The sequence below is a fragment of the Phragmites australis genome, chromosome 7, assembly GCF_958298935.1.
Source record: "Phragmites australis chromosome 7, lpPhrAust1.1, whole genome shotgun sequence".
Taxonomy (NCBI): domain Eukaryota; kingdom Viridiplantae; phylum Streptophyta; class Magnoliopsida; order Poales; family Poaceae; genus Phragmites; species Phragmites australis.
Genome location: NC_084927.1, coordinates 25,551,205 through 25,693,641, shown reverse-complemented (window position 1 = coordinate 25,693,641; position 142,437 = coordinate 25,551,205). Strand labels below are relative to the sequence as shown.

The 142,437-nt window shown below is 42.7% G+C and overlaps 12 protein-coding genes and 1 pseudogene across 21 annotated transcripts in view; 7 read left to right on the top strand and 6 right to left on the bottom strand.

The window, feature by feature from the left end:
- The window catches only part of LOC133924381 (uncharacterized), a 12,887-nt gene extending 5,587 nt beyond the window's left edge, over positions 1 to 7,300 (top strand). The window contains exons 10-21 of one of the 6 annotated variants that reach the window (XR_009910801.1): positions 4 to 117; positions 198 to 284; positions 810 to 932; positions 1,065 to 1,158; positions 1,240 to 1,374; positions 1,498 to 1,632; positions 1,836 to 1,966; positions 2,044 to 2,175; positions 2,422 to 2,745; positions 3,089 to 3,229; positions 3,298 to 3,460; positions 7,164 to 7,300. Coding sequence is in view for 1 of the 6 variants with exons in the window: in XM_062369880.1 (XP_062225864.1) it covers positions 4 to 117; positions 198 to 284; positions 810 to 932; positions 1,065 to 1,158; positions 1,240 to 1,374; positions 1,498 to 1,632; positions 1,836 to 1,966; positions 2,044 to 2,175; positions 2,422 to 2,745; positions 3,089 to 3,223 (1,410 nt within the window). In the remaining 5 variants the exon portion in view is untranslated. Of the gene's footprint in view, positions 1 to 3; positions 118 to 197; positions 285 to 809; positions 933 to 1,064; positions 1,159 to 1,239; positions 1,375 to 1,497; positions 1,633 to 1,835; positions 1,967 to 2,043; positions 2,176 to 2,421; positions 2,746 to 3,088; positions 3,230 to 3,297; positions 3,461 to 4,423; positions 4,685 to 7,163 lie in introns of those variants that run through there. The other 5 variants (XR_009910802.1, XR_009910800.1, XR_009910799.1 and 2 more) reach the window with 5 other exon arrangements.
- A 19,041-nt stretch (positions 7,301 to 26,341) lies between these two features.
- On the top strand, positions 26,342 to 34,145 carry LOC133925514 (probable receptor-like protein kinase At2g47060; annotated as a pseudogene).
- Positions 34,146 to 34,717: 572 nt separating this feature from the next.
- On the bottom strand, positions 34,718 to 37,765 carry LOC133923535 (uncharacterized). The gene is made up of 4 exons (XM_062368818.1): positions 37,454 to 37,765; positions 37,123 to 37,203; positions 36,698 to 36,837; positions 34,718 to 35,176 (listed from the first exon to the last, which is right to left on the bottom strand). The coding sequence occupies exons 1-4, from the start codon at positions 37,748 to 37,750 to the stop codon at positions 34,918 to 34,920; spliced, it is 777 nt and encodes a 258-aa protein (XP_062224802.1). The 5' UTR covers positions 37,751 to 37,765; the 3' UTR covers positions 34,718 to 34,917.
- Positions 37,766 to 40,310: 2,545 nt separating this feature from the next.
- Positions 40,311 to 46,693, bottom strand: LOC133924380 (probable RNA-dependent RNA polymerase 2). The gene is made up of 4 exons (XM_062369878.1): positions 46,055 to 46,693; positions 43,072 to 44,969; positions 42,689 to 42,839; positions 40,311 to 41,233 (listed from the first exon to the last, which is right to left on the bottom strand). Exons 1-4 carry the CDS (start codon positions 46,613 to 46,615, stop codon positions 40,424 to 40,426), a joined length of 3,420 nt encoding a protein of 1,139 aa, XP_062225862.1. The 5' UTR covers positions 46,616 to 46,693; the 3' UTR covers positions 40,311 to 40,423.
- A 22,466-nt stretch (positions 46,694 to 69,159) lies between these two features.
- On the bottom strand, positions 69,160 to 70,002 carry LOC133924379 (MLP-like protein 423). The gene is made up of 2 exons (XM_062369877.1): positions 69,750 to 70,002; positions 69,160 to 69,675 (listed from the first exon to the last, which is right to left on the bottom strand). Exons 1-2 carry the CDS (start codon positions 69,928 to 69,930, stop codon positions 69,395 to 69,397), a joined length of 462 nt encoding a protein of 153 aa, XP_062225861.1. The 5' UTR covers positions 69,931 to 70,002; the 3' UTR covers positions 69,160 to 69,394.
- Positions 70,003 to 73,957: 3,955 nt separating this feature from the next.
- LOC133924378 (GCN5-related N-acetyltransferase 5, chloroplastic-like) lies at positions 73,958 to 76,418 on the top strand. 5 transcript variants are annotated; one of them, XR_009910798.1, is made up of 3 exons: positions 73,958 to 74,661; positions 75,000 to 75,324; positions 76,115 to 76,418. XR_009910798.1 is itself a non-coding variant. In XM_062369873.1 (3 exons), the coding sequence occupies exons 1-2, from the start codon at positions 74,021 to 74,023 to the stop codon at positions 75,271 to 75,273; spliced, it is 915 nt and encodes a 304-aa protein (XP_062225857.1). In that variant the 5' UTR covers positions 73,958 to 74,020; the 3' UTR covers positions 75,274 to 75,293; positions 76,115 to 76,418. The 5 variants fall into 5 exon arrangements, 4 of the variants coding, with proteins under 4 accessions (XP_062225857.1, XP_062225856.1, XP_062225860.1 ...); XM_062369873.1 differs by having other exon boundaries at positions 75,000 to 75,293; XM_062369872.1 differs by having other exon boundaries at positions 75,000 to 75,293; positions 76,104 to 76,418.
- LOC133925513 (xyloglucan O-acetyltransferase 3-like) lies at positions 75,793 to 78,372 on the bottom strand. Its single transcript, XM_062371417.1, has 3 exons — positions 78,141 to 78,372; positions 77,212 to 77,498; positions 75,793 to 76,575 (listed from the first exon to the last, which is right to left on the bottom strand). The coding sequence occupies exons 1-3, from the start codon at positions 78,370 to 78,372 to the stop codon at positions 75,793 to 75,795; spliced, it is 1,302 nt and encodes a 433-aa protein (XP_062227401.1).
- A 12,547-nt stretch (positions 78,373 to 90,919) lies between these two features.
- On the top strand, positions 90,920 to 91,986 carry LOC133924377 (snakin-2-like). Its single transcript, XM_062369871.1, has 3 exons — positions 90,920 to 91,089; positions 91,219 to 91,291; positions 91,402 to 91,986. The coding sequence occupies exons 1-3, from the start codon at positions 91,015 to 91,017 to the stop codon at positions 91,584 to 91,586; spliced, it is 333 nt and encodes a 110-aa protein (XP_062225855.1). The 5' UTR covers positions 90,920 to 91,014; the 3' UTR covers positions 91,587 to 91,986.
- Positions 91,987 to 93,258: 1,272 nt separating this feature from the next.
- Positions 93,259 to 93,691, top strand: LOC133925512 (uncharacterized). The gene is made up of 2 exons (XM_062371416.1): positions 93,259 to 93,606; positions 93,659 to 93,691. Exons 1-2 carry the CDS (start codon positions 93,259 to 93,261, stop codon positions 93,689 to 93,691), a joined length of 381 nt encoding a protein of 126 aa, XP_062227400.1.
- A 1,356-nt stretch (positions 93,692 to 95,047) lies between these two features.
- LOC133925511 (uncharacterized) lies at positions 95,048 to 96,449 on the bottom strand. Its single transcript, XM_062371415.1, has 3 exons — positions 96,112 to 96,449; positions 95,324 to 95,759; positions 95,048 to 95,167 (listed from the first exon to the last, which is right to left on the bottom strand). Exons 1-3 carry the CDS (start codon positions 96,447 to 96,449, stop codon positions 95,048 to 95,050), a joined length of 894 nt encoding a protein of 297 aa, XP_062227399.1.
- A 16,486-nt stretch (positions 96,450 to 112,935) lies between these two features.
- Positions 112,936 to 114,313, top strand: LOC133924374 (peroxidase 31-like). Its single transcript, XM_062369869.1, has one exon. The coding sequence runs from the start codon at positions 113,158 to 113,160 to the stop codon at positions 114,163 to 114,165; it is 1,008 nt and encodes a 335-aa protein (XP_062225853.1). The 5' UTR covers positions 112,936 to 113,157; the 3' UTR covers positions 114,166 to 114,313.
- A 30-nt stretch (positions 114,314 to 114,343) lies between these two features.
- On the top strand, positions 114,344 to 115,415 carry LOC133924375 (uncharacterized). Its single transcript, XM_062369870.1, has 2 exons — positions 114,344 to 114,830; positions 114,916 to 115,415. The coding sequence occupies exons 1-2, from the start codon at positions 114,675 to 114,677 to the stop codon at positions 115,273 to 115,275; spliced, it is 516 nt and encodes a 171-aa protein (XP_062225854.1). The 5' UTR covers positions 114,344 to 114,674; the 3' UTR covers positions 115,276 to 115,415.
- Positions 115,416 to 120,276: 4,861 nt separating this feature from the next.
- LOC133924373 (uncharacterized) lies at positions 120,277 to 125,870 on the bottom strand. The gene is made up of 7 exons (XM_062369868.1): positions 125,597 to 125,870; positions 124,305 to 124,444; positions 123,557 to 123,600; positions 122,842 to 123,458; positions 122,174 to 122,254; positions 121,577 to 121,639; positions 120,277 to 120,602 (listed from the first exon to the last, which is right to left on the bottom strand). Exons 1-7 carry the CDS (start codon positions 125,657 to 125,659, stop codon positions 120,543 to 120,545), a joined length of 1,068 nt encoding a protein of 355 aa, XP_062225852.1. The 5' UTR covers positions 125,660 to 125,870; the 3' UTR covers positions 120,277 to 120,542.
- Positions 125,871 to 142,437: the final 16,567 nt, after the last annotated feature.

Sequence of the window (142,437 nt, the reverse complement as noted above, 5' to 3'; positions counted from 1 at the left end):
CAGGCAAAAACAATTCGCAATAAGGATCTCATGGAAATGTATTTGAGCCCACTTATAACTTGCATACCAGGTCTTATATCCAATGCCCCAGATGACTCAAAAGGATATTTGTTGGAGGTATGGTTGATTTGCTTTTCTAGTCTGTAAAATATTTTATGTTATTACATTGCCGAGATGAAAACTATGTTCAACTGCAGGCATTTACAGATGCATTTAGAGATTGCAAGGTGGATTGGAAACTAATCTTGCCATATTTGGATGCAGTGGGAGAAATGCTGCTTCCTGTACGTGCCTTTATTGGACAATGCTAAACTTGAACTGAATTTTTAAGATTACTTCCTCTCTATGTAAATGTATGGTGTTTTAGACAGGATTCAGTCAAGCTTTAAAATTTGACCATGAGAAAATATATCTGGATTATAGATTGACTCATTGACTGACTGAAAGCAGTATAAATATGTCAATTATACTATATTTTCATAGATTTTGCCAACACGTTGCGATGGGGTCAAAGTTGCCTCTTGGAAGCTGTGCCATGTCCAAAATACTACACATTTAATACAAACAAGAGTAAGAGGTAGATCTTGATGGAGGGCATGCCTAGTGAAAACCGACATGACGACATGCAAGTAACTCTAATCTAGGTTATCAAACAAACATATAGATTTGCAAAAGTGATTCTCTGAAATTTAGCTCAATAAATAATAAGTATCACCCTAGAACTTCTCGGTTACACAAAAGAAAGAAAAAGATATGTTTGTGGATCCTGACATATGATGTATTAATATCTTTTTATTGTCTGTGGGTAGGAGAAAACAGGCATATGGTTTTCTGAAAATGATTCAGCCATGTTGGGCTATCGTAGCGCTTGGATACATGAGCTACCTGGAATTTTACTACAAGCAATTGATAAAGCCCCCTCGGTTACAAAGGTTTGCTGTGGGTTTTGTTATCCATTAAGAGCTGTTATGCTTGTTATTCGGTATAGAGTTGGTATACTCTGGTTGAGCATGTTAAATCTTGTCACTGACTTGTGTACTTTATAATCATATGGATTATTTTAGGTTGTTTTGGAGCTTCTTCTAAGAATTGGACAGTACTTCCCCACAATGGACTGTGGAAACCTGCGCTCCTTCATAAAGTTATTTGGTGCCAAATGTAAGTACTACTCAAGGATCAGTTCATCCTCTGTTTTCAATAGACATTCTTTTATTTGAACTGATGTCTTTTTGCTGACAGCATCATCTGGAACGATGGAGCTTGGTCCTTTTGTTAACCTTCCTCGCGATTGCCAAGAACTTGCCATTTCATGCCTTTATTACTTCCCCAGTCTGCTCCCTGACATAATCGGGCCACTGGCCTCATGTTGCTTAAGTAAGCTTTTTTGCTTATATAGTCGCTGCTTAACTGTATAGCAGTATCGCTGCTTAACTGTATAGCAGTATAGTTATTTTCCTCGTTAATAATTCTGGGTAGTTTATAACATATGAAATTCAGGTGATGTGCTGGAACCCTTCATATTGTTCAGGGTTGTTGAGGTCCTACAGTCAATATACAAGGCTGGGAATTTACAGATAACAGAGCAACTTAGTTTCTTGTTGCTGCTAATGGCAAGATTCGAAGTTCATCCTGGTGATTACTTGAACGTCTTTTTCCGTTTGCTGTTGGTTGCTGGTGGAGTGCAAACTTTGCTCTTGATTGATCGATTACTTTAACTGAACCTTTTATATTGTACTTTCCTTCAATAATTTGTATTTTCTACTGGTTACTTGAGCTAAGCCTTCGCAAACAGCTGTATTTTACTTTGTTAAACTAAGGGATTTTTTTTACTCCAGAGGATTCCAGTAAGGTCTCAAATTGGGATACTTTCAAGTCGCTGAATCACCTACTTTTAAATTCCCTGTCTGAAATGGGTGATGGCTCGCTGGTTCTTGAATTGATGTGGAATAATTTATCTAACGCAATTGTGAGTTTTCTAAACAGTGTGTTTCATGTTTTCTCACAACAACCATTTGAAACTCATATTTTTTTGCTTTATTGCAGGCACAAAAACCATCAATGCATAATATAAATGGCTTGTTTAGAATTATTGTCACACTTGATGCAGGAACTACTAAACTCATGAATGAAGATGTTATAAAGCTTATAGCTGGATACTTGGTCGATGCTTCTTTGGTGTGTACTTTTCCAAATTTGAGATCTCTGATACTCATATTTGGGTGATTTGATGCATTTGTACCCTTATTTTGCTCCACCTAATCCTCAGGAGAACAGGGAGGCATAGTATTTTATTATTGTGGTTACCTCAAGCATACACATCTTGATGTTTAGAAGACCAAATTCCTTTTGATTGTTTTGTTACTGTACACGTTTGGTTCTGAATAAGAATTGATTTCACCCCCTATTATATTTTATCTGCAGGATTTGTCTAAAACCATTGAATTTGGTTTTCAACCTGATAAGACAAGATTATTTCAGTACTTTATCAAGCCTTGCATCATCATGTTTGACAAGAATGACAAGGTTCTTTGCAGCACATTGGATATGCTTAAGTCTTTTGTAACAGGAGATTATAATCTGTTTTCATCTCTCTCCAATTTAAATTACCCAAGGGAGCTCTCATGTCGAGTTGGTGTTGTCACAACCATACTGATCTTCTTATGCAATGACCGGAAACTCCATAGAAATCTTTCTTCTAGCAAATCGGTTATTAAAGGCATCCTGGAATATATAAGGCATCAGTTGGTGAGTTATGGTTAGCGATAACAGAAGCGGTTTTGTTTAATTGTCATATTGATTGATGAATTTTTAATTTCCTCGAGATCAAATCATTTTTCACTTTGGTGTTAATTCAAGGATATCAGAAAAAACTGAACTCTATTTTATCCATTATTTTGCCAGTTGATATGCCAATTTGTTGCTTTGTTCCTAACTTTAAAAGAACTTCTTAACTTATGCTATAACTAGATCACTTGCTTGCTTTTTTTTATCATGCCCAAATGTATTGGGATTTGGGATAGACTGCGGTTCAGAGTTCAGACAAACTGGTTCTTCTAATTGTTTCACTTTGTGTCAATCCCTGCTGCAGGATTCTAGAGTACCCGATGTAACATATCAAGAAAAACAGAAGTTAAAATCTGCTTTTGAGCAACTCAAGACCAAAGCATTGCAGTTGAATTGCTGGACTAGAAGTGAACTGGAGGGGCTTTCAAGCACCACATAATGTCATGTGAGTTACTTATCATAATGATTCTTCTATGTTTCTTGAATGTGATTCACGTTTTCTCCATGACACAGGCAATGACGTATGATTGTTTCTCGCACATAATTGAAGGAGATGGAAAGAGTTCCCTGGGAGAGGGTTGGGGTGGAGGTGTAATGCCATTTTCCAACTTGCGTCACACTTCCAGAGTTCCAGTATATATCTGTGCGGCGTAGCTGTTACCAACAGGTTGCAAAGGTCAGTATTTAGAATTAGAGATAAGATGAGAAGTGTGCTTATAGATGTCGGATAATTCAGTTATGTGCCTACGTAGTTTCCATTGACACTAAAATGGTTGTTGTTTAGGAACTGAGCCTAGCTCGGTTGAGGGTGTGGATGTACGCCTAGGCCACCTAGGTTCGAGTCCTCTTCAACGTGAATTTAGATGCCTGTTTCTTCTTAATAAAAAAAGGCGCCTGGTTCCTCTTAGCTTGGCCTACTTTTTAAAGGAAAATTGCAAAAACCCACAAGCAAGACATGAGGGTTCTCAATTTTTCACCTGTATATCAATTCCTTGTAGTCTAACACCTATAAGTTTTATGCGTTTTCAAATACCCCCTGTGCCCGTTGTGCCTGTTGACCGACCGCCTCTCCAACCTTCGCCAAAGTGCTTGACTTGCCAAGACGAGCTCTCCTATGAGTTTTCTCGGAGTTTGGGACGGCGACCACCGAGATTCACCCCTCTTCCACAAATCCAGCCACCACTGTCGCCATTTATGATTCTTCCACTTGGGTGAGTTTCGGTACATTTTTTTTTGCACCTGGAGCATCTCTAGCATCTCCCTGTGCTATGCTAGACGAGCCGAGCCACGCCTGGAGGCCACATAACAGCCACGTTTGATCGGTCAATGGACACAAGGGGAATTTAAAAACACATAAGGAATTGAGATGTAGGTAGGTATTTGAAAACCACCTGACTTGCAAGTGTGCTTTTGCAATTTTCCTTTTTTTTTAAAATGGTTGTTGTTTATCGAGGTACCCATCTAGAACAGCTTCATTTTCCCATATAGTTCTAACGTCCAACCAGCCTGTTATTACTCATCAGTTCACCAGTAGCTCTGAATTCTGAAGTACAAAGCTTTCAGTAGATTTATAATGATCCTGCCGGTAGTTTAACTTATCTTACATGTTCTTTTAATGATAGTAATCATATTATTGCAGGTGATCAGAAGATGTGTGATACATATTTCCAGTGCTGCGAAAGCCTCTAACCACTGAATTGAGCAATTCACTGTTCATATCGGCAATGCGTTATTAAATAGTTAAATGCAGTTCTGGAAATCATTTGTTTTTGTAAGTGTGCCTGAAATGCGGATCATAGTCCCAAGTTGATGTCGTGAGAGCAGATGTGCTTCACTGAATGGAGGCGAACCCTACTGCCATGTAAATGCAGATATTTTGATACGAAGGTCATTCCGGGCATTTTTGTCTCAGTAATTATCCCAGTAATTTTCTTGTCTTGGTGGAAGTGTCATCTAACAGAATCCTGGACAAGTTGTAAAAAATCTGAAATTTGTGTTATCTAGCCAATTTATGCGAAACAGCTATTATCTGAAAGGGTGGACAGGAAGGGTAGCCAAACAAAACATATCTCGTGATCAAACTTATGGACTCACCACCGGCGTTCGATCTGAAATTGACGGTTGGGATCAGGCTAATCCAAGTGTTGTTAGTTTCCCACTGCTGCCAACAGCACGGCGGACAGGCCCGGGCCGGGAGAGGAGGGCAGTAGGACACGAGCGCACGGCACTGCAGCACAAGGCAGAGGAAGTTTGTAGGTAGCCAATCAACCTGGGAACTGGAGTGCTGCTTTGTAGCTTGTGCCGATGGGGTTCGTCGGGCTGGTGGAGGTGGTTGGGGTGGCAGTCGTGGACTGTAAACGCGAGTCCTGCCCGGCCTACGACAACAGACTTCAGCGCCCTCTTCCCGCACGGCCACACCACCGTTCGCTTCCTTGTCTCAAGAAAAAACGCTGCATAATAGGGAGGAGGGTGCGAACCAGATTGGCCAACTTGATAAGGCCCTCGAGCATGAAGTCGTTCTTGATGTTGAGGCGATGGAATGAGATGTGGCCTATGAGGACGGCGTGGTGCGCTCTCGGCCATGAGCTTCTCGCAAAGGTGGGAGCCTATGAAGCCGTTGGCGCCGATCATGCAGATGGTGAGGGGCACGACGGGGCAACGTCCCGTAGCGCTTGGTGATGATAAGACCGAATGCAACCACTATACTCATCATGGCCTTTAATAAAATTGCCCATCCATCCACCCCAGGACCCAAATTCTTCCTCATGTTTGAGAAGTATGTCACTGTGCAATCATTAAGATCGCCTGAGGATTTATACGCAAACAGGAGCCCGAACAATGGGTAAAACTTTATGATCTCTTCAACTGTAGTAATCTGCAATCATTAAGGGCACATGAGGATTTATACACAAACAGAACATCGATCAACTATCTACCGCCTTGATTGTGGAACAACTATAGTAATTTCTGTGCATACAACCAGCAGTTCCAAAGATTTTGGAAAAGGAATATACAAAGTCCACAACAGAGTAACCATCAATCACCAACATTTGAGAGAATTTTGGAAAGGGCATATCCAGAGTCCACAACAGAGTAACCATCAATCACCAACATTTCATGAGAGAATTTGCAATACCATAATCATTAATTGACTATTACAGAGAGGACATAAGAGAATTGGGTATACCTGATTGGTGAACCCCCAGAGGACGGATATGATGACGCTGCCCCAGAGCTCAGCCATGACGTAGAAGAGGCAGAAGTTCCAAACGCGGAGGATGGTGACGGGTTTGAGGAAGCTGGGCCCGAGGGCGGCAAGGAGGCGGTCGGCGAGCGGGGTGGGGTGGATTGTGTCGCATATGGGGTAGAGCACGTAGGCGAAGGCCCTGAAGAAGGTGATGAAGGGGAAGATGACGACGTAGAAGAGGGCCTCGTTGGAGAGGATGTCGGCGAGCTTGGTGTAGAGGAGCATGAAGCCGATGGCCATGCGGAGGTTGACCCACGTCTTGAGGATGACAGGGTTGAGGATGATGGTGGTGAGCTTGGACACCAGGTGCGCCGCCTTCCCACCCAACCTGGATCGCAGGCATGCGGCGGAGGGAGCGGCGCTGGCACGATACGAACTCACGAGGGAGCGGAGGAGGCTAGGAGAGGTCGATGTGGAGGCGGCAACTCGTGGGGAGATGACGGCGACGGCAATGCGGAGTTGTCGGCGGCACATGGGAGGCAGAGGAGATGGAGGTCGAGGTGGCGCAAGGCGAAGCGAGACGAGAGCAATGTCGGGGGATCGAGAGAGACGGATCGAGGGAATGGGGTAGGGGGATTGGAGCGGGGTGAGAGAAAGTGATTGAGAGGAAGAGTCATAGAACCCTGGAGACCCAGAGAGCAAAGATCGGATGGCTCTCCTTGCTGGCTTGATCCGACGGTCAAATTTATTTTACTGACATGGCTTAACCATGGGACGAGAAATCGACGCGATTTAGAGTATAAAGATTGTTAATGAGGCTACCCTACTAGCTGCACCAAGAGGTAAGTTGATATAATCTTATGTCAGATACAGAAAGGTGCAGCACCCGTTAGTTGTTCCTTATGCTTCAGATATGATGTTAATGCAAGTGAAATTATTCTAAATTCAATGGTGCTTCGAGTTACAAGGTTTAAAACTTAAAAAATTTTGGTCTATGGTAACACCTGCTACTTAGTAATGCTATTTGAAATTTTTAGTAGACTAGTCAGAATTCCACTTGCTTTTTCGTGTTCCACTTTCGGACTTTGAGACGAGGGTTAGTTTCTAGGGGTGCCCGAATCCCAAATTAATGAATATTAAGGCAATTAGAGAAAATATGTTAATATGAACTTCTTGGTGTTGATCTGTCCAGGTGGGAATACTGTGGCTAGGGAAGATATTATGGATGCAATCATGCAATTGAGAGGGAGAAATATGGGGTCAATGGTAGACAAGAAAATGATGATTCTGGAAGGCAAGGCCTCACTAAATTATTTCCATGGCTACCTAAACCTGGAAATAAATTATCAGGCCCTGATGATTTCCGAGGACTGATGGGTTATCATACCTTAAGCTAACTCGAGCCTTTTCAAGGTATTCTTAGATTTGAGCAGAGTCTCATATTCTTTTTTTCTCTTTTTTTTAAAAGAACAAGCTCTAGTATTCTTGTTGTTCATTGAAATGTTTCTTTTTTATACCCATTTAATTGGTTTTGCTTGATCACACACACACACTGGTTGGATGAACTCTGCTCACTCTTTATTAGGACTTGAAAGAGGTCTGTGATGTTCCTAACTTAAGAGTTAGTCCTTAACAAAGACCAGCGTTGGTTTACAAAAATTACATTCGAGGAATAGGTGTAAACTGTACTAATCCTTAACTTGACAAAATGGACACAGAATAGTTGGGACTTCGGAGTTACTTACCTTTCCGGGCAAGACTACACACATTTGCTCAGCTTTTCCTTAATAGATCCTTTCTATGGACTAACTGAAGTTTGTATAGATCGCCCACCCTTCCCCCTCGAGCTTTTTTAGGGTCCTTGGAGAGGTACCTATGTTAGCTAGTGTTAATTTTTGGTATCTCCTCAAAAAGGAGGCACCGATGGTAGAATTAGGAGGTACCTTTAGTAAAAAATTTGGTACATCCAAAGGTTTGTAAAAAAGCCTGTCCCTCTCAGCTTCAGCTTTTAGGTCATCTCATTGCTACATAAAAAATGTCCAACACTATGTTGTATGGAAGCTTAAGCACTGTATGGCTAAGATCTATCATGCGGATTTGAAAGAAAAAATGTAGCAGTCCGAACTCGGAATGTCCGGTAATGGGACCAGGTTGTTTCCAGGTGTAACTAGATCCTGGCCAGTATTGGGTCCACACTGTATATAGGTTTGGAACTACATAGATGAGAGGATATTGAAAGTAGGGGTGGGTGTTCAGGTATACCGAATTTTTGTTAGGTATTTCGGGTATTTTGAATTTTGGTCTTCTGAAACTAGTACCCAAAATATGGTTAAAAAATTCGGTACCGAAAATTCGGGTACCTGAAATTTCGGTTCGGATACCCGAAATATCCAAATTTCTTATATGGTATCCTTTTTGTTATTTTTGGTTTGATATTTTAGATTTATGCACAGTTATTAAGAAAAAGAAAAAAAAAACAAAAGCTTACCACATGCCCTTAGTAAAGTTGCCGCTTACTACTTATCAAATTTGTTTGTCCTAAACTACCCATATTGACCGATGGATAATGAAACTGAGTCTCATAATCTTATATAATGTATCACAATTCACACACTAAATGATGTAACATGCGCTATAGGAACATATATGTATATGTCTCTTCTCGAAACAGTATAACATCAAATAAAAAGAATATTTTTCCTCTCTAGAAACACAAAATAAAAAGAACATGATATTTTCGGTATTTTGGGTACCCGAGGAACATACCCTAAAAAAACAAAAAAAATGGTCATCTGGGACGCATACCCGAAATACTACTCGAAATTTCGGTCTTCGGTAATTCGGGTTCTGTCTCGAGTAGTTCGGGCTCAGTTTTCGGTCTCGGTTATTTTTGCCCACCCCTAATTGAAAGTGTAGTATTTGCTCACCTTTCTTCTACAGCTTGAGAGGAGGGTGTTGATTATTAGAATGAATCGATGGCAAATCATCCACTTGTTCTCCATGTCTTAATTGTACGTATGGTTGCTTAAGATGGACTGTAAAATATGTAAGTCATGTCACTGTTGTTATTTTGTGAGGCGTTGCACTGGTCCCTTCCCTCACCAAGATATTACATCTTAATTCTGTAAGTTTCTGGGCATTGCAACAATTGGAATCAGTTTCATGCCCTTTTGCACATGCTTTCTTTTGCTATCTGCAATTTTGATACACATTAAAGCTAGAAAAAATCATGACCTTTTGTCTGCTGAAGTCTTATTGAATCTGAAAGGTCCTAATTTTGGTCCTTTGCTTCTGTTGTGCAGAACCGAGAAAGAATATAAACTGCAACTAAAATGGTACGGAATCTTTCCAAGTACCTGGAAAACTGTTGTCCATAGTTGTATAGCAGCAAATGCATCTCCACAGTATCTGCGAAGGATGTTGCACTCAGTGACTTTAGGTACTTTCAGAAGAAAGCTGTTACAAATTACAAGAGGAAAGCTTGTGAAATACAGAGTTCCGAGATTATTCCTGCCATAGATCAGTCTTGTGATCCATAATTTTTACAGAAACATCACTCTGGTTTTGTCACATAGTCTGCATTGTTAATAGAATAAGATAGTTTCAAGCTAGTGCCGCTCCTGCTGCTGTACACAAATCAGCCATTCATCGTATTCTTACTAACTAGAAGTCTGGAAGTTCTGCTGGGGTTGGATCTGCAACGATATGCAAGTTCACACAAGTGCACCACTGGAGTTGGATCTGCAACGATTTGCAAGAAATACTCAGCTCAGCATCATATTTCACAGTTCACATTGTGTGACAATTTTTTCATGTTAACTTGAACTACTGGTATTCTGTATATTCACTGAATTACAGTCAAGAACAGATTGTAAAATTGCTCAATTTGTTGAAGTATGTGTATCATGGCAGTAATTTTTGCAGTGCTTATTTCTCTAGCATTTACTTGAGCATTGGCCTTCCAGAATAATATTTTGGCAACAGGGACCCTGGTGCATGACAAAGTGGATTCCTTGACAGTTAGTCGGAAATCGACGCGACCTAATTGACCTAGAAAGCCTTCTGCTGCCAGAGAGACGCATATCCTGTGGCGACGCTGACATGACCTTAATAATTGGAAAGCCATGCGAGGGCTGCAGAATCGGGACATGTACCCTTGACAAAGAGGAAGACTCTCCTGCTCTTCTTCAGCAAGAAAAGGGAGTAAAACGGCAGAGCTTTGGCATGCAGATTCTGACGGCTTATCATGAACAGGAATGAACCGTGTGGTTTGGCTTTTGATGTTCCTTCTTCTGGGCTATATGTACTGCTGCTGAGAGGCCTTTTTATGCGGGATCAAATCGCAGGCTCAAAGGGGGGAAAAAGGAAACTGATTTGTAGCTTTCACTCTTTTGTTCTCAGCTTTGATTTAGAGACTGCAATGCGCCCAGTACATGCATCTATGACTCCAGATGAACCTTATCTTATCCTTCAAGACAGATGTGCTGCATTTTGCATAGAAGATGCAGTAGGCCTGCCAAAGTCATGACTCTTGACCATCAAGACTCTTGAAACAATTGCCCACAGGCATATGCCTACTGATTTCTGATATGATCAGTAAAAGAGTCATAGATCTGGTCGTAATTGTGAATGTTGTCATCGCGATCCCAATACAATGAACAGTGCAATAATTATTGATGTAATAATTGTTTCTCTCGTTTTACATAGAGTGAGTGAGAGTATTTAAGACATATCTTAATCACTCATGTTGTTCTTACATATTTGCTCCTTATCTATAGAAATATTTCTATTGACGATAGGGAATATTCCAGAATATCATCAAGGGTATTACAATCCGTCTACATACATTGCTAACAGAATCTTGACAAGTGTCTTGGGAGTCCCTAACCGTCGCTTGGGTTGCTACACCTTAGCGTTGGGACTGCTTGCGATCTCCCCTTGAGCCACCCATATGTCGCATCTAGACTATTAAGTAAGTGATAAGTGTTTCGATGATTAATAATAATCATATCATTATGACTAACATGTTTGCTTTGAAGGATAAAAAAAATTAGTTCACAATAGTGTTAGACAATCTTGGTCCCTTAATCGATTAAACGAATGATCAAACTTCAATATTAATGACCTTTTAATTTTAAATGCCACAGGAAGATAAAGGACACTTAAAGTAGTATATTCCCTCTTTCTTTGTTCTTTGACTATTGGATGGTCCGACGTTGAGATGTTTATACACGTCAGAGCTTTTATCTCGGTGCTCTTGTACACGCTGGATCATCCGACAGTGTGAAGTTTGCATGCTAAAGTATTTTTTAGAAGATGGACTTCAAGTTTGTACATATCGAATGGTCTAGTGTATATTAGATGCTTCGCTGGAGTAAAGCCCAGAGGTTCTGTTCACTGAAAAATAGACTTATACATACCAGATGGTACGACGTATATATCGGAGGCTTCGCCAAAACATTTAATGAAGTAATGGCTAGTTTTAGGTAGGCGGTTCACACCGAATGGTTCAATGTTTGGAGCCTGTGCACACCGGATCATCTGGCGTTCACAAAAAATATGGGTGGTTAGGCAATGGCTAGTTTTGGATCTCTAGCCTATATATACTCTCTCATTTCGTCTCCCTGAGTGCCTTTGCCATTCAAATGAGCTGAAACACTTAGGTGCTGCTATATATAGGGATAGCACATTAGTATCACCTGTAGACCACAGTTGGCACTGATACTAGGACTATTAGTACTAGATGTGGTCTACAACTGGCATTGAAACACGTACCAGTTCTGATTGTAGACCACAGTCGACACTGATATTGTTTTTCTTTTTTGACAAACTATTTTGTTGTATATGTAGGTCTGTAATGTATTGTATACTAGGGTTTATATTAGATCTATAAGTTGTGTAGTACTTAATCATTATTTTTTGTAGGAACTAATTTATTGTATATTTAGGTTTGTAATTTATCGAATATTAGATCTATAATTTGTGTAGTACTTAAGCATTATTTTTTTTTGCAGAAACTAATTTATTGTATAAGGCAATGTATATTTCTAATAAAAATTAAAGCTTTTTACTTGATATAAATTAAGGCATATTATGAGTAGATATGAATTAGATCTATAAATATTATATAATAGCTTTATTTGTACTAATTAAAGCATTAATGATAGATGTGAACCTTTTACTTAATACAAAATAAAGCATATTCTTACTTAATATATGTCCTTGATACAAATTATAGCGAAGTTTGAATTAATTATTACATCAAAATTGCTTTCATTTAACGATTATAGCTTCGTCATAATCGCAGCGTATGTAGGTAGGTTCCTCAATATTGTCAATAAGAAGCAGGTCGACATTCTCTCCAAAAGAGGCAAGTCGTCGAATTTGTTGTAGTCTTCCTCGTCGATGACATCCTCAACATCGATAATCTTTCTTTTTCCTTCAAGAACCACATGATGATCCTCCTTGTTAGCTGGGTCCGTGTCCTTTACATAGAAAATTTGTGTAACATCTTTGACAACCACGAATGGTTATTCTCTATATCCGACGAGTTTGAAGTTGACGGTACTCATACCATACTTGTCGATATTCACTCCACCTAGAAGTATAATCCATTGATACCGGAATAGGGGGATCTTCAACTGTTCTCTATATTGAAGCTCTCAAATCTCCTCTATGAATTCATAGTAGATCTCCCTGTTGCCATCGCGGTCGTAGGCATCAATATGAACATCACTATTTTGATTAGTGCTTTTATTATCTTGTGCTCTCGTATAAAATGTATAGCCATTAATATCGTATGCTTGTATGTATGAATCATAGTTGACGACCCATTAGCCAACATTTGCAACAATGCATCATATGTATCTTTATCCATCATGTGTCTATGTAACAAACTGCTGAAATTATCTCTGTGCTCTCTTGCGATCTAATTCTCTGACTTCGTTGGATTTGTGGACCATAGTATTTGCATGTGCATATTAACATACGGGCCCACTACAACTGATTGTTGCAGAACTACAAAATATGCTTGGGTGAATGAAATATAATCACTGGTACAGACTGTGTTATGACCTAGCGTCCCTTTCCCCTTTAGCCTTCCATCATTACGAGATACATGCTTACTAATTGCTTTCAGATCCATGTAGTCAACGGTAAACTCAACGACCTCCTCCGTTCCCTAGCCTTAGGCCATGCAACCTTCCTGCCGACCTTGGTTACGAACATATTTCTTCATAACTGATATGAACCTTTTGAAAGGATACATCTGATGCAGAAACAATGGGCCAAGGTACTTTATCTCATGCATGATGTGAACAATGAGATAGGGTATTATATCAAAAAATGATGGAGGAAGAATACTCTCAAGCTGGCATATAGTATGGACCACGTCTTTCTGCAACTTTGTTAGTTTTCTCAGATCAATGACATTATGTGAAATTACGTTGAAAAATGAACACAACTTTATAATTAGGTCTTAGACCTTATCCGATAGAATACCTCTAATTAAAACAGAAAGTAATTGTATCACCATCATGACAATTATGGGACTTTATACCAACTAACTTCAAAGTTTTCATGTTTACTTATCTTTTCATGTTGGAGGAGTAACCGATCAAAAATTTGATTCCATGCAAGCAATTGCACATGCTAATCTTCTCTTCCTTGCTCAGGTTGTAGCAAGATGTGGAAAGTTCGTTTACCCCATTGCCTAGAATTTTAAGATGCAGAATTTTTCTTACCTTCATATCTTTCAGGTCCAAATGTGCATTTAGTGTATCTTTTATTTTGCCATGTATGTCTAGTAAAATACCGATCAAGTTGTCAAACACGTTCTTCTTCACATGCATGACGTCGATTGCGTGTTGGACCATTAAGTGCTTCCAACAAGGTAATTCTAAAAAAATGATTTCTTTTTAAACATAGGAGCGAGCTGTCTTTCCCCTTTCCAAGGACAACTCTAAGATTCTTTACCATATTATATACATGTTCCCCAGTGTAAACCTTCAGAGCTCAATGAGACTCCACTGTCCCATCAAAAGCTCTTTTATTTCTGCGGTATGGGTGATCTAGGCATAGAAACCTACGGTGACCCATGTCGATCATTTTCTTACAATTATTTAGCCACACCCCCTGTTTCATCCAAGCATCATACACATCCATTGTAGCCTTTTAAAGTCTATCCCAATAGGTTAGCAAGAGCTTGCAAATTTTGGATCCTTACGAACAACATTGCACGCAGGGTGAAATGCTCACGTTTGTATTTATCCCACACGTACGTCATCTTTCCATAGTACAAGAAGATCTTCAAGCAATGGTTCAAGATACACGATATCGTTTCAAATGGGAGATTATAGGGAAATACCAAACCATCTTAGCAATGTGTCTTTTATCCTTACTCTTCTACCCTACGTCATTGCTATCGATATCGTCAACATTGCACTTGTACCATGATGCACCGCAAATGCGACACGCTTCCAAGTCTGTATCCCCATTGTGATATAGCATGCAGTCGTTTCAACATGCATGCATTTTCTCTACATCCAACCTTAACGGGAAGACAAACTACTTGGTATGGTACATGCTTTTAGGCAACTTGTTGCCCTCTAGAAGCAAGTCCCTCAAGAATCGTAACAACTCGTTGAATCCCTTATTATACCAACCATTTCTAGACTTCATTTGCAGTAATGTCAGCACAACTTGTAGCTTATTGTGCTCTTTGTTACAGCCTGGGAACACCGGTATTTTATAGTCCTCTATCATGTGCTGGAACTTTTTAAGTTGCCTATCACTGGTGAAGTCTCCCTCTGCATTGCGCAATATTTCGTCTAGGTCATCATCATCGTTGCCGACAAAAGTATCTTTTAATGCCAACATATCGATGTCTTCGTCAGCCATCATATCATTGCCTCCTTCTTCTTCAACTGTGGGCTGCTCTTCATGTACAACCTCCTCATATTCACCATGTTTGGTCCATCGGATATAGCCAAGCTTTAAACCCCTATGAAATAAGTGTGAACGAATCTGCTCTATGCCTAAGAACTGCTTCTCATTCTTGCAATCAACACACAAACATCATATATAGTAATCATCACGCTTGTTTTTTAACTTCCTGTATGTCACGGCAGCCCTAAAAAAGCTTCCACACCATGAAAGAATTTTGGACCGTGACGGTTAACCTTGCACATCCATGTCTGGTCCATCTGCAAATTTATGATTATCATTACATTTTAGCAATCATAAAAAAACCATTAAACTGATAACCATGCAATATTTCAAAAGCACATCTAAGTTATTGAATTACCTCACATCTTGATTTCTCCATGTTAAATGACCCATCACCTTCCAGCACTTGTCCTAGGTCGAAGGACCAATCTTCTAAATACTGTCATACCCGCTTGTGACTAACAGGTGAATGCGCCATCCCTACAGCACAATATTCAGATTCAATATGTTGATTTATTTAGAGGTGATTTAATCTTTTTACCTAATTCACTACTAGAAAATTTGAGCTAGGTTTTAATCTATTTAGATGTGATTTTAACATTCTCTCTCTCTCTCTCTCTCTTAAATCACTCCTAGAAAATTGGAGATTTGGGTCACCATGGCATAATCGCATACATTCAAATCTAGAGCAATCGAATAAATAAATCTAACCATAAATGAAATGTAGATCATCTCAATTGGAGCTCTAGCTCGTCTCAAAATTCATCATCATAGAGCAATCACATACATTCAAACATAGATCAATCTAGCAAATAAATCTAAGTAAAAAAATGAAATGTAGATCATCTTACTAACTTTAGAGCACCTTGGGCATGTAGATGTGAGGAACCGTCCAAATAGTATTCTAATTAATCATTAGGAGGATCATTATTCATAATCACAACCTTAGTGATTAACCAGAATACCATCCCGGTAGTCCCGACACGTGTTTTGTGTTCAAGATCGGAACACATGCCTTTCCAACATGCATACCACAACATAGCTTAAGAAAGAGCGAGTAATAAAAGTTATATTACAAGTTCTTAAGCATGCAACCATTTGCAACAGTTTTCACAAAGAGAAACTATGCAGCGAAAAAAAACCTTAACAACAACAAAAGAAGAGTGGAACCATATGTCCTTAGGCTCCACCCCAAAAGCTACGCCTCACCAGAGTATGATGCACTACTCTTGCCCACCACCTGCATCGGCGGGCATGAAGTAGCCAAACAACGCATCACCCACACCAGTAGAACCTGAAAGCGCAGGTATGAGTACGAAGGTACTCGCAAGACTTAATCTATACAGAACACATATTCTTAGCTCGACTCGAAGTATTATGCATTGAGCTGTTAGCAAGAGTAGGCCACAAGGTTAAGTAAAACATATGCGGTAAGCAACCTAGACATATATGTGTGAGCAGCTATACTTAACTTTAAAAATAACTACCTTTCTACCCTCTAAACCACAACTTGAACATGTATGTATGGTAACCATAGTACCTCATCGACAAACCACCAACCAAACCATCACACTGTAACCTTATCCCACATTCATAAACTCTACGACCGATACAGATGAAACAATAGCATGCTCATGACCGAGAGTGCGGCAATTTGAATTGTTCTTACACCCTGCAGGGGGTACAACTTTACCCACACGACTTGAGAACCATTCGGCTTGTGCTACTCACGAAAGTACACACAAGGGGTACTCGAGTCAACCTTTCTCATACCCGGAACCACCTACTTGTAATGCCCCTATGGCACCGGGGTTGCCGCGAGCGTGTCCCGGACACCTCCGGCTCCCTGCCACCTTGCTTCTCCTTTTCTTTTCCTCTTATGTGTCATAGAGCCGCAAGACAAGTGTCGGCACGACATATGATAGTCGGCTTACCTTACCATTAGATCAACATGTGGTGGGTATGGTAAGTGCTAGAGCCAACTGTACCGACAGACGGTCTTAAACTATGCAAGCAGTCTACGGCATCCGGGCTCCTCTCCTGAACTACCCAGAGGACTCCTCCTGGGCAGAAGATACCCCTAACACCGCCCACATATCGCCTCAATCTCACATCTCAACCTCATCTTTGTATTTGTAAACAACGATTGAGCCCTAAGCTCGCGAACAACGGCAGCACCGTCGCTCAACTTCTACCGAGGACCTAAGCATTGCTAAGCATTTCGAATAAACATTGAAGCTAGACACAACTATATCATCAAGGCTACAAGGATAAGGATTCATCAAGAAGTCAAGGTAGAGATAATGCATCAACATAGGTTCTACCCATATCAGCCAGACACTAGACTCAACACATGCAAATATACATAAAGCATAATTTATCAATTTTAGACTCCATTTAATTTGAACGAAGGGTGCAGTATGTTTAGATGCTTGCCTTGTTGCTCCAAGGTTTGTCTGATACTTCCTGAACAGAACTCGCAGAAGTGGTGTGCCTCGGTGTCACCCTCGATCACACTCGCGTCACGCTTCGATTCTTCGTTCACTACTGAAGAACGCATGCAATGATGAGCACAAATGACATGCAATGATGGATGCTCCACAATGCATGACAAGGTGGAGATGAAATGCATTATGACATGAGTTTTAAAGCCTCAAAATTTTCTTAATTTTGATTAATGTTAAGCATCTACTCATTTTCCTAGATTAATTAAGCTTAACACAAAGCTTAACCCTAAATAGGAATTTAATCATGTCTAACATGAGGGTGATTACTTTTAGTGAGCAGGGAATCAATTAATAAGGTTTACAAAATTGAATTCATCAATTTTGGAGTTACCAATATTTAATTATGGATTAACGAAGCTTAAAACTATTTTATTAACCCATGCAATTTAATTACACATTTCATAGCTCCCAGTATTTTTAACATGTAGATAATGATCATATAAACCTAACAAAATTGGTTTCATGATTTTTGGAGCTATATACAATTTTCTATGCATTTTACAAATTCCAGCCAATTTAATATTGATCAAATATTCTATTTCGCATTTTCTGGAATTTCTCGATTATTAAAATGCCCGCAATACTCTTTGCACTCCCGGCTGGCTAGTCACTGAAACTGACAGCGGTCCGGGTGGGTTACCACGGGTCAAAACCGACTTGGAGCCATGGCACGGCCCAGCACGGCCGGCCGACGGCTCGATCAGCGTTCAATGGCGGTGAGTGGCTGAGCTATCGGGCCGGCCGAGGACTCCAACACGACCAGTGTGTGTCGATGAATTCGGTTGGACAAGGCTCGGCCAGTGGGCTCGTCGGAGCATGGCCGGCGGCAAGAGGCCACGGGTGGCGGCGCTCGGTCGCCGTGGAAACTCGGGCCGGCAACGAGCAAACTCAAAACGACCACATGCAAAAGCAAGGAAACGGTGTGGGGAAGCTCACCACGGGATGGATTTGTGAGGAGGAGCTCGGATGCGGCAGCTCGACGATGGACAGTGGGAGGAAGCCACCGGAGACGAAGAAGATGGTGCTGGTGCACTCGAATCCGGCCGGAAGATCGTCGGGGATCGTGCGGGGACGGTGGGGATGACCTTGGTCGGCTCTACTCCGGGCTCCAAAGGGGCTTGGCTAGATGGGCTCACGCTCGGCGGTGCGTGATTTGGCGCTCTGCGCTGCTGCCTGGTCGGAAGAGAGAGAGAGAGAGAGAGAGCAATGAGAGAGAGAGAGAGAGCAATGAGAGGGAGAGAGGGAGCAGAGGGCAAGGGGCAAAGGATAAGGGCAGCCATGGTGCCGTACTCTGGCTTTCCGGCGACGTGGCTGGCCATGGAAGTAAATAAAATTGGCGCCGCCCATGAGCAATGCTCGGCGAGAGAGAGGAGGTGAGAGGTAGAGAGAGGGATGACAGGTGGGGCTGATGAACAGTGACCGACTAAAGAAAATATCATCTCCACTTCTTCTATTCAAAAGAATATCTTCCGTTGGTTAAAAAATCATGGACCAAATTTTGTATGAAACTACAATTCATGTGAAACTCATTTTAACTAGTTTTACCCATAATTCCTAAGCCAATTTAAAACTAAAATTCTCCAAACATGCAACCTTTTCTAAATTGTGGTAATTTTTATGCCTTCAAAATAATTCCCAAATTTTTTGGAAAAATCATTTATATTCTCCACATGATACGGACTAATTTCTAAAATTATTTTCAACCCTATGTTGTATAGCAATATTTTGAGTTGCTTAACAATGCACCAATTAACATTGATTTTCACAATTTATGTTTAATTGAAAATGCATGTTCATAATTCACCAAAATAAGCAAGCATGATGCAAATGATGTTTATGATGCTTAATGATATGCTTAAGCCATCTGGGCTGTTACAGTAGATTCCTCCAAATTTTGAAGCCTCCAAGCACAAGGTTGGGCACAAATAGCAGGAACCGAGCATAATAGTGTTCCTCTCTGTTCTATTGGAGCTAGGGGAAGAAGAAGGTGCCTTTTATATGATGTACATTTATTAATACCAGCTCATGGTTATCAGTCGACATTGAAGTATCAATGTCAGTTTGTGCCAAGGGACGCCACTGATATTGCGTATCAGTGCCGAAGTATCAATGTCGGTTCAATCTGGCTCAATCATTGATTGAGCACAAGAAGTTACAAACTGGTACTGATATTTCATCGATGCCAGTTCTAGAAGAGTCGACATTGATGACCCGGTGCGGATAACTATTTCTGTTGTAGTGTCAAGTGACTTATGTGATGCTTGAGGCCTAGGTGGAGACTAATATGTGATGAAATGAAAGTCATGAGCACTCGGGACGTTATGTATGTGGGAATCTGGTGAAGAAGGCTTGGTGTTGAGACTCGTTATTGAAAGGACAATGATGCTGCCTAGAGGGGGAGGGGTGAATATGTGTTTTTACAAAAATTCGTCCCCTTTGGCCTAAACTCGCAGTGAAAAATAAACTAACGGATTTTTTATAAGTGAAAATTCTAAATATGTTAGGCTCAACTAGTGCACAATTACACTAAATAATTGTGAAAGTTATAATTCTAGGGTGAAAAAGATTATTCAAAACTAGCAAAAGATATGTAAGAAAACGTTAGTTGAAAATCCTGAAAATACTATTCATCAGATACTCTGGGTTGACCTGGATACTCCAGGTTCAGATTGTACAGAATTTGGAGTTTTCAGGTTGACTCGGATACTTCAGGTTTAGCACAGAAAGAACTTAAAACTGAAATTATAGTGCATCTAATGAGTTCTACATTAAACCAAACGAAGTCGTGCGTTCCAAGTGATGATTTCAAATAGATCCATAATGTACCTACAATCAATTTCACACGAACAAGTAGATCGAGCAATATGCATAAATATTAAGCAAGAACACAAGAATAAGGAAATAAGGGAGGAGGCACAAGATTTATTTCTTGAAGTTCAGACACCTCCTCTAGAGGTTCCTATGTCTCCGTTGAGGGGCTCGATCACACTTAAGCCGGGTTTCTCTCAACCCTTTTCCTCTCCAAGCTCGGTCACACTTGAGCTTGGCTTTCATTCTTGATTTCTTCCCTTCCGGAGGTAAAATCGAAGCCTTCACAAACTTCTAACGGCACACCATAACCTTGAGTTCTCGCCAGCGACGTCTAGCCACCTAGGAGCTTGAAGCTCCAAGAGTAACAAACGTTTTGAAAACTTCTTACCGATGAACTCGAGTGCTCAAGATGGGAGATACACTCACTTGCACTCAAACTTGCAATCTCTCAACTCAACTCACTTTTCCTCTCAAATCACACATTAGATTGGAGTGAGGGAGTTCTTTTGGCTCTAGAAGGTTTTTCTTTTGTGCCCAAGCAGTAACAAACAAGTGTGGGGTGATGTGGGTATTTATACCCTTCCCCTCAAAACTAGCCGTTACATAGCCTTTTGTACTAACTTTGACCAGGAGACTCTAGGTTGGCACTAGAATGCTTACCTGAGAGCCTTGACCGGAGTAAAGTCCGAAGACTCTAGCCATTCGGAGTATCCGGGTCAACCCGGAACATCCGGATAAAACACTTTGGCCCTAACAGACCACCTGGCTCGGAGCTAAACCCAAGACTCTGGCCAACCCGGAGTATTGGGGTTAATCCGGAGAGTCCGAGTTCAGCCCAACTGACCCTTTGAAAACGGCAATAACTTTTGATCATGAAATCTGATTTTGACAATTTTGGATTTTATGGAAAGATTATTCAGAGGGCTACACATCCCAACTGAATTCATGACCTCAAACATATTGGATCAAACTATCAACACTCAAAAATCTAATTCGGACACTTCCACACTTTTCGCACTGGGCTCCTTAAGCTAACTCTCACTTTGTGTTGGTTAGAAAACTCTTAAGCACCAAGACATGACAATTAGCTCTACATTGTATCCCTCTTAATAGTGCGGCACACCTATACTCAAATTCAAATGTAAAATTCGCTTGAACTAATTTGAGCATTTGAATACTTTCAAGTACCACTTCTTTCTTTCAAGCCTTGAGGGTTGCCAACTTCTATATAATTTTCACTTCATCTCTTCTTGATTCTTCATATGATTGATGTGAGTCACCCATAGCTTCCCATGGCCTCACATGGTCAGTTGGTGCAAAGCCTTCACTCGCTCTTCACCATCGTCTTAGTCCTTTGGCTCCAAACCATTTGCTTGTCATTCACCACCGGATGGTTCATCGTAGCTGAGTCTTATTTTCCCTTCACCGTCTTACAATAGAAAACCATTTTGTATTCGACATCTTCAATAAATTCACTTTATCATATATGGAGTCTAATCTTGTTCTTCACTCTTGGCATATATGATTTCAATTCAACTTATGTCTTCTTATGGATCCTAACCTTAACTCACTCTTAAACATAAAACACATGAGTTAGTCCATAAAACTCTATTGACAATAGCATACCTTTAATTACTTGATCTCCACAAGTAATTTAACATTCACGTTTATCGCCAATCTTATATGAGTTTTTCTTTCTTCTTATGAGCTTCTCTTTCTGAGCATCACCTAGAGCTCATTCATCTTAATGCATATCTCTCCTTCATGTATCACCTATGGAACAACCTACTAACAATTCTTAACAATGTTCTTAGTTTATATGTATTATCATTAATTGCCAAAACCACATATAAGTGCTAGATGTACTTTCTGTTATATATGTCTGCTCCACCATTTGTAACGGTTGGGAACTGAGTATATCGGGGGATAAAGTATAAATATATGCAAAGTGTTAATCTATTTGAATAGTCGTATCTGTGGTCATGGACATATGAAGCTTGGCCACACATTGGTTAGACTGGGAGTGTGTGTAATCCTTGATGGGTGAGTGTGTGGGCCACATGCCCATTATTATTTGGTGAATGGCGGTTGTGAGCCATAGTGTAGTTGGTAATGTGTGTTCACCAATGTAAAAGATGGGAACTGCGGAGAATGGAATAGCTTCTCTCATGACCCAAAAACACTTAACTACGACTTAAAATGTTCGGTTGATAGATACATGTTTTAACGAGATATTACACTTAACCAACTACATCAAAACGTGCTTTATGCTCAAAGTTATGTCTTATAGTCTTAATTATTGTTAATCCCATTAAGCATCTATCAACTTATTGAGTAGCATTAGGACATATTGAGTATTTTCCGTACTTACTCTTGCTTGCTGATTAGATAAGAAATTAGAGTACAATTTCATTAAAGATAGAGATGATGAGTAGTAGATTGAGGTTGCAATCGTAACCAAGTTGTCTATTGTATCTAACCGTTATTTTAGTCTCTGTTGCGGTTTATTTGGCCGGTTGGCCATGGATGTAATGAATCCTATGGATTCAATCCTTTGTAATAGTAAACATTTATTCTATAATATTTATTGAAGAATAATTATGATGTTATTATGTTGTAATCTATATATATCAGTTACTGATCAGAGACTGAATCATGAGCATAGAGAAACCGAGATCGGGCCCAACACTATCTGCTTACAGGGTATCCAACAAACTCGGGTTCATATTGAAAAAAAGAAACAGGCCCATTACAGCTCATGGTAGAGCACGTAACTCAAAGCAAGATGGACGGCTTCTACGTCGGCTGAACAAAATTAAAAATTCAGGCACCTAAAATATAGGAAAGTGGAACTATAATTGGTATCTCCCAGAGCGAAGTATAGAAAACAATGCGGCGGCAGAGATGAAATTGACGAGAACAAGGGAATTGAGGAAGAAGACAAGTAAGATGACGAAGAATATTTTAAGAGACAAGAAGAGAAAGCAAGAACAAAGCGGTGCACTGATGAGTGACTTTCAGCTGCAAAAGACCTAGAGCTCTGAGCCGAATAGTTATGCAGTAGGCTTCTTGTTGGGTTGCTTTCCCGACAAAAAGCTCATTCCCCCTCATGTATCCCCAGTAGACGTACGCCATTTTCTCAAATGCTTTCTTGCATCCATCGTCGTCAGATACTGCATGCGACTGCCAGTTAGCAATGCATGTTTACCAACTAGTTGTTTACGCACTAATAATTTACTTGCGTTTAAGCATGCATGCATTTTTCACGCTGTCTGTCCTCGTAATCATCTCAGTATATGATGAAGTGTTGTATATAGCGGTCTATAAATAATTAAGTTCTTGACCAGAAAGTTCTCATGCATGCTCTAAATCATCTACTTACGTAGTACTGTACATTTTTTACTCGTTCAGCGTACATGTGAATTTGCAGTATCTTATGCACGATTTTTTTTTTTGGCAAAGTTACATATTTGTGGACAATGCATGAATTCACAGCCCACGCACTTTTCTGCTCCCCAGAATTTTCCTGTAGTTATCTCCTACATGCTATTGCACTTCTTATACCAAGAACACCAGGAGTATATTAACAGACCGAGAATATTATTTTTGCAGGATAATTGGATACATCCCTATTTTATGAAGAAAAATGATAGGATAAACGAAGACCAAATTAGTACTCTCTTCGGTCATAAATACTTACATTTTGAACAACATAAAATAGTATCCAAAACACATATTTGATCACTATTTTCCATTAAAATATATTTATAAAATCCAGTAAAGAAATCATGTTATGAAAGCATACTTTAAGATAAATCTACACATATATTTATACGTGTTTTTTCATGTTTCTGATCAATATATTTCAAAAGATATCGATAGACAAAGCTACAAAAGCTGGCGGAGGGAGTAGTAACCATCCGGCATTAACTGCAGTAGAATGCATGCGTAAGGGCCTGCTTGTTTCAGCTGGAGATTCTGAAAAGCAGCTTATAGAAGCTGGATTGTGAAAAGCTGAATTGTAAAAAGCTGGATTGTGAAAAGCTTTTAGATTGTAGATTCTAAAAAATTTTGATAGATAATTTAGTAAAATGTACTTTCACAATCTATCAAAAACTGAGAAAAACCAGCTTTTCAGATTCCCACAATACAACCAGCAGATTTTAAAAAGCTATAACCAAAAATTGTCTATTTGTTTCAGCTTCAGATTGTAAAAGCTGAAAGCCACAATCCGAAGCTGAAACAAACAGACCCTAAGTTTTGCAAAAATCTTTGCATGCATATTCTTTACCGCAGTTCTTGGATGATGTATCAGGAGAAAACAGAACACTAAAAGCGTCTCAATAATATAGTTAATCACTAGTTCTAAAATTAATCCATATTATTTCTAGACACTATTACATAAATCCTTATATATACCACTGTATCACTGCCGGTTTATATTAAAGATCGGCACTAAAAGTTCATTCAAAAAGAACCGGTAGTGATAATTAACTATCATTGCCAGTTCGTAATTAGAACTGACAATGATACTATCACTGTTGGTTCTTCTTATGAACCGACAGTGAAACTTGATTATGAACCGAAAGTGATAATGGATGACAACTTGTCTTAAAAAAATCAAAACTTTTTCATACAAAGTCAGATGAGGATAAACTTTATATGAAAATTATAGCTTTCGACGAGAGATCTACTACTTTGTAGTTGAAAACTTTTTAATATAAGGTTATTTAAATGCTCAAATAATCATAACAATGTTTCTTGTGATTCCTTTGTAACTGTTTGCTCCTCATTTCCTTGACTGGATGGCATGCTTTCTTCGTCGGCTCCAGTTGAAGGGTTTTCTCAGCTCCCTTCAATGTCTCTCACAGAAGAAATGTTTCCTTGAAATGCTTCTGTTTGTTGTTGTAGAAATAACATTCCACTCTACTATATAGCATTGCCTTGAGTATATGAAAACAAAAGCAAGTTATCTTTATAGCTTTAAGGCATCACACAAGAATATAATTTCAAATCACTTCATACATGGCATTGTAAAAGTTAAACACAAAAATAATTCTAACTATTTAACATGTTTTACCGTTTGATGATAGTTTTATTTCGTGGTGTTGTGCTGCTTGATATGTTTGAATCACTAATAATTATTATATTGTTTCATAACTTTTTCATATTAAGTTGGATGGGGACAAACTTTTGTGAAAATGATAGTTATCGATGAGATCTACAACTTTGTAGTTGATTTTCTTTTTTTAATTTGAGGTCATTTAAATTCCCAAATAATCATAATAATATTTCAGAAAATAAAGATCAAAAGGAAAGCATATATTTCTGTTATCACTAGTATCTTTGTGGTGGGATGGTAAAGACGGATCACACGAGCTGAGAGGTCCCAGATTCGATTGCCATGAATCGCACGCATACATATTTTACGTGAAAATTGCATAATTATGACTATCACTACCGGTCCATAATATTTTTTTATATTTTTCCCTCAGGTGCAAAAGGATTTTTGATTTTTTTTTTGGGCCCCAAAACATTGAATTTTTGAACTATCAATGTCGGTTCATAACAGATTATCATTATCGATTCTAAACCCGACATTGATAGTCTCCAACTATCACTACATGTTACCCACTGTCGACTGGATAACCGACAATAAAAATAGGTTATTAGTCGGCAGTATAGGCCATTTATCTTGCATGGGTTTTATTACTGAAAACAATCGATATGTGCACTTATATATAAAACACACATCTTTATCATACATTTATTACTTCGAGCAAGATACACCTCAAGCAACATTATACTAGTACCATACATCAATTTATTCACTTATCATCTCATGCATGCATGCGTGCATAGCTAGCCCAGCTCTCTCTTCCATATATGGTTACATAATTCGATCGACCACTGAACGTATATAATTAGGTGCATGATGAAATATATATAACACTAGCTATATATATTGGGAGGCTAGCTAGAGCTGTGTTCGGTCCTTGATCTCAGTGTACGCAAACCTCGACGAGAGGTATATAGCTATAGCGCGAACATGCATGAATGCGCGCGGAGCATCTAGGCGACGAGGCTCCTCTGGTGGAAGGTGGCAATGAATTCGGAGGCCTTCTGGTCGACGTTGCGGTCGCCGACCCACCAGCCGCAATCCTCGTCGCTGGACCGCACCTTGCGCAGCCTCGCCGGCCCCTCCCTGTCGCTCGCCTCGTCGTCGACGTGGTACCGCCTCGACTTCCGTGCGAAGCTGAAGATGCAGAAGAAAGACCTCCCTCCCATATATATACTTCCTGTCCTACCTCTACTAGAAATGTTACACCTTTTAGAAGAGCTAGCTAGAGCTAGTCTGGTTTGGTTTGGAGTTTAGAGAGAGAGAGAGACGGAGATATTACTAGCTTGCTAGTAGTTGGAGAGTTGCTGTCTTGGGCAAGTGAGAAGAGGGCACACCTCAATTTATAGTGGAAGGAGCTAGTTTGTGCATGGAAGGTGGTAGCTGCGAGCTAGTTCAATTAGCTAGGGCTCTTATCTGGTCTAGCTAGTAGATGGATAATCGAAGGTGCCTGATCGAGGAGATCGAACTCGGACGGCCTGGATTGCATGATCCGATAAAGATCGAGATCCAACGGTCGGGATTTCGTGATATGATAAGATGCTAAAGGCTAAAGTGCGGTAGATCAGTGTTCTGTAGCGCACTATATAGTTGATGAAACCATCTTTATAGGGAAAAGCAAGCGCAGTTTCGCTTCCAGGCCTCAGCTTTTGCATTGAGAGCGGATTGTAGTCTGATCTTTCTCATTCGTCTACATCCACCATTACATGATCGAGCATGAGCATCCCATGAAAAGATCTAAAAACATTTAGGGAAACGTTTAGGGATGCATGCACTTCTGTTATATATGCTACTCCGATCCATCGATTTTTTTCTTTTTATAGGATGTATTAGGATTTTAAAAAAGTTTTTAAAAATACACATTGACCATTAAATTCTCTTACAATATATTATTAATTGCTATAAAATTATTATCGTATTAAAATATATGTAAATACAAATCTAATAATATAACTTTTGTACACTAAATATACCTATAACTTGACTAATTGTTAGTTAAAACTTACACAGTTTGATCTTTTTAAATTCTAATACGCGCTATAAGAGGGGTACTAAAAAAACCTACGGCATATCAAATTCAATCCTATTTGCGAGATTAAAAAAACACAATTTCAGTGCAATATCACTCCAATTTGTTACGCGGTGCTATTGCACCTTAAATTTGTCTTTTAATATCTCACAATTAAAACCAATTTTAAATTGAAATTTTACGTGGAATAGAACATAACTAACTCAAGAATTTTTTAAAACTTCCAAGTAGGCTTTAATTTATAAGGAATTTGCATCATTTCCAAACAGTAGCTCATTTTCATCTGCTCCCAAAATGCTTCCTTCGCCTGTAGTTTATTTTTAAGGTATTAGGGTTGTGTTTTGAATTTGGAGCACTTGATTTCTTATAAGATATACTGGAAGCTGTGACCCTCTGGTTTGGCTGTCTCAAAGCAATCATATGACATCCAAATATCCAATACTATGTTTGCTACGCAATTCACTATTACATTCTGGGCCGCCGTGCATGCATGCATGGCTAATTGGCATGCCACTATAAAGCAGAGTGATCAAGATGTGGGATACCTTCCATTAGCATCTCTCCCGTTGTTTACCCAATATTATACATTTTATGGCTGTCATCACATTAGTCTGAAAAGCAGCGGAAAGGATAATGAGATGGCTGTCTCCCATTCTATGTTTCATACCTTTTCATTTGAAAGGCACCACACGTTATTGGAAGATTCGTACGTTCAATTCAACGTACGTACGTACGTATACATGCATGCCTTGAGAGCAATATATATATGAAGAAAATAGATTTAATAAGACGAAATTGATACTATCTACAGTCACATAATTAAGAGTAAACGTTATTTTGGGCATCGACATGGTAATGATATAGAAAAATTGTAATAATTTAAATTTTTTGTAAGACAAATCTAGATATACCATTTTTTGAAAGTTCATTTGAAATATTCGAAAACATAAAACACGTTGACTGCATGCAAACAAAAACAACATTTTTTTTGTGATCGGAGAGAATATAAACTAGATTGCTCTTTGAACTTGCGATAATTGATCTAAGTACCTAGCTGAAGTAACGAAATCTTTTTTTAGAAAGACCTGGAGCGTGTCCAGCTTATGTATAAATAAGGAGATAAGCAGTTAGTTGCGCTAGAGGCACAAGAAGAGCCAATCAGAAGGAGATCTGAACCTGGCTGGAGTAGCGAAAAACTGAGAAATAAAAACAAAAAGAGGCATAAGACGGCAAAGCTATTACACACTAAAAGTTGGAACAACTAAAGATTGTAGATCCTTTGGCTTTGCCGCGCTTCAAGCACGCAGTTTATCTTGTATCTCAGAAATGAGCTGAAACGTCGTTTTCTCATGATAGTTAAACACCCTGTCGTTTCGTTCCCTCCAAATGCTCTAGATAACCGCGATGGCTAAGAGCATGCCTTTAGCTATTGGAGACGCTCCGGAGGTAGCTAGGTTGCACTACCAAACTGCCACATTATCAGAAGCCAACCAAGAGGTCAGTGCGAGATTGCAACAATGGACCCAATTGCTAATTGCAATCTAGATTTAACAGGTCATGAGACAAGTCACAAAAAGGTGATGGGTTGTTTCTAAATTTTTGTGGCATAGAGTGCAGAAATATGTATTCAGCCATTGTCTTAGCAGCAGACGGTTCGCAATTCAAATTCGATTTTGAAGGAGCAGCCAAAGAAAAACTTACATCTTGATAGAGCCCATACGTGACATACCGTCGATGGAAAAGAAGAGAACAAGCCACCTTCAAATTGCATTAGGTATGCTGACTTAGGCCGAACATTCACCTGAAGGAGAGCACGTCTAAAAGATCTCATTTTGATCAGCGCTGGCAGCATCAAAACCAATCTCTTGAACAAGAGATCAGAGTTGTACATAGTTTGAGATAAGTGGAACGGTTAGGTCATGAGAAATGTCTCGAACCCATTGTTCAATTTATTTTGTTGTTCAGGCTTATTTAGCATCGGGCGTGCTTTTTTTTGGAGGGTCCATGCCTCCAAAGTAGCTGGCAAGTCGCGACATGTACGTGCGAGAGTTATAAAAGAAGAAAAAAGGAAATAAAAAGGTAATAGTACTGCAGTTGCTTTTGTTCCCTTGGGCTCACGAACGACGAAGTGGCTAGGATGATGGGCAAACAATACCTATTCAAGCAAGAATCAACTACAATAATGTTCACCAAACAAGCCTTTCTGTAGAGCAAAAGAAAAAGGGAAAAAACGATGTGTTCAACGATGCTTGCTCTCACCTATATTCATAAGAAGGGTACAATCCAATATCGCATGTAGCAGTACGTAATAGTAGTATAGTACATCCTTAAGCTCTAAAGTATGATGCTGGAAATATCTGCTCTTCAAAGTGCTATATATTGTGCGCACACATATTTGGCAGATGTTCCGTTGCATCAGAAAAGCCATAGGCTGTTGTATTGTCTCTGTCGAGCCCTGCACCTTAGACCCTGCGGTGAACATTTGCCGCTCACTTGATCTGTGGCTTGTAACGCAATCTGAATTTGCATCTTTCTAGTTGATCAGGGGTGACTGCTGATTTCTTGTTTCCTGGAGGCTCCAGACTGATCGAGTGGGCGCACTATTTTGCGATCCATCTAAGTTAAAAAGTCTAATGTCAGCATGACATGAGATGTGAAATAGTTTGAGATCTGGACTAAAAAATAGCAGGATCAATTAAAATTTCGTGACCACAAAAAGTGACAGAAGAAAAGTAATTTAGAAAGAGTTGTGCTCAGTAAATTTTCAGCTATTTACTAGTAATTTCACAGAGGACCTGATTCGAGGGTGCTTAATTTCTATGCTAAAAAAAATTGCACACTGGAAAGAAAATTCTTTGCAGTAGCATTTTACTGAAGTACAGTCTTTCATATGGCATTTTGTGAATTCTCATTCTCATATATGGTTAGTGAATGACTGATAAATTACTCCAAGAAGTTGACTATCAACATCTCCAGTAAGCCTAAAAAATTCCAATGCTGCAAGACTGGAGATTTCTCTTGGTTTTCCCTAAAATAGTAACATTAACTTATGACAATTCAATCAACAACCATCTTATTCTTCGGACTGAGCGTAGAGATCACCAGATAAACGACTAAACAGAAAAAACCTTTATGGCTACCATAAGAGATTCTCTATGTTAGATTCTCACCAGAAGCAAAAAAGGACAAGAAAAAGATGGTGCATTCACTTATAGGAAGAGGCATAGCAGCCATTTGTTCTCTGAAAACAATGTGTTCTTTTAAAGATTATAATTGATTGAGCTAGCTAGGTACTAACAAAAATGATTGTAGTATTATTTTGTGGCTCATTAATTAGACCCTTTCTCAAGGCCAACTTCAAGCCGGATTTACTGTAGAGCAAATAGTTTGCCTGAGAATCAGATGCATCCGAAGAGGAATACGCTGGTGAAAGAATCTTTCTTAAGGCGCATTCAAAGGTATAATACTGTTGAAACACCCTGGTACTCCCTCCGTCTAGAAATAGTGATCTTCGAAGTTAAATTTTGATTAAAGTTTTCTTACAAAATGTATCATTTATAGTTACAAAATCTATGTAGTGTGAAATCATTTTGAATTATGAACTTAGTTGTATAATTTTTCTACACTAGATATTTTATAATTTGATTAAATGTTAATTAAAATACATAAAATTTGACTTTAAAAAAAAACACCTACTATTTCTGAATGGAGGGACTATATAAAAGCATAGACATTGTTGAAATCGGAACTTGAAACGATATGGTATCAAAACTAAAGGCATATAAATACAGTTGAAGCAATATGGTATCAAATTCCCCCACCAATAGTGTTTCACTTAGGAGATAGGTTTGATGGCGTGATGCAATTTATTCTTGATTTCTCTTTAAAAGGAAATATGCCAGGAGCTCTCCCTATCAATTTAGCCTTGAGTAAGCGAGTTTACAGGCCTAAATAAGAAATTGAGAATTACTACATCTGGCGAGCTTGAGTTGATTATAACAATAACTTAGCGACTACATATCCAACAAATTAATCGGCTCTGAACAGCAGTAAAAACCAACAAACTATTGACAAAAGACAAAGGTTGCCTGGAAAGAGCAGGGAGGATACACTAGTGTACAAAACACTTCCTAGATGGCTAGATGCTTTGTCCCGGTGGCTATTATTAAAAGAACAAAGCTTTCATTATTTTTATCTCCTCGTTTGGCTCATTTGAAGCTGTCAAAGTAGAGGAGTGTTCTAGTAATCTAGTTTATACTTTAGACTATTCCACTCTGCATAGAGTTGCCACATTTGACATTTATCTACAGCTCCTTCTCTTTACTCCAAATGGACTGACCAATAGAAAGGGTGAAAAACTAATGGGCATCCACTAACCCGACAACCCACTAATCCAAGTAAATGCACTAGCAGACATGGCACTGTTGATGTGGGTTCTAAATTTTTGATCTAGATCCGAATCAAAATGTGGGATCTGATACTTTTGTGTGCTTTGACTTTTTCAATGCCTACGCCTCCGCCGGCAATGGCTAAGTCATCAACTCATTCTGGGTAATAACGGCAGTGCCCGTGATATTAACTTGTTTCGAGTAGAACAATCACAAGGTGTGTTGGATATGTGTCGAATAATTGTACGAAGTTAGTTACGTATAAGGCTTTAAGTTGTATTAACGGCACATGGTAGAATCCTAGTAGGATTCTAGTGGAATCTTTGTATGACTCCTGTATCCAGACCTCTTTATAAATATGAGAGGAGGGCCGCTGTTTGTAATCATGACGGCATAGCAACAGGTTCGCAGGAGGCAACAAGTCTGTGGGAACCCCAGGAAGCTACTGGTGTTGCTAGTTGGGGAGGAGCGCCTGTAGTCACGCTCTGGGGATGTAGGCTTCGGCTGAACCTCGTTAATAAATATCGTGCCTCTGGTGTCGTCTGTGATCGTGTGTATCATCTCAGTAGATCCATCCGTTGCTTTCGCTAATGACTAATTTCCTAACAAGATGAATGAGAAGCAATATCATGTTCATACCACACGTCTCATTAGCTAAATGCAAAGAGGTCTGTATATTTACCTCTGTGTTCCCTTGCCTTTCAACCTGATCCTTGAAATTCCCAGCTCTTGAGATTTATCTGCAGGATGTGGAGGGCTGCTCGGATGCCTTGTTGTGGCGGTGATAGTTGGGGCCGTCGCTGTTTCCTGCCATATCAGGAGAAGAGCACACAAGCTCAAACCATAAAAAAGGGATACTGGTAATTTCACTAATGAATTTGCAGCCAGTATGCACATATTGACTGATGATGATATCTTAACCACTAGTAGCAATATGCAATTGTGCATCGTTACCTTGCAGAGTTCACTGTTGCATCCCTTGAGTATGAGGAGACTATCTGCAAGCAGATGTCAATCAAAGATATATGCACTGCAACTGAAATTTTGAGTCCATCCAAGATCCAACGTCATCGGCCAGGGCATTGCAGGTACATAACTATTGACAATACTAGTCAGTCTAGGATCAGGATCTTTACAACATCAGAAAGATTAAAAAAAAAGTATAGTTGTGACGCACGAAGAAGAAAATTAGATTGTATTGGCCGTACCTTAATATGTTGTTCTTGATCTGAAAGTTGCGTCCAACTTGTTCCTCATGTGGTTTCAGGGAAAGTGTATAAAGGAGTGCTTGCAAATGGCTGGCCTGTTGCGGTGAAGCACATCACTAAGAATAAGCATGCAGAAACCTTCATAAGGAAAGTTACAATCCTATCACATGTCAGGCACCCAAATCTTGTGTCATTAAGAGGTTACTGTGACGGCAAGGATGAGCGCTTTCTTGTGTATGAGCTGTGCGTCAATGGTAATCTGTCGGAATTGCTATTCGGTGAGTACCTTTTTGATGAAACAACAGGCTGGCCTAAATTTGTAATGTGCTGACCAGAAGTCTATACTTTCTTTGCTTAAAAAGAAGTAAACTATTTTATTGCAGGAAAGGAAAAGAACCTCTTGTGGATTCAGAGGCTTCAGATAGCCCTTGGCAGTGACTGCGCCTTTGATTCCTGCACATATATCCTGAAGGCTGCATCGTTCACCGTGACATCAAGATTGGTTGCATGATCTGAAAGACTTTGGTGCATCTACAAATTAAAGTTAACCTTACACTTGCTATGACAGCCAACCAATATACTTCTTGGGGTTGATATGGAACCCAAGCTGTCGGATTTCATGCTGTCGAGGGTCATCGACTTAGGTGTATCGCACGTAAGCTCAGAAGTTAGAGGAACTTTTGGCTATGTCGATCCAGAATACCGTCACAACCACAAGGTGAATGCTGCAGGTATGTGTACAGGTTCGGCATGGTTCTCCTGCAGCTCCTGTGGGGAAAGCGAGCAATCAACATCATGAATACCGCTAAGCCAATGCCACTGGACAAAATGGTAAGATCATAATCGGTTAAAGTAAGATACTCAGTACTAAACTATGGAATGAGTAGGCTGATTAAACTTGATCTGATTTGAGTACCTGTTGTTCCCAGGCTTCTACAGTGATCCAAGAAGGCAGTGTGTTGGAGTTTGCTGATCCTAGGTTGAATGGAGAGTACCCAACGGAGGCATTTGATCTCAGTTTGAAGCTTGCTCTGTCATGCACCAGACACAAGAAGCAGCAGCCATCCATGGAGCATGCTGTGTCAAAGCTGGAGAAGGCTCTAGAGATCTCCTTGAGAGATGATGAGAAGCACAACAGCATTAGCATTGTTGAGTCCCTTGCATAGCTACTCTGTAATCCTTGAAGCTCCTTGATGTTTCCATGACCATGTTTAAACATTTTTGTGCACTAAGGTGAAGAAAATCCAATTCATTGTGAATAATTTACATTGGAAATGTTTTAAGCCAAACTGGTAGCATTAATTCACGCTTATAACAAGAGGTAAGTCGAGACCAAATCTAGACAGTACTGCAATCCAGACTTATAGTATGGGAAAGACTTGGATATTTCAGTGCCTTGTCTGTTACATTATACAAAAAACTGTGACTACTGCAGAGGAAAACCAACAAAAGGAAGCATGATACCTGTTTTAAAAAAATACAATGATAAATGGATAATGACCATGAGCTCAATTCGACACTTAAATTCACAATTGTAGTCCATGTGAATATGCTTTCTTTCAACTTACTACAAAAGGAAACACCGATAAGAACATAAGCCACAATAATTAGCTTTGCAACATATACTCACTAGTACAAAAACGAAAAGAGTTGTCATGTGTGCCTTGAATACCAAACCGTATCATCCATCTCCATGCGACCAATGAATAACATGCAATTATCTTTCAACAGAAATCAATGTCATCCATAATAAAAAATCATTTTAATTCCATCAACAATATATGTTTCCAGCCTAAAGAATTACAGGACTATACATAGGTGCACCAGCACTTATCCAGTTAGTAATGAAATCTAATTACAACATAATGCAGAAACCAGACTGCTACTGAACTGGTCTTCTGCACAGATGGGAAGAAAAATGCACAACAACAACACACATCATCGAAGCGGCAGTTCATTCAGTGCTTCAGTATAATCCTTTTGGTACATCGAAAGGACGCACAAGCCATGCGGGAGAAAATGGTAAATGGCAAGAAAGATTATAACTCCGAGATCAGCTTCTTCACCTATGGCAGGTTGAGGGGGTTGCCGCAGGTATATTTGACCGGCACACCACATACAGTACAGGGTGGCTATCACCAGGCTGAGAAAGAACGATTGGTTTGATTTTTCTGTTGTGGACTTTCCGTGCTTCGCTCTGTCAAAAGAAAGAACAAAATGTTTACAGAACTGCAACAGAGATTTGTAATTGACAGTATTTTTCAGAAAGGAAAAAAGTTTTGTAACAGCAAGAGTCATGGAAACATTCGAAACTCATGTGAGCAAGTATAAGGATTCTGTTTAGTGTACCATCGTGAAATTTTTGTTGGCCGTCAACAAAGACCAGTGTGTATTTCTTTTTCTAGAATACACAGGAGAACTGCATATCTTTGCATAAAAAGGAAGAAAACAGGTTTGATACAACACTAGGCTACTGCCTTGCAGCATGGTAGCAAGAACGTCTAAAACTATTATATAAGACTAATTGAACAGGAAACAACCTAAAACCATTGTTTAAAAAATCGGTGATCGGTAGCTGCTCGGCCGGTCGGGGAGTAGGGATTAATCGGTTAATCGGGGATTAACTGAATTAATCGGTTGGTCAGCAAAGAATATATCTTATTTTTTATGTAATCTAGCAATATAATATATTAGAATAGACATGTATAAGAAAGAAAAATACTAAAATAGATATATCTCTCTGGGTGGGCCTCTTTCTTCTTGGACCGGTAGCCCACCTCTCTCCCTCTCTTATCTCTCTTTGCCTCTCCCTCAGCCCCTTTCTCGATCTCTCTCTCACACACGCACACAAGACGGCAGCAACGGTGATGGATAGGGTCAACGGCACGCAGTGCCCTTCTAGATCCTGCGACTTGAGGAGGGACGGCGGCTTGAAGAGGAGGCAACGAAGCTGAGCAATGCCTGAGCGGCGGGAGCTCGATCTGTGACGACGCAAGGGGCGGGCACCTGAGCTGCGGTGGTACGAGGGGGGGGGGGGCGCCCGAGCGGCCGGCTGCTTGGGCTTGAGGAGGGGCGACTGCCCGAGGGGCGGCGGCGCGAGGGGCTAGCGTGACTACGCGAGATGCTGGCGCTGCTGAGGCTGTGACGCGTTTTTAGGGAAGAGATTAATCGGTGGTCAAGGGGATTAATCGGTGGTCAACCGGATTAATCCGTTTGACAGACCGATTAATCGGCCAACTGATTTTTGAGCTGATTTCACCGTAATTGACTTGTTCCCCTGCCGATCAGCGATTAATCGGCCTAAAATACACAAGTTATACAATATAAGCACACCAAGTCAAGAAACAGAGTTTTCAAAAAACTGATGGTTACAATTTTTCTCTCTTTTGGGACAGAGGATTGCCCATTTCCATTCATTACAAAATGGTGGGGTGGGGTGGGGTGGGGGGGGGGGTCCTACAACCGAACCGACACCCAAACCCAACCAACCAAACAACATCATCAATTTTCATACCAAACATGATAGTGGAAAACACAACCACCAAACAAAAAAAATTCTGGAGTTGATAGCTAAAAAGGTTTTCCTTTTTTATTTCAAGAACTGAGAAAATCATAACTTCTGTATAGCATCAGTGAGAACTTGTTTTGTACACAACAACAGAATCTAGTTCACATGTACAATTTATAAACAGTAATAGTGCACGAACAAAGCAATCACCTGTTGATGTACACAAATCCCCCAATGAGGCAAGTGCAAAGAAGGCCTACAACAAATACTGCATCTGGATTGATGGGAGCACGGCCTTTCCACCAACCAGTGCTCAGTATCCAAGTATACATTGTTGAATGGTCATTCTCCTGCAGCAATATAACATGAATTTAGTCAAAAAGGCATGCAATGCTTCATTATGGGAAATTGTCTATTTATATTCCCAGGAGCAAGGGGGGACATTCGTTGCGATCCTGATAAGTTTAGCTTCTCTTACACATTCTGAAATATGCGCAGTTTGTTCAGGCAGATACTTCTTTAGAAATGAAAACCTTTTCCGCAGCCAGTAATTTCAAGTACAAATCTCGTACACATTCTGAAAGGTGGGACATCAATTGCACGCTAACGGAAGTTTTGAACCACTGCATGCTCACCTCAAGCAAGTGATCCAAGAAGAAGTGGGACAGCGAGCCGGCCGAGATAAGCAAGAAACACTGCCTCTTGTTTAATGCTACCTGCAACAACACCAGCATTAAACAAATCAGACACGGAACACTAGATTGATACAGAGGCTTCTGGACTCTGGAGCTACTAAACCCTTTTCTGCAATAGAGGATTAAGATAATGCGGCATTTGCTAAACTAGACTGACATAGATACCAAGTTGCTACTTGCTAGCTGCAGCCGTACAGAATAACTAAATTAAAAAGGGACAAGAAAATCCAAGGATGGGGAGAAGATTGAGGAAAGGAACGTTCCACCCCACCCCTGAGGGAGCGTCAAGGATGCTGGCGCGGAGCAGCCGCCGGGAGAGCCAGGCGTAGGCCCAGGCGAGCGGGAGGCCGAGGAGGAGCGGGTAGTAGAAGGGTTGGTGCACGGTGGCCATGGCGATGGACCCCGCGGCGGAGGGGAGGAAGGAGCAGAGCCACTCGGCGAAGGCGCCGAGGTCCGGGTCGAGGAAGGCGTTGGCGGGTTGGGGTTTCTGGTTTGGTTTAGGTGGGAGCTTTGCTTGGCTTGATTGCCTTCTCTTCCTGCGCGCGTGTCGCCGCTCGCTGGTTTCCATTCCTTCTTCCTGCCGTTACCGCCAAGGTAACGGTAAATGGTCAGGTAGTTCAGGCACGCGGCCCTGGTCTCTCCCGGTCTACATTCCGGTGCCGAAACGTCCGCTTCTGGTCGGACGCTTCTTCTTATCTCTCTCGTTTTCCCGTCTCTTCTCTCTCCCTCTTCTCCGTTCCCTCCCCCAACAAATATGTATCATATCCCATTGAAACAAAACAGAGCTGCATCGTAGGTGTGGGTGTAGGGCGAAGTCTCCTTCACCGGAGCAAGGACGCCGGCGAGTCTGCCCCTCTCTCTCCTTCTTTTTTGCAGAATTTTTTTAGAGTTTTTGTGAGAAGTTTTTCGTATTTTTTTAATCAAAAGATTTTTCCCAAACTTTTTTGAAAAGTTTTTCCCAATTCTTTTGGTGAAATGTTTTTCGCAATTTTTTCTGTGGAAAGTTTTTAGGTCACTTTTCTTTTTGAAAATTTCCGGTGAATTTAGTTTTCTAAAACCTTTTTGGAGAAAAGTTTCAAAAAATATGGGAAAAAGGTTTTCAAAAAAGTTTTGGCAAAAGCTCTGCAGAATTTTTTTGAGGAAAAGCTCTTAGAATAAGCTTTTTCAGAAAGTTTTAGAACTCCTTTGTTTTCGCATTTTTTTTCTTGGAAAGTTTTTAGGTCACTTTTCTTTTTGAAATGTTCCGGTGAAATTTTTCCCAAAATTTTTCTAAAAACTTTTTGGAGAAAAGTTTCCAAAAAATATGGGAAAAAAGTTTTGGCAAAAGCTTTGCAGAAAAACTTTGGGGAAAAGTTCTTCCGAGAAGTTTTTTATAAAGTTTTGAAATTCCTCTCCTGTTCTGTCAAAGGAAGACGGTGGAGTGGAAAGAAAAATGGCGCGCGAGCTGGCTGCTAGCGCACGGCCCCAACGGTGCCATCATGTTCGCATGCAACTGGCGGTAAAACCAGAACTTGTACGTTCGAGTTTTTTTAGCCTCAGCAATGGGTATAAATGTAATATATGAACATACGCCATACTTTACGTATACGCATCTAGGACACATTCAAAATCTACAACTTACACACACGAAGCTTTTGATTCTATTAACAACAAACATATCACGTTCTCATTGTAGTCCATAGGCACCTGAAACTATTACTCTTCTCCTCCACAGGGACATGCGAGCGGTCCGTTCGGCTCATAACTGGAGCGTTGCTAGTATTGCTTGCTTGTTTTTAGTTTTGGTACACGCTCCCCGGAAGGGGCCAGACCGCCAGGAGCCTGTAAAAAAAAAAAGTGAAACAGCCTTGCCCAACTAACCTCGAATTGGGCCCTTTGGTGTTCCTTACGTACCTGCTTGGCGAGTTTTTTTATTTTTATATTTTTTCGATTAAAAATTTATATAAATAGATTTCTCGTGAATTTTTTTTACAAAATTAGATATCTACCGCCCTTCCGCCCCCTGAGACGGCGGTAAGCAGTCCCACAGACTCTTACCGCCCTTCTCTATTAAAAAATTCTAAAACTTTTTGTACGTGTTACATAATCCATATGTAACCCATTTTAATTGAATTAACCTAAAAATCCTATGCAGAATTTAAACTAAAATTCTTTAAAAAAAGCTACTTTTATAACTTCTAGCAATTGTTAGAGTCTCAAATAAATTTCTAAAAAAACTGTTAAAATTCACTAATATTCTTCTTATGTGATGTGATAATTTCTAAAATTATTTTTAACACTAGATTTATATATGTTTGAATTCAAATTAAGTTAAAAGAAGAATATCACATGAAATTATAAAAATACATATAAATAGTGCATTACAAAGGAATCCACTTTTTTACCATATAATATAGGACTAAAAATAATTTTAAAAATTATCACATCATATAAGAAGAATATTAGTGAATTTCATCATATTTTTAGAAATTTATTTGAGACCCTAATAATTGCTAGAAGTTATAAAAGTAGTCTTTTTGAGAATTTTAGTTTAAATTCTACACTAGATTTTTAGGTGAATTCAATTAAAATAGGTTGCACATGAATTATAAAATAAGTGAAATTGACCTTGGAAGTACTGTTCACCACGGGTTGCTGAGTCTGTGGGCGCGATAAGGGCTATAAAAAAAAAACTCCCTGCTTGGCTAATCGTACCTGCTCTGCCCGGCTGCTCGATCCGCATACTCCATTCAGCAGGTCCCCGCCGCCGAGGACTCATGCAGAGTTCGCCGGACACAAGGACCCAAGTTTTATATTTTTAGCCCATTGGATCCATCCAAAACTTTTAAAAATAAACTAAAATTTTAATATCACCTAATTAAATTAAAAAAACATAAACTAAGTAGTGATTAAAACACTCGTTAAGTATCCAGTTGCATCCTAGCCGGACAGCTAAAAACCTGGAGAATGATAGAGCTCGGCCTACAATTAAGCAATGCAGGCCTCACAAGCTTGCACACCCACACACCGGTAAATCGACGACTAAGGGTGTAAGTTTTGTATTTTCTAAGTTATTGGGTCAAACTTAAAAAATAAACTAAGTACTACGTCAGAACTACTCATTAAGTACCAAAAATTGGAGTGGTGAGCTCAGACAAGTCTGTATTAGACATTTTTACAGCACGCAGCACTGCAGCAGTTATTTTTACATCTTATTATCTTACGGTAACAGTCCAGTTTACCACTCAAATCTCGCACATATTCAGTTATTCGCTTCGCTGGCACAGTGGGCGCCGCAGTCCATCGGCACGGCGCCGTCCACCTGCCGCCTGCACCTCCGCGCCGCCTTGATCGCCAGCAGGCTGTCGCAGACGATCCAGGGGAAGCTCCAGAACCGCTTCCCCTGCCGGCGGTCTGGGTGGTACGTCACGTGGTACCACGCCGACGCCACCCTCGACGCGTCCTCCTCCCTGCATCCCCTGAGCCAACCCCTGACCTCGTCGTGCAGGCTGTCGACGGCGGCCACGATCCGGTCCTTCATCTCGAAGTACCGCTTGTTGTCCCGCTTCAGGTACAGCAGCTTGTTACCGATGTTGCCCGTCAGGATCTCGTCCTCGCGCTCCGCCGAGTAGTAGCTCATCAGGGTGCCCAGCTTCTCGGCATACAGCTCGTAGCACTCCTCCGCGGCGTCCAGGAACTCGTGGAAGCCGGAGATCTCGAGGTCGGGGTCGTACGCGCAGCTGGGTGGGACCGGGGGCAGGAGAGCTTCCGAGTTCTCCGCTTGCTGCAGGGCGGCACGGTAGAGCTTGCCGAGGACGCCGTTGGAGATGTACATTGGCTTCTCCCACCGTTCCATGAAGTCCGGGAACTCCCGGGGTCTCAGCGCTCGGGGCATCTCGGCTGGAGCTCCCGTCTTAGCGAAGTCAACGGCCATGGAGTGCAGAGCAGCGAGCTGGAGGCACTCAGGGCTCCGAGCTTTCAGCAGATCACGGTCTGCGTGGATCAAGTGGGCAGTGGAGATAACACCGAGAGCATCATTTATCATGTAATCGACGAAGTGCTTCTGAATTTCCTGCAGTTATAGATGTTCTTCTTGTAACATTCCACTCAGGTGAGGTGAGCATAACCATGCAAGAGTGGAAAATATGCGTGCATTTGTCAAAGACATAGTTATTATCGCCTAGTCGTTGAGGCGCTCACCGCGGCTCTCGCCTCACCATATTTGAATGTGGCGTCCGCCTTGCCGGATATGGTGTCGATTAGGCGTCACCTTACTGCGATTCAACGCCATATTGAGGGAGGTGGAGGCCGCAAGGCCAAGGTAACACGCGTGGGAAACGGAGTACGCGCGTGCGGGACCAGAGTCCATACATGATTGGAGACTCCCGCCGCCAGCCGCCATCTCATTAGATCTGTCGTGGTGTCATCGTCCGCCTCCCGCCGCCTCTGGTGCTCCATAACTCTAGTCCACCTCCACCGCCATCGCCTCCTATCGTCCGCCGTCTGTCGCCTCCCCTTCCCGTCTGCCGGTCCCCCTACCGTCCGCCGGTCCCCTTTTTCCATGCAACTTTGCAGGCCATAGCGGCGCTAGCTGCCGGTGAAGCTCGTCGATTCCACCACAAGTACATGCTCACGAGGCTATGTATAGTTGTGTAACTTCGCTTGGTCTGGTATTGAGTGTGTAGTTGGCTATGTTTTGGCTAGTTGCTCTGCTTTGTGCTCTGTGTTTGTTGCTCTATGTAGTTGACTTGTACATTCATGTGAAGTGAGTATGGCGTCGCCTCGCCGCACGCCATACTCGCCTAAAAGGTGTGGAGGTGGTCATGCACCTCGCCTCGCCTTACCGCCTTAATAACTATGGTCAAAGATACAACTCTGAGCAGCTAGTAGGTGGTAATAGCTATAAAACCAGCAAGATTTCATATTTACGTTTCATGAAGACCATTCTCAAACAAAACCTATTGTTTTTTGCTGCGGGCCAAAAAAGTCAGTTAATTTCTTCATTTTTTCTCAAAGAAGATTCCGTGTGTAAAGACTAAAGAATATTGTTAAATGTGCATAGTGAGCATATAACTGTTCAAAACATTAAAAGTTTTTCATTATCTGGTGTATTTTCAAGTAGATTGATTACTTTTACATCCTAATGCAGAAGCCATCTTAATCTCGTACCATTCTGGCTGGATCAGAATTTGGATGTTAGTAGCGAGTTCTATATGCTCGTCATTGCCCTATTAGCATCACATGTTCATGGAACTAACACACTTACTACCCTAATGCATTTTCCCAGTTTTTGCAATGCACATTGAGTTAGTGCCCTAAATGCCTACGTAGAAACATGTAAAGATCCTCAGCTCCATCTATATCATTGAAATGCCGCAACTCATAAACAATTAAACCTTGGTGATATTTGCAAGTATAAAAAATCTGACATTAGCCAAAAGAAGCTCCAGCAAATCAACAACAATATCACATAATCTGATAATCAAGAAAAATGAGGGAAGAAAAGAGAATACAGTCAGGAATATACCTCAAGTGTGACAACATGGTCCATTATACGTGGCCTTGTTGCAGTGTAGTCCATAGGTGCATCAATCTTCTCTGGTATCAGTTTGTCATCCCAAGTAATAAAGAAAAGGTCACCATCCAAATCACCCCCCGAGCATTCATTTGGATGCGGCCTAATTAATTGAAGACTTAAAGTAAGGATAGCGCAAGCATTGACAACATTAAGCCAAATTATTATTTGTGATGTTACACAATAGGAAATCAACGTAATATGGATAACAGTGCTAGCCAAGACAAATACAGCGACTCGGTTCAGTTGAGAGACAGGCTCCTTCGCAGCCATGGACAAAGAAAATTAAACTCTACAGTTTCAGAGAGTCATCTTTCAGCTTCAGAATAACGTACCTTTCACCTCTCTGAGGAAAGACAACACAATCAACAAGGCCCCTAGCATCCAATCCAGGGTCATATACAGCTTCAAGTACTCTGATATCGCCAGGATGGAGACATGGGTTTTTTGAGATTGCAACTTTCCCAACAACTACGGCTGTTTTCCCATCATCATTATAAAAGAATGGTTGCTCATTGTCCTTCTGCTCCTTGCGATTCTTTGTGATTCTGATGTAAACTTGACCATAGTCTAACTTGCCAGTTTCATCCAAACAACCAATAAGAACACGGCCTTTCTGCACATGAATCTTACACCTAGTTCTTATGTCAGTCAGCCTATTGGCCTGATGGGCTTTAAGAATCATCAACAGGTAAGGCTCCGAACTTGGTTCATAGCCTTGCAGAAGCATCTTCACTGCCGTCTTGGTTTCAGCACCACCAATTTTCCCCAGGACAGACAAAGCAGCTTCTTTGTTTGTTAGCATGTCATCTGATTCGTGCATATCATCTTTTTGCATTGACACAAATATTTCATCCCTTATCCCCAATGTTGAAAGAAGAGATATAATTTCACGATTCATATAGCAAGGCTGAGACTTACTCCAATTTGTAATGTTCAGCATAGTGCTCTTCGATTCAAACTTCTTCATACTAGGCCGCAGAGAAAGATCAAAAAAGGAAGTAGGGTCAACAGCAATTACTCCTTTATAGCCACCATACCTTATTTGAAAAGCAGAAGGAGGGTTAACAGGGTCTAAGCCAATTATTGTGGCAATTTGTCTGGCAAATCTCAAAGAAACCTTCCCAATGCCATCGGAAAATATGTACTTAGTGCCATCAGTTGTTACTTCGATATCTGGAATTACTTCAACATCATATGATGAGACTTCAAATGTTTGCCTGGAGGAGCTGAACAGCTGGCCCATTCTAGCTGCACACTTGGAGACTGAACGGATATCTTTAAAGTGGCCCATCCACTTTCTTATGCACTCTGCAGTCAAGGAATTATTTGAAGCAAACATCCAAACAGAATTACCACGAAGCTGACTTGCTGAGAAGGCCAAAAATTCGTACTTCTTTGGGCCAATGCAAAATCCTTCTTTTAGAATGGAGAGGATACGATGATACAGGCCAGTTTTCAAAGGTGTAGAAAGGAAACCTTGTTCAATTCTAGCTGACAATGCATTGGGAGAAAGCTTGCTCCAATCTTCATCAACAAAAGTAACTCTAACAAAGTCAGAAGCATACTCAAAATGGTACTTAACCACATAATTTGAAACTTCTTCCTCAGGTCCCAAGCAGTATATTTTTGATGGCGTGATGTGAACTCTGTAACACCTTGTCAATTTTCCTTTCCCTTTACTCTTATTGGACAGCAAAGCATTCTTGCTAATCTTCATGCTATGAGCCTCCTGTCTGATGAATTGCAAAGGTTCATAGCAGGTAGATTTTAATTTGCTCATTTTCTCAAATATCCTCCTCGAAGTATCAACTGAGAGTTCTTCGAGGACTTTAAACAGATCAGCATTAACATGTCTGGCAACTAGCTTCCCCATGTGAACAAGAGAGTTGAGACGAAAAAGAATTTCATAAGGCACTGAAAAGCCACTTGGGCAGTCAACAAGAGGAACCACTTTGGAGGAGGGGCCAAACACATCCATTGAAGAAATGGCCAGTTCCCCTAATTCTCCTGAGAAGGATAAACTTTCGAGAATATCTGACACTGGTGCACCTTCGCCAAGTTTCAAGACAAGAGTGGAACACTTCCCAAAACAGCTATTAGGTGTAAAATCTAGTGCTCTAACCCATGCAAACTTGGCATCTTCCTTGCATGCATGAAAGCGCTCATCTGTAAACCTCGAATTAACTGCAGACCCGGAAATTGCAGTGTGTATTCTTGGTGCATAAATGAGCTGGAATAAGCATAATATTTAATTATCAGACCAGCTTCAGATTCACAGAAAAGAGGCCAAAAGAGTATTGCATCTGAAACAAACTGCTAGTCTAAGAAATATGACAAACATTAAATCTGGATCATTGCAGATAATATGCATTCATCAGGCCAGCTTAATATTCATAGTAAAAGTCGAAATAATGTTTGTTTTGTAAAGTCAACTTAAAAATTTCAAGTGAATAAAGCTGAAACAGTTTTCCCTCTCACCAAAAATAAGTTTAAAAGAGTTGTGGTATAATTTCATCAGCTCTAAGAAATGTTTCAAATTGTTAGCGATATATATTGTGTTATAGTGTATTAGTGTATGTGTAACATCCCCATGTTATAAGGGGTTATTTCCATATTGCTCACTTGTACATGTATATATACTGGCATATGGCCTTCATAGATTACAAGTTGCTATTCCTAACATGCAGCAACTTAACAGGCACAACATGCTCGGCAATGTTTGCATAAATGTGAAGTTAATCAATCGGTTTTGAAGTAAAATAACTTATGTTGCATTGGGATTACTTTTCCTCTGCATATCTCAAGTCATTGGATAATAATTCAAAATGAAAGATGGCTAGAATATTCAATAAATGGGTCATATGAAACCTAGAATTTGTTTGTACTAAAACCCTGCTACACAACATACGCTATAGTGGCCATAGAGGGCTGTAGCAGACCATAGAAGACTGCAAAAGCATCCTTCTGTGCAGCGCTAGAGGATGAAGAGGGCTCCATCTACAGCCCACTGGGGAGGTGAGTCCGTTATGCTCTCATTCTTTTGAGATATTGGTCTAAAACTGAGATCCAATACCTGTAGATTCACTTGCTAACTTGCAACTGTACGCATACTGAGCTAATTCTATCACACCATCACTCGATCGTACCCCTGGCTACTGAGTGAAAATAAGGGTATCTGCACAATGCATGTCAGCAATTACTTCAAAACACATGATCAGATCATACTTCAGTTTCAACAACACAATTGTAACATACGAACGCATCAAAATTTTGGGACTTTGCGCATGGATAGGAACAGCACGGTAAGCAGGTCACCTGCAGCAAGATGGCGCCCGTCCCATCAAGGCTGCACCCAAAGCACTCCCTGATGTCCTCGAAGAGCACCTCAAGCTTGTACCTCCGGGAATCCTGCTCCAGGTAGAGGTCCACGCGCCGCTTCCCCGGGATGACCTCGGCGCGCACGCCGTCCCAGGCGTAGGCCACCTCGAGCTCGCGTTCGGCGACGCAGTTGCCTAGAACAAGGCTCGCGCCGGCGGCGCGGAGGGAGAGGTCGGGCGCGCGGGGCAGGAGGTCGACGTGGGCGGGGGAGACGGAAAGGCGGGAACCGAGGAAAGGGGGCAGCCGGCCGGAGGAGGAGAGGTCGGTGGCGAGGGAGGCAGCGGCAGCGGAGTCGAATTGGACGGATCCATGACCGCGGCTGAGCCAACCGCGGTGGGCCGCGGCAATCTCGCAGGCGAAGGCCGCGCCGGCGGCGGCGACGGCGGTGTCGAAGAAGGCGAGCAGCTCGGCGGCAACCGCCGAGGACGGGATGTTGGATACCCGAACCGTGGCCGTGGCGCCTGTTGCGGGTGCGGGCGCGGGCGCTACCTTCGACATAGCGACCGGAAACTGTGGTGGAAGGCCGGGACTCCGGCGATGTCACGGCCGAGGTTTTTGTGTTACAAGCTGAAAAGGAGAGGGTTTTTCCTCAAAAAAAAAAAGGCTGAAAGAGGGTTTTATGATTTGGGCCAAATTTCGAGGGCTCAAGGTGTCAAAGCACCCATGTTCAGAATTTGTGAGTTTTTTTTGAATTTTTTCAGATCCTGGCTCACTAATTGTAGAGTTTTTTTTTTTTTGCAAAAGGAGGTGGGCTTATATTAAACTTGGATGAGCAGTACAACCCCTTTTACAAATAGGCCCAAACAAAAAGAATAAGAAAAGAAATACATTGAGGCCCCTAGAGTCATCTTCTTCGCGTTTGACGTCATCCGCCATACATCCTGTTGCTGTGCTGACGCAAAGCAACATGAAACGACAAAGGCTCAGAGCACCCCTCCTGGTGATGGGAGCAAAGAAGCCCAAACATTGAGAAGTCGCAACATCCAGAACCATCGAAATGCTTCTATGGCGCATCTTCCGTTGTGAAGAATATTGGCAGCTCCAGCGCCAGCATTAGCAAAGGGAAACCACATCTGGCACCACCATCCCCAACGGCGTTGAAGAAGGAGACCAAAAAAACCAAAACCGCCATCGCTGGATCAAAATCCGACAACCCAACAAGCACAAAAATCTGTCCCCCTCCACATCTCAACCAGCTCACACACACATACCTCTCCAAGAGATCGCCGGAGATGAAATCAACAAGGACGTTATCGCCAGAAACCACCATGAGGAGCAAAACCCGGCATGGTACCTCCATTGCGAAGGCACCACTAGACCCAAACCTAGCAAAACTGCACCCCTAGAAGCTACTAACTATACTATCATGTACCCCAGGCGTCAATCTGCCAGTACCCCTCCCCCACCAGCGCTGGAGAGGTAGCTGGAGGAGAGGGGATTGGCCAGATCAACGCCGGGATTTGAATATCATCTTAAGTTCGCCTCGGACTACTGTAGCCAGAGAAAGGTGTCTCGCGAAGCCTACTCCGTTAATTGTAGAGTTCCTTTAATTTAACCATGATTGCGAAAATATGTTCAGAAATCAGACTTGGTGAGTTTAATTTAACTACAAAATATCTATTATTGGTAGCAATCAAGAACATCTCGACGATGTATATTAGACCCTGTTTGGTAGAGCTCCAACTTTACATCAGATTTTGAGGTTATAGCTTACTATTTTTAGTCTAAAATAAAAAAACAAAATAACTCAACCAAATACCCTCGGTCTATAAGAATGAAAATGAATAGGACGGTCAGGGAAAACCCTCTAACCGTTTTAACCTTCACATTTTCTCAACCGAAAGAAGACAAAAATGGGAAAGATGAAAGCCAAAAATGAACACAAGATTGCCGGTTATATGAAAATAAAAACTAATCCGAACAAAAATATATCGGTACCGGATGAAAACCGATGATTAGAATCGAAAATACCGAACCTCGCCAAGTGTTGTGTGATGTGAGAAGCTAGCTAGGGCACTGCATGCATGCTGTAGCTGAATGGGGATGGGTCAGACACTTGAGAAAGCATAAAAATTGGGTTGTCTAAATGAAAGCATCTAATGACTTAAGAGTGGGTGAATTGGGCTCTAATTAAAGCTGCTTCTACCGAGTACTAGAACAAGTAGTAACTTTATCCTATATAAAATATAATGCAACTACGCTAAAAAGCTAGAGTAAAACAACTAAACAAGCAAGTAAAGATACTAAGCAAATATTATGGAATTTAAAGCTTGCAAAAAGGTAAATACGAAAAAGTAAAGAGATGGACAAGAGGATAACATTTTTTTCGAGGTATCGAGGAGTTGACACTCCCCCTAGTCCTCGTTGGAGTATCTATCAAGGATATCGCTCTCTCTTGAGTCACCAAGACTCAAGGGCTCTCTCATGATTGCCACTTCACCATCTCCGGATTAGCAGGCATCAAACCAAATACATCGCTCTTCTCGGGGCTCCCACAAAAACTACAAGAGCTCACCGAGACACATTCACTCACCAAAGACCGGCTAGCTATTGCCAACCACCAAGAGTACGAGGTAATAACTTCACTTGATCAAGATCAAGCCTAAACTATAGTTAGATGTGCACTTACTACTCTCTAAGCACTAAAGGTTTCCTTAATGTTCCAATTAGGAACTTTGCAAATCACTCAAGTGTTCTCTGCTACTTCTTGATGGCACACACAATGTATAGGCTCTTCTGGGTTGCAAAAGATCAATGTGAGACCGAGTGAGGGGGTATTTATAGGCTAGAAGTCCAAATCTAGCCGTTGCCCAACCATCCATTTTTTTCTGTGAATGTCGGATGGTCATGTGTGCACCGGCTCACACACGTTGGACCATTCGGCGTATACCTTTTTCAAACATTGCCAGTGCCAGCTGTCACTAGCCGTTATTGTTCTAAAATACTCCAGCGAAGCCTTTAAAAAAGTACACCAGACCATCTGGCACGTTGTACTTCATCTTCTTTAGAAAAGTCACATCTTCTAAAAACACTCTGGTGTATTTATCCTTACCGTCGGACTTTCCGACATGTTGACTTGGAATTTCCCTTATGAGTCAAAACACTTAAGCGAGTTCAAACTTCTGAGCGCCGGACCATCCGGTGTATGCAAATTTTTCTGAACTCATCCAATTCAATCATTCTTAGTTCTAACTTCTCGACAACTCATCCATGGACTTCACCAAACTACCTAGTGCTAGAATTTTATAAGTGTGTATCCAACCAAATTTAGACTAACCTAGGTCAAGCTACTACTCTTAGCCTCTCTTTATAGTACGATCAAAAGAATAAGAAAATAGAATATGTACTACTCTAAGTGTCCTTTGTCTCCTTGTGATACTTAGAACTAGAAGATCCTTAATCTTGATGCACATATCCTTTGATTGTCCATAGAATCGCCTTAGGGACAATAATACCCGAACATCATTGTGAACTTAATTTTTGATATCCTTCAAAACACACTTGTTAGTCACAATGATATGGTTGTCATTAATCACTGAAATATCTACCACTTACATAGGGGCCTAGACTACAATCTCTCCTTTTTAGTGATTGATGACAACACATATGAGAAGATAAAGATATGAAATGAAGTACACCACAATTAACAGCACGAATAATTAAACAAGAGAAAGCCTAGCACTAGAACAACCTATAATGCTAGTATAATTAGAATTAAGCACATATAAAATTAAACACAATGTGATGGCAAACGAAACGCATCAATAGAGAGAGCCAAATAGTTTGTCATTACATCAAAATCCAAAAAGATCCAACAAACTGAACCTAACTACCCAAGCTCCCTCTGAAACTAAGAACTCCCCCTAACTATAGCACACACTCTCCCTAAGGCTCCTAAACACAAAACATTATTCTGCATTAGCATCTAAGCACCAAAAAAAGAACAACACATCTGGAGCGGGAGGAGAAGAGGGATCTAACGCTGCAGAAGACAGGCACACCATGAACTGAGATCCCGAGTCAAACTCGAAGCTAGAAGGACTGTGCCCCCTGAGTGGCCATCTGCTAGTCAATTTGAGTCTACACTGTCCGAAGAGTAGAGTCTACCTCATCAAGCGCGGGCTATACAACTGGAGGAGGCTCAACTGATGGCTATTGTGCTAGAATTGTTGGTTGTGGAGAGTCCTCAAAGCTGAGAGGTACAATAGTCAAAGGTTTCATCAAATGAATAAATAATGGCCTCTGAGAAGTCCCGATAGACTAAGAGAAGACTTTGATGGAGAAAAGTGCTGAGAATAAGAAGTTTGACATTGGAGTACCCAAAAGTCCGCTGACACTATGTGGGAGAGGACTCGGGGCTAGAGCAAGTGCTCGAGGTACAGCTAGCAAATGTAGACTTGAAGCCTAAAACAAAGATCCTAAACAACCGGAGATAAATGAGAACATCATGTCATTGTTCTCCCTGTCAGTCTAAAGAGCTATGAACATAGCCTGCTACTATTGCTGGATAGACTACATGAGCACCATATGCTGCTCCTGCTAGCACACAAGATCTTCCTGAAGCTTCGCTTGAGCTTCCTCCTGACGTCTCTATGTCTCAGCCTGAATGGCCAGTGTCTGTGCCTAAACAGCTTGCTGCTGCTGCAACTGCTGAAGAATAGTTGTCAACTCTAAAGGTGGTGCTACATGAGCTACTAGAGGTGTCGTCTCAGGTACTAAAGGTTGTGGAACTGAAGATTGAGGAACTACCTAAGAAGAACCTCCTGTATCGGCGTTGTGATACCTAGCGACTGGCGGGAAATACTCCACATCATTTGAGTCGCTATCACTATCCAAGTCAAAGAACGCCTGAGGTAACTCTGCCTCTGCCTCAACTAGAGTCTGGTCCTCAACTGCAGCTCTCTCTCTCTCTCTCTCTCTCTCTCTCTCTCTCTCTCTCTCTCTACAATTGGGACCTACTCCTAAATGTGAAACATAGCACGCTGATTGTGATGTCTCTCTGAAGGAGCAGTAGGAATATACTCCCTGAAATAATTCTGTGACTGCTCGTAGGTCTGAAGGAACTCCAGGAACCTAATAGAGTGAGCAAGCATATGAGATATTAAGTGGGCATACAGTTGATGTCCAACCATAGTCATCTCGTCTGCTATGACGTCCTCTATCTCACACAGTATCAAATCTATAATGTCAAACTACTGGTGTGTGAGAAAAGATAGGATGAGCCATTGCTGCAAGCTGGTGATCAACTCGACATATCTGATCCATGGCAATAAATTGCACCTCATATCCATATGAATAGCCTTCTCCTCAAGTGTAAACATGTCTGGCAAACAAGGAGAACCTAGGACGAAGGGCTGCCTGAAGAGAGATCTAATCTCGTCGTCTGTAGGGAAGACAACGACGAGGAGGGTTGGTGTTCGGATGAATGGCCTCATGAAGGCATCTAGCACTCACGTGGACCCCCAAAGCCTCGGGAATGTTGCTCCTATACAACCTCATCCACTCTCTCCTAAACATGAACTGAATGAAGTTGCGCTCTGGCTCAATCCACACTATAGCATAGAAAACTCTGACCCACTCCTTAACATACTTGTCCACATCTGTAAGTAGAATTGAGAGTCCTAGGAAAGCGTCAAAGAGAGGTATCAAGTCAACTCTTCCTACAACCAACTACATGTAGTGACAGTTAAGCGTATTATGCTTACTCAAACTGACCTTCCTCCCCAAGTAAGATGAATGAAAAATCTCATGCAGAAGGGTCCAAAACATGGGATTTACCCCCTCATCTCTGTACAGGGTAAACCACTTCTCGATACACACGAACCGCAGCTTCTTGATCCTTGGTGACTTGAAGGACATCAAGTCGCGTAAGCGAATCTCACCCTATATTGGAGGTTGCTGCTCTGGCTGCTACTAGGCCTGCTCCCCCTGAGGCTGCTCCTCCTTCTCTGTCTCTAGCTCCTGACGAAACCTCTTTTGGCTTCCTGGCAGGTCAAAAGGCATCAAACCCGACCCCGCAGCAGAACGATTGTGGTGGACCGACACGGCGGAGAGCAGACGTCTCTAATCTGAAATCCTCGCTGAGTATCAGATGTGTCTGTAGCAGCAATGGCACGATCCCATTCTTTTTGTGCCTTTTACTTCTTTTTCTTCGGTTGCTCAACGGCTTTGCCCTTGTCGTGGTGCTCATGACCCATCTGAGAGATAGAATTGACAACAAAAGATAAGCAAGCGCTTCGTATTTTAAGAAGAATTGAGTGAATTTGACCTGAATTTGAATCCTAAGAAAGAATTTGATGTGGATTTTAATGAACATGTGATGAATTCAAGTTTGCGACATTAGAAATAGATCAATTTACAAATATTTGACTCTAGTTGCAATAAATTGATCAAATTTGGCTTATATTTGGAGCTAATTTGCAAGAAATTGAATATAGGGTTTGAAAATTTTAAGAACCGTCCGAATTGATGCTAACCACGATGAGATTGAAGAGAAATCACAGTTGAGGGAGACGAACACGTCGGCTGGCAATGGCAAGCAGCAAAGCTAGGCACAACGGCAACGACAACAGTGAGCAGAGAGCATGGCGGCGTGGCAGAGATGGATTGGCAAGGGCGGCACGCTGGGCTTAGGGCAGCGGTGACGCACTACACCACGCGGTGATGGCGGATTGGCAAGGGCGGCAGCAACTTGGCAATTTGGCGGGACGAGCTTGGGCGGCGGCACGAATCGAAAAGAGATGAGATGGCTGATCCCGAAATAATATATGACAGGTGGGACCCGCAAAAAATGTGAATGCCGAAAGGTCCGGTGATAAACCATTTGTACACCGGATCAATATTGTCGATGACATGGGAACCAGGGGTCCCCAAGTCCCGAGGCCAGGACAGCAAAATGCCACGTGGCGCCTTCCCTCGGGAACCATCTCCCCGAGAGCCGAGAAGAGCCAGTTCCAAGAGGGGTGCTCGGGGCCATGAACAGTGGTCCCCGAGTACCCAGAGTTCCCCGAGGACCCGAGGACCCGAGAAGAGCCAGTTCCGGGAGGGGTGCTCGGGGCCATAAATAGTAGTCTCCGAGTACCCAGAGTTCCCCGAGGACCCGAGAAGAGACAAATCCGGGAGAGGGCGCCCGGAGCCATGAACAGTTGGTCCCCGAGTACCCAGAGTTCCCCGAGGACCCAAGCAGCCCCTTGCCGGTGGACCCCACAAGGGCTCAACAGTGTGGTGTCAATCAGTGGGAAGCCCGATGCTGCATTTAAGAGTGAGCGTAGCCTTTCACTTCCAACCACTCCCCCCCACGCCTGTTGTACTGAGTACGTCAATCCCTGCCACCGCCTGGCAGGAGGCGTGGGGACATTTAATGCAACGGGTCCCATCGCACGTCACCTTACGGGGCCCATAAAGAAGACGGAAGATATCATCACTGGGCTCGAGGCGTATCACCTGCCACCCTGTCGTGTCAGGTCTGCTCTGACCAGATGGGCATGCGGGGTGTTCGGTGGCTGCCCGGTGGGCCCCCCTGCACCTGCTAAAGTTGGGCGTAATGGGCGACGGGACCGGCCGAAGGGCGTATTTCAACCCCTATAACATCAAACTGTAAACCCATGATGGTTGCTTTCTATTTATGGCGTACGGGAACTTGTACCCCCGATTTGGGCACACTGAGCCTCCCCCGATAGGATAAAAGGGGGGAGCACTTCGAAGGAGGAGAAGCTTTAGAAAGACAAGCTTGAGCAAGCTTTAGAAATTGAGAGGCTGATAGAAGTCAAGCTTGGGACAGGCCGAGTAGAAGCTCAGAGTGACTGGCACTTGAAGATCGAAGCTCAAGACTTAGACAAAAAGCCTTGTAACACAGAGATCCAGAGAAAGGTATTCCAAGAGCATTAATATCACACCAAATACACAGGAGTATGGTATTACGCTCCGTGCGGCCCGAACCTGTCTAAAATCCCTTGAGCATTTACTCTTACTAGCCGACGATCATCCGTCCCGCCTAGATCTCATATATTCGCATTAAATCCACATACGAGGTAGATCCAGAATCAGCCCCTCGGCCGAATCCCAAAGGGGGTCCATCAGGATCCCCGCTTGCTGTGAGGACCTGTCCAAACAGTATTCGAACTAATCATCAGGCGAATCATTAATATAATCACAACCTCGATAATTAATCAAAATACCGCTCCGGCAGTCCCGGCACTTGTTTTTTGCCCAAGGATCGGAACACATGCCTTCCAACATGTACATCACAATATAGCTTAATAAAAAGCGAGTAATAAACATTTATATTACAAGTATTAAGCATGCAATTGATTTCAATAGTTTACAACAAAAGCGAGCTAGGAGGAGACAAAACCCCTCAACTCCTAACCAACAAAAGATCTACGTAGCGAAAGAAAATAAACTATACAACAAAAGGATATGGAGCCACATGCCCTTAAGCTCCATACCAAGAGCACTGAGTTCAGAGTAGAATGTGCTACTCCTGCTTGCCACCCTGATCGGCAGGCACAAAATAGCCAAACAGTGCCTCTTCCTCGCCAACCGGTGAACCTGCAACAACTTAAGGGCAGCACCCTGAGTACGAAGGTACTCACAAGTCTTACACAGTATGGGTATATATATATTCCCGACTCCAAGGATCATGCATTAAGCTGGTAGCAAGAATTAACATGGTTAAGTTTAATTAAGTGGTAAGCAACCTAGACGTAGGTGTGAGCAACTAGCTTAACCAACATATATGAAACAACCCCGCACCACCAACTGAACATATATAAACATAACCAACAAGTGTATCAAAGTATAACTGGTGCCAACTCGATCACCATGCCCAAACCACCACACTGTATCCGAACCACATCCACATACCCGAACCATAACCACACCAAACCATGTCATATCTGAACCAACACCACTATAACTCCAACATAACTCCAACATAACCAATCCACAAACATGTAGCCGAATCATCGCCCACAACCGAGACTCTACGACCAGTGCAGATAAGCGATAGACATGCTCATAACCGAGAGTACGGCAGTTCGAACTGTTTTTACACCCTGCAGGGGATACTCCTGGACCCACATGACACGAGGACCATACGGCTTATGCCACCGGCCAAAGTGCACACAAGGGGGTACTCATGACAACCTTTCCCAACCAGTCCCAACCGTGTGGGGCATGCAACGCTCGGTGCGACGGTACTAGAACTACTCTCTGAGCAAACTAGTACCGCTTACAAGCCCGCCCGCTCACACCGTCGTTGTTCACGCCTACAAAGCCACAGCTACAAAGGTATTCGGCTTGCCTACCATTATATCAGCGTGTGGTGAGTAAGGTAAGTGTTAAAGCCGACTACATCGACGATCGGTGCTTAACCGGTGCAAACGGTCTATGGTGCCCGGTTTTCCTCTACCGTCCTACCGGGGGAACTCCACATCCGGGCAGGCTAAACACCCTCCTAGCACCGCTCACACCTCATCTCATACTCACCACTCACCAACCATACCATCACCAACAACATGTAATTATAAACAGTAATAGATCCTATCCTCGCGAACAACGGAGAACGCCGTCGTTCGACTTCTACCGAAATACCTAAGCACTTCTAAGCATAGCGAAGACCTTTAGACATCGACATCACCTCTAGGCTTCAAGGAACATACATGAACTCGTGACCAAGGTAGAAGAATGCAACGGCATAGGTTCTACCCAAAGGTATCCGACACATGCATACATACATAAGCATAGATAACACTTTAGACTTTCAAGTTAACACGGTGCAATATGATAAATGCTTGCCTTGCTGCCCTGAATCAGAAAGATACGGCGCGGCGGGATCGCCTTCGGCCTCCGGGATCGACGGATCGACGTTCTCTAAAAAGGATTAACGCGTGCAATGCAATGAGTATGAATGAAGTGCAAATATATACCACAATATGCATATAATGGATGAAAACATTTTTCCTAGATAGAACAAGTCATAAGGAAACTAGCAAAATTGGATTAATCAATTTTGGACTTATGATGAATTAACGGTGAATTAATGAAGCTTTAACCTAATTAATTAATCTCAGAAATTTAATTCATTATTTAATAGCTGTGGATATTTTTAATAGGTATAGTAGGATATTATGAAACTAACAAAATTTGTTTCATAATTTTTGGAGCTATAGAGAATTTATTATGAATTTTACAAGTTTCAGCAAGCAGTAACTGTGCTGTCTGGGTATACAGCGGTCAGACCGCAGGTATACTGGAGGTCAGACTGCTAAGAGTCATGGTCAGACCGCTGAAAACATGGTCAAACCACCCCCATGCAGAGGGTTTTGGCCCCTGGCGGTCTGACCGACCTTGGGGTGGCGGTCAGACCGCTGGGAGTCGCCAAGGGCACTTTGGGAGCTCACCGGCGACGATTCCGGCGACATTTGGAGTGGGGACTTGGACCTAGAGTATCACATTAACTTCCTCTACCGTGTAGGACAACATGTATACACCGAAATCGACCAAAACTTGGCTATTGCTTCTAACTCATCAAGAACTCATGAACTTCAAACCCCTAGCTCAAAATTCGAAATCCAACCATTCAAAAGGTGGATTCTCGCCATGGGAGTTGAGGAGTCTCACCCAAAGGCCTTTACCGAGGTTGTGAACTACCAATTGAAGGAGGAAACAGAGGGAAAAGCTCGGGAGGCGAAGAAATCCGGTGTTCTTCACATTTCAACCCTAACACCAAAAGACACCAAATCCAGCTCAAATCCTCCGGGAAAACAAAAATGAATTGGAGGGATGGATAGCTCATAAGCTTGTGATCGCAATGGTACCTCACACTCACTTTGATTCGGCTCCTAGAGCGCGGATTTGAGGGAGAAAGGGAGAGGGGCTTGAGAGAGTGAGAGAGGGAGAGGGCTCCCTGTGCTGCACGGTGAGAGGGAGCACGGGAGGGAGCAGGGAGAGAGAGAGAGAGAGAAGGTGGGGGTGGCTGCCCACTTGAGAGAGGGAGTGGTGAGGTGTGGGGCCACACGTGGGGCCCACATGTTAAGGAAAAAGTCCGCTTTGACTGCGAAATTCATTCTTTTCTCTCCCGAATTTCTTTCTCTCATCCGATTGATTCAAAACGAATTGCTCTAATTTGCCAAAATAATTTACCTCAAAATTAATTATGATGTTAATGATGCATGATTTAACTTAATCACGCGATTATGGAATTTGGGACGTGACACTTGCGGTGTTCATCCACCAACAAATATTTGCAAAAAACTTACAAACTGAGCCAAAACCAACTTTCACACGCCGGAATATCCGCGGATCACAGTACATAACGTGAAATCTTTTCTGAGCGAAAACAGACTTCTGAACGTCAGAAGGTCTGGTGATGATAATTTTGTTCTCGCCAAGCTATTTTTGTCCTTCTAATTTTTTCTGCCACTGACTAAGCGTCGAAAGGTCTAGTGATGTACTTGAGCTGACACCGGACCAAATTCTAGGGAAACTTGCAGCGCTGGAAGAATAGGACGCCGAATGATCTGCTGAGAAGAAAGCAAAGAATGCCAGACCTTCCTGTGAGAAGAAAAAGACTCTGTTGAACTAAAATCTCTTACTGAGTCCAAATTTCAAATGAACACTCAACAAAAACCACATATTTGGAGCAGTTTGAGTGAACATCTTACCCTCTCAAATACATATTTGCAAATATTTGCCCTAAAAGGCTATACCATACATAACTTTCGCAAAAGGAAAAAAGAACCAAAAGGAAAGAAGGGAGAAAACTCCAAGAAAAAGTATGAGTCGTTTTGCCTATGAACTCAAAGATTAAGGCTTTAAATTCACTAGGACATGACTCAATAGGCACGAAGCACAAACATATATTTAATCACACTTATAGAGGTGTATGTTCACATTGAGAGCAAACAACAATCTCAAAGAGTGATATCATCCTTTTTTATCTTTCTACCACCAATGCATATACAATGCAAAACAAGTGCAAGAATTTAAACATAAGTGCAAGCTATATGACATGTGAATGCATATCATTGAATAAATCTATCTTGTCATATTACTTCTCTTCCCAAGCTTCTACATGGTTAACCCAACAACATGTCTTGAGTGAAAGTAGAGGACCACCAACTCAAGCAAAACAAGCAAAACTAATGTTCACTGCTATCTTGAGAAGATTATACGAGCATCTATCATGAATGTATCTATATGACAAGATATCACATAACATTTGAAGCATCTATCATGTTCAACTCATTTCGTAATCTACAAAAAGTGGCTTCAATTAGAGGTTTTGTAAAGATATCTGCCAATTGATCTTCCGACCTTACACCACTAAGAGAAATATCATTTTTAGTCACACGATCTCTAAAAAGTGATGACAGATATCAATACGTTTTGTGCGAGAGTGTTGAACGGGACTGTTTGCAAGTTTTACGGCACTCTTGTTGTCACAAAGGAGTGAAACATTCTCTAGATGAACACCAAAATCTAATAAGTTTTGCTTCATATAAAGGATTTGAACACAACAAGCTCCAACTGTTATATATTCGGCTTTTGCGGTGGACAAGGCCACAAAATTTTGATTTTTAGACGACCAAGAAACTAGGGATCACCCGAGCAAGTGGCACCCACCCAAAGTACTCTTATGATCCACACGACATCCAGTAAAATCCGAATCCGAGTAACCTAAGAGTAAGAAACGAGTTTGGGTTATCACAAGCCTATGCTAGGTATATACTTTAGGTATCTAATGATCCTTTTAACCGTGCTAATATATGACTCCTTAGGGTTAGCCTTAAAATGAGCGTACATGTATACACTAAATATAATATCGAGTCTAGATGCGGTAATATAAAAAAGTGACCCAATATAGAACGATAAAGCTTTTAGTCAACTGGTTTACCCGTTTCATCTATATCGAGATGTCCATTAGTAGGCATTGGAGTCTTGATTGGCTTGCTATCATCCATCTTGAACTTCTTGAGGATGTCCTTCGTGTACTTCTTTTGATGGATAAAAATCCCTTTCCTTCAATTGCTTGATTTGAAATTCAAGTATGTAGTTGAGCTCTAAGGAAGAATTTGCACCCGAACACCTGAAAGTAGGAGATATTGGGTTTCCTCCCAATGAGAAGCTCACATGACGTCATCTTCAATAGTCGGTGGAGATACATTCGATTGGATGCATGATATGCCGTGTTGATTGCTTCCGCCTAAAATTTCTTAAGCATACCATACTCATCCAACATAGCTCTTGCAAGCGTGATCAATGTCTTGTTCTTCCTCTCCACCATGTCAATATGTTGAGGGGTGTAGGTTGATGAGAATTCATGATTGATACCTCTATCATCACAAAAATTTCAACTTGAGTATTTTTAAACTCCGTCCTATTATCACTCTGGATCTTTACAAGTGTGACCTCAAATTCATTTTGAGCCTTCTTTGCGAACTTCTTGAAGATCCCAACGGTTTTGCTCTTATCATCTAAAAAGAAAATCCAAGTGTATCTTGTATAATCATCAATAATGATAAGACAATAGAGGTTATTATCAAGACTTTTGTAGATAGTTGGTCCTAAGAGGTCAGTGTGTAGTAGCTATAAGGGTATTGATGTAGACATCGTAGACTTATATAGATGAGAGCTTGCAACTTACTTTCATTCTTGGCAAGCACTACACAACTTTTGTTTTTCGAATATCATATCCTTCAAACATCACTAAATAAGCATGTGAAGCCTAAGTGACTAGTTATGACTATATCAACATCACTAGATAAGTATGTGAAGCCTAAGTCACATAGTTAAGCTAAGGAAAGCAAATTAAAATAAAAGACTCAACTAAAAGAACATTAAAGATAGAAAGATCATTGGAGATTGCCACCTTACCCAAACCTATCACATTTGTCCTAGAATTATCACCAAAAGTGACCATGTCATGATCATCCACTTCATCTTCTAGTAAGGTGAACATCTTTATATTGTCATTCATATATTCTGTACATCCATTATTAAGCATCCAGTGGTTACCACTGACTTTGTAGTTCACCTACACATAATAGATCAAGCTTGTTGTTAGGTACTAATGTTTGGTACCTATAACATGAGATACAAGAGCTTTGGGCACCCAAAGTTGCATAAAAGCTTGTCCTTAGCTTGAGTTTCAATAAATTTAGCCATAACTTTACCACTCTTAAGCTTATACAACAAGAAATGGTTATCATTGTAAGTGAACTTGTATTTAGAAGGCAATGTCGGGAGACATTTAGTAGGAATTAGACACTCCCTTGTGTAGTGACAAATGACTTTATAATATTGGTAATATGAACCAACTTCCTTGATTAAGCAATTATTGATCTCTGGTGACTTGATGATGTTTTCCTCCATGTTAGTGAAGCATTCAAAACCTCACTTGTTGTAGTACATAGCATTCTTCATGAGGATTTTCTGGTGCTTGTACTCCCCTTAGTCAATCGGACCACACATGAATTGAGACTAGCAATCTCATCTTTTAGCTTTGCTCCCTTGCATGGGTAGTCTTAAAAGATGATATATTATCATATGAAGAGCAGCATGACATATCAAGAAGATCATCACAAGAAGTAGATATATTTGAAAGGACAATGATGTCGATCAGAGGAGGGTGAATAGACGTTTTTACAAAAATTCGCCACCTTTTACTGTTGACCTAAACTTGCAGCGGAAAATAAACTAACAGATTTTTCACAAATGAAAATCCTACATATGCTAGGCTCAACTAGTGCATAATCATCCTAAATAAGTGTAAATATTACAATCCTAGGGTGACAATGATTACTCAAATCTAGTAAAAGATATGCAATAAAACTCAAAAAGAAAATCCTAAAAATACTATTCATCCAGAGTATACGGGTTGAACTAGATACTCCGGGTTCAGTGCTGATTGTATAGAAGCTGGACCTTCCGGGTTCAACCCGGAACCTCCGAGTTCAACAAAGAATGAACTCGAAATTAAAATTAAATAGCATCTAAAGGGTTCTAGATCAAACCAAGTGAAGTCGTGTGTTCTAAGTGATGATTCCAAGTAGATCTATGGAGAAGCTGTAATCAAATACACATGAACAAGTAGATCAGGCAAAATACACAAATATTAAGCAAGAGCACAAGAACATGAAAATAAGAAAGAAGACACGTGATTTGTTTTCCGAAGTTCGGACACCTCCACTAGAGGTTTCTACGTCTCTATTGAGGGGCTCGATCACACTTGAGCTGGATCTCTCTCAACCCTTTTTCTTTTCAAACTCGATTACACTTGAGATTGGGTTTCCACTCTTGATTTCTTCCATCCAGAGATAAAATCGAAGCAAACAAACTTCTCACGGCACACCACAACCTTGGGTGCTCGCCAGCGATGCCTAACCGCCTAGGAGCTCAAAGCTCTAAGAGTAACAAACGCGATGATGAACTTCTTGCTGATGAACTCGAGTGCTTAAGATTTTATTTAACTCACTTGCACTCAATCTTTCAATCTCTCAACACAACTCACTCTTCTTCTCAAATTACACACTAGATTGGAGTGGGGAGGGAGTTCTTTTGTCTTAGAAGGATTTTTTCGTGCCCAAGCAGCAATAAACAAGGGTGGGGTGAGAGAATATTTATACCCTTTTCCTAAAAGCTATCCATTACGCAGCTTTTTATACTGACTCGGAGTCTTCAGGTCAACCCAGAGACTCCAGGTTGGCATTAGAATGCTTAACCAAGAGCCCTGACCAGAGTAAAGTCCATCGGCCACCCGGAGTATTCGGGTCAACCCAGAACATCCAGATAAAATACTATGACCCCAACATACCACCTGGCTCAGAGCTAAGCCCAGAGACTCTGACCAATCCAGAGTATCTAGGTCAACCCGGAGAGTCCAAGTTCAGCACAGCTAACCTTCTGAAAATGACAATAACTTTTGATTCTGAAGTTCGATTTCCACAATTTTGGATTCTATGGAAAAGTTATTCATAGGGCTACACATCCCAACTTAATTCATCGTCTCAAACAAATTGTAAAAAACTAAAAACACTCTGAAACCCAATTCGAACACTTTCGCACTTTCTGCATCGGGCTCCTTAAGCTGACTCTCACTTTGGATTGGTTAGAAAACTCTTGAGCACTGAGACATGATAATTAGCTCTATATTACATCACTCTTAATAGTATGGCATAACTACACTCAAATTCAAATGTAAAACTCGTTTGGACCAATTTAAGCCTTTGAATACTTTCAAGTACCACTTCTTTCTTTCAAACCTTAAGGGTTGTCAATTTTCATATAATCTTCACTTTATTTCTTCTTGATTATTCATATGATTGATGTGAGTCACTCATAGCTTCTCATGGCCTCACATAGTCCATTAGCGCAAAGCCTTCACTTACTCTTCAGCATCGCCTTGGTCCTTTGGTGCAAGCCATTTACTTGCCTCTCACCACCGGATAGTCCATCGCAGTCGAGTCTTGCTTATCCTTCACCGTCTTACCATAAAAAAATATTTTATATCTGACATCTTCAATAAATTCACTTTATCATATATAGAGTTCAATCTTGTTCTTCACTCTTGGCATATTGGATTTTAATTCAACTTATGCATTCTCATGTATTCTAACCCCAACTCACTCTTAAGCATAAAACACACGGATTAGTCCATAAAACTCTATTGACAATGGCATACCTTTAGTTACTTGATCTCCACAAGTAATTTAGCATTCATACTTATCGTCAATCTTATATGAGTTTTTCTTTCTTCTTATGAGCTTCTTTTTCCGAGCATCACCTAGAGCTCTTTCATCTTGATGCATATCTCTCCTTCATGCATCGCCTATAGAACAACCTACTAATAATTCTCAACAACATTGTTAGTTCATATATATTATCATTACTTATCAAAATCACACATAAGAGCTAGATGCACTTTCAATATTGACCTTAACAATCTCAATAGTAGTCAATTCATTAATGATAATATCAATTGCATCATAAGCTAGCTTAAGTTCTTGATATTTGTATTTCAAGTCTATACGCTTAAGTTTTAGCTTTTTATTACTATCCTCAAGTGACTTGCTAGATACAACTACTTCATCATGTTTCTTAAGCACATCATTTATTTAGCAAATAATTCATCAGAACTAGAACTAAGCTTAGCATTAACATTTTAAAAAGACTTCATTTTAGTTTTTTTTTTTTTTGCTTCTTAATGATAGTAGTATAGTCATTCATTAGCTTGGAAAGATCATTAGGAGAAATACCATCATCATCATTACTATCATCTTCCTCACTCCTCACCTTATTATTACCTTTTGCTATGAGGCACATAGGTAGTGGAGGAAGTGGTAAATCATTATTTATGATGGCGAGGCCCGCGAAGTTGTTATCCTCATCATCGTTTGAATCATCACTTGAGCTTTCGTCAGAAACCCATTCACCAACAATATAAGCCTTATGGCCTCCATCCTTTTTATTGAAGAGCTTATTCTTATTATTATCTTGGTCCTTCTTCTTGTGCTTATCCTTATCCTCACTAGCATCAATCTTTTTGCTCTTGTTCTTGTTTTTCTTGTCGAGATAATGACAATCATATGATATGTGGTCATGGTTAACACAATTGTACCACTTCTTCTTGTCTCCACCACCAAACGTATCAAATTTATTTGAGCGAAATTTCTTCTTCTTGGATCATAGTTGTAGCCCTTCTTGCCCAACTTAGATATCATTCTTGTAGTTCTTCTCATGAGGAGCGCAATCTTGGTGTCGGAATCATCATCATCATCATCGCTTTCACTTGATGATAGGAGCTTCATGATCTTTTTCTTCTTGTCAATCATCTTAGCCTTGAGAGCAAGATTCTTCTTGGATGAGAACTCTTGGTCTCCAAATAAGAACATCCGATGAGCACATATATTCACAAGGGCGTCAGTGATGCTCATATCATTGATGTCCCTTTTATGAAGAAGAGATGTGATAATGTTGTATCGCGGCCTGGGAAGCACCATCAAGATCGTATGAATAATATTTCCTTGAGACAATTGAGTGAGTTCAGGAGAATTGATTTATTCAATAAACATATTCATACGAAAATACATATCATTGCATAACTCATTTGGAAGCATCTTAAATTGATTAAGAGTATTTATAAACACATGATATCTTTGAAAGTGCCTAGAAGGGGGGGGTGAATAGGCTTTTCTGAAAAATAAAACTAAAAACTACGGATTAAACTGCCGGATACTCCGGTGAAGTCCGGATACTCCGGTATGGTCCGGAGTATCCGGTCTAGTCCGGAGTCTCCGGCCTGACAGGAATTTTCAGAATAAATTTGAACTAAAGACCACAGCTAGATTCTAAGAGTAGCACTAGGTCAAATAGATATTACAAAGCTAGAATAACACTTAAAACTAGCAAGATTGACACTATAGCAATTTAAATGACAAATTAACAAATGCACACGATAAAGTAAGTTTCGCAAATAAGAACACGAGAATATATCCCGGAGTTCGGCCACCTCACTAAGAAGTGCCTACGTCTCCGTTGAGGAGCTCACAAAGAGCCGGGTCTTCTCCAACCCTATCCTCTTCTAGCGACCACAAAGATCAAGCTAGAAATTCTTACTCAATATGAAGTTGCTTACAAACTTCCCGAGGCACACCACAAGTTTTGGGTGCTCTTCGGACGACTCCTTTCCTTCTAGAAGCCCAAAGCTTCAAAAAGATGATCGCAGTAGATGCTTGATGAAGAAATCAATGCCCAAGTGGCTTGAACTCTCTCCAAACACACACTCTCAAATTTGTGCAAATTTTGCTCTAGAGATGATTGGAGAGGCTTTGAATGCTCTTAAAGTGCTCAAGAGGTCTTAAGAAAAACAGCCACAGCAAGCTCTAAATGCTATGGAGAGAGGAGGCATTTATAGCCCTCTCTCACAGACTAGCCGTTACTGTTTTTGTCAGAGCTTACCGGAGTATCCGGTGTACACCGGAGTCTCCGGTCCTAATTCCAAAAACGGCGTCAGAACGGTCACGAACGTGTCAGAAATAGCCGTTACAGTTCTGTTTAATTACCGGAGTCTCCGGTGAACACCGGAGTCTCCGGTCCTGACAGATTTTCCAAAACAGACTAAGTCCGGAGACTAGCCGGATCCTCCGGCATCTCCAGGTACCGGAGTATCCGGTGAACACCGGAGACTCCGGTCTTTATTTCTTTTTACCAAAAAGATTAAACGCTAACCGAGAGCCTCTGCTGGAGTCTACCTCGGAGACTCCGACTGCACACTAAACATTTTACCGAAGTATCCGGTGAACACCGGAGACTTCGGTCTTTTTCTTAAAAAGATTAAACCGTAACCGAGACTCTCTGCCGGAGGCTCTCTCGGAGACTCCGGCTGAACGCTGAGTACCGGAGTATTCGGTGAACACCGGAGACTCCGGACTCTGAAGTTTTTCAGAAAGAGTTTCGTGTCCGTGAGTGAATGTGTCTCTCAACTGGGTGGTTCTAAAGGATCTCTTGAGCATTGAGACACATTCAAGCAATTAAATTCATCCATCTAAGAAAAAATCTATCCTAGACTCAATTTCAAAAGTAAAATGAATGTAAGCCGTATCTTGTGCCCTTCGTTGATTCTTCAATTGTTTCGGCGGGCGTCAAACGTCATTTACCTTCACAACTAATGCTTATACCTGTTCAATACTCGCAAAGCATGTTAGTTCTTTAATCGTTTTGTCATCAATAAGCCAAAACCCACTTAGGGGGCCTAGATGCACTTTCAATCTTTCCTCACGAATTCTCTTAGAAACCTCATGAATTTCACAAAGAGCGATCTAAATATCATGAGCGAGTTCCTTGCTCCTTACTTTAGAGAAAATATCTTCACTAATTCTCTCAAATATAATATTTTTAGCCTTAGCATTCTATCTAACTTGTTCAGTAAAAAGTTGATCAAACCAATAGCGATGGCTAGCCAAACTTTAGGGAAAAAGCCTCGAGATTGCTCGACATGCGAACTTTTCAATAGACAAAGTTCCTTCCCTCGAACCTTGTCACGCTACCGCCATTTCCGAGCGTTATTTTCTCAAGGATGTTAAGTCTATCAAGAGCACTATGCTCTGATACCAAAGAGCACTAGACTCTGATATCAATTGAAATGATCGAATAACCCAAGATGATGAATGAGGCTCTAATTAAAACTGCTTCTACTGAGTACTAGAACAAGTAGCAATCTTATCCTAAATAAAATATAATGTAACTACGCTAACAAGCTAGAGCAAGATAACTAAACAAGTAGCAATATTATCCTAGATAAAATATAATACAACTACGCTAACAAGCTGGAGCAAAGCAACTATGATAGCACAAACACTAAGCAAATTATGAAATTAAAAGCTTACAAAAAGGTAAATGCTCAAAGTAAATATGAGAAAAATAAAGAGATGGACAAGAGTACAACGATTTTTTCCGAGATATCGAGGAGTTGACACTCCTCATAGTCCTTATTAGAGCATCCACCATAGATATCGCTCCCCTTTGAGTCACTAAGACTCATGTGCTCACTCATGATTGTCACTTGTCTATCTACAGATTGACGGATATCAAGCTAAGTACATCATTCTTCTCGGAGCTTCCACAAGAACTCTAAGAACTCACCGAGACATATCTAATCACCAAACACCGACTAGATGTTATCAACCACTAAGAGTAACAAATCAATAGTTTCACTTGACCAAGATCAAGCCTAAACTACAGCTATATACACACTTGCTACTCTCTAAGCACTAATGATATTCTTAATCTTTCAATTAGGAACTTCGCAAATCACTCAAGTGTTCTCTCTTGCTTCTTGATGACACACACAATGTATAGGCTTCTCTGGGTTACAAGAGATCAATGTGAGACCGAGTGAGAGGATATTTATAGGTTAGATGTCTAAATCTAACCGTTGGCTAACCATCATTTTTTTCTGTGAACACCAGAAGGCCCAGCGTACACCGGCTCATACAAACTAGATCATCCGGCATGTATCTTTTTCAAACACTGCCAGTGCCAACTGTCACTAGCCATTACAGTTCTAAAATACTCTGGCGAAGCCTCCGGTTCACATGCCAAACCATCCGACACATATAATCACGAAAAATCATCTAAGAAACCTTCTTTGCAAGAAGCCTTTAAAAATACGTCGGTTCATCCGACACGTTGTACTTCATCTTCTTTAGAAAATTCACATCTTCTAAAAACATTCCGGCGTATTTCCTTAACACTGGACTATCCGATGTATTGACTTAATTTTTGGATGTGCACACTAGCATAAGAAAGCTACATCAATTATTAAAAAAAAAACCTCCAATGGATTATCTAACGCATTTCTGTAGGAAAACAGAGTATGCTAATATCATTAGTCACAATAAGCATGATATTTATCACAACTCACAAAATAGGCACCAGTAGTGCTTAGTTCCATCAAACATCGATTTTTAAGTAACAAGATACAGAGTTTCCGCGTTCGAGAAAAAAAAAGGTAGAGTTTCATTCTCCAAATTGAAACACAAATACATATAAAGGCTTGTAAAATCTGGCATGATCTTGTTTAAGAAACAACCAACCGCCCAGAAGGTGTTTTAGTGTTATCTTTGGACAGCCACAGACTTGCTAGATGTTTTTTTTTTTTTTGGCCTAGACTTGTTAGATGTTGTTTCAGACTAGATGGTGTAGCCGTGCAAGACTGCAAGTCATACATACTGTTTCCTCCCATTGGCATTTTCTCGTTTATCTCAACTCATAATTGAGCAGGACAACAAATCATCGAGAGAGACAAAGACAAGTTCCTAAATCCTAATGGAGCTAAGATCATCTTTAAGGATTCTCGTTAGGGATCAAAATCTTTTCACGAAAGGATTTTCGTTCTTTTCAGCGTTTCAGCGGTTTTCTTTCACGATTCCTGTTATGAAGAGATTCCTAAGATTATTCACTTCAGAATGGAATTCTCTCCCTATTCTTTTCACAAATCCTTTTGAAAAGAAGTTGTTGAAGATAAGAGAAAATAAAAAAAATAAAAGAAATCAAGAAGAGAACAAAATTAAAAGAATATAATTGGAGATGATCTAATCACTTGCATCCATGAAGACCTCAAGTGACGACATGTAGCACCGGGATTCAGTGCTTCTTCAGCAAGATGCACCACGTCACTGAGGAGTTGAATGGGTGAAAGACTAATCCGAGAGCCCAAGAAAATAGAGATGGAGCTGCCCCCTCGCAAATGCCAGCACCTCAACTTCCAGCCAGACCAGAAATCTATTTTCTGGTCCCAAACCTGGGGTTGGACGATGGCACATTTGAGTTGATCCAAACGATGCACCAAACTTTCAGCTCGAAATTTCAATTAAAAAACAACTCGAAATCCATACTATCACTCAGAAGGAACTTTGAACTGAAATAAAATGGCGATTTACTCGATTTTTCTTTTTACCTTCCAACTCCAACGAGGGGGGCGCATGTGCACGGAGGCCACGGTGTGATGCGCGGCAGCGAGGAGCACAACGGAGGGAGGCGAGCGCGCGGTGGTCACGGGGTGGGATTGGGAAGCAATGCAGCTCGGATTTTACGAAGAAGAAAAAAAGGGTGAGAAAAGGCAAGACCGCGAGAGGTAGAGACTGAGCCTGTTTGAACTCCGGGTCTGTTCGAACTCCGGATCGGAATAAAAACGGGGTTCAAGAAAACAGGCAGACCTCAACTGTTTTCGAATGTCACCATCCCGTTCATGCATAAGAACTGGAAAAACGAAAGCAATTGAGAAAAGGGGGAAAATGGTGGTAGGACAGTATGGTTCTTGTACCGTTTTTCATTTTCATCACTTTCGATATATCTATAAGCTCTATAAATTTTTAAAGTTAGAAATATCTAGCTTTACAAATTCTTAGACCGAAGCTCTATCAAATAAGTCTTTACTGACTTCGATTCACACTACTGCAGTCATCTCTCAACCTGTACACATTTATGTAATTGCGTGTCAGGATCCGATCACAGGGAGTGCCAAAGACAGGACGAGGCCATGACACTGGGAACTTCTTATTCATTCGTTCGTAGGTCGTAACACCAAAGTAGGCAGACGCACGCATGATCTCCGTAGCAACATCAACCGACCGGACGGTAACAATGCCACTGCATGCGCCAGAGACACGGACACGATCCACGGTAAGCTAGCGAACCAACACTCACAACAACGGCGAAGCTAGAGCACTAGTGAGCAGCTGTAGACTAGTGCGTCGATGGATCGGATCCGCGCGCCTAGTTCTTGAGGAGGTAGTCGTCGAGGTCGTGGAATGTCTTGGCGGCGGTCTCCTTGATGGCGTCCGGGTCGGGCACCTGCTCGCTGGCCTTGTCGAACACCACGGCCCAGTTGACGACGGCGCCGGCCTCGGCGTCCTTGGCGGGGCTTACCTTCAGCGTCACCTTGAAGTTCTTGTACAAGTTGACGAGCTCGCCGTCCACCACGCTGTAGGACACCACCTTGTTCTCGTCGTCCGCCAGCTCCACCTTCTCCTTGGCGAACGTCAGCATCGGCACCCCTGCAACAGCACCGTCGTCGTTCCCATCGTGTTCTTTTTTATCTGCATCGACCGTGCGTAAGCGCAGTACGTACCCTCGGTGTACTTGAGGAGGCGGACGGTGCCGGCGGACTTGCCGTCGCCCTCGACGGTCTCGATGCTCTTGTACTGCTCGGGGAAGATCTTGGGGAACAGCTCCGTCGAGTCCCGCAGCGCCGCCCACATCTTGTCCGCCGGGGACTTCACCTCCACCACCAGCTCAGACTTGGACGCCATCTAATCAATCACTAAGCTCTAACTGCTTATAATTTCTGTAGATGCTGATGTGTTTGTGGTCTGGCCATGGCGAGAGACCTTTATATAGAGCCAGGCAGCGAGCTGGCGATCTGCTCTGTTTAGTGTTTGTCAGAGGAGTAGCTCTCGTACTAGCTACTGAAGCAGACCATTGAAGGATTTTGGGGAAGATCCAACTACCTTATTCAGCCTCGAATTTATAGCTAGCGTCGGTGCACCAGATCAACCCTACATGCAGGTGAGGTGGTACTAACGAACATGTCGCCTGCAATGGTAAACGGTGATCGATGATGTTAGGAGCATTTTTAGCTGATTTTTTAAATCTTATTTTTTATATCTTTATATAGAGAGTCCTTTAAAATATTTCTTCTCTATTTTTTACACGCTCCAATCAACTTTTTTAATCTTATTTTTTATATCCTACTTACCTATATTTTATTTTTCTCCGCCTAAATCCCTCCACCCGATCCAACCACCATCTCTCGCTCTCCATCCATCGCTCCGCCTCCTCTCTCTCTTCCACTCCCCGTCCGCCCACCTTTTCTTCACTGTCGATAAATATCCACATCCTCCCTCTTCCACTCCCCCTCGTCCTCCCAAGCGGCGACAGCCGAGGCAAGGGCGGCGGCAGAGTGGGTACCGCCACCTCGAGCTCCCGTCCCCCCTCCGCTCCAGATCTAGCGCGACATGGGGCGAGCGCGTAGGGTGTGCGGCTACGGCTGCGGCAGTGGGCGCAGGAAGATGGCGTGAAGTGGCGCTCTTGCTCGGATTTGGAGGGAATCGCACGTGCGAAGGAGATGGCGAGCTTCTTTTCTGTCCGATGGAAGTGACGAGCACGGGGAGTAAATAGGGAGCAAAAAAAGTAGCAAAGGGGAGTAGGGAGCCGGTTGGAGCCGTTTTTTAGCTGAATCGCCATATCTAGCCATATGGAGTGGGATAACAACTTGGTTAGCGTTGCTATAACATGCGTCGTGCTCTTTGTGAGACTGATTGTACAAGGTGGAATAATACTAGAATACTTGATCTGACAAAGTAGACGAGGACAGTCTCGTTTGTGGTTTGCAATTGGCAGCAGGGGTCCACTTTGATTGATTGGATTAGCATCAGTTTTCGTAAGTTCTCATTAGGGTGGCAGGAGGAGCTGCAAAAGTAGACGACTGGTGGCTACTTAGGCTACGTCCAACGGTTTCCTTTCGGGGACGATATTCCCCGTCGTGAAGGGATTTTCGTTCCCTTCAGCGCTCCAACGGTTTCACTTCACGGTTCTTGTCGGAGGGTGAACTCCTCAAGTGGGGATCCGGAGGGACCCCCTTTGAGATTCGACCGGGGGGATGATTCTGAGTCCGCCTCGTACGTGAAATAAATAGGAGTAAATGAGATGCAGGTGGAGTGGATGATCGAATGCAGGTGGAAGTAAATACTCAGGGGATTTTTAAACAGGTTCGAGCCGCACTGAGCGTAACACCCTACTCCTGTGTGTATGCTACAAATGCTCTGAGAATGTCTCTTTGAGGATCTGCTATGTTACAAGAATGTTTGTCTAAGTCTAGAGCTTCGTGCTTCTTCCGTCGCCGTCGTCCGAGTTCGTCTGACGTGTTCCGGTGTTTTCAGAGCTCCGTCGATGTGTTCTAAAAATTCGTCCTCTTCTCCGGGGAGCCCGCCCCTCTTTTATACCAGTTGGGGCGGGTGGCGTGCCCAGAAAGGCTTGGCGCAAGTTCCAAGGCGCCATAAATGGAAAGCAACCATCATGGGCTGCAGCTTGAGGTGACGGGGAGAGTTGAAAACGCGCCCCCATCCGGTCTTCTTCGTCATCATTCCTCTTTTCAGCGAGTGCAGCGGGGAGGGCCTGCTGGGCAACCACCGAGCAGCCCCGCGTGCTCTCCTGGTCAGAATGAATCTGACACAGCAGGGCGGCAGGCGTTGCGCCTCGAGCCCTGCGATATTATCCTGAGGCGCGCCGGATGACGCACGATGTGACCCACGCATTAAATGTCTCCACGCCTCCCTGTCAGACCGTGGCAGGGACTGACAGCAAGCATGGGGGGAGTGGTTGGAAGTGACAGGCCACGCGCCTTCTTAAATGCAGCATCGGGCCTCTCACCAATTGACACCTCACCGCCGAGCCCTTGTGAGGACCACCGGCGAAGGACTTCTCAGGCCCTCGAGGAACTGTGAGTGCTCGGGGACTACTGTTCGCAGCCCCGAGCACTCTCTCCCGGATATGCCCTTTCTTGGTTCTCGGGGAACTCGGGTGCTCGGGGACCATTGTTCACGGCCCCGAGCACCCTCTCCCGGAACTTGACTGCTTGGGTCCTCGGGGAACTTGGGTGCTCGGGGACTACTGTTCATGGCCCCGAGCACCCTCTCCTGAAACTTAGCCTTCTCGGGTCATCGGGGAACTCGGGGACCATTGTGCATGGCTCCGAGCACCCTTTCCCATGACTTGGTCTTCTCGGGTCATCAGGGAACTCGAGTGCTCGGGGATCACTATGCATGGCCCCGAGCACCCTCTCTCGGGATTTGGTCTTCTCGGATCTCGGGGAGATGATCCTTGAGGGAGGGTGCCACGTGACACTCTGTTGTCCTGGCCTCGGGACTCGGGGACCACTGATTCCCATGCCACCGATAGTTTCCTTCACGACAGGATTCCCAGGGTCATTCCCTTCAGGACGGGATTCTCTCTCCTTTTCCTTCGCGATTTTTCTCGAAGGGAAGCTGTTGGAGATGAGAGAAAATAAAGGGAATGAGAACAGGGAAGGAAATCGAAAAGGGAACGAAATAAAGAGAATATAGTTGGAGATGATCTTACCCCCTGATCGACCAGGGTGCATTGCCATTGGAGAACCGAGATGAGGCAGACAGAATCAACACTCTGTGCCAACCAACTGCAATGCCGTATTCAAGCAATTCAGGCCTGCAGTTATTTGTGCAGCAAAAGGTTGTTGACGCAAATTCATTCGTTGCTGGAGGTGGATAAATTATTGGTGCAAGTAGGCAGTCCGAACTCTGAACACCATCGATCAGTTTGTTTCTTGTTAATACGGAGAAACCCCATTTTCATTACAAAATAACGGAATCAAGTCTTACAAGCAATTCTTACTTCAGCATAGAAACGAGACCAGAGCGCTGAATGACGATGAAGCAGACCAAAACGATGCGGCTAACAAGAACAAGTTTTGACACCCCTACATACAAGGACCGAATAAAAACCAACATAACCATAACCAGTTCAACAGATAAAGATGGACGACAAGTCACAATAGAGTAGAGATTTGGAGACTTCAGCGGACAATGTCATCATCCCCTTGTGGAGTTTGCCCCTCCTCCATTTGGTCATCACCCGATAAAATCGTCAGACAATCACCAGAAAGAGCTCTTGACGGTTGTTACTGAGCAGGGATCACCTGCGTCGGTCTTGAGTAAGTTGGGTGTTAGATGGAAAGGAGTATATGATAAGTCAGTTATATTGAACAGCTCTAATAGGACATATACGTGGTATAAGACATAAGACATAACTCTAAACTCTAGACTAGAGTACAATGATCACTTTACCCTTCACACCTCCATAAATACAAAGCATATGTAATAGCATTTCATTGCATTTGAAAAGATAATGCAATAAACTAGATAAACATCCAAAGTCACAGTCCTCATCATGTCACCGTTGCATGCAATTCTTGAAAAATTGTCAAGCCAGGAGGTGCAAAGACATACCTTCAGTCAAGAGTCGCGACAGAGAATGAAGAGTAGGCTATTGCCGCATAAATCCGGACAATGCCACGCGTATCCGCATCAGACTGTTTCTGTTCAAGAGGAAAGGTTCCGAGAAAAGAAACGAAACGAGGTGCGCTCTGTTAAGCAGAAGAGAGCAGCATGACTGCATGAGCATGACCGCACGAGGCAGGACACGCAGCGAGCCTGGAGCCGCGGCTTGGAAACGAATTCGAGGTCACGCACAGCTGACGTCTATGTCTATCCACGTAAGCCCGTTCGAAAAAATATAAACAAATAGAAGAAAATCCGCCTCTGGCGTTCCTGGCTTTCCCCCTCCCGCTCCGCGGTGGCGTCTCCCATGGCCGCGTCGCCTGCCCTCCTCTCGCTGACCCCCGCCGTCTCCAGGCACCCCCACCTCCTCTTCTCCCCCTGCCCCTCGCCGCGCCACCTCCGCCTCGCCCCTCCCGCCGCCGCCTCCGCCTCCCCGGGCGGCGGCCCCGGCGGCGGCGGAGGGGGCGTCTTCCTCTCGCCGCGTGCGCTCTCACAGCTCGACGAGCTAGCGGCGTTCCGCTATGAGCACTCATTCCCGCACGGAAGCCTCACCGTGCGGGCGCTCACCCCCGACGACGACGCCATGGCCGAGGCGCTCGTCCGCCTCCTCGCCTCCTCCTTCTCCGAGACCGTCCGGTGGGCCCCGGCCCAGCGGTACGCCCAGCTCCTCACGTTCGTCATCCGCAGGTACCTCCACGAGCGCCGCGGACTCGCGCCCCACGCTGCGGTGCTTGTGGGGTTCTACCGCCCCGCCGATGCCGCCGCCACGGAGGAGGACGGGGACGGAGAGGGGGAAGGGGAGGCGGAGGGCGGCGATGAGGGGGAGATGGCGTGCACGGCGGAGGTGTCGTTTGACGCGGTGGGCGCGCCCGGGGCCCCGCCCACGCCCACCCCGCCGCTCGAGTTCCCGTACATCTGCAATATGACTGTGAAGACGTCATTGAGGAGGTAATCGTGGATACTGCTCCTGGTCGAACGATCATTTTGCCTATTCGTTGTAGAAACTGAATTTGGGGACGAAGATAGATGTTGGGTTAACAGGCTTGATTGCAGAAAGTTTGAAGAAACCATCTTGTCACATGTGCAGTAGATGCATCTGGAAGAAACTTTCTATATCACAAACTATCAGTGCATGACATTGTTTGTTTAGATAATGGATCAGTCACATAATCTGTTGGTTCAGTGCCATATCGAGTAGTTTGTTCATCTATGTTATGTTTGAAAAGGGAAATATCTCGATTGTAGTGCTTTTCTAAATTCTGCCTTCTTTATTTTCCCCCCAATAGGAGAGGAATTGGAAAGCAACTTCTTAAGGCGTGCGAGGATCTAGTTATCAAGATGGATGCCAAAAGACGCATATATCTTCATTGTAGAATAATCGATCAAGTCCCGTTCAACATGTACAGGAAAGCTGGATATAATATTGTCCAGACTGACAGCATTTTAGTTTGGTTGAGCCTTCAAAAGCGGAAGCACTTGATGAGCAAGGAATTGCCGCAAGCATCTGTTGGCAGTGAAATTACGACCAAAGACTTCGATGATAATATCATGACAAGCTAAAAGTGCCACAGCACCATTAGGTACACATAAGGTTGACTTTTGTGTATAAATGTACGTTTTTGTTTCATCACACATCTTCACCGTTGTATAGATTGTGATGAAATGAATTATCATTCATTAATTGGCCATCGCAAAAATGAGTTGACAATGCTTGTGACACATCTTGATTCAATGTTATAGCCCATAGGTTCACTAATTTCATGAGGATGAGTTGACAATTTAACTATTTAAGCGCTTGTAACATATCATGATTCAGTGTTGCTTATAGCCTATAAGGTCAGTAATTTGAAGTGGTTTCAACAGGCTACTCACTAATTGATCTAGAAATGAAATTAATGAAAATGTAGAAGGAATAGGCTAAGTATTTTGTTCTATAATTTTTCGTCCTTTCAAACATACATAACTCTACTAATCATGTGTTCAGATCATCAGATTATCAAAAAAAAAAAACTTCTGCAAGAGAGAGAGAGAGAGAGAGAGACTTGACGTTGACAGTGTACTTCACTTCATCATTTTGCATCATTTATTTTCCCAGTCTTTCCCATATTTGTTAAGCACAAAGAGTAATAGCTCGTTCCACATATCTATTGGTCCTGGCAAACACCAATGGGAACAGTCACTGTGACCCCTCATCCACTGGTTATTCCAATGGATCCCTGGGTGCGCATCAGGTCTCATAGACATAGCTTTGGTTATATCTAAAATCTCTATATTCATCTGTCCCTTGTGGCTGCTCTCCTTTTGTGCTCTGTTAGCTTCCTCAACTTGAGCGTTTCTTATTGCCCATTCAACTGTACTGGTCATTTCTTCTCCATCTAACACCGGTTCAGTTCTATTGCAGTATCCTCCAGTATTCCAGAAGCCATTTTCAAAGTGTGCTGGTGTTGCTGTTCTTACTACTGTTAACTGTAATCCACATTCTTGACAGTTGTTCAAGTTAATGAGGGCTGTTCTTAACCCCCTCTGAATAGCTGTAATGACATTGAAGCTTGTGATGTTATCCTCTGAGCAGTATATGCATCCAATGAGTTTCCCACCTTCGTAGAGATAATTTTTCCTGAAGAACCATCGGGAACTCGATATGACTAAAATATTGATCTCACGTAAGTTTGCAGCTAATCTTGCATCAAGTTTATCCAAGTGTATGTCATGCATTTCAATTATTGTGCCATTGATCTCTCTTTCTGACGCTTCTACTAGAAATTTGGTCCACAGTGCCATGAGGGTAAAATTGTGGGATCTGAAGTGCCAAGTGACAAATTTATCGTTAGTGTCACTGTGAACTTTGATTGGGACTTCCACCTGCATGTTTTATAGCGATTGTGTTAGTTTCTCTAACCACAGTTTCACAACAATAGGAGATAAGTTTTCTAGAGATGTAAGGTATAAATTTTAGTAGAATTGCTATGAGGAATCATTAGATATTGTTTCAGGAAGAAATCATTAGATATATAATAATCAATCGTAATTTTTTTATAGTATTAAGGCAAACTAGCTTATTGTGCCCGCACTAAATCCATGACACCATGGTAGCTAATGTCATGCAATTTTAGGTTTGCGCATAAAAAAAAAAATCAGATCTTGAACCACCTTGGGCTATTCGTAGCCTCTACATCATTGGGCCATTAAAATGAGGTTATGTAAATATCTGCAGATGTAGGACTGTCTGATTGGCATGATGGAACTGAATATTCACCAAAAGTCATTATCGTTTCCTAGAAGAAGGGAGGTAAGAAAATTTGTAGCAAACTGGCAAATGAGCTGGGGAAAGTTTCTTGCCGGCTTCACTGCTGGTGTCGTTAAAAAACATTGGGTCTATCGTATGCACAGAACTAAAAGGAATTAAACTAAAAGCAAGTTAGTGTCAATCTGTCACTGGTGGAAGGAGTATTGCTACATGTTATTACGTCTCGCGAAACTAAAGCATGGGTTACTCACCTGAGACAGTAAACAAAGTAGTGACTCCATCTGGTTCCGTCCCATTGAATCCGCAGCGAACGCCAGTGTCTTCCCTCGGACAATATTCAAGAACAGCCGGGGTTCAAACCTTGGCATAACACAATCATTTGGAGCCCACTTCCACTTTACATAATCCATTTGCTTTCCATACTTTCCACAGTTTTTTGACTCTGGCATCGTTGGGCATGTCATGTTAGTGTATACTGGACCTCTGAAATCCCTGACCCATGTGCCATTGAACACATTGCAAGCTTTGTCTTCATGACCTAAAAAGAGAGCAAAATTATCTCTTATATTAAATTCTTGAAAAGAGACACTTGCTGTGTTTCGATACTATTAGTATTAGGAAATGTTAGCTATTGCCAACCTATCTTTACTAACTTTAGAAAAGTACTGTGACTCATTGGTTGAATTTTCAGAGGCAAAGAGGTCTCTTTCCCTTTCCCTTTGCTTATTTATGTTTTTACTTGTGTTTTTGTAACGTTTTGAAATGGTTGTTTATTTTGCGCTTTTCCCATTTTCATCAACTAATCTGACATATAGAATACTACAAGATCCAAATGCTTCTGAAATACAATATAAAGATTATCTGAAAGCTAAAGAAGCCATTTGAATCTGCAGAGATAGCTGGGATTGATAAGCTTCAAATCACAGGCTTGCTAAACATACTATCTAAGCTTTCCGGTAAAAGTAAAAATTTAACCTGATGTAGAACGTTGAGTTGGCATCTTATGCTGCAGATAGTTCATATTCGAAATGAATAAAGATCCAGTAAATTTCAAAAAGAAGAAAAGAAATTCGCACTTGGCACTCAACAAATACTAAAGAAATTTGGCCAGAATGTAACATTTCTGGCAATATTGCATGAAAAAAGAAAGAGAAGATAAATATAGTGAGTAGAAGCATACTGGTTATGGCTGTCTGATGAGAGATGTCAGTTGGCATAGAACAGTAGTAGACAGTTGGTTCAGGATAATGTGTTGAGAGAACAAGGATGAGTAACACTGTGGTGAGCATCAGTGCTAATGTTTTTCTTGTTCCTGGAAATACATGGGTAGCATCTCTGATGTGGTTTAGGCCACGAAGGTTCGGAGGAATGGTTTCCTCAGCCATGGCCATTGGTAAGGCTAGAAGTTGCATCGCGGTAAAGAAGTCACCATCTTGTTATTGGAGAAGCTACATGGGGGAGCAAGCGGGGCTTGCCTGCATAGGCAAATGTGCGTATCTTATTTATTTTCTTTCTTTTTGGTAAGTTTGTTATTAGTACCTCCTTTTATTTTCTCACTGGAATCTAGGGAACTGGGTGCTTACACCAAGTTCAATGTTACGATAGGAAGCGGTGGATCACCAGGAATCAAGCTAGATGGCATTTTATAGTCTTATACCTTAAAGTACACAGGATCACACGGTACTCAGTTGCCACACTGATTGCTTGCAACTTGCAAGAAACTGTCTCGTTCTGTGCTCTGTTTTGCTTTTACGAGATCTTTTGTAAGGGAAGAAGATTTTATGTGATATTTTATCGAAAGATTTCTATGAGATTATGATATATATAATTTTTCTCTGATTTAATAGCTGGACACGTGTAATTGAGAGAAAGAAAAAAGACACATAACATACACAAAATAAGATCTTTCTGTGAGATCAGATCTCGTAGAATTTATTTTCTTTTACAAATGTTCTTTTAGTGGTGTGTACCTGGTGACCGGTGTTAGATGTTGCTGGAACCTGATCACTGGTTATAGATGTTTGGAGTTCTTTGAAAAATGTTCTCTTAAAACTATTTTAATAAAGTTGGATTGGTTGTTTTCTGGAGATACTACAACTACCTGCATAATCTGCGGAAGTTCGACCCGTTGACCTGCAAGCGAACCGTAAAAACAGGAGCTGTTACTGAAGCAGGAGCTTGGGGTCTGGGGACGGTGGCAAAAGTATCTCATTTTCCACTGCGCTTCTGCTCAAAGTTCTATGCTTTCGGGATCTCAAGGTAACATTAATTTCTAGACTGTTGCGCTTTCTTTTCTAAATCGGATTAGTCAAACATGTCCCGTTTCAAAATAAAAAGATTTAGTCATCCTTGTCCCAAAAATTTCTTACAGATGGAACCAAGGACGTCATACGGCCCCGGCTGATACTCCAAGCGAGGATACTGTGCCAAACGTACATGGAGTCCGATGACTGTAGGATGCAGACCGGTGTGTGATCACATCTTCAGCACCAGAGCAGCGGGCCGGACCTGGGTTGTGGAGGCAGAGGCAGAGGCAGAGGCAGAGGCAGAGTAACTGTCATTTCCTATATGTATGGCGCTCTACCTAGAGCTTCAGGGTAGCACGCTTTACGATTCGTGTGTGCCAGTGCCAGTCGAGATATCGTCTTGTTTCTCTCCTCTCTATTCATCTTGACCTCGTACGTTTCAAGTGGCGGTGACTCTCTAACGACGCTATATGCGATGAGCTCTTCTCCAACAAGGTTAGTGTTTGGGGTTGGATTAGGGTTTGAGATTTGGTGGCAGTGGGCTTTAGAGGGAGGCCCAGAGAGGAAGTTTGGCTCAGCGGTGGTGGCGGATGCAGGGGTGGGAGCGTCACAGCTACAAGTTTGGTATAGCAGGGTTAGCGCGGCAGTGGGTGATAGGTGTGAATCTGACGGGAGGAGAGCGGAGTGAGGGTGTGTCGCCGGAGATGGAGGAGGAGGATACTGGCGTGGGAAAAGGAGGTGTGTGATGGCGGCGGAGGGAGGGGGAGTATCGATGATGGAGGTGGTCCCAACGGACCACGTCGAGGATGGTGACGGTAAGGCGGCGGGGAGATAGAGTGCAAGATGGGGGTGGAGGTGGGAGATGGCAAAGGCAAGATAGAGTGTTGGGGATTACTTTTGGGGTTCTCATTGTGGGCCATGACCATGACGTGGCATGAGGTCCCATAGCAACTTTCTTGTTGTGGAGTTTCCAAGACCATTGTGTATGCAGATCCGTAGTGGGCGTTCATGGGGCAAGGCCAGGGATACGGAAGAGTGAGGCGTGTGCAGGTTCACCTCCCAGCCTCCTAACCCATGGCAGATTTATATGCTTTTTGGTTGAGAGTCGTGGTGACACATTGGCACGCTCGCCAATCATATGCAAAACCTATCATTGGGTAGGTCCATAGAACGCATGTGTGGCTCCAATTCAGTGTGCGCACCACCCGCCCTTGCATCGGCCCAAACTTCGCACTCGTAGCTCGGCCCACGTAGAGCTTGGCCCATGTTGGCTAGTGCTCACGGATTGGCTCGTTCACCTCCCTACAAAGTTCGGCACCACCACCCAAACTGTTCATCGTCTCCGATGCCGAGAGCCCGGGATCCTCCGGTGAGCTCCCGCAGCATAAGTAAATGTTCCAGGTTACGGTGAAAATATGCTCGAACCAGTAACAAAGAATGTTTGTAACATCCCATTTTAATTTACTAGAAATTAATTAAGCATGAATTAACTATTGAGAAATAATAGTTTAGAAATAATTAATTTAATTGACATAAGCTTGAGAAAAACACCTAAACCTTAATTGTTTTGCTAGCTCTTGAGTTTTCTGAAATAAGTAATCAACAACAAATTCATTTAAGAAGGGGTAGAATAAAGAAAAAAAAAAGGAAAAACCCCACAAAATCCATCTTCGGGACGAGCTTCCTCTCCTCTTTTCTTGTGGCCCATTTCCCCTCTCTCTCAGGTTCTTCCTCTTTTTCCTCATAGGCATGTTCTCTTCTCCACCCACGGCCTGATCTCCCTTCTCTGCTGGGCCAAAGCACATTCTCCTCCTCCCTTCACAGGTTGTCTTTTTCTTTCCCGCTCGCCTCCTCCTCCATTGTGCCGAAGCCTAAGCCGCGTGCGCTTGTCCTTCAGTTGGGCCAACTCAGGCCAAAGACCATCCTCCATCAACCGCGACATGGGCCCTAGCCGTCGGATCCTCCTCCTTCCTCACAAAGAACTTGAAGCCGAGTTATTCCTCACTGTCTACCCCTCTACAAACACAAACCACTTGGTCTTATCCCTTCCACACGATTCAAGCAGGGCCCTTATCCATCCCAGCAACCAACTCGTGCGCTATCCAAACAAAATTTGAGTTCAAACATCGAGACTGACACAACTTCATCGCCCGCCACTACAAAACCCTAACCAACTTGGCTGAAGACCCCTCCTCCCCTATTCGACTATAAAAGGTGACCCCAACCCTCCCTAAGCTCATAGCGCTCAAGCTTCACCACCAGAACGCCCCTCTGCATGATGCCACCGCTTGTCAGAGCTTCTTTCCCTACATGCCACTGCCCAAGGCACTGCAACAGCCGCCGATGCTGAACACCTCCTCAAACAGACCTGCCGACGTCCGTCGACCACCTTCCACCACTCGACGGAGTAGGAAGACCACTACAACATCAATTTCGATCTGGCCCAATGAGTCACCGCTGTGACAAGAACTCGTCGCCATCGCTTGCATGTCGGAGACTAAGCTCGTAAGCATCAGTCATCCGATCTAACATCTATGATCTAGATTAAATCACCGTGTACCCCTTCATTTCATTAAACCCTAGCCATCTTTGACGATGGTGGACGGATAGAGGCTACATCTACATCTGGACAAAACCAAAATCTTTGTGTTTTGAGAGTTACCAATGCACTCATCAAGGGAGGGGAGGATTAAGAAACCAAGTTAAAATGTGTCTTGATTTATATGTGATGAGTGATTGACAAGGTTGTTATTTTGGTTTGATGATTTATTGGATTGCATGAACACGTTTATGTACTGCAATTATGATCATGACCAACCAAAGTTACAAAGAGAAATAGAGTTGGAGTGTTTTGTCTCTGTGATAGGAAAACTATATACACTGGATGCTCTGGCGCTCGGAAAATTAAACATTGAAGATGGTCCGGTGTTCAAAAGGATTTCACGCCGGAGTATTTCAACTCAAAAGAAAAAGTTAAAGTACACGCCGGATGGTTCAGCGTTGGGCAACATTGCACGCAGGAGCATTTGTTCTAGAGAGGTTGTAGATCGGCTATGGTGGATTAGTACTCACCGGATGGTCCGGCGATGGGGTGAAACGGATGCTAGATTAATATTTGCAGAGAGGTTGTAAAATGGGTGGTCTAGTGACTTGAACATGTCGGATGGCTCGGCGCTCATGAGGAGTGAACATCGGAACATCCGGTGTCCACGTTTTCTCTAAGATGTGCTTTTGACTAAAGATTTTGATTGTGACTAATCTATAATGGAGTTGGAGACATGTGTTTGTGTGACACCCGTTTTCCCTTCTGTCTGACTCGTGGACCCCCCCCCCCCTTCATCCCCAATCTCCCATTCACTGCAATCGCCACCGCTGCACGTTCTCCACCCCGTGCCCTCTCTGCAATTGCCCCCTCCCTCTATAAAACCACGCCCCGACCCCCGGCCGAGCCCCTCTTTGCTCCACTGCGCCCAAGCCCCCAAATCATGTCGGTTTTCCCCCACCCGAGAGCTCACGAGACGCCGCTGGAATCCGCCGAGCCTCCCCCACCGTCGTCGGTTTGCTCCAGCCTTCCCCGACGTTGTTCGACCTCACGCCCACGTTTTCCGACTGTGCCTCATCACCGTTTGTCGCTTCCCAAGTCCGGTCACCGCACAGAGCTTTAGCCATCGTCAAAGCCGTGCCGTTGAAGCTCGCCGTCGCCATGCTGCTCCACTACCCTCCGACGCTGACATGCCCATCAAACAAACTCCCTGACGCTCGAAGATCGTCTTCCGTGATTATCCTTGTCGCTTGTGTTGTAGTTTATGTGTCAAGGGTAGAAATGCTTAGTCGTGCTGTCAAGTCGGGTGGGTTAGATGTTAATCCGAATAATGGTCTATGCATCATGAACTGGTTTGGGTAACCTTTTGTAGCAACATGGATCATAGGGATCTAGGCAGGTTGGTTTGGTTGGTATGGCTACCGTGTGCATATTGAGAATGTGCGAGTACCTGCTTTGGATCTTAAGGACCGGTTTTTGAAGCCTGTAACCCGGCATAACAGCGCAACCACGAGGCTTATATGGGTACATCTTGGCCAATTAATTAGATATCTTCCTTATTCTGTATGTACCATTTGGCTGCTCAGTGGCACAAGAGTGGGCATCTGCAGTGGATGGAATCCCTGTTAGTGGTGAAACCTTAGTGGGTGTATATGGATTGGAAGGCGCTTTGTAAACGTCTTGTAGTGAGACCCCAGCTCTACACCCCGGAAGTGTGAAGTAAAACTGGAACCACGACTCGTGAGTAAAGAGTGCAAACTTTGCAAAGTATTAAACTGATCGATCGGTCGTGCTCACGGTCAAGAGCGGGCTTGGACTTCTTCATGATTAGTGAGGGATCTTGGATAGTTATTTTTGGGTAGTTAGGTGCTGTCCTGATAAGTTGATAGCCAGATATGTAATATCTGGTGAGTCTTGTAGTCGGATAGAATCCGATGAGCTGTTCTTTTAATGTCGGTGTCATCACACATAGTAAATAGGATTGCTATGTCTTTTTGAGTCCCAGATTATGATGGCATAGATGCAGTAAACCTGAGTCAAACCTATCTTGCCTTAAGACTTCATGTCATGCTTTTTCACACTTGCGGAGTACGATATGTACTCACACTTGCTATTTTTAATAATAAATGCTGCTCAGTTGGAGAAGACTACGTAGAGATCAAGAAAGCTGAAGACTATAACGAAGACAGAGCATCCTAGGTCGCGTTGCCCCCAGTTGATTGCCTGTGGTGTGCCCTAAAGCTTTCATTGGAGATTTCTCGGGTTCTTCCGCTGCTGTTCAAAACTCTGATATTTGTTTCAATAAAGTTGTTTTTGTTCGATATAGAACTATATATCACTGATGATGTCACTGTATGTATGATGAAACTGATCCTGACATACATGTGGAATGCACCTGGTTATTCTTTTGAAAAATCAGGCGTGACAGTTTGTTTGTCTCATGGTGTGAAGATGATGGATACGACTTGACAGTCGACGGTGTGATAATCGAGGCCAAGCGGGGTGCTTAGTTCCAGAAGATCAAGGAGGCAGGGTGAAGTCAAGGGTGATCATAGCTGTGCACATGGATGTCAAGTAAAGCATGAGAAGATGGATGAAGACGACGTGTTGATAAAGTCAAACGAAGAGGGTGCCGGTGCAAGTGACAAGGCAACACGAGGATCGAAAGCGGGAGAGACTTAACGGCAGTTAAGATCGCAAGACAGATTACATGTGTCGACATCAGGATGCTTGCTTAAGGTGAAAACAAGTGGCAGTGAGTCATGTTTTGAGAAGCGTGCGAGGTGTTTTCGCAGTTTTGCCTCAAAATCATGGAAGTATAGAGTGCACATGGCATCATCGCGAAGCTTGCATCGAGATGAAGTTAAGTCATGAAGGCGTCATGATCGTCCGATAGATGGAGAAGAAAATGGATCAAAATACCTTTGGTGGTAGGTAAGAGTATACTATAAGAGAAGAGTATTTTAAGAATAAGAAAATTTGGCATCCAAGGAAGCTCGCAAAGGCTTATAAATAGAGAGGTAGGGCTGTTGGGAGAGGATGAGATAGCCATTTGAGTTTGAATGCTAGGATTTTAGAGAAGAGGGAGATAGTGACTTAGCATATGTATTAGGTGAGAGCTTTTTATGAGCAAAATACTTTTTAATCTGTCGAAAATAAGGCTAACATATGCAAGTAATGAAGATTAAGTTTGCTCTCATGCTTGTATTCATCTCCTTCTAGTCTCTTTCTATTGCCTCAATTGCTTCATTGCAAGTTTTTCAGTTTTCGTTGTAATTTTTGTTTTTGCTTAAGGGATGAAATTTTGTCTCTTGTTGAAGCTGTTCTTCTTGTTGCTAGAGACATAAAATTCACATACAAATATATACAACTTGGATAGTTTCTTTAACTGGAGTCTATCTATTTGGATCTAAGTGTTCGTTTTTTAAGTTGCAATATTTTGTGTGCGATGACACATGAATTGGGTTTCAATGGAACCTAGTGTTCAATTCCAACCATGAGAGTTGTGCTTTCTTTGTGATTTCCATAGCAACTTGTTTCTCTCCAGTTTTGCCGCTTTAGTTTTGAGGTACGTTGGGTAACCATAATAGGAGAAGGCCATCAGTTTCAAAAAAAATTGTGAGACGCCTATTCACCCTTCTCTAGTCATCATTCTCGGTCCTACAGGCCCATTTCCCCTCTCTCGATGGCTCTTCCTCTTTTTCCTCTTAGGCGTGTTCTCTTCTCCACCCACCCACCCACGGCCTAATCTCCCTTCTCTATTGGGCCAAAGCACATTCTCCTCCTCCCTTCACAGGTTGTCTTTTTCTTTCCCGCTCGCATCCCCCTCCTCCGTTGTGCCAAAGACCGAGCCACATGGGGTTGTCCTTCAGTTGGTCCAACTTAGGCAGAAGCCCATCCTCCCTCAACCGCCTACTCTCTCTTTCTCTCACCGCAACATGGGCCCCAGCCATCGGATCCTCCTTCCTTCTCACAAAGAACTCGGAGCTAAGCTATTTCTCAACGTCTACCCCTCTACAAATGCAAACCACTTGGTCTTACCCCCTTTCACATGATTCAAGCGCAGTCCTTATCCATCCCTGCAACCAACTCATGCACTATCCAAACGAAAATTTGAGTTCAAATGCTAAGACTGACGCATTTTCGTCACTCGCCACTGCAAAATCCTAACCAATTCGACCGAAGACCCCTCCTCCCCTACTCGGCTATCAAAGGCGGCCCCTAACCCTTCTAGAGCACCACAACCCTCCCAGAGCTCCTAGCACCCAAGCTTTGCCACCAGAACACCCCTCCACGCGCTATAGCCGCTTCTCGGAGCTTCTTTCCTTGCTCTCCACCATCCAAGGCATTGCATCAGTTGTCAGTGCCCAACACCTCCTCAAACAGACCATCCAATGCTTGTCGACCACTTGACATCGCTCGATGGAGTAGGAAGACCACTGCAACATCAATTTTGATCTTGTATAATGAGTCGTCCTCGTGGGAAGAACTTGTTGCCATCACTTGCACATCGGAGGCCGAGCGGGTAAGCATCAGGCGCCTGATCTAACATATGTGATCTAGATTAAATCGTTGTGTACCCCTTCATTTCATTAAACCCTCCATCCGATTTGATGATGGCGGCTGAGATAACAAGATACCCCTTCGCATGTTAGATCTTAGCCCTACTTTACAGATGAGCAATCCAGAATTAAATAGAGTTTGTGCAGTCATCAGAACATGTCAGCTTGCCACCTCATCACCACATAAGCCCCACCTCAGCACCCTTGTGCACGTCGCAGTCCAGTCATCATGCCCTGTCAACTTTTCCTTTCCCTTTTTAGTTAATGTCCCTCTGCTGATGTCATCTATGATCATGTTGTCGCAATAAGTAGGATTAAATTAATTCTAATAAATCTGGTAATTTGTAAATAATTTTTTAATATCATGTTTAATGCTTTTCTTTAGTACAATAATTCTAAATAATTCTAGTTAATCCCTGCGAAATCCTAGAAAATCCTAGATCGCTCCAAAAAATTTCTAGAAAATCCTAGAAAATTTGTATTCATCTAGATTCTCCCATCTTTAACCCTTTTTGTCATGTTTTAATCTTTAGAGAGTCATATCTTATCCATCGTAACTCTGGTTTGATTGTTTCTTAAAATTTACCAAATATCTTAATATATCTAATTAAGTTAAATTTGAGTGTTATTTGTTTTTTCTATTCTTGGTGTTTATTCGCTTGTCTTTTTTCTTGTTTTCTTGACTAGATGTCGATGTCCCATAGGATCTTAGAGTTGGAGGTTTGCAGGATCAGAAGTTCGAAGATCTCATTGAGTATCAGGAAGGCAAGTTGTCTTTGGTCATATTATACCCATATTTTTAAATGTGTTTCTTTTACAAACATGTATTCTAGTAATTTGTAGGGAATCCCAAGGTAGGCTAGACCCTAGAATTCCTTATTATCCTTATCACCTTAGTTTTGTCGGGTTTATGGATGAGTATATTATACTTAGCTTGCTTTGGGATGATGGTAATCATAATTGTTCAACTATACCTGATAATGGTCTTAAGCAACTATAATAAAATGGAGGAATAATATTTTGCTAGCAATGTGGATTTAGGATGTGAGAAAGTGGTTGGAGGAGACCGGTGTAGGTTGCACGGATTGGGTTAGTGGTAGCCTTGTTAAAATCATCTTAAGGATCAGTCTGTGGAACAATCCTTTCTAGTTTACAATACAGCCACAAGCCAAGTCTGGGATTGGTATGACCAATTAATTAAATATTTTTCCAACGTAGTGTAGGCCAGGTGGAGGTGTAGGGCTGGAAGGGTTTTCTTCCTGAAACTATCTGATGCAAGACGGGGCTTCTAGATTGGAGAGTGTATTCTCACATGAGTGAAACCTTAGCGGGTAAATATATGTTAGAAAATACTTTGTAAAGGTCTTGTAGTGATTCCTAGTTGGACACCCTAGAAGTATATAAGCGTTTAGCTGACACGGGCAAAACGAAAAATTATGACTTATAGGTAAAGTATACAACCTCTGCATAGTTTAAAATTGATTAATTAAATGTGCTCACAATCAAGAGTGGCGATGAATCCTCATATAATTAGAACTTGATAGTTTGGTTCGATTTTGGTCAACCTTGATGGTGGGAACCATATTTGAGGTGGTTGGATCCTTAGATAAATCAAGATGGTGGGAATCTTTATGTTGTTGTTTACTTACTATTGTTCATTTAATCAATTACTATTGTTGTTATTAAATTATTTTTCTTTTATGCAAATATACTTTTAATTGTTGTTCTTAAATAATTTTTGCTTTTATGCAAATATACACATGTTAGCTTTATCCTTGAGTTATGCCTATGTATACATTTTATCATAACTTTTGAAGTACGAGACGTACTCACACTTGTTGTAAAAACCATACTACTCAGTCGGGGAGATTTTGAGGACTTTGTGAAAGATGGCGCATACTAGGGTGTTTTTTTCGTCGATTGCCTGTGGAGATGACCAAAAGGATTTAAGACTACGCTTATATCTGCTACAGTTTTATTTGATTTTTGGCTCTCAAAGATCTCTGTTGTAAGACATTTTGATTCAATTAAATAAAGAATATTGTTTTCTTATTATTATTTATGAAGTTATTATATATTGTAATTGATTCCTGACTTAATGCATAGATGATATTAGATTGTTCCGGTCTTGACAATGTTCAATTGCATTAGAAAAAAATATAGGTGTAGATCTAATTTCACTGGTTCCAAACGTTTGGTGTTTCTTATAGGCTTTGGCATTCCACTTTCTCTGATTGGATCAGGCCTTCAAAATCCTCAGAGGAATTTATATGGGCCTATAATTCGGACGGACAGAGGCTACACCTGGGCAAAATCAGCCTAGCTCGCTCTCGCTCACTCTCTTGCTTCACAAGCGGATTCACAAGCAGGGCTGGCGCGTTCGCTCTCTCTGGGTCACGCACGATTCACAAGCGGAGCACAGGGCTAGAGATGCTCGTCTGCCCGAGCCAGCACAAACGATAGAAGCAAATTGTATGTACGAAAGACTTTTTTCTCTGTAATGATACATATTATTTTCTTTTTATAATTCAACTATTAAATCACAATATAGATAATATAATAGAGTAAAAATATCTTTTTAACATGAACGTCCACAAACGACGTTCCCGAACCCCAAAGATTCCATCTTTCCACGGGCCCCACGGGCCACTCACTGAGACCCGTCCCGCTTCTTTGGCATGAGCTGTCATCTGCGCTTTGGGAGAGAAAGGGCCGCTCGAGCCTGCTCTAGTGCTCTGCACTGAGCCTGATCGGACAAAGCCTGGGGACGCGTGCGCCTCCCCAGCACGCGTTGTAGGCAGCTCGCACTACACGGCAGGTACGACCTGTACGAGCAGCTCGCCCACAGGCCACAGCAGGGCACTGCATCGTACGCCCGCACATGCGCTCCCGCCCCGCCCCGCCCCGCCCCACGGTGGAATTCAGCTCAGCGCTTGCACACACACCCCCCACCTTATCCTTTTCCCCTCCCTCGCTTTCTCCGACTCGCAGCTAGACGCCGCGCGTTGCCCTGCGCCACCGTGCGTGTGCAGGCCTGGCCGCTAGTGAGGGCCGGCCCGTGCGCAGATCAAACTGTACTACTAGTACAGTAAGTAGCATTTGCAATCCTTTTATTGAAAAGAAACATCATTAAGAAACAGGTAGGTGCCACAAGCACACAATGAATTAAGTTCTTAGAGCAGTGTATTTTTATCCTTAAAAAATTAGAGGTAGGATCCATGGTACACTGAATTGTTTGTACGAGTTATCTTATTTGCATTTTAAATTAAAAATAAATAGTTAAATCACTTTATAAAGCTCTGTAAAATAGAATCTAAGTATCCGCTTGATTTGAATATCTAAACAATGAATCAACACTGACAAGGAGATGAAAAATGATTAACGACTCCACTGATAGACGCATAAATGTTCAAATAAAAATGGGAGTGGCTAGTTAACATTTGATTGATTTTTTTTACCAAAATCATTCAGATTTAGAATCGTAGGATTGAGATCTAACGGTACATCTCTCAAGCCCTTTGCAACTTTAGCTCTTCCCAAATCTATCGGAAACACATTGTTTTCAATCTCCCATTCGACTCTTGACTGCGTAGCCATCTCCTTCATCTGCTTCCCCACCACGCACACTGTTGGGCGACGTCGGTGAGGACCATCCGCCCTCCTCCTCCACCATCATTGCCCTCCCCAGGCCACTCTATTCCGTGTATCGACAACCCATGCACCAATGTCTTTCTCCTTTCTAATAGGACGCTCCCACACCGTTCTCCTACGTCGTCTTTAACTGCTTCCATAGCCGGATTTGCTACCACCACTCACCTCCGCACTAATGATCGGTGGCGCCCAATCATCTCGCCACCCCGCCCACTACCTGCCGCTACCGTTAAGCCAACCTACGTCCACAACATTCACTCCAAGCTTTAGGGTCGCCGGTAAACTCAACGAACATAAACAACCCCGAACCCTAACTAGACACCCCTGCTGCCGGAGTTCATAGAGCTTGCATAACTTCATCGAAGATGGAGCAGGACGTGTCCGAGCACGATCCCAACAACGATCGAAAGATTAGAAAATCGCATAATTTTAACCTCAAAAACTATACGCTAGATTACTAGCAATTCCGATAAAAATATGGTCGCACGCTCACACACAAATGATGCTACGCAGCGTAGCGATCTTCTACACGCTTGAGTGAGTCAGGAATCTTAACCATGGCGTTTCACGCTAGCTGCCGCGCCCAACCTTGGAGAGATTATACACAACTTTTCGTCTCTCTTCGTTTTAAAGATTTCTCAAAATTGCATGTTACTGTATCAGGACTGGTGTGGCGTCGGGCGTCCTGTCACAGGGACAAACCCAATTTACTCCGCTTGTGTTAACTGACGCGCCGCTGTGTTAACTGACGCGGGTACGTGTCAAGGCGATTGGGCGTGGCAGTGCAGAGACCGTACGTGCAGTGCAGGCGCCCTGCCCGGAGCCAACCTGGCGCATTGACGGCGACCAAGACCAAGGTCACACACCTGACGCGCCCCAGGCCGAGCACCTCACCTCCACAGTAGCAGCACACTACACTTCACTTCGCCCCGTGACTCTCTGTCTATTTAAGTTTAACCATCTCACTGGCCAACTTTGCCACTCCAGAGTCCAGACTCATCTCCACGGCTCCAGAGTAAGCTCTAGTCCAGGCACCGAGCTCCAGAGGCATCAATGGCTCCCAGCAAGCTTGCAGTGATCGTCGCCTTGGTGGCGTCTCTCCTCCTGCTCAGCCACAGCAACATAGTGGTAAGGAGGAACTAGCTAGTTGATTCTGCTCACGCACGCACGCATGAAGACGATTGGTACCATCAGTTCCATTCCTGCCGTCTCGCCTGATTTTGCTCTGAACTCTCTGGGTTTGGGTTGTTTTGTCAGGCTGCTCCGGGCGGCTCCCCACCGGCTCCTCCCCTCTTCCCTCCTCCCCACCAGATCGTCGACCCCGCAAAAGGTACGCGCTAACAGGCAAAGCGATGCGAGCTAATCGTCCTCTCTGTTCACGATGCGTGTTTGTGTGTTGCGGCGCTAACTCTTTTTGTGTGATGCGGCGGGGGCGCGCAGACTGCGGGGGCGCGTGCGACGTGCGGTGCGGCGCGCACTCGCGCAAGAACGTGTGCAGCCGGGCGTGCCTCAAGTGCTGCAGCGTCTGCCGCTGCGTGCCGGCGGGCACGGCCGGCAACAGGGAGACCTGCGGCAAGTGCTACACGGACTGGACCACGCACGGCAACAGGACCAAGTGCCCGTGAGGACGTGTGGAGAGCCGCCGTTGCTCGTACGAGACTCCGTGCGTGCGGGCGCCGTGTGTCCCCGACCGAAAAGTAGCCCAAGATATGGACATGGATGCTGCTAGCATCACCGTGTGTTTGTCCTAGTATGATAAATCGGTTTAGATCCATGTGTTTGTTGGGTTTTGTCTTGGTTTTCAGAGGACGTTGATGGGCTGGTGGCTCTGGTGTGTCCCTTATGTAAATTAAAAAAGTGTTCGTAGGCGTTTCTCAAGCAGTAAAATCCCTCTTGGATCAAATGGACCATTTGTCTACTTTGTTTACCGTTATTTATCTTGCTTCTTGATTGTTCTGCAGTTACTTAGTTTAACAATGCCAAAGTATGTACCCTCACGAGGATTATACTTTCATACTTCTTCCATATGTCTCTGTACACAGCACAGGCTGCACAGCACAACGAAAAGCCGAAAAGGTTAGGGACGTTCACCGGAACTAACAGCAGGGTTGCTACGACGATAAGGTCATACGGACCAATTCCTGCAAACTGCAAAGTATAAGGCCATCTTCAGCAGCTACCCTATATTTTCATCCTCTAAAATACTATTACAGCATCCTGTATCACTATTACAGCCTCCCTCATTCCAACCATCTCCAGCAGTTACTCTATATGTCGTCCGCTATCTTCTCTCCCCTATATTAAATTGATTTTGTCCCAACCGCCATAACCGCCACCGTAGCAATTTCATTTGGACATGTAGCATGGTACAAATTAGTGTTATAGAACTGAGGTAATCTGAATTGAATTATTTTTTGCGCAGTACATATGGCAGTTGAGATGAGCGTGTAGACAAAGTGTTTGGCGGCCCCTGCTGTGACCGGAGATAGAAATGAATGTTTGCAACGATAGTATTTTGCGCCTTCTACTTGTGTCTAGCGTGGACAATAAGCAGGGCCACCAATCTTGCTGCGGAAGACCAATGAGTAGTGGCTTGTAGTGGAAGGGATTGATGTGCCATGGAAGGATAGGAAGGAGGCCTCCAGTCTTGCTGCGGAAGGCTCGTGCGGTGGCTTGTTAGGGAAGGAATACCCGTGGCCTATATATAAGGGGATGAGGTAGTGAGACCTTGCAAGAAAGCGAAAAATGGATCCTCACGAAGCCTGGAACGACACCATTAGAGAGTTGTGTTTCGGCAATGACTCTTCCGATGAGGAAGATAATTTGTTCGTTGCGACTATGGCCGCGATCCATGAGTCGTCGGCAACACAGCGCGGAGCTTGGGGCGGTTCAGTGCCCGGACGTCGCCGTATCCAGCGGAATCGCCTAGAAGGGCACCAAAGGTTGTTCAATGACTACTTCGCCGATCCCCCTGTGTACCCCGATTACATATTCCGGCGCAGGTACAAGTGTGAATAGAAAGTCTCGTCACGTAGTATTATGAACACATGTATGTGCGTGGCGTCTTATTGTTCATGTTTGTGCAGGTTCAGGATGAAACGTGGCCTGTACCTCAGAATCGTGGAGGCAGTTGAGGACCGTGACCCGTGATTCCAACAGAGGAGGAACGCGGCAGGGGAGCTCGGGCTGTCCGCGTTGCAAAAAGTCACTGCGGCGTTTCGTATGCTAGCATACGATGCTCCTGCGGATTCGCTGGATGAGTGCCTCCGACTCGGAGAGTCCACCATCATTGAGAGCATGAGGCGGTTTGTTCGGGCCGTCGTCGAGGTGTTTGGCGATGAGTACCTCCGTTCTCCGAACGAGGAGGACACCGCTCGTTTGATTGCTACAAACGAGCGAAGAGGGTTCCCGGGGATGCTGGGAAGCATCGATTGTATGCATTGGAGGTGGAAGAACTGTCCGACAGCCTGGTCGGGTTCTTTCACCGGCCACGTCAACTCTCCGACGATCATCCTAGAGGCGGTGGCGTCGCAGGACCTGTGGATTTGGCATGCCTTCTTTGGAATGCCGGGTTCCCTGAACGACATCAACGTTCTGCACCGCTCGCATCTGCTCGACAACCTTGCTGCTGGTGTGGCACCACAGGTACAATACTCAATAAATGGACACCACTACAACATGGGGTACTACCTTGCAGATGGAATCTATCCGGAATGGGCCACATTCGTGAAGCCCATATCTTGTCCGCTTGGGCTGAAGCGGCAACACTTCGTCGTTCAGCAGGCGGCGGTACGGAAGGATGTCGAACGCGCCTTCGGTGTGCTGCAGTCTCGTTTTCCTATAGTCAGGGGGGCTACAAGGATATGGGATCAGGAAACCCTCCATGACATCATGACCGCCTGCATTATCATGCACAACATGATAGTGGAAAATGAGAGAGGTGATGATGATGCTGAACACGTCTACGACGGTTCAGGTGACCCTGTGGAGCCGTTGCACACCCCGATACCCGCTGTTGAAACCTTTACGCATAGGTATGGGATGATAACTAGCAGGCAGGGTCATCACCAGCTTCGTGAAGATCTTGTGGAGCATCTATGGCAGCTCCATGGCGGAGAGTAGTCCAAACGTAAATGTAGTGAACTAAATAAAATGAGGTCCACGTTGTCCTTTGGTAGTGGGGTTTTTTCGTCGAAAGTTTGTCGAATTTGCTATGTCATTTCGAACTATGGGGATGTAATTTCAGTAGTATGAACTATGGGCATGTAATTTCAGTAGTACTTTGTTTGGAGTATGAAATTTCAGTTGTATGCACTATCGGCATGTAATTTCAGTACTACGAAATTTAAGTACTATGTACCTTGTGTTGGAGTATGGCAGGTTGTACCATTGAACCGAAAAAAATGATCAAACATGACAGTGGATGTTGCACCAAGTGGATCAATTAAAATTATGGCACCAAGTGGATCAATTAAAATTATGGCACCAAACGGGATTGCAGTAAACAGGACATCATATGAAGTCTCAAATTCCAGGAAAATGAATAAGAGTACGTGACAAAAAAACATACACAAGCAGCCGTAAAGTGCATAACACTACACATATCAGGTTTGGTATTACAGCAAGCACTCGAATTTTATGCAGAAGGCCCAGAAGAGGCGCGACGAGCTGCAATGATGCTCTGCCGAAGACTCTTGTAGTATGCTTGCTGGTCCTCATCCATATGTGAAATATCCATGTTCATTATGTCCCGCTCCTCCTTCTCCCTCTGCATTTGCATACGCTCTTCCTCAAGGCGGAGCTTCTTGCGCTCAACTTCCATCAACTCTGCGAACCTCTTAGCCCTTTCCTTCTCAATCATCTCTTTCATTGCGAGTTGGCGATCAACAAGATCTGTCATGGGCGCTGAAGCAGAACTTGAGGAAGACATACCCCGTGCCCCGTCTTTCGATCGCGTGCGCCCTGGAGGCCTCTTCGCACGAGGGCTGCAGGTGGAAGGATGTTCGCCGACCTTCTCAGGTATGTTCATCCCCGCTGAAGACCCTCCGTGTTGTGTCGAACAGGGACTTCCGGAAGGTGCGGTTTTCTATTTTTTGCGCGCCGACTCCGCTTGCCACTTCGGATGATTGCGCAACTCCCTCCAACACGGCAGCAAGGTGAACTCCTTATGCTCCACGGCTTGAAACATCTTACATGCCTCAACGACCTGCAAAATGCCGAGGCAGTAGGGTACTTCAACTACTTTGCCGATCAGGTTCAATGATATGAAGAGAGGACCGTGCATGCAGGCCATATGCTTGAACATGATTTAAGACAGTACCGTGTATGTACAGTCCTGTAAGGCTGCAGCAAAGATACATACCGTCTCCGCCTCGGTCGTTCCACTCTTCTTAGTGCGCAGGGCTCTTGCGTAGTGGCCGCAGAACTTCTGGACCGTCGTGTTGATGAATGTCCATCTCCCCTGCAGCGATTTCTTATTCCGAGTTGATGTAAATGTCTTGCTCTCGTTGTAGTAACTCTCGATCCTGTGCCAGAATGCACCTAAGCTCTGGTTGCTCCCAACCACGGGATCTAGGCTCACGTTCAACCAGGCCGCAACCAGGAGAAGGTCCTCCTCCAACTTATAACTGCAGCCACGGCCACCACCTGCTGCCGCCTCTACGGGTGCCTCATTGTCCTGCACCTGCGCGGAAGGAGTCTGGGTGCCGATGATGGCATCTTCGGTGAGCGGCAACACATCATCCCACGGCATGTTCTCCATTTCCCCGCGAAGGAATCCAGCGTACTCCATTTCGTCCCTGACCACAAGACATTAAGCAGTACATGTAGGAAGTATGTAATCGTTCAGTACAAGACAATAAGCAATGAATGGGCCACATGTAATGTTTCAATTCTGGACCATAAGTTCCTGCTATCAGTCATCACAAAAAGTTCACGAAAACATATAGCATTCGGTCACCCAGGTTGTCGAAATGTCTCATACATCTAGACATACTACCACGGCAACGATCATACTTAAGGACTGACAACTAGAGGACAAGACCGACACTTCCAATGTCATCCATTAACCAACAGGAACTACAGGCTACCTTCAGTGCATACATTGCATACAACATAATAGGGATTGTTCCCAACTACAGCCTCCATGACCTATCGGATTCGATGGACATTGAATCTTCGGAACACAGGAGCTCATCGGTGCTCCAGTCAGACTGAACGACACCATCCTCGTCGTTGTCTTGTGATGCAGCCCCTTCCTCTAACACTGCTGCGCTTGAAATGTCGGTGTCAAGACCATGGTTGTCGACGCCAACGTCCCGCATACAGTCTTCAACTTGGAACACAAGCTGTTCCAAGTCCTCCGCTATGTTTTCCACATGCAGTAGTGCCATGTTGAGGTCCACGGCAGCCGGGGTGCTTTCTGGACTCAAGTTGTCAATGGCCAGTTTCTTCAAAGCGGCCGCCGACTCCTCCACATGGTCCTGCATCTTCGACACAAGAGCGACAAGCGCTGCGCGGTCCATCTACAACCACGGGTTCAGAATGACTAAAGGAACATGTGCTAATGTGTGCCCTATGCAGGGACTCAATCAATGCAGGTGTACTCTTTACTGCACATACGTACCATACACAACATATGTACCCTACACAACATATGTCATTACTGCAACAGATCATATCCTACTCTAGTGTCCAGACAGCAGTGATTCTTGCACTACAAAAAACATTATTTCCATACAACTAGCTGTAATGTTCACCTCCTACTCCTACCCAGATGGCCAAAGATGTACCATTGCCAGCCCTCATTGCCATTCCCATTATCCCCTACACTTCCTACTTATCCCAGCCCTACACCAATCAAAGGATGCGAAGCCTCACTGCATAGTGTTACACATTTTGTTAACTCCAGGATAGTGTGCTAAAAATACCCTACATGAGCCTATGCAGTGAGGTTCAACTTTGCTAAAACATTGCCTGCTGTTCCTACCTTTCCCAGCTAGACAACAATGGTGTAGTGCACAAAATCACATTCCCAAGTAAACTTTTTCAATAGCTCATGACTTTCCGAAGCTATTGTCACAGAAATTGCTGGAACCAAAACACATAGCAATGTTTCATACTAGCATCAACTCCAGGCACAAACAAGGGTGTCCAAAGTTCATCAATTACAACCTAATTCCCACTGCATTCGATACAGAAAGGCACAAATCAAGCACACTACAGTCACCAAGAACTTTTTGTCACCACCAAAATGCACCAAGAACTGGTCATTTTGCTAGTGTGGAGATGATCCTACATGCGCTGCTGTTCCTACCTTTCCCAGCTAGACAACAATGGAGAGTAGTGCACAAAATCACATTCCCAAGTAAACTTGTTCAATACCTCATGACTTTCCGAAGCTATTGTCACAGAAATTGCTGGAACCAAAACACATAGCAATGTTTCATAGTAGCATCATCTCCAGGCACAAACAAGGGTGTCCAAAGTTCATCAATTATAACCTATTTCGCACTGCATTCGATAAAGAAAGGCACAAATCTAGCACACTACAGTCACCAAGAACAGGTCTGTCACCACCAAAATGGACCAAGAACAGGGAATTTTGCTAGTGTGGAGATGATCCTACATGCGCACACAGAAACCCTAAGATTTTGTCATCAATCCGGTCGGTGCCGGCCACATTTGCATGCGATTAGGGGTTCGTACCAAAGGGGATCGGGTGCCTAAACATTTGTGCACATGGCGATCCCCTGCAAATGTCGATCTGCAGCAACACAAACCCTACCAACCTATGTGGCCGACCAAACGGAAGAACCCCACCCCCGCCGGAGAACCCTACCTCCGCCCGCTCGCCGCCTAACCCTAAGCAGTGGATCTGGGAGCCGAGGACATACCTGGGCCGTCGGGATGACCACGGGCCTCCTACTGCCGCTGAGCACACCGAAGGTGGCGATCCTTGCACCTCGCCGGCCGGATCTGCGTCGCCGCACTCGTCGCCCAACGGGGAAGACTCGTCGCCTTCCCGGTCTCCGGAACCTCCGCGTTTCCGCCGCCCTCCGACGCCTCCCGCCTCGCCTCCGCACCCGCTCGCCAGTTCCGCTTCCGCCGCTCCGCGGGACCAACGACCTCCTCGCCACTCGCGCCTCCCACAGTGAAGCGGACGCCGCATCCTCCCCGCAACTTTGCCGCCCCCGAACGCGAGCCGTATCGCTGTTCACCCCGAAGCCGACTCTGCTGGACGTCGTTTGCGGGCGCGTGACGTCCCGTATCTGACGTGGATACAGCCCGCGGGCCGAATGCCGACTCCGCTGGAGAAGGCCTAATAATGCCAAACTGTCACTGAGATCACGAGAAGCTTAGCGCGTGCCTTGGGTCCCGGTATGCGACGAGTGAGAGGGTTGGATTTAGTCTCGTATCGAAAAATTAATGTTGAAAGAGTATTACTTAAAAGGTGGAGGCTCTTATCTATCGTACTAGTCTTTTATATTGAATGGATTTAAGATCTTGATTGTGGCTCCGATTAGACATAAGTATTTGGTAGATCTATTGAGACCTATGCTATGGGTGCTGGCTTGTGGGTATAGCAAGCTAGATTAGATTATTGTACTCTCTATCATATGGTCTTAGAGTCTAATATCGGTAAATTTAGAGGATCTCAGTGAGTCCGAAATGTCTCAGTTGATGTAGGATTTTTATCGTGACTTCGGTTAAGCTTGTGCGTTTAGCAGGTCTATTAAGACCTATGTTGGAGGTTTAACTCACGGATATAACGAGCTGAGTCAGATTGTTGTATACTGTAACAACGTGAAATACTTGGAGAGAGGAGAAACGAAGCACTTTATAGAAGGGTTCGATTGAACATATGTGTATAGCAGATTCATTAAAACCTAAGATATGGGTTGGGTATAACGAGGCAGATCAAACTGTTGTACACTCTAACAGTGTGGAATCTTCATAGAGAAGAAACGAAGCACTCCATAGAAGGTTCTGGTTGGGTATGCACGTATAACAGATCTATTAAAATCTAAGCTGAAGGTACTGGCTCGTGAGTATCTTTGCATAGATAAGAAACGAAGCACTAAGAAGGTGAGGGAAGAACTTTAGCTCTTACATCCAGCGCAGCGCACTGTGTATGTCGGAGTATGTACCGTCTGCATTATCATCTCTGTAGGCTGTAGCCTCTGTCGCTTGCTTCTGTCGTTTTGCTCGGGCCGCACATATGCTTCTCCATGGCGCGGCACTATCTTTTAACCTAAAAGCCATGGAACGCTCACGGTCACGCCTGGATAGCAGTAGCAGCGCCACCAACCTCCACCAAGTTTTGTCACTGCCGTGCGCACGTATCGGCAGGAGACCAGAGGAACCCTCTACAGAGCGTAACTGCCAGCTTAAACACGAAGTCATGACAACATCAAAGATAATTATTCACGTTTAGTCCAGTGTTTAGCTTTCGTTTTAAAAGTAAGCTTCTGGTTAGCTCCTATCGATGGTAGGGTGAAACTGGCTGCGAACCTCTGAACTGGAGAACTACGGTTTTGGCGGTGTCCGTACTTGGAGCTCTACAAGAGATTTGGACCGGCAAGCTCATTCGAACCGGCCGCACGGAATTTTTTATATATATTTTTTAAATAAAATAATTAAAAAATATACCGTAGATGAGAAAAATTACAGAACTAAACGTTTTTAAAAGGACGGTAAGGCACCATGAGGTACCATGGTGGCAAGCTCGTAGGCCTTACTGCCATATGAGGAGGTGGGTAGCCCTCCCGTCCTCTCTGTGGTTGTTAGCACCCATGCTGCCTCTGCGGTGGTACATCTCGTGTATATATAGACGGGTCACCTACACCTTAGGTAATGTTCGGTCGTACGTTGTTTCGACTGCGAAAACCTACACGGGTCATTGGAACAAGAACGCTGCATTAGCGGTATGTTAAAGTAACTTATTATTTTTGTTACATATAATCTCATATGAACCACTATAAATAGAAAATCCTGTTTCATGTTTGTTTCAACAGTCTAATATCATATGCGATATCCATAAGAACGCGACTAGAACCATCGGACGTCTTAGGCAAAGGATGCAGCTTAGTACGACGAATATAGCGGGTTTTTAACAAGACCGCACGGGCCCTGAAGCTTACCTCATGCCAATCCACTACATAAGTTTTCGGTGCCCCTTCCCGGTCCAGTGGGGTCAACGCAGAGTCATTTAGGAGATCTGATGTGCAACGACCTCCACATGGGCTAGCATCGACATCGCCACCTGGACCACATGCTCCAGGACCGGAAAAAATAGGTACGCCTTTTTCATACGTACATCGGTTAGAGATATTCTTTTCTTACTGATGTATTTATTTTTAAAAATATGTTATGTGCACCTACACACTTAATGGCGTAGACACATAGACCATGGCCAGCATTGACACCTTCACCGTTCGCCTACCTCTCAGGTAATGGCCGTCAATATTCTATCTCATTCAATATATTCAATAGTATATTTAATATAATCATCCATCTGTAGATCAGTACGGTTATGAAGTCGGGAAGTCTGCATCTGCATCTCCACCGTTCACACCCTACTTCAGTGATTAGGTCGAGTCGTCTACAGCTATCCTTGCATACCATACAGGCACAACATTGTATTTTTACTAATATATTTATTTTCACATTTATCATATATAATAAATTCATCTATTTGTAGGTCCCTTGAGTGATTATGTATGGACGACAACGGTAACATCGTAGTCATTATACCCAAGTTAGGAGAATGAGCCTCGGTCAGACCTCACATTCGACATTGTGAGGTGCTTCTTTGGGGGCACCCTGGAATACACCGTCGTTACAGGGTCCCAGTTGCTTGGTGCTCCACCACCGATGCAGTAGACCCAGGAGGAGGTTTTGACACCCGTGATCGCTACGAGATCTACAATATAGGTTATTCCACCAGACAACTTGACCTACTCTGGGGGTCATGTGAGGGAGAACCAGAGGTGGCGGCAATGGGACCATGATAGTGAGAACAACCGACGACAACAGGGGAAACTATAGTAGGATTTTATCTTTGCTTTTATAACTTAGATGTTTGTTTTATGATGCATCTTAGATTCGCAAACTAGTCATCTGCTCTTCAACTTGTACATGTCTACTTTCTATATATTACATGTTCAAACGTTACTACTTACCATGTCATTAATGTATTTCTTAATCCCATGTGGCGTAACACTACAACCTTTTCAGGGAGATGCAACCCCTCGCTGTTAGCTTTTTAGATTGACGAAACCGCTCACTGTCACCTTTTCAGAGTAATGTGACCGCACGCTGCCAACTACTCAGAGTCCAGTGAATGGTCGTTGCAGGATGGCATCAAATGCATATACCTCCAAATTACATAACTACACTTGGTACATACACCATCGGTCCCTATTTATAAAATAAGAGGCTGAGGCAACGAGAAGGTCATGACATCGCAGTTTTCCGAAACACTACTACTATTTGATACCCTATACCATGCCATGGCTAGCTTCTCAAGTAGACATTTATCGTGGACATTCAAATCCTTAATGATAACCCTATATACTATGAAGAAAACCCATGCAAAAGGTGACAATATGTTCAAGGAGAAGAACCTGAATAAAGTGTTGTCGAAATGATAGATCGTGACCTGTTGTCCCTGTTTCACCACAGAGGATGGAGGCGAACGGTAAGCTCTGTGATTGCTAGGAATGTTGATGTCCTAAGAGGGGGGTGAATTAGAACACTTGAAAACTAATGACTTCAAAAACTTCACAAGATAAACCTATATTAATTTCTATCTAAATATATTCTAGATTTATCTAGTGTGTCTACTCTACCTTTAAAATGTTTGCAACCTACTTAAAAAAGGTAAATTGCAAGTAAGTAATGAGGAAACGTAAATAAGGTAGAGAGAGCAAACTCGACTCAAAGAATTTTTATTTCGTGGTATCTGTGACACACAAGCCATCCATAGTCCACGTTAAAGCTCCACAAAGTATATACTCCCGATTATCAAGACTCTTCTAGTCATGGCTCTTAATCTACCAAGCCACCAAGGCAACACCACAAGAACGATGAGCAACCAAGCCACCAAGGCGAGATCCACAATTAACCTCTCTTTCGGTCACTTGTACGTTATCTTCACTTTGGAGTTTTAGCCACCAAGGCAAGTGTCTCTACGTTCATATACACGCTTCTTGCCGCCACTCCACATCAGGTCGAATGGTCAACAAGCTTGAGCCACCAAGGCTTGAAGTGTCGGTGAGTCAGCAAGACTCCAAGACGTCGGTGTGCCTCTTAGTACAAGGTTGGATCACTCTTTGATCCACTCCATAGGTTGCAGCACCTAGAACCACTTTTGTCTAGGTCTATAAGCACTAATTATTCTCTAATCTTCATCAGATTCATCATCACTTACATTGTTATCTACACTTTTAACCATAAGACACTTTTGAGATAGCTTGTATGACGACTTATGTGATGATAACTTTAAGAAAGAGCTTTTTTTGGAGGAGTAGATGGTGAGGTTTTCATCATAGAAGCTTGACTCTTCATCTTCGTGCACCTTTCTTCATATGCTTGAGAATGCTTTGACTCTTTCCCTTGTCTCCTTTTTGTTCTTGATCTTCTTTTCCTTCTTAATATGATCAATTGTATTGATGAAGTCTTCAATAGAGATTAGATTATCAATCTGACATTGATCATCTTCATACTCTTCTCTAATTTCGAGAAGAGCTAAGTGATCTTGGGATCAATTTCTTCATCGCTTGATGTGCTTTGATCATCCTCTTTATTGCTCTTTTCATCTTGATCATCATCATCTTTGCTTGAGTTTGACTCTTACTCTTGTCTCCTCATTTTTAGCTTCATGTGTTAGCATTGAATTTGTTTGCTTGTGAGAGGAAGGTTCTTGGTGTCGGATGAAAAAAAGCTTTCACCCCTATATTCATGGTTATCTCATGAGCGGTGATCTTATCGATTACTTAGCTTGGAGTCATCTTCTTAATATCGTTGTTGTCGTAGATGACATAGACTATCAACTTATACTTTGGAAGAAGATCGTCTTTAATTGGCGTCAAACCTAGTTCATTGATCTCATTAACAAGAATATTCAAACGAGAATACATATCATTATCACTTTCATAGGGTAGTTTTTTATGCTATTGAGCTTAGTAACTAGTACATGATATTTTTCACTGCGTACATCCGTTATGCCTTCATGTATTTTAACTATTTCAAATATCATGTGCATTGGTGAGAAAATAAACTTTATTGAATGCATCAGAGCATAGAGATGATAAAAGGATACTCTTAGCCATTGCATCGAATTGTCTCTCTTTGTTGGTGATACGCGGCCTCATCCCCACCTCGGTGACTCTACAAACATGTAACCTTTGGTTTGCAAAAAATAGGTCATTGGAATTTTCAAAAAGGAAAAATTATACCATAGAAAAGTGGAGCGCTATGTGTATCCAAACCAACTCCAAACATCATAACTCTAGGCGGGTAAACCTATCGAGAGCACAAGACTCTGATACTAATTATGAGGAACAGTGACATCCTAAGAGAGGGTGAGTGAATTAGGACACTTAAAAACTAATACCTCCAAAAACTTTATAAGATAAATCTATATCAATTTCTATCTAAACATGTTTTAGATTTATCTAGTGTGTCTACTCTACTATTCAAAAAGGTTTACAACCCACTCTAGAAAGTTAAATTGCAAGTATGTAAATGTGAAAACATAAATAATGTAGAGAAACTTGGTATAAGGGATTTTTATCCCGTAGTATCGGTGGCACATAAGCCACCTCTAGTCCACGTTAGAGCTCCACCAAACCACCAAGACAAAGACTCAAGCATGATGAGCAACCAATCCACTAAGACAAAGTCTCACCACCAACCTGTCTTCCAATCACTTGTACGTAATCTTCACTTTTGAGTTTTAGCCATCAAAGCAAGGACATTCACATCCCCATACATGCTTCTTATCGTCACTCCACACCAAGTCGAAGTGTCAACAAGCTTGAGCCATCAAGGCTCAAGGTGTCGATGAGTCACCAAGAATACAAGGCACCAACGTATCTCCTGGTACAAGGTTGGATCACTCCTTGATCCACTCTCTAGGTTGCAGCATCAGCACTTCTTTCTAGGCCTATAAGCATTAATCACTCTCTAATTTTCTGCTTAATCACCTTGGATGATCACTTTTAGCACTTTGATTGCTTGGATATCTTCTCAACTGTATATGGTCTTCTCTGGACTCCAGCACCTTCAAATGACTGATGATTGGGGTATTTATAGCCTCAACCTTGCGGACTAGCCGTTGCTCTAACAGCTCAAATTCTCTGTATACGCCGGATGTTCCGGTGTAGACAGATTGTACTTACCGGAACTTTCGGCGTGTACACCTTTCAAAAACTAGCCATTAAAACTCCACTCAAAACCAATGTGAATACCAGATGTTCCGACATGTTCACCAGCTCCATTGCCGGATCTTCTGACGTGTTCAACTGAGCCATCCTGCACCTTCCTCGGTGCAAAATACTCGGGCAGTCGGGCGTTGCTTTCCTTCATCACCGGATTATCCGGTGTGTTAAACTACATTAAACTGGACTTTGGCATCTTATCTACAACAAATGTTCTGATGTATACTCCGGTATGCACACTACCGATCGCTGGACCTTCCGGCATGTACCATCTTTGAGCTTCAACTCAGAAATGTTGCGGCATTTATATCTCCTTATCGTCAGCATGTAAAAACACCTGGCAACAAAACACTCCAGTGTTCACATATCATCTGCGCCGGACCTTTTGGTGTAGTTATTTTTCTTAGGACTTCTCCAATTCAACTAAAGTTTATCCCGGCTGCATTGGCTTCTTAATGTTTTGCATCCATAAGACCTACTAATATATATATTCTTAACAAACATATTAGTCTTATTGCATATGCTGTCATTAATTTTCAAACTCATAATTATAACCTAATATGGTTATTTTCGCTATAGTGACCTCCAAGGATCTAAAGACGCACATGCTAGAGTGCCGTCAGAGATATATTAGGGTGTGCGAACTAGCCGACCAAGAAAAGTGTTTTAGCAAGCGAGTGCACACAAAATTTATACACCCTCAGCAGTATGAGGAGCACATTAATGTCCGTTCATCGTTATTAAATGTCCTCATTATTTGTTAGATTGCACTTTTAAGACTCGTTTATATTTTCGTATGTTCTTTTTCTATACTACTAGGTGCTCCCTCATAATGAAGAGTTGCTAAACAAACCCATCAAGAACTTTATTCTTTTTCATCTACTCTTCGACGATAGCTGCCTACCCGGACATAACTAGAGATGCAGATATGCTCGTTCGAGGTCTCCATGCCTCTGCGAAAGAGGCAGTAATTCGAGCCATCGTGAAAGAGGTAGTCGTTTGACAACCACTAGAAGAGGATGGTTTCGACGATGATGACTTTATGTCAACTCCTTAGAGAACTTCACATCGTTGCAAATTCTGTGACGACAGGGCAGATGACTGAGATTCCAATTTTGATTATTTTTCGTATACACCGGCATCATGTAGATCAAAATTCTTAAAATACAATTACCAATGGATAGACCGAGAGATAAGGTACATACAACTTCAAAGGTCATTTCATCTGTAATGTTTAAGCTACTAATTATTGAACTTGTTGATTTCAATGTGATTTTATCAGTTTTAATCTATTACCTAATGCGTGTATGTATCTTAGATATAGCCTACATGGTATATATATATCTTACATTCAATGTGGTTTTATTATTTCATTGACATGTATTTGTTCTATCTTCACTTAAATGTTTTTTAGATTTTTTATTTTTATCTAAAATAATTTCTAAGATTCATATTACTTTATCTGAAAAATACACCATAAGCATTTCTACCCACCCTGAGAGGATGGTAAGACCTACGGACCTGGCATGTGGCGCCCAGCACCACGTCGTACCAGGGGCAGTAGCCACCTAGTCCCATAACTCTTCTCATCAGAAATATATTTTTGTTTAGAAAATATTAAAAAAAAACTCCACGCATGGCCCGACGCGACGCACACACGGAGCCGGAAGCAGGAAATACCAAGAGCAAATGAGCTGGATCCAAAACCTCAAAGCCCATATGAATTGCTGGCCTGTCCACAACGCCCGCAGCAGGCAGCGGCCGCTCGAGTCGGCCCGCGCGTACGTGCCGAGCGCAAACGGCGCGGCCCCCTCGCCACGCGCCCGCGGTGGCCGGCCAGCCGCTCAGGTCTGTCTGATCCATCCACGGCCTGCCAGTTGGGTCATGGTGTGGAGTGCAAGTGCGATGGCCCGTGGGTTTTGCCATTCGTGGTGTACGCGCGCGCGCCCGTGTGCAGCGCATGGACTCGGCGGGTTTTTTTATATTTTTATTTCGAAAATAAAAAATTACAAAAATAAGTGTCCGTTTAATTTTTTAGAAAAATAGGCCACTGAATATTGTTATAGCTAGATTATCATGTATCCTCTGCACCAATATTTTTTTTAGATTTTTATATCTATTACGATAGTGTTCTGAATTTTAAAAACAATAGAATGTTTTATTTTTCTTGATTTTTTTACTGTCACCTGTTAAAATAGCGACAGGTTTATTTTTTAAAGCCTTTCATCCATTGGATTGGTGACACATGGCTATCGTTTTTCAGCGGACGATAGTAGTCTATTTTTTTCAAATGGATATCTATTTTTTTTATTATTTTCGAAAAATAAAAATAAAAAAGCTCTGGACTCGGCCGCAGAGCTTCTCCGGCCGTGTCGCTCCGGCTCCCATATAGAAGCCCTTGCCAGAAACGCTAGCCATCCATGAATCAGTTTGCTGCGTGAATCCCCTTAAAAAAAAAGAAAGTTTGCTGCGTGAAAGTAGGCTAAAATACAAAAATAGACAACATACGTCAACGTATTTACGAAAATAGACAACATATCAGCGTATTTGTAAATCTAGCACCTGTATTCGGCACCTTAAAATCCAAAAACTCAATTTCGGTACCTCAAACTCCGAAAATACATCGGGCCCACTAATTTCAGCACATGAAGTGCCGAATACGACACTGTTCACCGTATTCGACACCTTAAATACCAAAAACGCTATGTATTCGATAACTGAGGTGCCGAAAGCCGTATTCGGCACCTCAGTTGCCGAATACGGCTCTGCCGTACGCGCTACAGAGCTAGTAAGCTACAGTAGAAGGAAGAGAGTAGTCTAAAAATTCATGTTTTTTATTTAGCTCACAATTTTATTTGAGAGTATAAAAATAGTCTAAAAATTCTAACCGTTTTCATGAGCAAAATAGAGGTCACTAGCAATCCGTTTTAATTGGTTTGATCCAAAAAGCATGAGCCAATATTTAATTAAAATTCTCTAAATAAGCTAACTTTTATAAATTCTAGCAAATTTTAATGCCTCAAATAAATTCTCAAAAATCTAGAAACTAATTTATAAAAATATTTTCAATCCTATGTTATTTGGTGAAAAAATGAGTTCCTTTATAATGATCCATTTATATGCATTCTTATCATTTCATATGATATTCTCTTTTTAATTCAATTTGAATAAAAATAAACGCATACATTCTCTTTTAATTCATTTCATATGACATTCTCTTTTTAATTCATTTCATTTCATGTACTAATATTTTATCATTTCAAGCTCACTCAGCACATTTGACGATGAGATGTGCTAATATCCCCTCTGTTTCACATCCTCATTTATATACATTCTTATCATTTCATGTGATATTCTCCTTTTAATTCAATTTGAATAAAAATAAACACATACATTCTCTTTTAATTCATTTCATGTGATATTCTCTTTTATCATTTCAAACTCATCCAGCACATTTGACGATGAGATGTGCTAATATTCTTCTCATGTAATGCAGTCAATATGAACATATTGAGATTGTTTTTTCATGCACCTTTATTGTCTGCACTAAGAAAGTAAAATGTGTCCAACCAAACCTTGTCACTCCTCGGTAGATCGAAATACCTTCGCAAGTGTGCAACATACTCTTGTCTTGTTATGCTTTTCATCTCCTCAGCCGTGTATCTTCACACCACTCCAGCCATGACAACAAGGGTGGTCATCCTCCACAAAAGAGAATATCACATGAAATGAATTAAAAGAGAATGTATGTGTTTATTTTTATTCAAATTGAATTAAAAAGAGAATATCATATGAAATGATAAGAATGCATATAAATGGATCATTATAAAGGAACTCATTTTTTCACCAAATAACATAGAGTTGAAAATATTTTTATAAATTAGTACATCACATTAGAAGAATATTAGTGATTTTTTCTAGATTTTTGAGAATTTATTTGAGGCATTAAAAATTGCTAGAATTTATAAAAGTTAGCTTATTTAGAGAATTTTAATTAAATATTGGCTCATGCTTTTTGGATCAAACCAATTAAAACGGATTGCTAGTGACCTCTATTTTGTTCATGAAAATGGTTAGAATTTTTAGATTATTTTTATACTCTCAAATAAAATCGTGAGTTAAATAAAAAATATAAATTTTTAGACTACTTTCTTCCTTCTACTGTAGCTTGCTAGCTCTGTAGCGCGCACGACGGAGCCGTATTCGGCAACTGAGGTGCCGAATACGGCTGAATACATAGCGTTTTTGGTATTTAAGGTGCCGAATACGGTGAACAGTATCGTATTCGGCACTTTAGGTTCAGTGGGCCCGACGTATTTTCGGAGTTTGAGTACCGAAATTGAGTTTTTGGATTTTAAGGTGCCGAATACAGGTGCTAGATTTACAAATACGTCGATATATTGTCTATTTTTTAAATACGCTGACATATATTGTCTATTTTTGTATTTTTTCCGTGAAAGTATTAGTATATGCAATAATGCAAATTTATCGGTGGCCTTTTGTCTGCACGTCTATAATGTGTGAACGGGGTCGGTCAGTTGGTCCCTGAACAATTTATCTCCTGTCCTCGGAGTATAACTATGGTCTCTGGGGACTTTTGTCACCACCTGTACGGCTGTACGCGTACGCAAGGCTTATCCTGGCTAACCGTGCGTCGTGAGCTGTACATTACTGGCGGGCAGGCGGCGGCCCCAGCTGGCCGTGAAGGACTGCGACCGTTGTGCTTGTGCTCCTCCTGCCTGCATGGTCAAAATCCTGCAGAGAATGTGAAGTTATCACAGATTAAAACTTCGTTAAAATTTTAGTGAAATTTTGAGAATTTTAGAGGAAAGCGAAATATTTTAATTTGGAATTTATTTTTAATGACATATGAGACCTAGTAACAAATGATGAAAAATGACTGATATTTGAGTAAAATTTTACAAATCTTAGTATTTTCGTAGGTGAAAAAAATTATAAAACAAAATTGCAATATCTGAGTATGATCTTGTCATCTTGATGGCCATGTGAGTCCTGCAGCGAGTGGGCAAATATGCGTTCCCAAACTCCAAAGCAGACGTTATTGTCCATATGTCCTCGTTTATAACGGGATTATCGGATACACAGCTGTATGTTGGCAGGAGGGACGGGGATGCTTCTGGAGAGGCGAAAACAAGTGCGGTCGGGCTGGGACCCAACTCACTCTGTTCGCGCGCGCGGACGGGACAGCGATGACGTCCAGCCGTTGCATCCTTCGGACACGATGACCCACAGCAATTACGAACCCAAACATTATAACCTGCAAACAAAATACAACATTATATAATAATATATAATTTATTTAATTATAAATAATACTTCTATCGTGAATTAAGATTTAAATATAAATTGACCACAAGATTTAGTATTAACTATAAAATAATAACATTTTATCGTGAATCAGATTTTGGATATGAGGTAACCACACGACTCAATTTTAACTATAAAATAACAACACTAGTATTACCTATCAATTGCCTCTTTCTTTCGAGAACTACATGAACACATGTATGTGCTTTTAAGAGGAACCCATTTATGTCGCCCTTGTATCATTATTGACACAAGCATAACAAGAAAGCTAGAGATGGTGATAGAATCACACCAGTCATGCATGTCACGATACGACTGCGGTATAATAGTAAGTCTAAAACTGTTTCCCCTTGCCACGATTGCTTAGTAGCGTTGTGGAGTAAGTATGCATGACATCCTACCGTACTACGAGTTTCATTTAATTCACGTGCTTCTCTCCAATAATTTGATAAGCTTAAATGTAAGTACAAATGGTACGTAGACGAAGAATAGTACATGAACATTAACTACGGCTATGATAAGATTGAGGAAATGATGCGCACGGATGTTCAACAATCGAAGATGAGGCTACAGGATTCCCTGTCTTACATCAACTACGGCTACCAATACATTTTTTTCTAAGCTCAATGCTTTCATATATTGTTTCTAAGCTCAATGTTTTCATAGGATTCTCTGTCTTACATGCAGAGACAATAATAACTTCTTTTTGAACTATTACAGAATAAATAACCATATCAAACAATAGCTTTCACATGGAATCTCTGTCAAGCATGAATGCCATAAATTTTTCAGCTTTCACAGGGAATCTATAGTAAGCCCACCCAAGAAACATTGGAGGATTTTCATCCTCAGGGGTAGAACCACCGATATGCTTCTATGATAACTATTGTAGGCTTCATGAGTCCCAAAACATCTCCTACACCTATGACCTATGCTTCTTCATATGTGCCAACTACCAGTATGATAAGCCTCGATATAGACCGTACGAGTGCCCACCAGTAAAGCGATATAGATCACTTATGTTGCAATTTTCATACGATTTCATACACTGTCTGTCAGGGGAAAATCCCTGACAATGATTCCGGGGTGTATCGGATGACGGGTGTGTGATCTTTGTTCGGTGAGTGTCTACTGAATTTGTTTTGTGTATGTGCAACTCAAGAACACCGAGGATTATCCAGGTTCTGGTCCCCCTTAGGGTAATAGCCCTACATCCTGTGTATTATTTTTTTTGGTCTCCGTTGATTACAGATAATGTTCTCTAGCTCCTCTCTGGAGTCCTCTCCTCTCCTCCCTTTATAGCTCAGGAGGGAAAGATTCTTACAAGTGAGCCCATCCAACTGACTCATCCATATCTAGACGATCAACAATAGGCTATCATTATGGAGCACCCATGCGGTGCGCCAGCTCCAAAGCGCTGTGAGGTTTGTCCCATCCGTCAGCTCCCTCTGTACTTATCAGTCCGGGTCACCCGGCCTGCTCCGTCCCATCACCGGTTGCCCACGCGCGCCTGCCACACTCTTAGTGACGTCCGCGAACCTATCCTGTAACAATTAATACCGCGGGAGGGAACACGGAAGCTCTGCGTCCGCCCCAGTCACCTCGGGCGGTGGGATGCGCTTGGGAAAGGAAAATTGTATGGGCATTAGCATTAAATAAAAGTGATTTGGTTTAGACGAGTACCTACCTAGCGACCAGTAGGGACTGGTCACCAGAAATCCAGTGGGGATCGGGAGTGTGGTTGTGCGATACCGAGTGGTCGCGCGGTGGACCCTGTTTAGAGAAAAAGAACTAGTCCCGCAAAAACCGATCGTTGACATTCGTCTTGGCAGGGGACCCCATATACCTTACACCGACACTGTCTTACTAATCTCTCGTATTATTTCATTATCCAGTCTCCATCTATCTGTGATTTTATGAAATGATTGGATATAGAGCAAAAAGAGCACCAGAAATAGTGGGTCGATATGAGGATGTGGTGGAGGAGAGAAGCTTACGAACGTCGCGAGTACGATTAATATCAGGATGAACTACGGATTAAATGGCAAGAGCAGGAGCGCATCAAGAATGCCACAAAGGAGCGCGTCATGGCTGAAATATGCGAAACGGAGAGGGAAAGTAAGCAGGAGAGGGCTCGTCACACTAAATCGAAGGACACATGATGCCCTGAGAATGAGCAAATATCCTAGATGCACTCAGTAGAGAGTATTAACTGTAACTCAGCATATTTTCATTCTCTAAAGCATGTTAGGATTAGCAGTGGCACACTATTAGGTTAGTCTTTAGACATACCGTACATGCCAATATTTATTATCGTCGTTTATTTATGATTAGGGTTCATTCGCATAGCAACGATAAACTCAATATCCTATGTAATATTTATCAGTGTATGTAATATCCGTACCGGATTACTATTGTTTAAAAAATTAGATTTTTTATAATTTTTCTATAAAATAGTATTGTTAAAAATAAATTAAAATAGAAAAGGACCTATCGCCAATCCCTATGATGACAGAAACTTATAATCATGTCAGCATATGAGTTATCGACAAGTCCTCTCACCATAAAATCATGACGATAGGATCAATAAATAGTACCTATTACAATATGATATGGCAATAGGTCCTTAGTCGTCAACTTGTCTGACGATAGTATGATATTCTTGCAATTTTACGAATTCGTCTATTATTTTTTCAATTTTTCAATAAAATATTATTAGTAGTAAAAAAAATTCAAAATACGTGGCCACCACAAGCATGGTTGGTACGGTGGAGCCACCCCGCTTTATCGCTGCTCCAGTCCTGGCACTCATCAAGTCACCATAAACCAAAAGTGACTACTTCAGTCGAAAGACATGAGAATAAGAAGCTGGTTCTGCACTACAGAAGCATCGTTGCTGCGTACCATTGCGATTTCCCCATTATTTCCAAGACTCTACGGAAGTATCGCCCCTTTCCACATCTCGCATCTTCTCCTTTTCAGGGGAAACCTTGCGAAATCACAACGAGTCAATTCCCTATTTGCCATCGGATATCTTGTGGTTTTGAAATCAGAATTTACCCCGTGGCCCGTGCTCAGATTTTTAACAGCGAAGAATTAATCGATAAAATACTGTCGAATTTTAACGCGGACCACAGTACCACGCTGCAGCAGCTGAAGAAAAAAGAAAGGTGAGAAAGGGAACCCACCGCGGGGCAGAACATCCGTCGCCGTCCTGCCTCGAGCACCTCCCCCGTTGTTTACAAGCCGCCGCGTTCCGCACGATCCCTCCCCCTTGAACCTCGCAAGCAATCAATTCACTCGCACACTACACTCCCACTAATCCCCAACCCCACCTCTGTCCTTCTCTCTCCACCACCTTTCCCCTCCTCCCTCCCCTATCTCTCTCTCCCCTCAAATCGAGCCGACTCTGTCGCTCGCTCCCATGGGCACGATGCTCCGCCGCCGCGGCCTTTTCTCCATCGCCCTCGTCCTCCTCCTCCTTCTCGCCGCCGCAGGCTCCTGCGCGGCGGCGGCCAGGCTGTCGCCCAACTACTACCGCCGCAGCTGCCCGCGCGTGGAGCGGATCGTGGCGGACGTCATCGCCGCCAAGCAGCGCGCCAACCCGTCCACGGCGGCCGGCACGCTGCGGCTCTTCTTCCACGACTGCTTCGTCAACGGCTGCGACGCCTCCGTGCTCGTCTCCCCGCTCTCTTCCGACAGCAGCCCTGAGCGCGCCGCCGAGATCAACCTCTCCCTCCCGGGGGACGCCTTCGACGCCGTCGACCGCGCCAAGGCTGCGCTTGAGGCCGCCTGCCCCGGGACGGTCTCCTGCGCTGACATCCTCGCGCTCGCGGCGCGCGACCTCGTGGGCATCCTGGGCGGACCGCGGTTCCCCGTCGCGCTCGGCCGCCGCGACTCGCTCCGCTCCGACGCGCGCGACGTGGAGGGGAACCTCCCCCGCACCAACATGTCGGCGCGCGCCATGGTGCGGCTCTTCGCGAGCAAGGGCCTCTCGCCGCGGGAGATGGTGGCGCTCGCCGGCGCCCACACCGTCGGCTTCTCCCACTGTGCCGAGTTCGCGCACAGGCTGTACGGCTTCAAGAGCGCCGACGGGTACGACCCGCGGCTGAACCCGGAGTTCGCGCTCGCGCTGCAGCGGTCCTGCGCTGGGTACCGGAGCGACCCCACCGTATCCATCTTCAACGACGTGGTGACGCCCCGGGACTTCGACGAGGCCTACTACAAGAACCTGCCCCACGGACTGGGCCTGCTCGCCTCCGACGCCGCGCTGTGGGAGTACCCGCCGACCAGGGTGTTCGTCCAGCGGTACGCCGGCAACCGCACCGCCTTCTTCGAGGACTTCGCCGCCGCGATGCAGAGGCTCGGCTCCGTCGGCGTCAAGACCGGGTGGCAGGGCGGCGTCAGGCGGCGCTGCGACGCCCTGGACTGATGGGACGGCATTGCTTGTTGTTGTGGATTGGTGTTCCGATAATTTAGAATTTGATTAGAAGGAGGAGCTAGCAGTTCCGAACTTCAGTCAGAAATGGTGCGTCTGAGTTTTGAGCTTTGAGATACAGAGTGGAAAATGTTTGATGAAGGGGTTAATTAGATTGGTGCCATTATAATTTTTATGGTTTAGAAATATGTCGTCAAACTTTACTAAATCGGTCTGATGCCATTATTGTTTTGTATACGTCCGCATCTTGTTATGTTGTACGCCTCCGGGCTCCTTGGGCCCACCTGTAGGCGGGCGTACTTCGGTATGTTCCAAAATGCCCTGCCGCCGGGCCCTAAAACGACCGTCTGGTCCACTTGAGTTGCTCCCGCACCACTCCCTCATCGTCACCAGCGACGTCGGCGACCAACACGGAGACGGCGACGGCGACCAACCGTGAGTAACCCTAGACTTTCCAGATCCCCCTGATTGGGACAGCCCTAAGCAAGGTTTGGAAGAGCCCGATGAAGGCGGCGTCGGGGTCAAGCGCAACCGGCAGCGATGTGGAGGAGCCCCCCCTTGTTGATTGCCCAGATTGTGGGAAACATGTGATTAAGCTACGAAGCAAGCAAGCGGCGACATATGGCAGAGTGTTCTACAAGTGTGAGGAGAATGTGAAGGTGAGCTGGATCAAATCGATGTTAGATTTTCGGTGTTCTTGGCTACGGCTTTGTTTGATTTTGTTGATTTCGTTTATATTGGTAGGATGATCCATTGACTTGTGGATTCTACAAATGGGAGAACGAGTACAAGTCGTGGTTGCGGCGAAAACGTTTACCGGAAGATGTTGCCGTGCCCTGCTCTTCTGACGACAAGTTCCACAGTGGTCGCAATGGAGAAGTGAAGCAACAAATTTTGGAATTGAAGCATGAGATTGCCCATCTGACAAATGAAATCAGGGAGTTGAAGCAGCAAATTGTGTCGTTGAGGACAATGTTGTGCATAGGGAAGAAAGGAGTTGTTGTTGACAGTGTGTGTTGCTTTAGTTGGTTGTTTGCTAGGTATTGTGGTTGCAGTTCTGTGCAAGTAGTGAAAGACCGTGTAATTACTTTGTTAAGTGAATGAAATATTGTTTGATTGCTCCATGTACAATATTACTACATTGGGTTAAGTATAATCTAACACATCATTTTGTATGAAATGGGAGAGAACAGAACAAGCTTCACACATCATGCCCAGAACACTAAATTGCACAGTATCAGGTCCATAACAATGTTAACATAAGCATCAAGTCCAAAACTAGCATAACAACAACTACATATTACATGCATCATGTCCAGAACTAGCTTAACACATCATGTCCAGAAGTAGCTTAACACCTCATATCCAGAACTAGCAACTACATATTACATGTCCAGAACTACATGCATCAGGTCTTCAACCACTCCGAGAGCTTTTTGACAACACTAGCAGTTGGTGCACTTGGTTTAGCCTTCTTCTTTTTTGGTGTTTTCCTCTTCTTCTTGGGTGTCCTCTTCTGCTTATTGGTCATCTGGTTCTCACCCTCCCCAGTGGAAGCCTTTTTTTTCCTGCTTACATAATCTCATTGTCAGGCATACTTCACAAGTATGAAATAAAAAATAAAAACTGTACAGTTTGAGGTTACCTCTTCCTTGGTGTTGATTGACTTGGGCCTACATGCTCCCCATTGCTCTCCACACCAGATGCCTCAGGTAGCTTGCATGTCTTCTCAAAGTGTCCAAAGTCTCCACATCTCCTACACTTAACAGTTCTTCTTCCTGGTTCAAGAACACCTCTTATTCTCTGAACTCTAGGCCTCCTTGCACCTCTCTTCTGCTTTGGTGGAAACACTTTGTAACCAAGGTCCACAATAGGCCACTGGGACCTATCTGTCATTGGGGATACCATGGCAGCATATGTTGCCTTGAACCTCTGCACAGAGTAGTAATCATGGACATAATCTTCTATTTTACCTCTATTGGCACAGATCCAAGCTAAGGCATGGTTGCAAGGTTTGCTTGTGATTTGCCACTGCCTGCATGAGCATCTATGGTTTTGCAGGTCCACTGTATGCCTCCTGGTGATATTGTCAGCATGAACAAGTGTGACTTCTGCAAAGTCATCATCACCTCTAGCAATCTTGACAACTCTTAGGCTATTGCTTGCTTTATTCAAATCCTTGATCACATTTGGTAAGATCCCATCCTCCATTAGTCTTCCTATATTCTTCCTGAGGGCCATCTTCTCCATTATCAATTCCCTCAGTCCATCTACTAGCTCATGAAGAAGCAGAGCCTTCATTGGCTTGATCTGCTTATTGAAACTCTCAGAAACATTGTTTGTCAGGTAGTCACATTTGCTTTCTTCTGAGAACCCACATCTGTACCATATTCTTCCATGATGTTTCTCAAGCCAGCCTATAGCATCTGGGCTTGTCTCAGCTATTTGCTGCATGTGCCACCTAAATCCATCTTCAGTGTAAGACCTTGCAGCTGGATATAAGTGTTGAGTAAAAATAGGTCCTCGATATTTCTTCATGAAATTGCCATAGAGGTGCCTCATGCACTCTCTATGCTCAGCTTCAGGGAAGGCAGCATCAACAGCACTTTCCAATCCTTTACAAGCATCAGTTGAAATGACTAAACTTGGACGATTGCCTATAGCTCTATGCAATAGTTGCATGAACCAAGTCCAGTTGTCTTCTGTTTCAGAATCAAATATAGCAAAAGCTACATAGAATAACCAGTTGTGACCATCTACAGAGGTGGCAGAGGCCAATTGTCCAGTGTATTTACCAGTGAGCATAGTTGAATCTACTCCTATGTAGGGTCTACACCCTTCTAAAAATCCATGAACATAGGGTTGCAAAGCAACAAAAATTCTCTTGAAGCACATTTTTTTTACTTACTTTCTGCACTTCAATTTCAATAAGAGAACCTGGGGAGACCCTCTCCATCTCTGCTGCCCAGTTAAATAATAATTGGAAGCTCTCCTCATAAGTACCATGAATATTTTCAAGTGCCAGCTTCATTCCAGCCCAAATTTTTGAATACTTCAACTTGATCTCATACTGTTCTTCAAGCTTCTCTTTTGCATCCTTTGCACCCTTCTGTGGATTCTTCTTTAACCAGTCCCCCAGCCTATCTGCAACCCACCCTTGAGTAGCCATCCTCCCTTCCTTCAGCTTAGTTGTGGGACAATTGTGCTCAAATGGAAGAACCTTTATCTGCCATTGGAAAAAATAGATGTGACAAACATTGACATGAAAATGAACACTAACATGTAAATGAACATTGACTCACCTGTATTGTTGTGTTATCTTGCAGCCTTGAAGCATGTATACGCCAAGGGCAGCCCTTATGTGAACAACTGACAATAAACCTAGTTTTATCTGTCTTCAAACCATTAAACTCAAAACCTCTCTTAATAGCATAATGCTTAATTGCTTTTCTGAAGCTAACGATGTCAGGAAACAATGCATGCAATCTAATAATTGGGTTCTCAAGATCATGCAGCACATGGAGTTCCTGAGGGTCAGCATCATTTATTTGTACCTCAGGAGGCTCTTGTTGTGCAGTGTCAGCACCAGCAGCAGGTACATCAGGCTGCCCTGGTTGTGCAGTGTGAGCACCAGTAGTAGGTGCTGATGGATGACCATATATACCTTCATCATCTACACCAACATACTCCTCACCACTGTCAAAGACATCAGGCTCAGCTTCATCTGCTTCTTCACCAGCAGGTTCTTCACAACCTGCTACTTTAGATTCAAATGTTGCCTGGCCTTCTTGAGCAGGAGGTGGGAAACATTCACTGGGAATGGTACTTGGTTCTGGTGGCACAACACACAAAGGTTCTAGGACTAAAGCATCGTACTGATCACATGTGTCTTTGTCAAACACTGCTGCCAGGAGCTTTAAGTGTTTCTCTCGTTTGTACATGTCAAGCACGTCTAATATTTGACTCTCATCAACTAATTGAATATCCTCACCCATCCTCTTGTCAAAGACCCACACCACTGGCTTTTGGTTCGTGCCCCATTTGACCTCGACACTTAAGCTTCTCATAAGGAAATCCAATGAAAAGCTGTCTGAATCCACTACCCAATCCCGCGTTAAACCTTTTGTATATGATTTCCTACCATTTGAGTCAACCGTGACAAAACCTTCAATCTTAACCTCTACTGTGTACCAAATCCTAGCGAGAAAAGGGAGGAAACCTAATCAAATCGTGAGGTATTTCCTCCCGAGAACTGAATTAAACCACGAATCCGATCTATTTCGTACCAATAACCAATGCATTGTGCAGGAATTAGGGGCATCTGGGAAGTCTAGGGTTACTCACGGTTTCTGCGATCCGGGCGCAGTGGGAAGTGCGTCGTCCATCCTAAGTGTGGGCGCAGTCGTCCTCAGCTGAGCTCCGCCCCCATCGCTGGTGACAATGTCGCCTTTCCCAGTCGCCTCCGCCGTCTTCGTGTTGGTCGCCGTCGTCGCTGGTGACGATGAGTGAGTGAGGGAGTGGTGCGGGAGCAGCTCGAGTGGACCAGGCCCGGCGGCAGGGCATTTTGGGACATACCGAAGTACGCCCGCCTGCAGGTGGGTCCAAGGAGCCCGGAGGCGTACAACATGGCAAGATGCGGACGTATGCAAAACAATAATGGCATCAGACCGATTTAGTAAAGTTTAATGGCATATTTCTAAACCATGAAAATTATAATAGCACCAATCTAATTAACCCTTGATGAAGAGCAGCTAATTCAGAGACGTTTCCTACCGACACACTGACATATCGTTATCGTTGTTCACGATTCACATGCATCGTTGCATCCTGTCGTCGTCCATCAGAAATCAGAGCATTCTGCCAGGGAAGGTTGGAGAGATGTCCACATCGATTAACACACTTTCTCGGCAGATTGACAGTGGCTCGGCCCCTTGGTTACAGTCACTAGGACAACAATGCAAAGTTGAGCATCGGCTCATGCCACGCAGAAACAACAGGCAGATTGTATCAGTGGCGAAGGGAAGACTGGCTCACCATGCTGAACTGCTACTAGTACTAGCACTAGCAGATGGGCAATCGCCCTGTCCTTAGATATGAAAGCAAATTCTATATGATTTTATTTTAGAAAGATCTCATTTATATCATTTATCTTATAATTTAATGATTGAACTAAAGAAGATAAAATAAACGAATATGTGTTATTAAAAAAAAGATAATCTATTTTAGAACAGAATTCTATAAAATTTACTTTCACCTATAGAATTTGCCATGGGCGGTTCTGAACGGCAACCATGGGACGCCACCCTTAAAATCGGCCAATCTGGCCGTCGTGCAGCTCCACCACGACCTCTACCGAAGACCGTAAACAGCAAGTCCGGTTCTTGCCGGGCAAACCTTTCGGTTGCATTTTAATAGCGGGCCCTTAAAGGCTATGCTACTGCAGACCCAATCTGGCGACGATGCTGGGAATCAGATCTGCCCAGACAGAAAGCATTTGGGTACTGCATCAACCCTGCAATCTGTCAACTCCGAGTTGTTACAGTTTCGATTAACGATGACAAGACAAGAGACGGTCGTAGCCATTCTCAAAAGAATTAGTCGGAGACATAGGCGCTGCTCACCCGTCACTCGTACGAGCTAACCACCAGCCCACCATCTCGTTGTCTATGAACACATCTTAGCAAGACCATCTTAGCCCTCCCAAGTGCGGCTGCTTTGTAATCAAACTTGGCTGAAGTATCGGCATTTGGTGTGCCAAAAAAGAAGAAACATTGTACACAAACACAGGTAGGCGAGCTGACATTAGACATTCTAGTATCAAAATCTCAATACCCGCGCACATTTACCTGTAGCAACCGAGTCCGAGTAGATACATTGCACATAAATAAATAAAAAGAAGAGCAGTAAACACAGTAGAACACGTAATCTGATTTCCTTTGTGCACACAACCCTAAAGATCATAATGCTCATGCGACTGGCGAATTTGATTGTCAGTGCTGCCAAGTAAATTATGAACCGCGATCAGTCACCATTATCATATATCAACGACAACAGCCTTTGCCCCAAGCGACCATTCTCATATATCCTCACCAAAATTCAGACTGGTAAGGTAGTAACCATATGTATCCACCTGTTTCAAAGCCTGCTATTCTTAACAATAACAGAGGGAACAGATCGTAAATGATAGAATTGGCATTATCAGCTGATAGATATGACTTTCCATGCGTCAGGAAAGGGGCGGAACTAATCTATCAGTGCCAAAAAGGTTAACTAGGACAATCACTGAGGATATACAAGATCTGCAATAAAGCATTCTTACACCAATAATTTGCAGTTGCCAACAAATGCTCCCAAGTCCCAGACCACGTGGCTCATCTTTGCCGTTGTTTTGAACGAGGACCTACTGCAAGGAGAATCTTCTTCCTCGGGCCCTGAGCAAAAGCATACATCAAAATCAAAACCAACGACAAAACTAATGCAAACAACTGGTTCAGGTAAAAGACTAAATTCTAGAAGACATTAGTTATTACTACATTTCAATCCTGAGATGCACTATGTAGATGTTCAATGTAGGAACGGAGGGCTTTTAAGTTCAACAAGATACTATGCAAGTTCACTAAAATCATGGTTCACAATTTTCAGCGAAAAATATTCATAGCATACAATGCAGCCACTCTTCCCAACAGTAGTTGGAATGGTGAGTCTATAAACCCAAGTTGCACTTTTTCTTTCTTCAGACTCATCAACCTGGGTTGTGCTGCAACTAATTTCTAAATATACAACATCAGCTTGACATTAATATTAGCCAGTGTGTGATCAGATATAAACTTGCTAGAGAGAGGTTAACAGAACACCACACAATCCTCTTGATTCGGAAGAGATGAAACACTTGTCTCTGGCCTACTTTTTGTAGCCATTATATTCACCTGATGGCCATATATAACCAGTGTATATGCTTGGAATGACAAAAGGCGTGCAATAAAACAAACTATACGTAAGATAAGACCTGCTGCTCCATTTCTACAGAAAACAAAAAAGAATGATTGGTAATCGATTTAGTTTGCTACCAAAAACAGTTACATTTTGACCAAAACATAAACCAAGTGGCCTTTCGAGTACATGTTTCAAATGAACTTCAGTCAAGAGTCCCTTATCCATAGTCTAATTCTAATTCAATTTCATCGCTAACAGAAACAGTACTGAAATAGCAAAAAAAGAAGAGAAAACATAAACTCTGTAGTTTTCATACAGTGCACATACAGTTGCAACTTTGTACACATTTTGGGAAGTCCAGATCCTAAGTTCCTAACATGTTCTACATCTATGGATTTGTTGAGAATTTTGCAAATACACTAGTGCCCCTTTAGAAAAAAAATGGTTAAAAGACGGCACATTTACAACCTACCATTGGTACCCCCATGTCTTTGAGATCCCTTTCTCCCATTTGCCTCAATGCAGCCATATCCACCTGCAAACGAGTAAATAGTATTCAAAAAACAAAGATGAACTATTGCCACAATAATCACTTCACAAATAATTATTGGCTTAAAACCAGTATAAATATACGCTCATAAATTCAAGCCTATGCTTGAATGGACAAAGAAATGTCCGGATCAGGCATAAACTGAAAAAAGCATGTGATGGTGACAAGTACTTGGAACACCCCATAGGGGAACATGCAGAAGGCATGAAACTGTATCAATGAAAAGCTGCTAACAAATTAACAAGCTTTCAGAAAACTACTAGGGCTCTTTTAGGGAGCACAAATTCATAATCCCATGCAATAGATCAAATACAAGGCATCCAAATGCTAATACATTATACATGAGCAGTCCAGACTCCAAGTATCAAATGGTCTAAGAAAAAAGACTCCAGGTATCAAATGTATAGCAGCTAAACTGCTATCTACAAGAAAGAAAATCCGAAATGTACTGCATGATATTTACCCCAAAAAAAATATTTTTAATAGATTGAAATGAACAAAGAAGTAATAGAACATCACCTCCTCAGCCTGAAACAGAACAACATACTTCTCAAGTCCCAATGAATTCAGCAATGCGGTAACCGTTAGCGGAGCTTCTGTCTGCAATTTGCATAGAACAATGTCAGAAAATTCCAGGCACGAATGATAGTAGAGGGATTGCATAATCAGAATCATTGCGACACCAATGTAGTTAGTACATTTGGATGTGGAACTCAGACTACTGTTTAACTATGAGCAAACTGAATAAAAGTTAAAGTTTGCTCCACTTGAAATATGTTTTTTCTTTGATAGTGATAGCAACTTTCAATGTGTTGTATCAGAGGTATCCACGAAAAATCATGTTTCAATGATGTTGAGATTTCAGAAGGTTGTCTGGTTTTCTAAATTCTAAGAAGGCTGTCGAGCACTAGCAACAAATAACCGCACAGATGGGCAAATATATCGCTGGGACCAAGACAAATGCAACATTGACCTTTATTGGTAGAGAGTGATGTATGTTGCTTTCTGTTTTAAATGTCCAATTTCATAGTGCCAACAGCACTACAGAACAGATGACACATGTGGTTTCAAAAGCAATTTGAAAATGTCAGGCACAAATAAAACAATGAATTTGGCTCCAAAGGTTTCTTCTTTTCCTCAAAATCCTTGCTAAATTCAGATCTATGAGAGGTAGTGCAAATGCATACCATAACAGGTGCTGCTGTAGGCAGAGCTGCGCTTGATGGAGTGATTCCATTAACTCTCTGTACTGTGCCAACAGAAATGGTGGATTTGCCAGCATATGGTTGAGTTCTTAATGTGTCAAGAACATCTCTTGCTGTAAGACTTGGAGCTCTTGAGGTACTGACAGATCTAAGGGATGGCATAGGCCGAATCTGGTCATAGGTTCTTTGTGAAGACGCATCATCCCAAACACCTGTAAGCCTTTCAGGTGATCTGTTCCTCGAACCATCAGCTGTCCATGACGAGTAAGGTTTTCTTGAAAAGCCCAACTTTAACGAATCATCAACACTTCTTGCAGAAGGAATTTGGTTTACAACAACAGCAGAGGGCCTTGACTCTGGGACACCCTCTCTCGTAGAATATGTAGACCTTAATTCTGGGACCTTGTCTCTCATATCATACCTATCCCTTAATTCTGGAGCATGGCCTCTTGCATCATATCTCGGTAAATTCTTAGGATTTCGGGAAAGCTTTTCACGGAGATCCATTCCATTCTGTTCTGCACCACCATTGCTCCTCTGTAACAAGCCTTTCCTCCTCATAAGTTTCAGTCTCAGATCATCCTTGTCAACCTGGCGATCTTCAATGTTTTGTAGGCCAACATATGCAACAAAGTAAGTAGTGTCGGGCATATCCAATCCAAATCCTAGTGAATTGAATACTAAGGCTTATCATCACCTGAACCATCATCTCCATGCGAGCTATTGCTATCTGTCTGTCGCCTGCAAAGTAAAAGGGAAACCAAATCGCTAAGCAATCAATTACAAGTTACAACAGAAACAGCCATAGAGTGAGCTACAGCTTGCAGCGAAGGAACGTAACAAAAAAAACACAGTAAATGGAAACACACATTATGGTCTTTCAAACAAAAATGCTTTCCTAATATAACATAATGAATGTAATAAGCAAAGGATGAACATGCAGTGCCGTGTAGCGCACAATTGAATAGAAGGGAGAAAAACGGGTGCACATGTCCATATATATAGATAAGCTAATTTGCTGAAATTCAAGGACTTTAAGATGGTACTAGAGTTAATGCCGCACTGGAACAGAAAACTGCATTTGCGTCTTTAGTAAGTTAATAGTCATCAGCTTAAGATTATCACAAATATAAGTGCAACACCAATAAATTGTCAAAAAATATTGATAACAATAGTTGTAACCCAAATACATAGGGTACAATACTACATGATGAACTGATGGAGTTGACAATTGACGCTAGTACATAAAAAACATTTAGGCTAGTTTGAGTGATTGAATTTAGCACTGTAAAGCTGAAGCCAGGACACACAATTGGGGGTGAAGTACCACAAAGGAAAGAATTATGTCCCTACGTGATGTGCAAAGAACCCTTTGTACATTACCACATAGTTAAAAACTTTACAGCATTTACAAACAATGGAAATGGCAGATCCAAGAAAGATACCTTTTGTTTTTCTGAGGAGTTTCATAAAACTCAGAATCAACCACATTACTTCCTAATCTCTCCCTCACAGATCGCTTTTTGCTCGAGAATGGCACTTCATCATCATTATAAATATCAGACATAGTCCTCCTTCTGACAACCTGTGGTGAACAAATTCAAAGTGAAGCAGCTGAAATCAAAATTCATGGAGAGTCAGGAAAACTTAAAATTCAAAAGGCATGCAAGCGATACAAGGGTATCGGCATCCATCCAGCTAGCATCTCACATCATGGAAGACTTGAAAATCAGTCATCAATGCTTTACCAAGTCCAAGATAGTTTACAAACAATTCATTATATCAACTAATCCAAAAAATACATAAACATGCATAACCGTTGCTTCGCTGAAAATGATAAAAACATAATAAGGAATAAGTCATGGTGTGTACATGAGTTCTAGACCATAACACTGACGGCAAACAAAATTGAATGCTGAATGTGCATGCAACAGATTGGTAATTTTCAATACGGCCAACATGTATAAATAAACACTGCTGGAGAGAAGCCCTAAACAAAACTTACAAGAGAACATCTGTTACACAAGACTCTATCGTTCCTCCCCATGTCAGCAAATTTTCCAGTCATTCAAGTGCTACTTATCTCATATACACATATTTAGCAGCATAAAGCATATACACAATCCAAATCAACAAATATCCCCCACAGCATTTAACCCCGCCATGCACCCATCACAATTCACAACCGTTACCAGTCCCCTCTTATTTCTCTCCAAGCATACTGAAGTAAAAGCAAATAATCCCACTTAAGGAGATCCAGAGACTCCTCTGCTAAAATCCCACAACACTGTGAAGACCCATATAGGCACTCCTCGTGTTAGCTCTCACACCCCAGCAGTTAGAAACTTAAAGCTACCAAGTTGTCACTCACCCACAGACTAAGCTATCTTCCCAAAATCACACCATCATCCCTTGAGGTGACACCGCAAGTTTAGTACCCTCCGCAGACAACCACCAAATCCAACAACATACATCCACCATTTGACACACCAATCACATCTGACATCTCATCCCGTAATCTAATACCCGACACCTCGAACGCTCGACTAAACCTACGGTTAGCCAAAGCTACACAGCCGCACCGCGTTTCCGTCGATCAGATCATCCGCCCCGTTTCTAATCAATCAAACATTCAGACCCTAAACGATGCCATAGCCAAATCCGCAACGGAGAATGAGGGCACGGGGGAAATCCGACTGGCCTTAGAGCAGGGGTTGAACGAGGCGGAACGGCTCACCTGACCGCTGCGGCCAAGCGTGATGGTGACCTTGTGCCTCGAAAAAGCCGAGGAGGAGGCCATCGCCACCCCCGCCCCCGCGCAGAGGACAGCTTCCGCCGGAACACTAGAGAGGCGAGGGGCGCGGCGCGACCGGGAAGGCGCCAAGGGGAGGGGGAGGCTAGGGTTTCGGGGGAATGGAGACTGGGGCGTGCGAAGACGGGAGGGGGAGGGGCTCGCTTTGGTGCCGCTGCGCGCACAGAAAGGTGCGTGCGGGCCTTTTGCGCTTTCCGGATTTCGACCGCGCTTTTAGTTTTTCTTACTCCTTTATTTATTTACTTTTTTACTGTAGGGGCTCGACGTGGTCCTGGCGAACGAGGATCGTGGGCGAGGGCGGTTGGCCGCATGATTGGGATCTGGAGGACGTGATGGTTTTTTTAATCAGATGGCTGAGGTGGCAATAGGGCTTTTCTTCGGACGGAAGAAATTTCATTTATGGCAACTTGGATAAAAGCCATGTGCGAAACTTACTGTAGATCATTTTAAAAAAGTTTCACTAGAGAATGCGACGAATTAGAAATGAGAATCCCAATGAGTTTAGAAAAAGGTAGCTGTCGGTGACATAAAAACCGGGGTTCTCAAGTCCTGAGATTAGGACAGCAGAGTGCCACGTGGTGTCCTTACTCGGGGATTATCTCCATGAAATCCGAGAAGACCAAGTTCCGAGAGAGGGTGCTCGGGGGCCATAAACTGTGGTCCCCGAGCATCCGAGTTCTCCGATCACCTGAGAAGACTAAGTTTCAGGAGAGGGTGCTCGGAGCCCTGAACAGTGGTCCCTGAACACCCGAGTTCCCCGAGTACCCAAGGAGTACACAGTTCCGGGAGAGGGCGCTCGGGGTCATAAACAGTGGTCCCTGAGTACCCGAGTTCCCCGATCACCCGAGAAGATCAAGTTCCGGGAGAGGGTGCTCGGGACCATAAACAATGGCCCCCGAGTACCCGAGTTCCCCGAGGACCCGAGCAGTCATAGTTCCGGGAGAGGGCACTCGGGGCTATGAACAGTGGTCCTCGAGTACCCGAGTTCTCCGATGACCTGAGCAGACACAGTTCCAGGAGAGGACGCTCGGGGCCATGAGCAGTAGCCCCCGAACACCCGAGTTCCCCGAGGACCAAGAAAAAGCATATCCGGGAGAGAGTGCTCAGGGCTGTGAACAGTAGTCCCTGAGCACTCACAGTTCCCCGAGGACCTGAGAAGTCCTTCGCCGGTGGTCTCCACAGGGGCTCAGCGGTGATGTGTCAATTGGTGAGAGGCCCGATACTGCATTTAAGAGGACGTGTGGCATGTCACTTCCACCCACTCTCCCCACGCCTGCTGTCAGTCCCTGCCACTGCCTGGCAGGGTGGCGTGGGGACATTTAATGTGGCGGGTTCCATCGCGTGTCATCCGACGCGTCTCGGGATATCGTCGCAAGGGTCGAGGCATATCGTCTGCCTCTCTGCTGTGTCAGGCTCGCTCTGATCGGATGGGCACACTGGGTTGCTCAGTGGCTACCCGTTGGGCCCTCCCCGTAACACCCACTAAAAAGCGGGATGGTGACGACAGGATCGGACGGGGGCGCGTTTTCAACTCCCCCGTCATATCAAACTGCAGCCTATGATGATTGCTTTCCATTTATGGCGCTTTGGAGCTCGCGCCATCCTTTTTGGGCACGCTAACCGCCCCGACGAGGTATAAAAGGGTGGCGGGCTCACGGCAGATCAAGCATAGGTTCAGAAGACAATGGCTTCTTCAGGACCGAAACAAGCTAACGAAGCTCTGGACTTAGACAAACATCCTAGTAACACAAGAGATCGTCAGAGAGATATTTTTAGAGTATTTATAGCATACATAAAAGAGTAGGGTATTACGTTCCGTGCGATCCGAACCTGTCTAAAATCCCCTGAACATTTATTTCCTTCTGTATCTGATCATCCAACCCACCTGCATCTCATTTACTCTCAGTTATTTCACGTACGAGGTAGATTCAGAATCATCCCCCGGCCGAATCTTAAAGGGGTCCCTCCGGATTCCCGCTTGAGGAGTTCATCCTCCAATAGTAGTCGAGGACAACGATGTTAAGAAAAAAACACACTGATTAGATTTCATAGTAGACAGAAAAGTAGATTCCTCCGAACTCTAATGTATTGAAGCAAGTTTTATGTGAACTCCATACATATTTCAGATACTTTATTTCATGATTTTACAAAGCTCAAAGAAAATCTAACAAGTGTCGTGATAAAAAGGATGAAAAAAAGTCTAAAATAAAAGAGTGATCTAGGACCATGGTTTCACGGCAATTTGCCGCATCTGATCAAACTGTCATGGGACTCTAGTTTGATGCCACCACTCATCACACTTTTAGTACCGTATTGATTAGCCAATGTTAAATTACCAAAAAAGGGTAAACCAATGTGATACCTAAACATAAAAGAAGATGAGATCAATAGAGATACGGTTGAGTTTATTTTTAACCCAAAATTAAAAACCTAGTGACGTGAGCTCACGCACAAATTCTTGATCTTGCAACAAAGAGATACACGGGTGCACCTCCAGTAACAAGTTCGCATCTTAAAATATAAAGATAAGACCACATAGAAGCAGACAACATTATGTCTGTGAGCAACACGAATCTTAAAGCATATGTTACCGCTTTCCTCCTCCATCTCCCACCTCCTAAGTCCCAATGCTTTATCTTCCCTCCATTGAACCCACACCGATCAGTTAGGCTTAGTTTAGAAACAAGGGGAGAGAACCCAGGGAAGTATTCCCCTAGGGGGATTTTAAGCTGCCATTTGGAAGCTAATGGGATAAAATCCCGAGGACACAAAAATGGTTCAAAAAATCTAAAAAATAAGGAAAATTCAGAGAAAAATAGTAACATGAGAATTACAGGATTTGCATTGACATTATGAAATGAGGAAATATTTGAGAAAAGAAGTAGCTAAAATCTGTACAATATTCAAATTACGGTTCTGTCATCCATACAATCACATATATAGCACATCACAGATGAATTCATGCAAAAGTTGAATTCAAGTACCAACTAAGATTCAACCAAGTTAATCTATAGCATTCACACATCGACACATCATAAATGGTTCTCTCCACCCATACATCGACACATGATTTAGAAGAGAAACAATGTAACATAAACATTCTATCAACAAATTTCAAATAGTTGTGGTAGTGCTCATAATCATCAACATCTGGGTACCTAAGGTCCTCGACGGCTGAAATCGCAAGAGAACAAGTAAAATAAAGATTCTGCATGAATAATGAATAAAAGAGAAATTGATCACTTGAATACTCTATGTTGAACTTTCTAAATCTGTATAGGTACTTAGAATAGTCGTGGCAATCGATGCAACCAATTGCATATCTTCAGACAAAATTAAGGTGAACTGAAATAGAATGATATAATGATATACCAGCCCAACTGAAATAGAATGATATACCAGCTATAATGCCACTTTACCTGATCTAATATTAAACATTGCACAATCTGAAGATCAGCTACTAAGCACAGAAAAAAGACTAGTGCCACAGCACAAGTTAATATGACTGATATGAGCATTCTTAGGGGGAGTTGTTGCAGCTTCTACTTACATGTAGGAATATATATTGAAATTCATGAATATATGAATCTAAATATTGAAATCCAATCATCTAATTCTAGTCTCATATGTTGGTTGATCATCTTCATGAATTAGCCATGAATATATGAATCTAAGAAGCATAGAAAGTGGAAAATGTATCATAACCAGAGGTGATCAATTGACCACCCATTGGACCTTCAGGTTCGACTCAAGATACAGCTAGCTAATTTCATTTAGCTTCATTTATGACTAAAAATTGAATATGATTTCATTTGGCTTCATTCCAACCCAAAGAATCATGGGTTAAGCATGCATCCAACCCAAAGAAGCATTCGTTATCCCCTGATGCTTCATTAAAAACAGGATATCACATATTTTCTGCCACATTCTTTGAGTAGATTCTAGACTAAAGGTTACCTAGATTATATACATTTGTATACATGAACACATCATACTACCCAATCAATCAGTTCTATTAAAAGATCTGCTAACAAGATCTACCAAATTTTGCACGAAGTCAACACATCTAACTACCGGATCTACTAAGAACAAATATTATCTACCTCTCTGTGTTCGTAAATAACTTTTTCCTTTGTGTTTGTATCTCACCGGAGATTAATCAAGTCCTATCATCCCTTCAAACATTGTGCTTCTCTCACTGCGACAACATGACCTCGGTACTAGAAAACTTGGCTGACCTCACATCTCTCAAGGAACTGATCATCGATAAATGCCACGTCATTAATGTCTTTGCTGCAGAGCATGGATAAACTCATCAATCTCAAGAGTCCGCGTATTTGGGAGTGTCCAGAACTGAAGAAATGCTGTGGGTTAGAAGAGAACAGGGCAAAGTTGAAAGGACAATGACGTCGCCTAGATGGGGGTGAATAGATGTTTTTACAAAAATTCATCCCCTTTTACCGTTGGGCTAAACTTGCAGTGTAAAATAAACTAACGGTTTTTTTACAAATAAAAATCATAAATATGCTAGGCTCAACTAGTGCATAATCACCCTAAATAAGTGTGGATGTTACAATCTTAGGGTGACAAAGATTAATAAAATCTAGCAAAAGATATACAAGAAAATATTAATTGAAAAATCCTGAAAATATTGTTTAACAGAGATTCCAGGTTGACCCGAATACTTCGAGTTCAGAGCTAATTGTACAGTATCTAGAGTTTCCGGGTTAATTCCGAAACCTCTGGATTCAATAGAGAATGAACTCGAAATTAAAATTAATAGCATCTAAAGTGTTCTAGCTCAAATCAAGTGAAATCATATGTTCCTAGTGATGATTCTAAGTAGATCCACAGAGAACCTACAATCAAATACACACGAACAAGTAGATCGAGCAAAATGCACAAATATTAAGCAAGAACACAAGAGCATGAAAACAAGAGAGGAGACACGCGATTTGTTTCTCAAAGTTGAGACATCTCCTCTAGAGGTTCTTACGTCTCCATTGAGGAGTTCGGTCACACTTAAGCCAAGACTCTCTCAACGCCTTTTCTCGCCAAACTCGGTCACACTTGAGCTTAGGTTTTCACTCTTGATTTCTTATCTTCCGGAGGCAAAATCGAAGCCTTTACAAACTTCTCGCGGCACACCAAAATCTTGGGTGCTCGCCGGTGACGCCTAGCCGCCTAGTAGCTCTAAGCTCCAAGAGTAACAAATGTTTCGCGAACTTCTCGTCGATGAACTCTAGTGCTCAAGAATAAAGTTTAGCTCACTTGCACTTAATCTTTCAATCTCTCAACCCAACTCACTTTTTTTCTCAAACCACACACTAGATTGGAGTGGGGAGGAGTTCTTTTAGCTATAGAATATTTTTCTTTCGTGCCCAAGTAATAGCAACAAAGAATGGGGGTGAGGGGGTATTTATACCCAACCATAAAAACTAGCCATTATATAGCTTTTTGTACTGACTCGGAGTATCGAGTATGTGGATCAACCCAGAGTCTCCGGGTTGGTACTAGAACGGTTAACCGAGAGCCTTAGCCGAAGTACAACTCGGAGGGTTCGGAACCTGGAGTCTCCGGATCAACCTGGAGTATCTAAATGAAACACTTAGACCATAACAGACCACTCAGCTCGGAACCCCACCCGAAGACTTTGGACAACCCAGAGTATCTGGGTCAACCCGGAGTATCGAGTTCAGCATAGCTGGCCCTCTAAAAAATGACGATAACTTTTGACCCTGAAGTTCGATTTTAACAATTTTGGGCTCCATAGAAAGCTTATTCAGAGGGCTACATATCTCAATTGAATTCATGACCTCAAACACATTGGATCAAACTAGAAATGCTCCAAAACTAAATTTGGACACCTCCACACTTTCCGCACCAGGCTCCTTAAGCTAACTCTCACTTTGGGTTGGTTAAAAAACTCTCGAGCACTGAGACACAACAAATAACTCATGTTGCATCCCTCTTAATAGTGTGGTATACCTATACTCAATTTCAAAGATAAAACACGTTTGAATCACATTGAGCCTTTGAATACCTTCAAGTACCACTTCTTTCTTTCAAACTTAGAGGGTTGTTAATTTTTATAATTCTCACTCCATCTCTTTCTTGATTCTTCATGTGATTAATGTGAATCACCGGTAGCTTCACATGACCTCACACGTTATAGGCGCAAAGCCTTCACTCGCTCTTCACCACAGCCTTGGTCCTTCGGCACCAAGCCATTTTCTTACTCTTCACCACCGGATGGTCCATTGCATCCGAGTCTTGCTTGCTCTTCACCGTCTTGCCATAGAAAATCACTTTGTATTCGACATCTTCAATAAATTTACTTTATCATAAATAGAGTCCAATCTTGTTCTTCATTCTTGGCATATAGAATATCTTAACTCAACTCATGCCTTCTTATGGATCCTAACCCCAACTCACTCTCAAGCACAAAGCACACGGGTTAGTCCATATAACTCAATTGACAACTTTTATACCTTAAGTTACTTGATCTTCACAAATAACTTATTAGCCTTCATATATATTATCAATCTTATTGAGCTTCTCCTTCTCCTCATGAGCATCACCTAGCATCACTAAGAGATCATGCATATCTCCTCCATGCATCACCTATGGAACAACCTACTAACAATTCTCAACAACGTTGTTAGTCCATAGGTATTATCATTAATTACTAAAATCACACATAATGGCTGGATGCACTTTCAAAAACTCGCTCACATCTGACCAATATTTACCTGAGGATCACATAGGAACAAGTTATACATGAACCCTAGCACCTCACAGTGGCCAGTGAGCATGAGACGGAGAGAAGATAACTTACATAGTTGCTGATGAGCAAGGGAGCGGAGGCGAACATGGATTTGGAGTCAAAGTCACAGAGGCAAAGATCCGGAGGCCGGAAGCTGATGTGGAGTCAGAGTCAAAGTCACTAAGGCGGAGATCCGGAGGCTGAGACCAGGAGGGTGAAGGCGGAGATCTAGAGGCTACGGAGGCTGAGACTAGGAAGACGGAGGCGGAGATGGCTCACTTGTCACAAGTCACGACTCGCGAGTTGCGAACGTCATGGAGGACATGGGGAAGCAATCCTGACCTGGGCTGGCGTGGATATTTTCCCGAGAAAACCATGTGGATTGGGCCGTGAAATACAAGGAATGGGCTTACCAAATGCACTCTTGAGTTGGCACGAGGGAGCTTGCCCCGTGGCCCTCGACACCTGGAAAAAGGCCAGGATCCTGGCGTGGATTGGGCCTCCCAAACGAGCCTTTAAGAGTGTGTTTGGTTGCCCAGATCAGATATATTTTAACCCTGTCTTTGTGTATATTCTATAGAGAAGGTCCTTTGGTTGCATGCATGTACTGTTTCTCCTTGTATCCATGGATGTAATTAGACGGTTGGAGCCTAACCCGATGGATATGCCTGAATCGAGTTTCTTTATAGAGCTTGGCTCGGTGGATGTATTGTATTTGCTATAGTGCTACAATAGGCCCACTCGTTAGTCTCAAGTGTAGGGTCACTAGATCCACTTATGCAGACAACAAAACACCTTCACATGGTCATTGCATCCACAGGTGCATGATCATTTCATCCATCCATGTAGGCAACCAAACATTCTTCTTTTCAGAGTTATCGCATCCGCTCAGTATGTTTCTACTCATCCAGAATATACACTGCAACTCTATAAAAAACTATACGAACAACCAAACACAAATAAGGGTACCCATAAGTTAAACCCATCCTATCCCTCTATTCTGACCTAGAGCTGGGACTTGGGTCGTGCCATTCCTAGGCCGCCCATGACACAAGTTTTGGTATGGCAAAAAGCACGGTACGAACATGAGGGCCGTGCCATGTCTAGGACCCTGGCACGATGGGTGTGTCAGCATGACACGATAGTTTGGGCCGTGTACGTGCCGACACGGCACGAAAAGGGCATGACACAATCTGCGCGACTATTTTTTCGTACTTATCCTCTAATATCTCTGATACAAAGCGTGATACACTAAGGGATGTGTGAGCATGAGAGACACAAGTGTGAGATGGTAAGCGATAAATATGTAAACATTGCCAAGCGATATGGAGCATATGTGAGCGTGAGAAACACAAGTGTGACATGATAATAGATAAATATATAAACATTGTTAGACCACGTAGACCAAGAAATTTGAAGAAGTGATGACAAATGATGGAGAGAGCGCAAAGGGGAGCGGCAATCGACGACAAGAGTGCAAAGATAGCGGCAAGCAACAACGAGAGCACGACAAGTGAGGTGTGAGTGCAAACGGAAGCCATGGTCAACGGCAAGAGCGCAAAAGATAGCGGCTAGCTACTGTAAAAAAAAATTGCTTTTTTTTACTTCATGAGGAAGTGCTGGTCTTTAACAGTCAGCCTGGTCAAGACACGTCGAGCCGGAGGCCCGAGACAGTAGCAACTCCAGGCGGAGGCGACCGGATGTCGGGCGGAGGCGGGTGAACGTCAGGCGGAGGTGGTCGGACGCCGAGCGCTGGGGACGCTGGGCGATATGAGGCGCGACAGGGCAAGTTGCCTGACGCAACTGACGAGCGGATCAGGTGGTCGCTGTGAAGGATCAGGCACGACGGGTCGATCAGAGGCAACACACGTCAATTCCGTCGGTGTAGCTGTAGATCGGCTGCGAGAGAACAACCGACTAGCAGATCGGCTGGGGGAGCAGTGGGTGAGGCGGATCCGGGGATCTAGGAAGGAGGTGAGCGAATCCATTGGACTGTTGATGAACAGTAACCAAAAGGAATAGATGTGTGAAGTTGCAACACGCGAGAAGATGAACCTTAACCCTAATTTTTAGCTCTGTATACCATATTAGGAATACCAACTTGTATTCTTTGGATGTTCTAGGTCGGTATATATACACATATACATGTGACAATATGTAATAAACTATTTATAGTCTGAGGATATTACACAGAGCAATATATGTATATAACAGAAAGAACTACCGAAGGACATCAACTCTCGGGCCAAAAACTTTGTTGAGTAAAAAGGATGCTTTGAAGCATTTCATGGAGCACCAACGTTGTAATTTTTTTGAGGTTCTGAATAATTTCTCTTGTTCATTTTAGTCCCTGAAGCTTCATGTGCTTAATCTGTCAAAGAATATTGACTACTTGAAGGATCAGATGAATTCCAGCTACTATAACAAGGACATGCATGATCTTAGTGTCAACTCTGGAACAATACAGCAGAAAAACGAAGTAAACATTTTATAACTTGAATGTAGTTCAATGGCTGCCCAGTATATTCCGGTGCCTGATTATTGATTTATTGCAATATAAATGGTCAAGGAAGTGCCCAAAGTTGCTCCTGAGAGTTTCGAGTCGGAGGTTGAGGAGTTCACTTCAGTTGAAACGGGTAGAACCTTATATCTGACAAGATCTGGAGTTCCTTGGGCTGATATGCAGGTCATTAGTCCTCCGTTATGGAATCTGTACTTTGTATTTTGGTCCTTTTCAAATATTTTTTGGAAAAAAAGTTTGATTCTTTTCAATCAGTTTATGGTGAATTAATGTGGCTACTGCACACTGTATTTACAGAGCAAATTCTCAATGATGATTCTTCTGTGACTGGAAGTCCATTTCTGACTGGGAGTTCAAGTACAGCTTCATTCAATGATCTGGTCAGACATGTGAGTTTGTCATTGTTGCTTTACCACCATTGGCTTGGTTATCTGTTGATGCCGATGAACTGATGTTGCAGCAAAACCAATATAGCTCTACTGTGACGTTCAATTCAGATGATCACAGCGAAGGCGATTCAAACAATGTGGATGGGCCAAAATAGGATGTGGCATCTGCTTCCCACTTGCCTTTCAGAGCTACACCACTCTCAAATTAAGAAAGGCTTGTGCTAAGGAAGCAAGCGCTTAAATGAAGAAACGACCAGTACTTTCCATCGGTATCTTTCTAGTATTCTCCCCGTTACAGTTTACACTAACTTCAAATACTGTGCTGAGCATATGATTCCTGTCTTAGGGAGGAATAATATCACAGGAGTTGCAAAAACAATAAAAACTCACTTCAAGAAGGACCCTCTTGCCATTGTGAATATTAAGAACAGAAAGGATGGAACTCCTATTCGGCAGCTGATATCAGAACTAGAGGTTTGTGACTTGTAACAGAGAATAATTAGATCCTAAATACCCCGAATTCATCTGAGATTCTTTGATGTCTAATGGAAACAGGAGGCGACAGGATCAATCCTTGTGTCACGAGAAATAAACAAAGTGATTTTGTACAGAGGTTTGGGAGCAGAAGTGGCCCAGAATAGCTCAAAGGGAAATAGTACAAATGAAGAAGAACAGGAGGTTATATCACCTCAGCTCCTGGAAGCCATCAGATTAGAATGTGGATTGCTCCCTGGTCAGTCAGAAGGAATAAAATTATATGAGACCCTTTGCAGAAAGGTCTATGTAAGATTCTGATCCACGCCGTTTATTCTGGATCCAACGGTCAGATTGAACACATGTAAGAGAAAAAGAGGACACGTGTCACACGGAGATAAGAATATTTCTGTGAGACCCAATCTCATATAATTTCCTTCCGAGTCAGAATAGCTGGGTCCTGGATAACCTCCCCATGGATAAAAGAATGTACCATCTTTGCCCGTGGATAAATGGAGCACACTCGTCTGGAGGGCATATATGCAACGAAGAACTGAAACTGCGTATAAGCAAGGTGTGGAACTGGAACCCTTCGTGCCGATATAGCTACGCTCAAACGTGTTGTGCACTTGGTGTCGACTGCTTAATGCTTGCCTTTTCTTTTCCTTCGTTCTTATTTTCTTTTTCCTGGTCCATTTGAGGCTCTTCCGTGCATATTTATAGATTTAGTGTCCTATTTTTCTTCCCTTGGTGCAGATAGGAGCGAGGTGCATATTTATAGATTTAGTGTCCTATTTTCTTCCCTTGTAGGTTTTTTATTTTATATATTTGAAATGAACTTCTTGCAGATCTTACACCGAATGGCCTGAGTGAATTTTGCTATAGTCCAAACTAGATGCCTCAGCTAGAATCCGGCAAAAGCTAGTGATGTTTGCTGGAATCTGGCAGAAGTCCTGAAAGGGTGATGTATGGATCCAACTGGGCAGAGCCCCTTTGCTTGCATCATTTGCCCTGGTTTAAAAGGATTTGCTGCTTGCACACAGGTAAGGATACTGCTACAAAATTAAATTCATAGGTTGGGTATGAACCTGCGCATCGTTGTACCGTCATCGGTTGGGGATGAACGGATATAAAAGTTTTGTTCATTGTACCTAAATGAAACTCCTTTTTTTTTAAAAAAAAGAAAAGCTAAGTACATAAAACTCTGGGCTCAGTATTTTAGTGGAGCGCTTGTCATCTACGAGAAAGGCGCAGCCGCATGAATATACCGAAACATTTATGAGAAATACTAAATATCTGATGGTAGATTTTAGGAGATAATATGTCAAATTTCTAATCTTCAAATCAGTGTGGAGATTCGTGTTGGACTCCTTTTCTTCCACCTCCAACGAACTCCAGCGAGCTCTATGAACTCCGATAAAGTTAGAGAAATTTTACGGTGGTCTAAAATTAATATAAGCCATCTATTTTTAGAGTACAATAGTCCAGATTAGTCAGGATGCTACTTATTTCTCACCAGTAGTATAGGTAATATATGTGAGTAATATGATAGTATTAGGGTTATTTTGAGAAGAAAATATGTGGCATGAAAGTAATTAACTGCAGTTATATATTTTTAAATAGAGTAATATTTCATTACCATTTTAACATTTTAATATGTATTTGATATGAGAGTTCATTTGGTACCCATCAGCTAGGGTTTGCGGTGTTTGCGGCGTCGATATTTCTATTAGCAAAAGCATGGTGGGTAATTTTAATAAAATTACCATAATTACCAAAATATCCAATTACGTAGATTGTCGGATTAAATTTATACTACTTTCTACCTTTAGGTAGTATGGATCACCATAAAAGAGCTCTAAAGTTAAGGTTTTGAGTTATGGTTAGAAGCAAGAGTGACTGACTCTTTAACTTGACCCTATCCATCTTTTTCAGCTCTGCTCCTGAAAAGACAAAGGAGTTCGGGGTGAGGGAGCACTTGTGGGCCTCTAGCTCTAAAAGATGGCCAAAGAGCTCGTCGGCCCTGGCGGTGGTGGCAAGTGATGGTGGTGGACGGCGGTTGGGCCGGTGATGGTGGCGAGACGTGGAGGTTGGAGTGGTTAGCATCGGCAGTGGTGACCGGTGGTGGCTCCGGTGGTGGTGGCATTGTCGGAGTCGGGTGGGGTGGCAGCAGAGGCAAGGGAGTTCGGGAAAAAGAGCTCGGATCCGATAGAGGAGCGGCAGAGGGCGCCAGAAAGAGATGGTGGAAGTGGAGGGAGGGGCGGCACAAGCGGGCGGGCCGCATTGGCGTCAACGAGGCGGCACATGGGGCCGAGTCGGGAGTGACGGCATATATATATATATATATATATATATATATATAATCTGAGATGAATCTGGATCGTCTGATCTAGATGAAATGGTCTAAAATTTGATAGATTTAGAGTATATAAATCTGTCATCAACACTTCCAACATTTATATGGCACTGGTGTCGCATGTGGATCGTCTGATCTAGATGGAATGGTCTAAAATTTGATAGATTTAGAGTATGTAAATCTATCAACACTTCTAACATTTATGTGGCACTGGTGTCGGGATCCGGATCCCCTGACTTCAGGGTACGAAATCACACGGGAACAGTAAATTGGGAGTAGATGGATAGTTTCATGATGTTAATTACTGTAGCAAAAGCACTGTAGCACAGTTCCCGTTTATTTACTGTATCAATTTTACTATTCCCGTTGTATTGTAGCAATACATCTGATATATCTATCCAGGATCTAACGGTCTATAAAAATTTAAAGTCACGTGACTTCACCCGTTGGTGAAGTAAGAGAATCTAGATGACCGAAACATTTATATAACACTAGTATCACGTGGCACCAGAATCTGGATGGTGTAGATTTACTAGTGCTAAACCACTGGACCCTTTCATTATTTTATTTTTAACGTCGGACCCTCTTCCAGAGGTTTTTTTAGTCTAATTGCCGAAGCGTACATACCACATAAGCACCGCGGCTAAAACGCGGCTGACTCAGGATGAGAGCTGCTTGCTCCCTCCGTCACAAGCAACCAAGCTAAGGCTCAGATGCACCCTTTCAGTACTTCTGCCATATATGACTAGGCATGAGTTGAATCTAGCCCCGGTGGTGCTACATGGCACTGGTATGGGCTGCTCTTCTGGGATGCAGCCTTGGGCCCTTGAGTTCACTACTTGTATAAAGCCGTACCGTGCCCTGAAAAGAAGAAAGAGGAGCACGGCTTTCGGCTTTCGGCTTTGCAACCTGACGCTCCTGCTGCTTTACCCTACGCTACCCCTGCAAGAGGACAAAGAGATGCCTTTTGCCTGGGGCATGGTGGTGGAATTTTTAGAATTTGACTCTTTTAAAAAACTTCTACACATAGATATATAAAAAAAATAATATCAAAAAATTGGCTTCTTTATCACGTCATGACATTTGACGTTATATTTTAATAGCACGGCATTGTGACAATTGACGTCGTGGTAATTATCATGTATGATTTTTCAAGTTTAAAATAGAAGATCGGTAGGACGACGTTAAATGTCACGGCGCTATACTATTCACCTATAGCGCCAAATGTTATGACGCCGTGTAAAAGAGTCTATTTTTAAAAATTATTTTTGCAAAGTCTCTTGATAGAATATGTTTTTTTTAAAGAGATTGAAATATAAAAATTCCACGGCCTGTGCGTAACGTAGTACTAATACATGTATCGAGATCGCTTTACCTTCGACATGCAGACTGGACGCACGAAAAGAAAGGCAAAACTTCTAAAAAGGACTGCACCTAAGCGTACTGCTTTGCTTGTAATCAATCCAGCCACTCACTCCCCTGCCCTGCATACATAAGAATATAATGGTGGTCGGCACATCATGTGTTCGTGATCGAACAGATGAATCTACATGCACCTAGGTGAAACTACACACAGAGGAGATGCTTGGTAGAATTCATGCTGAAGCATTTGCTCCTTCCCCCGAGAACATGCACTTCATACTATCAAACTAGGTAAAATTTATAGGGCCACGGTGTTTCTGTTGAATTTATGCGAAACTAGCAAGCTCGCCCGCGTATTTACACGGCAGGCTTCATTACACTGTATTTTTTTAATACTCATTTCGGTTACAAATGCATATTTATACCATCAACCAATAAATATAGTTTGATTTCTAAATTTCCATAATTTTCAATCAAACATTGTTATATAGACATATCTTGATCATACAAAAGATATGGACCGTATTCTTCACTGACTTGCCGCCATAACTGCAAGCTGCCTGGTCAAAGGCTAGCTTTTACCGGTTGCATCCTAACTTATTAATCTTTGACTTTGTATGTGTCCGTTGTTATCCTTATAGGTTGTGGCTCTACCATCTATAACATGTGGTTGTGCCTTGTTCCATAATTTACCTGACACTACTACCTTATGTTATACAACAATAAATTTATTGTCAACTTTTTAAACATTTTCAACGAATTAAGTCAATAAAGTCAGCATAGCTCCTCGCCACCCTGTCGTCGTAACCGTGAGGTACGCGGCCCAAGCATGGCTTTAGTGTACTCGGTGTCCCTTGTCGCTACCGTAGGTCGCTGCTTGATCATTTGCAGCATGTGGGTTGTGGCTTACCCTGTCGCATACTTGACACTATGATCTTATGTTACATGATAACAAATCAATTGTGTGATTTTTAAATTTCCCCAACGAACTCAGTTAAATACAGCTCCTCGCTTGCCTATTGTTGCAACCGTGAGATGTGTGGCCAGCTTATGTGCCCTATCAATCCACAACTTTGTCGATGTTCCTTAGCTATTGTTGGAGATCACTGCTGCACCATCTACATGATGAGGGTTGTGCCTTACCTCGTCTCATGCTTAACATCGTGACTTTAAATTGCGTGGTCCAAGCCTGGTATAACACGCCAATATATTCCCCTACCAATCCAATCCTATATCTCGTCCTGCCGATTCTTGGATTTATTGATGTCCCTTTATTGCCATTGGAGGTTGTGGCTTTTATCATATACAGTTTACGTGTTGTACCTTACCCAGCTACTTGCTTAAGTGACAACCTTGAGCTGCAAGATGCTTCTGAATTTTATAGAAATCATGTTAACAACTTTATTTATTTTTTATTTTGAATTTTCCAAACCTTAATATTTTATATGGGCCCTTCTTTTTCTATTTTAACCCCAAATTCAATTATTATGGATTGTATTTTACATGTGCTCTTTATTTATATATTTTACTTCCCCGATCCGTATGAAAATCGACTACTAACTTTTCATTATTTTTTGAATTTTTGCTATTGCTTAATTGTATTTTACATGAACTCTTTATTTAGGTATTTTGCTTTCCAAATTGTATGGAAATCAAAATATTTTTTATAATTTTTAATTGTGAATTTAATATAGACGGTTAGATTATCATAATAATAAACGGTGCAGATTTTTTTATTAATGTGGTTTTTTTCCTCCATGAGAGCGATAGTACAAGATTACTTATATGGCGCGACGAGTTTTTTAGACCAGAGTCTAATGCAGACAGGTCTTGGCTGGATAGTGGAGTCTAATCACGGTGGGAGCGAGCAAGCTGCAGCATTGGATGCCTGTGTGTGGTGTGCCCATCAATCATTCCTTGGCATTTTCACCTTGCTGGTGCCTTATCATACGGCTCGACATCGGACACCATCATAGCAAACACAAAGACAATTTGCCATCAGAAGGCCACATGAAAATGAATGCTCTTGGGACATCCCTAAATTGCAGGTGACCGGTCCATCAGCTCATGTGCATCGTTTGTTTTCGCTTCAGGGGACATTGGCTCCATGCATTTGCAGGACCCGGTTTCTCTGGGTGATGTCACGTAGGAACAGTGTTTTGTAAGAGGATGAATAGTTTTACGCTGACCGAAGCAGTGGTACTGTAGCAACAAAATTATAACAAACCCATCTGCTATTGTAGCAACTTTTTACTATTTATAACACTATACCATCGAATCTGACACATTCATCTTAAATCAACGGTTCACATCTCGTTGAAGTCAACTGACTTCACCGAAGGGTGAAGTCGGACGATCTCATTCCGCATTTGTAGTGCAGTAGGGACCAAATCGATAAGCGTACCACCTCCACTTAGGGACTGTTTGTTTGTGCTTCTTCTTTTGCTTTCTCTGAAAAACTGTGCTTTTGGTTTTTTAAAAGATATTTTTAGATTTTAGCTGTTGAATTTTACAATAATTTTTAGGCTTCTCAGCACATTACTTATCAAAAAAGCTACTAGCAGTTAACTTCTCGGCTCCTAGTTCATTTTCTTAGAAGCAGCCTTCTAACTTCTCCAGAAGCCACTTTTGAGCAAACTCATTTGTTTGTGTTTCTGGCTTCTGAGAATAAGAAGCAGAAGCCAGAAGCAGCCTGAAACAAACAGGCCTTTAATCATCTTTGCCCCCACCCCACTAAAAAAACTCAAACATGTAGTGGTCTCAAAATGGAGGCATGCCTCAAGTGACCGAGGCTGAGAATGATATGCTAACCACTCCTTTTGTTGAGAAGAGCAAGAGACAGTGTTTCAGATGAAACATAATAAAATATCTGGTCATGACAGCTTTCCAATAGAATTT

Bases quoted from the DNA above. Each gene is read 5' to 3' on its own strand.
- LOC133923535 (XM_062368818.1), bottom strand. From the start codon at position 37,750: ATGGAAACCAGCGAGCGGCGACACGCGCGCAGGAAGAGAAGGCAATCA. The intron at 37,204-37,453 runs GTGGGGTGGAAC...GTGTTGTTGCAG, and splicing joins TCCTTGACGCTCCCTCAGGG to GTAGCATTAAACAAGAGGCA. The intron at 35,177-36,697 runs GTGATTGCTTTG...TTCTTTTGACAG, and splicing joins GGATTTGTGTACATCAACAG to AGCGAAGCACGGAAAGTCCA.
- LOC133925512 (XM_062371416.1), top strand. From the start codon at position 93,259: ATGAGGCGGTTTGTTCGGGCCGTCGTCGAGGTGTTTGGCGATGAGTAC. The intron at 93,607-93,658 runs GTACAATACTCA...ACTACCTTGCAG, and splicing joins CTGCTGGTGTGGCACCACAG to ATGGAATCTATCCGGAATGG.
- LOC133924379 (XM_062369877.1), bottom strand. From the start codon at position 69,930: ATGGCGTCCAAGTCTGAGCTGGTGGTGGAGGTGAAGTCCCCGGCGGAC. The intron at 69,676-69,749 runs GTACGTACTGCG...GTGCTGTTGCAG, and splicing joins CCTCCTCAAGTACACCGAGG to GGGTGCCGATGCTGACGTTC.
- LOC133924378 (XM_062369873.1), top strand. From the start codon at position 74,021: ATGGCCGCGTCGCCTGCCCTCCTCTCGCTGACCCCCGCCGTCTCCAGG. The intron at 74,662-74,999 runs GTAATCGTGGAT...TCCCCCCAATAG, and splicing joins GTGAAGACGTCATTGAGGAG to GAGAGGAATTGGAAAGCAAC.
- LOC133924377 (XM_062369871.1), top strand. From the start codon at position 91,015: ATGGCTCCCAGCAAGCTTGCAGTGATCGTCGCCTTGGTGGCGTCTCTC. The intron at 91,090-91,218 runs GTAAGGAGGAAC...TTGTTTTGTCAG, and splicing joins TCAGCCACAGCAACATAGTG to GCTGCTCCGGGCGGCTCCCC. The intron at 91,292-91,401 runs GTACGCGCTAAC...GGGGGCGCGCAG, and splicing joins GATCGTCGACCCCGCAAAAG to ACTGCGGGGGCGCGTGCGAC.
- LOC133925511 (XM_062371415.1), bottom strand. From the start codon at position 96,449: ATGCAGGACCATGTGGAGGAGTCGGCGGCCGCTTTGAAGAAACTGGCC. The intron at 95,760-96,111 runs GTCATGGAGGCT...TCTTGTGGTCAG, and splicing joins ATGTCCATCGAATCCGATAG to GGACGAAATGGAGTACGCTG. The intron at 95,168-95,323 runs GTATGTATCTTT...GGCATTTTGCAG, and splicing joins GAACGACCGAGGCGGAGACG to GTCGTTGAGGCATGTAAGAT.
- LOC133924380 (XM_062369878.1), bottom strand. From the start codon at position 46,615: ATGTCGAAGGTAGCGCCCGCGCCCGCACCCGCAACAGGCGCCACGGCC. The intron at 44,970-46,054 runs GTGACCTGCTTA...TGCTTATTCCAG, and splicing joins CGGGCGCCATCTTGCTGCAG to CTCATTTATGCACCAAGAAT. The intron at 42,840-43,071 runs GTACGTTATTCT...TCAATTAATTAG, and splicing joins TTTCCTCAGAGAGGTGAAAG to GCCGCATCCAAATGAATGCT.
- LOC133925513 (XM_062371417.1), bottom strand. From the start codon at position 78,372: ATGCAACTTCTAGCCTTACCAATGGCCATGGCTGAGGAAACCATTCCT. The intron at 77,499-78,140 runs GTATGCTTCTAC...CTCTCTTTTTAG, and splicing joins TCATCAGACAGCCATAACCA to GTCATGAAGACAAAGCTTGC. The intron at 76,576-77,211 runs GTGAGTAACCCA...TAAAACATGCAG, and splicing joins TACTTTGTTTACTGTCTCAG to GTGGAAGTCCCAATCAAAGT.
- LOC133924373 (XM_062369868.1), bottom strand. From the start codon at position 125,659: ATGGCCTCCTCCTCGGCTTTTTCGAGGCACAAGGTCACCATCACGCTT. The intron at 123,601-124,304 runs GTATCTTTCTTG...TTTACTTTGCAG, and splicing joins ACTCCTCAGAAAAACAAAAG to GCGACAGACAGATAGCAATA. The intron at 123,459-123,556 runs GTGATGATAAGC...AAAACATTGAAG, and splicing joins GCATGGAGATGATGGTTCAG to ATCGCCAGGTTGACAAGGAT.
- LOC133924374 (XM_062369869.1), top strand. From the start codon at position 113,158: ATGGGCACGATGCTCCGCCGCCGCGGCCTTTTCTCCATCGCCCTCGTC.
- LOC133924375 (XM_062369870.1), top strand. From the start codon at position 114,675: ATGAAGGCGGCGTCGGGGTCAAGCGCAACCGGCAGCGATGTGGAGGAG. The intron at 114,831-114,915 runs GTGAGCTGGATC...TTATATTGGTAG, and splicing joins AGTGTGAGGAGAATGTGAAG to GATGATCCATTGACTTGTGG.